Source organism: Salarias fasciatus, unplaced genomic scaffold (genome assembly GCF_902148845.1).
Source record: "Salarias fasciatus unplaced genomic scaffold, fSalaFa1.1, whole genome shotgun sequence".
In the NCBI taxonomy this organism is placed as follows: Eukaryota; Metazoa; Chordata; class Actinopteri; order Blenniiformes; family Blenniidae; genus Salarias; species Salarias fasciatus.
This window is the reverse complement of record NW_021941385.1, coordinates 488812-632990: the sequence shown is the minus strand read 5'-3', so window position 1 is coordinate 632990 and position 144179 is coordinate 488812. Positions and strand designations below refer to the sequence as shown.

The window sequence follows — 144179 nt, the reverse complement described above, 5'->3', positions numbered from 1 at the left end:
ACTCACTCCTCCAATCAGGTGAGCAGAAACAGCGGTGACTCATGTGATAGCAGTCCAGAGTTACGGAGAGTTCACTTTATTTTGGACAGTTATGGGACGTCGAACCTGCAGCCTGCATCTCGAGGTGTGCCTGTGTGTTGCGCATGGCTGGGATCACGTGCACCACGTGTGGTCGTAGCCAAGGGGGAAAGTGCGCGACCATATCGGCATACTCAGTAGCATATAATGACAGTGACTCTAAAAGGCCACGGGGGCCATCTGTTTCGCTTGCCGCTGTTATTTTTCAGTGTGCAGCGAATTCAATCCAACTTTGATTGAGTTTTGTGCTCAACTGCTTATCTGACTTGTCTTGAATCTCCGTGCTGCATGTCCTGACTGTCAGGTTCCTCACTGGTCCTCTGTGTCTCCCTTCCTCCGGTCTCTGTTGTCTCTCTGGTGTCCTCCTCCCCTGCGTCTTCCAGTCATTCAGTTATCCTATGTGGTGCGTCTCCCCTCCTCATTGCTAGATGGTCGTGCTTCATGGCGTCATCCCGTCTCTCTGTGTTCTCCCTGTGTTCTGCTCTTGTAACGACCGGGTAGGTCCCTACACGTTTCACCCAGCAGGGCTGATTAAATGTTTTCCTGTGCTGTCATCTTAATATGCCAGACTTGGGTTGCTGTGATTATTTAATGTGGGGGCATGTTTTGTGTCTGGAAAAACATTTGCAAAGACAATATCTGGACATTGGTATCTGGGGCGGGAGGGTATTTAAGGGGAAGCAGGGCATGCGCCATAGAGAGAGGAGGGACCCCCTCCCTCCGGAGGGGCGTGGCCGTGGAGCGTGGGCCTGCGAAATCTGCCCCAAAGGGAATATAACTTTGTACCATTTGGGTCCTCTGGATTATACAACTAATTACCAGGGAGCTGCCGGGCTGGAGAACGGACGCCACGGGGACCAGAGGACTGAGGACTGTAGACCGGCCGTGAGTAGTTAACTGCCGCCGACCACTCAGTCGGTCTCCTGCAGGGACATACGACAGGGGGGACATTAGGGGGCAGTTAGGACATTGAGGAGTCTTTGAGTTTGTTTTCTGTCTTACTTTGTTGTGCAGCATTTTTGGTTAGAGTTTGAAAGGACGCTCGAGCTTCAGGTTGCTTGCTTTCTGTTGGGGAGGGGGGTTGTCAGAATAAATACCGTTTGGTTCCAATCTTAAAGGGGACATATTATGCTATTTCATGCCTTCATGTCATGCTTCACAATGACAGGAAGAGCCGACAGCAAAGGATCAAAAAGCAACGTGGCGGGAGTTCCGGGGTCATGGCGTAGGGGAGCGGATAAGCTGTACCACCTCTCCCAAGTTTAGACAGATATACCACTGAAAACTTGATATTGGGTAATTCTTTCAGAGCGTAATGACGCTGTACGTGGTTCAAGAAACAAGTGAAGCATAGAAGACTCGGGAATGTCTAAAGCACAGGATAAGAACGCCGCGTCGTCGAAAGCTAGCACCACGGCGGAGCAGGCTAATGCTAATCCTAGCATAGCTTCTGCCACCGCAAACGACCTGCTCGCAGCTATCGAATCGCTCAAGACCGGGATGAAAGAGGACAATGACAATGTGAGAAGGGATATCTCCTCCCTCCATCCAGAGCTAAGTAGCAAACTGGACAAAGTGGCGGAGGATGAGACAGAATGGATGAGGCGGAGGCTCGGGTCGGGCATGTTGAAGATGTGACACTGGACTTGTCTCGAGCGCTGACCGAGTGTTTGAAGCGACAGAGAGGAATACAACATGCTGGGCGCTCCCTTAGAGACAGGGGGAGGAGCTCAGTCACCAGGGAGGAGCTCGGAGTAGAGCCGCTACTCCTTCCACATCGAGAGGAACCAGCTGAGGAGGCTCGGGCATCTGCTTAGGACGCCTCCTGGACGCCTCCCTGGGGAGGAGTTCTGGGCATGTCCCACCTGGAGGAGACCTCGGGGAAGACCAGGACACACTGGACAGACTATGTCTCTCGGCCGGCCTGGGAACGCCTTGGGATCCTCCTGGAAGAGCTGGAGGAAGAGTCTGGGGACAGGAAGTCTGGGCATCCCTGCTGAGACTGCTGCCCCCGCGACCTGGCCCCGGATAAGCGGTTGAAGATGGATGGATCTTCATCCCGAACAGAAGAAAAAAATATCCATGTCATGAAAACTTTGCAAGCTGCAAGTCGCCCCACTTTCATCTTTTGGTGTGAAAAACAGCCGAACTCTGGAGCTTCTTCCTGACCCCAGGCTGGAAAACTCAAAATCAAATGACACCGCCTCCCACTGGATGCCCCTGTCTGGTCCAGCTCTGCAGCTCTGTCACTCACACAGTCTGGTGTGTCTGCTGTCAGCTGATGGAGGTTGCCAGATCTGCACCAAATGTTAAAACCATCCAACAATAGAAAGCAGTCCAAACCTCCATCTCTGTAGAGAATGCATGTTAAAACCGTAAAAACCGGATTTGCATTTAAAAAAAAACACGTCACAAACACATAGCCAGTCCATCAACCCACCTCGGGTTCAAAAGAAGCTTGATTGTGCAGAAACCCATCCAATCTGGCAACACAGCCGCTCCGTCATGATTTGTGCAATTTTGGTGTCATTGACTTTCCTACAGTGAGTAAGTACAACGCTGTTCATTCTTCTAATGCATGTAATGATTGTATCGCGTTGTTTGTCATATATATTATACCAGAAGAATTACAAAAAACAATGTGAAGGCAAAAACACGACACAGACTTTATTTTGAAATCACTGATTTAGGAACACATATCTACTTTCCATCTGGCACCGACTTGTTTCTGTTTAGATTGAAGCAGCGGCTCCGGAGTGAGGAAACACAGGATCCTTGCTGAAAGTTTCCGGTCCGCGGCTCTGTAGCGGCGCCAGACAGGACCGCAGCTGCACCATGGCTGCTGCGAGCGTCGTCACGCACACAGCGGAACCGATAAGCGGAATCGTTAAGGAGACAGTCAAATAATTCATTGGAATGGAGATATGAGGAATCTCAGGACACACTGCGCGGCTGCTTTGGAAGCCCACACAGTTTTTTTTTCTTCTCTGTAGCGCTGCGCCTCCCCTGAAACCCTCTGGCGCCCCCAGGTGAGGCGCGCCTCACACTTTGAAAACCGCTGCTCTAGTGAGAGACTATACTCACTATTCAGCAGAGCATAAGATTCATTCCCGGATTGACTTTTTCCTCATGAACAATAATGGCATCGGGTCTTAGACTGTAGCATAGGAATAGCCGATATCTTGGATCACAATGATGTATGTTTAACTAGTCACTTAGATAATCCAAGCAACAGAACATTGTGGAGAATGAACGTCGGTATTCTTAATAATGAAAAGGTGGTCAAAGAAAACAAGAAATTCAAGATTGCATTGCCAACAACAAAGATGACCAAATAGAGCCAATGGGTCACTATGGGACACTATTAAAGCAGTAACGAGAGGAAATGTAGTATCAAGAACTGCCCATACGAAAACATTGAAAACAATGACACATGCAAAATTAGAAGACCAACTGAAGGAACTAGAGGAGAAACAACATCTGGACAAAAGTAAAGCTTTGGTGCGAAGTATAAAAGAAATAAATCAACTGACAGAAATGGCTGCTGAAGAGATTGAAAAGAAACTAAGGTTTACAAAACAGACCTTTGATGAAGCAGGCCCAAAAGCAACTAAAATATTGGCAAAGTGTCTAAGATCACAACAAATGAGAAATTCAGTTGACAGAATCAGGGATTTAACTCCCAAAGAATTGTACTTTGAACCAGGACAAATTAAAGATACCTTCCAATCCTATTATAAAACTCTGTATGCGCAGTCTGCGCAAGTAGACGAAAAGCAAGTGGAGGATTATTTGGCCAAATTAGACCTTCCCTCTATAGGGACCGCACAGAACGAGAGGCTGACTAAACCGATAACCAAAGAAGAACTCTATAAGGCAATCAGTCGATTAAAAAGTAATAAAAGTCCAGGGAGCGATGGTTATCCCAACGAGTGGTATAAGGTCTTTAAAGAAGAGTTAACCTCTTTACAGTTTTGAAGAGAATGGGATTTAGTGAAACTCTAATTTGGTGCATAACAGCCCTGTATGGCCAGAGGCCAGAATCTAAGTAAACGGTGACCTGACCAATAATTTTGAGCTCTTAAGGTGAAGTAGGCAGGGCTGCTGTTTAAGCCCCGCTCTCTTTGCCCTGTTTATAGAGCCTCTGGCCCAGTACATACGACAAACGACTGAACTGAAAGGAGTAACAGTTGCCAAAGAAGAACAAACGATAGGTCTTTTCGCGGAGGAACCCCGACCATTCGTTCCCTAAACTTTTACAAATTTTGAAAGACTTTGATATAAATTAAATATCACAAAAACTTAAATACTTTGTATTAACTACAGACCAGCCCAAATAATCAGACAAAAATATAAACTCACATGGGATTCCAAACAAATAACATATTTAGGGGTTAATTTGACTAAAGAATTTAGTACATTATACGCAGTTAACTATGGTCAAATTAGTACAATAATTCAAAAAGACTTGTCAAAATGGACAAATTTAACCTTAGATCTCAGCTCAAGAATAGAGGTGATTAAAATGAATGTCGTGCCCCGGTTGATGAATTTATTCAATTCTTTTCCAGTACACATTCCAGACACACAGTTCGCTATATGGGGAAAAACAAGTGAGTAGATTTATATGGAAAGGAGCAGAAGCAAGAGTAAGGTTTAAAACGCTTCAGCTTGAGAAAAAGAAAGGAGGTCTCGCACTCCCAAATTTAAAGGAGTATTTCTTGGCTGCTCAGTTGAGATATGTGATTAACTGGTGCACAACGGAATATTACTCCAAATGGAAGCATATTGAACTCAACTATGATGCATGTCAACCCCAATCGAGACTTGGAGACAAAGCGAGTTCACGGCCTGAAGAAGTGAACCCTATTACTGAAACAACCCTTAAGATCTGGTGGGATGTAGTAAATAAACTCAAGCTGGAAGGAGACTAAACTGTTGGTTTGGCCCTCGCATTCCCCAAAATTCAGAAGGGGTCAGCTGATACTACATTTCCTAGATGGGTGGATAAGGGAATCACAGCTGTGTGCACTCTAACTGAAGGGTCAGAGTTTAAGTCTTTTGAGAAAGTAAAAATTTAATTTAATTTGGAGAACTCAGACCTGTTTAGGTATTTCCAATTAAGACTTTTTTTTAATTCGGATATCAGGATTCATTTATCACAAGAGGGCAGTGAACTGGTCGAAATGGTGAGAGGGGCATACAGAAAATTACCTTCTAAAATTGTATCCAGACTCTATAAATGTCTAACTAACTGCAACATGAATAACTCATTATATGTTAAACAAAAGTGGGAAACTCAATTACAACTTAAAGTGTCAGAGGAAGATTGGCATTCTATTTGCCTTTCACAGCATGCTTCAACCAGCTCCAGATAACGGAGGGAATATGGCTGGAAAAACATAATTAGGTATTTTATAACACCTCACATCAAAAGCAAGCAGCTTGACAGTGTACAATCGTGCTGGAGACTATGTGGTGATAAGGATGCCAATCATTCTCATGTTTTTTGGACCTGTGCAAATGTTGGACCTTATTGCAAAGTTAAATGAAGAAATATTTGGCTACAAGATATCAAACGATCCACGTGATCCAGGTACTTTGGCCTACCATCTAAAGAGGAAATACGTGTGGAGGATATCGACTAGGGATGGGACGAGATCTCGTGATCTCGCGAGATCGAAATGCAGCAAGATCTCGTGAGATCGAATGCCACGAGATTGAGTACGTTTATATGAGCGACTTTGCAGAGATTATGTCCCGCGCTAACGCTCCATTGCTGTGGCTAGTGCGGCTACATCGTTTGGATCTAAATAACTTCTGAAGGACTCCGAGCTGCACCATGTTTGTCTGAGTGAGTATATGAGCATGACACACCTAGAAATAAGGTCCAGGTGTCAAAAAACCGGAGTTGCCCTTTAAGACTAACAATGGGCAAATTTGAGAAGAGATGGGAGAAATGGACACAGTATATAACGCAGTTATGAAACTTGTAAAATGTTTGTTCTTGCAACAGTCATACCCCACTGGAGGGTGGCCAGACTGATTTTAGCCTTTTTGTTCTTTGAATAGAATTTACCAATGGCAGAGTCTAACGATTGAAACCACTTTAATGTGGGTTTAAACGGAATCATGGAAAAGAGGTAGTTGATTTTAGGTAATCTTTTCATTTTGACAGTGGCTATTCGTCCCAATTCCATCGCCTTAGATCTTCACAGACTTTGTCCAAAAATGGGATGTAGTTCAGTTGAACTAGCTCTCAGAGTTTGTAGGAAATATTTATGCCCAGATATCTGATGTTGCCATTAGGAATAGAATAATTCAAGTTTTAGACTGTGGGATTCCATGAGTTTTCTGTTAAAGGTAATATAATTGATTTTGACCAATTGATAGAGAAGTCTGAAAGACGTGAGAAGATTGTAATGAGGTTCAATACTTCCTTCACTGAGGTTTTAGGTTCTTGTAGGTAAAGTAAAATGTCGTCTGCGTACAGGTTAATTTTGTGTTCAGACTCCAGAGCGCAGATACCTTTGATATCAATGCTCTGACGAATAGCTGATGCTAGTGGTTCGATAAAGATTGCAAACAATAAAGGAGAGAGCGGGCATTCTTGTCTCGTTCCCCTTTGCAAACTGAAACTTTGTGAAGTGATCCCATTAGTGGTTACTGTAGCCTTGGGAGAGTTGTACAGAGCTGATATCCACTGGATAAACGACTCCCCGAAGCTAAATTTGTGGAGCAAAGTGAAGAGAAAAGACCATTTGACTTTGTCAAAGGCTTTTTCTGCATCCAGTGACGTAACGATAGCTTCTTTGTTGTGGCGATGCGTCAGAGAGATTAGATTAAGAAGTCTTATGATATTGTTGGTGGAGTGTCGGCCATTAATGAAACCTGTTTGATCATGGTGGATTATTGATGGGATCATTTTCTCCAACCTAGAGGCGAGTGCTTTTTGACATAATTTTGATGTCAGTGTTGATTAGTGACACAGGTCGATAGCTGAAGGGAAGTGTAGGATCTTTGTCAGGTTTCAATAATACTTTAATTGCAGCTGTATTCATATGTGAACTTAAATAACCGTTATTTTTAATCTCTGTCACTGTCCTGAAGAACAGGGGTGCTAATGTTGCACTTCTGAAAAAAAAACCGGACTCCATTTCTTCTTTCTTGCAACTTTTATTCTCCCCGGAACAGTAAATTGATTTTCATTCTTACACTGCAGCTTCAAAACACAGGAGTCGCGTTCCCTCCTTTTTCTGCCATCCCCATGGCAACCGACAACAGACGTAAAGCAAAATAGTGTCGTGCATATCCAGTAAAAACAACTTAACGACAACGCAGTATTGCACAATATTTGCTGCACAATTTATACATTTTTCCAGGTCGCAACACTAACATTGACCAGAAATGTTTAAGAAATTCGATAGGGAAGCCATCAGGACCAGGTGCCTTGCCTACTGGCATACTGTCTAATGCACACTGTAACTCTTTGATAGACAATGGAGCATCTAGTGTGTCTCTATAATCTAATGTTAATTCGGGCAAGTTTAGATTGTCAAGAAATTTGTGAATATCTTCTTCATTTGGGTTGTCTGTTGATGAGTATAAGCTTCGGTAATAATTATAGAAAATCTGTTTAATTTCCTGGGGTGACTGAGTGTATTTTCCTGAGGGTTCCTGAACTGCTGTTATGAAAGATTTTTCTTTATTGCGCTGGAGTTGGTTCCCAAGAAATTTTCCTCATCTATGCTTTTCCGCTTTTCTTGATCTATGCTATTTCCTGATTGCATGGTCGCTGATAATGATTGGGTGAATTTTAGAAGTAACTTTGTGTGCGATAGTTTTAGTTGAAAGGAAAAAGTCAATTCTTGAAAATTTTTGGTGCACCTGAGAGGAAAAAAGTATAGTCCCTCTTTGTCGGGTTTTTGAGCCTCCAGACATCTTCTAGTCCAAAATCTTTCATATAATCCTGCATGACTTTAGCTGATTGTGGCTGTTTTGCATGTATTGGACGATTAGACCGATCTAGTGACAGGTTTAATACGATGTTGAAGTCGCCACCGATAATGGTTGTTGAGTTAGCAGATATGTGTGATAAGTGGGAGAAAACCTCATGAAAGAAGGCTGGATCATCATTATTCGGGGCGTACAGATTTGCAATTGAATATAATTTATTAAAGATTGTTGCCTGGATGATAAGATATCTCCCCTCTGAGTCCGTTACTGTGCTATTTAAAGTGAATGGTACTCTCTTATGGAATAGAATGGATACCCCTCTTTGTCTGCTGTTATAACAAGATGAAAAGATGATATTATAAGTACAATCTAATAGAGATTTTTCTTCTGATTCTACTAAGTGCGTTTCTTGGAGGAGCAAAATATCTGCTTTTAATTTGAAGACATAATCCATAATTTTAACTCTTTTTGTTGGTAAGCGTATTCCATGAACATTCCAGGCTACAATATTTAACTTGGAAATAAAGACAGAAGTTCGGTCATTGAATAAGTTGCAATATAGAATATCGACTGAGTGTGTCCTTGTGAGCTATTCGTCGCTGTCTGTGAGCTGTGGGTGTTGGAGAGAGATATACATAGTAAGTATATATTACATAATAGCACAACATTGCCTGAAAAATTATCAACAAACATGTTATAAAACATAGAAGCACGATAAACATGGGGTATAAGTGAAAATGAGGGGGTGAGTGTGTGAGAGGGGGAGAGGCGTAAGGGGAAACATACAGAGAGGGACAGACAGAAAAGTCTGAGGAGGAGGGGCTTCTCCAGTGGGGAGTGTAGATAGGGAGAGTGACACAATTACATTTATGTGATTTAGATTGGTTCTTTTTAAATTACGTTTCCTAAACTAAATTAATAAGTGGTAGACTAAGTGTTTGTGTCTTTATTATCATTATTATTATAAGAGCCAGGGGGTAATGGAAGTTTCCCAAAATATCTTCCCATCTATGTATAGTTTATTCACAACTAGTGCAGTCCGTTTACCTTTCTGCTTGTGTTCTTTCATGGTGGGATATAAAACTTTGCGCCTCTCTTTTTTTTCTCTGGGAAACTGGTCCTTCATTCCATAAGATGTATCTTTCAGCTCCTGTCCTTTGCTCCTTATGAGCACTTTCTGTTGGAAGTGCTCGAACTTTGCTATGATAGCACAGGGCCGATTTCCTCCTCGGGGTCCGAGCCGGTGGACGCGGTGGAAAATGATGTTTTTTACCGCATCCGCAGGGATTCTAAGTGCTGACTCCATAAAGTCTTTAACTAGGGACTCAGGGTTATCCGGTGTGGATTCAGGGATGCCAGAGAAGATCAGGTTTTCCCGCGTTCTTCTCGACTGAATGTCCAGGACGGTCTCCTTCAGGGTTTTGTTCTCTTTTTTGAGTGTACTCACCTCTGAAGTGACGGCTGTCAGCGTGGACCGGAGATCCGAGTTGTCTCTCTGCAGGTCCTCTATCTGCTGGTGGGTGAACTCCAGGGTTGCCTTCAGGTCCTTAAAGGAATACTCCGAAGATTTTGGACCCACGCCCTTTCCCGATCATTTACACAGTGAGATAAGCTCATAAATATCTTTATTGTGTCTGTTCGTCCAGCCGCGGTGCAGTGCGCAGTGCTCCCTGAAGGATATACAGTACCGGCGCACAGCGGCTGAGTCTACGGCTTCTACTGCTGTGCTCTGGTATATCCTTCAGGGAGCTCTGCCATGCGCAGGTCTGTGTATCAACACGTTACTTTAATGGATTGAAAAGGAAAAAATGTCTTTCAAAATGTTTTATAACCATTGGGATTTACTTCACGTGCTAATACGCCGTCCCCTGGACCACTGGAAGGAGGATTTTGTCCACTTTCATCAGTCTGGCTCTGTCTCCTCTTCACCTCCCGCAGCTGAGCTAAGCTAACTACGATGCTAACAGCTGGGAGCCAGCGGCTGGACGAACGGACACAATAAAGGTATTGATGAGCTTATCTCACTCTGTAAATGAACGAGACAGGGCATGGGTCCAAAATCTTGGGAGTATTCCTTTAATCTCCTGGCGGAGCAGACCCAGGATATCGAGTTTTTTATTAATAGATTCGAGGACACTTACCTGGATATCCGTGGTTTGCAGGTCTTGCGTGTCAGTCGCGGAATTGGCTTTCTTCTGCTTGTTTGTGTTCAGGTTCTGGGTCACCGGAGTTCGGTTCTTCCATCATGCACTGGACGAAGTAGTTGTCGATAAATCGCTCGAGGTCCTCCACTTTTTAGCACTACTTCTGCGATCTTGAGCAGGATAGCTTAGGTTTTTTTTTTTAATGTATACATTTGTGGAGAAAACGGCAATTTGTTTACTTTTAGTCTAACAGCTGGAGGCCGCCATGTTGAATTTCGTCAGTCTCGCAGAATCTCGCAATCTCACAGCATCTCGTTCTCCCCAGCTGACTGAGGGAACTGATTTTCAACACGGGGTGCTGGGAAAAAAAAGGGGGGTGGGGCCAGCCACACACGTGTACGCACGCTCGCGCGCACACACACACACACACACACACACACACACACACACACACACACACACACACACACACACACACACACACGCACGCTCTTGTGCTGACCGTGTTGCTGACAATCAACAATACATTAAAATAATCACAAAAATGCAGACTGCTCAGCGGCAGAATATTAAAAAAACACGTTTGTTGTGAGATTTAAAGCTGCATTAAGGAGTTTGCACGTTTTATGGGAAACAGCGCCCCCTGCAGGCCTTGGGTGTAATGCAGCTTAGTAAAGAAACTCGTCCCTGTGGCTCGCGTGCACGGAAGAGAGGAACTCCGTCGGCTCGTTTAGCAGCGCTGCAGTAAGATGTCAGTGTCTCTCCCTGGTGGAGTCTGTGTGGAGCTGCAGTGCTAGAAGCCAGTCTGTTCTGACTTCCTGGAAGATCCTGCTCAGTTGTTGCTCACTAAGCATCTGGAGGAGTAATGGCGGACAAATCGAAACCTAACCAGCCGGAGAGCGCATTACGTCATTCCTCTCAAATTCTCCCCCAAAAAATTCTGGTGCCGGACCGGCACTGTGACTTTCAAGGGACAGTTTAGCCTGTTAGAGGTTCTGGTAATGAATATGTCAGGGCTCATTGTACACATCATTAAAAATGTGGAACATATTTATGGTGGAAAATAAGTATTTTTAAGGTTGTAAAACTCCTTAATGCACCTTTAAGTTTAATGTCACCATGAGGCTACCGTAGCCAGTGCAGGAGTGTGTTTGGTAGATGACGTCACCCAGAGAGTCGTGCACGCGTTAGCAGAGAGCTAACAGTTTTATACTGAGCCAAGTTGTGGAATAAAGCTGTGTTCAAGATTCATCCAAGTCTCCCTCATTATCATGAGAATGTTTAACACATGTTCAGGCTTAACAGGATTAATGATGGCGTCACATGATACAGCCTTACTAAAACTGATATTTCAATATGATTCAGCAGTTGACATGTCATGTTTACTGACTGAACGGTGGCAAAATCATAATCCAGCAGTGCTTTTACCTTGTGCTGCAGCCTGCAGTCAGAACTCTCCAAACGTGCTTCTGCGCTCTTGGCCGGGTAGTTCCCACTACTAATGTGTCACGGTCAAAATAAACGACTCTCAGACCTGATTATTTGTAGTGCATCAGAAACTGGCAATAGGATTGATTTTATGACAGAATGAATGCACAAAAATGGGCACATATGGTGATTTTCATAAAAAAACGACATCAAGGGAACAGTGAAGAGTCATCCGGGAGTTGAAAGAGTCAGCTCTTCTATGGGAGCTGAGCTAAAACAGCCGACTCTCTGAAAAGCGCCTAACTTCCCATCACTGCAAGAGCCGCTAGTGTTTGCGCTGTGCGCAAATCACCCTTTGAAAAAAATGCAGATTAATTTTCTTAGATTGAATTTACTTTAAAGCTGTCATCAAATTGCATTTAATGGGGAAACATAGCTAAATTAATTATTATTTATAAAATAAAAGCAGGAATGTACTTTTCAATTAAAGGTGCTGTAGGCAGGATTCGGCATCTTCGCCATCTTGCTTAGGTTTACATAAGCAAGATGGCGATTTGAAACCCAGCACAGCCAATCCTGTCCTGTTTTCTCTGACATCACGCCCTTACGCAAGTTAAGCCCCTCCCACAAGAACGTGTGACGAACGCCCCTCGACCAATCACGGTTAGAGCCTCAGGGGCTCTTCTGATTGGTCAAAGATACCTGGAGCTGTGGAGATTCCTTTTCAGCTCAGAACAGAGACAGATGGAAACGCTGCGCCCTCGCGGTAGAGCAGTTATGCTACACTCCTAAAGGATTATCAATGGATACTCTGACATTTAATCCAAAGAAAAAAGAAAACACAGAGAAATTAGCACTGACTAGCAAAATCCTGCCTACAGCAGCTTCAAGGAAGATTTTGCTACTTTTGCGGGTGTGTGTGTGTGTGTGTGTGTGTGTGTGTGTGTGTGTGTGTGTGTGTGTGTGTGTGTGTGTGTGTGTGTGTGTGTGTGTGTGTGTGTGTGAGGTGAGGTGCTGCAGCGCCCTCCGCACCCCTACTCCCCGCGGCCATGCAGTCCTGCTCCCCACCTGCCTCTGTCCCCGGATTGGGTTGAGTTGTCAAAATCCTGCCAAAACTGTGAGCCAGTAACACGAATCTTCATGAAGGAAATTAAAAGTTTGGAAAAACCAAATTGTTGATTCAACAAAAACATATATAAAGATTATAGTAATGTTACGGGGCATGGATCTGAAGGGCAGGAAAGCACTTTGCAGGTCAGGATGGAGTTTATTCACATGAAGTTCTTGAGGGCAGCAGTTTGACTCCAACTGGAGTAATCCAAAGCAATGAGAGCTTCAGAGTTCCCAGCAGAGCGGCGGATTGGAGGGAGGCTCCCAGAAGGTGAAGAGCAGAACGGCGGGTGGTCCGGGTGGGTCAGGGTGGGTCCGGGAAGCGGACTGGAGAGCCGGCTGAGGCCGGCTGTGAGCCGTGAACTCTCTGAGCTCCTGTGCAGTCTCCCCAGGTGGATGCAGGCAGCACAGACACTGCTTCGGACTGGAAACAGGGAGAGTGGAATTAGAGGCGAGCAAACAGGAGCTGGACGTGTTCCAGTGACAGCGACTAACTGTGGAGGAAATACAGTCCGGTCCACTGGCACCACCAGCAGGTGACATAGGGAGGCGAACAGGTGTAGGAGATCAGGCCACTCTGCCACAGGTGAAGCTCATCGGCTGACTGAACTGAGCCAGCTGCTCCGCCCACACACACCGAGACATGCCCACTTGTGGAAAACAGAGGGGGGGAGGAGAGACAGGGCGGAATGAATGCAGAATGAATGAAATAAAAATGTGACACAATTTGACCTGGAAGTCACACATTGTGTATGTACCAGGGTTTCCGTTATCGGGTAATTACTGGACTTTGACTGGTAAAATCTGCCGAAGTCCGACATATTTTAAAGGTGCATTAAGGAGTTTTTAAACTTTAAAAATACTTATTTTCCACCATAAATATGCTCCACCTTTGTAATGATGTGTACAATGTGCCCTGACATATCCATTACAAGTACCTCTAACAGCGCTAAACTCTCACTGAAAAGTCGCAGTGCCGGTCCGGCTCCAGCATTTTTTTGCTGAGAATTTGAGAGGATGTGACGTAATGCGCTCTCCCGCTGACCTGATTATCCTGAAGTTTCGTTTTGTCCGCCATTACTCCGCCAGATGCTAAGCAGCAGCAGCTGAGCAGTATGAAGATGGATCTTCCAGAAAGTCAGAACAGACCAGCTCCTGGCACTGCCACAACTCCAGCACAGACCCACCAGGCAGAGGAAACTTCAATCTTACTTGAGCTCTACTTAAAGAGCAAGGAAGGAGTTTCCCTCTTCGGTGCACGTACATGGACGGAAGCCACAGGCAGTGTTTCACAAAGCTGCAGTTCCGTCCAAGGCCTGCAGGGGGCGTTGTTTCGAATGAAACGCGTAAACTCCTTAATGCACCTTTAACACCACCGGTCAAAATGTCCGGTGAAAAATATTCCTTCCAAGCTCAATTTTTATTTGAATATTCCCTCCAAGCAAAAATTGAATTCAAAAAGGCAATTTCCCCCTCATTTTATTAAAAAAAACAAACAAAAAACAAAAAAAAACCAACAATAAAGCCCGGAATTTTATCTTTCATGAATAAGCCTGGGGACTATTTCACCAAGCAGGTTTTAAGAAAACTCTGTGTTGAATAACCCGGAAATGAGGGAAACTCTGAGATTTCCATTCCACAAAGGGAGAGAACTCAAACCAGAGACAGAGGAGTGACTCCAGCTGTTCCACCAGGAGAGGGAACTGAAACTGTGGGTCAGTTACCGCAGTAACACACTCCGTGACTCTAACCTGGTGGAAGCAGGTTTTTCTCAGTCAACCCTGAAGTTTCTCTCTGGCTCCGCCCCCTTTCAGCCACAGCCGCTGTTCCATTTCCTCATTCTTTCAGTCAGATGGTGAGTTTTTGTGTAGCTGAGTTTTTGTGTATCTGTCAAAATGTCCTGTCCTTTTCTCAGCGATCCTGCAGATGAAGCAGCAGCATCACTGCAGCGTGAACTGAATATTCGTCGGGAGATTATTTACAGACCGCGCTGAGATGTTTTGGCGTTTCCGGACAGTTACCTTTATGAACGGTATCGCCTCACGTCTCAATCCGCTACATTCACAATGTTTTCCGTCCATATTTTGCAACATAACCAAACGCAGTCGCCACTCACATCCCAGCAGATATTGTGTGTTGCGCTGCGGTTCTTCGCAAAAGAGAGTTTTTTATATAACACTGGAGATGCAGAGCACTGAGGAGTTTAAATCACCACCATCATTACACCACAGCAAACAAAATACATGACACACAATTCATTGTCTTCTTTATTTCCTATAATAATAATAATAATAATAATAATAATAATAAAGGGTTTAGTTCATGTTCCAATAGTGAACATAATTCACTGTGACCACCCCTTAAACATTGGACGTCGTATGGACGTCCAGATCATGTCCATATTGCCAATCCAAGACCACGTCCAAGACCAATTATCGACCTATTTTGGACGTCCAAAATAGGTGCGGTATTTGGACGTCTTATTATTACCCAATTTCGACGTCTGGATGACGTTGAAGATCTGGACGTCGAAATTAGGACCCAATATCGACGTCTACATGCGGCTGAATATTCGAATGGGTTTTGATGTATTTTATTTTTGTTTTATTTTGAAGGGCGACAGACAGGAAGTTCTGTGTCTGTGTTCACTTATTGGCTGCCATAATGTATATTAGCTTGACTGAGTGAACCCGGAAGTGGAGGTGTGTCAGATGCTACACTTTACTGCGAAAGCCACGGAGCTGGAGACGCTGCTGTCGGGCTAATTAAGTGTTTTTCCCTTAATCGCTGGTCCAGCAGTTGTCGGGGAACCCTGATTCCTGTTTTGTGGACCGACGGTAGTCTGGAGCCACCTTGGACTGGCCGGTCACAGTCCCTTTTGAGGGCCATCAGCACCATAGCATGCTGGGACAGCGGATGGAGGAAGAGTTCACTGCAGATTCGTCACTGGTCCGGTATTTTGAGCACTGTGAAGTTTTTGCAATAAAATCTGCTTAAAAAGAATTGGATTGTGATCGTAGCTTCCTCTACCTGTGAATTTTGCTGTACCTTGGCTTGTCAGGAGGTTGGTGCCGTCTTTACGCATTTCCAGTTAGCATCTGCTGGTGATTGATTCAAATGAAGTAATAGGAAAATAACCTTGGACTCAAAACAACGTTGATAGTAAATGGTTGAAGTTGTGTCGTAAACTCACTGTGGATTCAACATTGAAATATCAACATTCTTCAGATGTATATACTCATCAGTATTTTTAAAATCATGACTTATAACAATTTTCCTGAAATATGTCAGTTGAAAAACAACGTTATTTCAACATCCAGACAACGTTGATAATTTACCATTGGAAAAGTGTTTATGTGAATGTTAACCCCGCCTTGTATTTATTTTTCTTTGAGTCTGGTTGTTTTCATTGTCTCCCAAAGATAGAATTATGTCTAACAAAAGAGCGGCCCAAGCGGTTAAATTTAGTACGTAATTTCATCAAATTGTGAACTTTGGAGAAACACAAACAATTTTAAAACCACCACTTTATTTTAGGATAAGTAGTATTCCGCAAAATAGTGGTCACCCTCCCGTTTACAGATGGTTTACTCAATAAACTAACAGCTCAACAGGCAAGGCTAAGGATCGCCGAACGGCAAGTCGTGAGTTTGAATCTCCAGCGTCTCCCGTCTGTAATAAATTGCTGAAATAACTGAAACAATATGCCGCGAACGCGGGTCGCAAACCCGGAGATTAGGTTTTGGGCAACTTAAATTATATTTTTCCCTCTTTTTTTGGCCCTTGTCTGAAGGTCCAGGTGACGTCGATACCCGACGTCGAAATTACGTTAAAAAAAAGACGTCATCTGGCGTTACATTCTGCACCTTGTGGGGACGTTGCTGGGACGTCCAACAATGACCTTAAAAAGACGTTGATTCAACATCTTTTTGCTCAGTGGGCATGAACCCACTTGCAGCTTCTGCTCCAGTGTCTCAATTTCCAATTTCGTCTTCTTCATCTGGAGGTCCAGATGCTGCTGTTCTTTAAGGGATTTCTCTATCTTGTTAAGTGGATTTTGTAAATGTCTCTGACTGGTAACTGGGAATACATAGAGGACATTAAATTATCCAGCTGCTCATGAACTGAATGAAATGAACCTCTGGTGTTTACTGAACATCATCTCACAGTGTTGATCTGTGATGTGGGAGTTGAGGGACCATCCTGCTGCTGACCAGCCACGATCTGTTAAAAAGGATGAGAATTTGAATATTTCAGTGTCGGCTAAATGTCGAGCTCTGTGTTCCACAGGAGTATTCAGAATTTTAATAGGAAGAGAACAATCAGTAACGTACCTCGATATGACTTTCTTGATCCTCTGTGAAGGCAGCAGGCACAGTTTCATCCTCCTCATCCTGGATAAATAACATCTTTCAGTATATTTGCGTATATTTTTCCAAACTAACGTTTGGCAAAAATATTCTGAGTATTTCCTGCTGACAGTTTCAGGCTGGTTGTAGCATGAAGGGGCTCCAGCAGCAGAGAGAACCTTCACAGTCTGGGCCAAAAGAAGAAAAGAACATGAAAGACAAAATAAACATTTGTATCAATAACATTTTTTAAATATTATACTCAAATAATAGATAATAATATTAGATTAAATAGGATTAATTATTTAACATAACGTGATATAGATTTGTGACATAACACAACTGCACAGTCCATCAGCCACTTAGTATTTATACTACTTTACAATGTTAAACATGCTTAAAAAGATGAACCTCAGTGAGATTATGCCGAGGTCTTTTGAACAATGTGTTTATATTTCATCTTTAGCTGCTGCCATGTGGCTTCTTCCCTGCGGGATTACAACTAAATGAAATACCTTAACTGGTGACCATTCAAACAGTTTCCCTGTAATAATATTTAACATTCAATAATATTCTGATGTAAAGGACTACATTTAAACTTACTCATTGACACGGACAGCAATTTTCTGCCACGCCGTCTCCCTCTCCTTCGCTGCTGCAGCGTGTTGCATTTTTTTCAAAAAATGTGTTCCAGCTTCTATATGTCGCTCTGCACTTCTGTTGCCATGGTGACTCGTGGAATCGGCGCTCCATTAATGCTGGCTTTTTATAGTTGTCGTGCACGTGCTAAACTCCAGGTGAAACTACTTGAAGTTGAGTAATCCAACTCAAATCAGCTGTTGTGTAACTGAAAACCCAGCGTTTCCCTTTCAGAGGAGATCAACACAGAGTTCAGGATTTCCCTCAGAGTTTTTTCAACCTGCTTGGTGAAATAGACCCCTGATCTTTCGGCATATCTTTGAATAAATTCCCCTAACACTCTATTGAAATGGAGTCAGCGACCGGTCAGCTGAAGAAGGTTGCCAGATCTGTCGTCATCCCCCTTAAACAATTTGAAACCCGTTTTACTCAATAGAAAGCAGCCCAAACCGCCATCTCGGTTGAAAATGCACGTTAAAACTGTATTTTTATAATAAAAAACACGTGATGAACACATAATCATTTCATCGACCCGTCCGACGTGTTCAAAAAAGACGCTTGATTTGGAGCAAACCCGCCCAATCTGGCAACACGGAGCTGCTCCGGTCACAGAGCTGTTTTGAGCCATTTTGGAGTCATTTGGCTTCTCAGCAGTGACAAAGTACAGAACTGTTCATTCTTCTAATGCGTATAATGACTTCATGACGTTGTTTGTTCTGTATTCTACCAGAAGAAGTAAAAAAAAAGAATATTAAGGCAAAAAGACGACAGATTTTATTTTGAAGGGACTTATTTTGGAACACGTATCGTGTTTCCTTCCGGCACCCGACTTGCTTCTGTCTGTTTGACCCGGTAGGGCTCCGCCATGCGGAAAAATAGGATCTTTGCAGAAAGAGACCGGAGCTCCGCAGAGGCTCCAGCCGGACCGCAGCCGGACCGCAGCCGGTGTGCATCACGGCATTGGTTTTAATGACTCCGGATTAGCTGCGGTGTCCGGACCGGAGCCGGACCGCATCCAGTGTGCATGAGGGGTCACCCCTCATGCACACTGGATGCGGTCCGGCTCCGGTCCGGCTCCGGTCCGGCTCAGGTCCGGCTCCGGTCCGGTACACCGCAGCACTGTGATTCACACCGCCTGCGGTGTCTCCGCAGTCAAGCCGGAGGAGGTTGCCAGACATGTCACTTTTTCCAGCATAAACACATTACAACCCGCAAAACTCAATCGGGCGCAGCCGCCCAAATCGCCATTTCTGTAGAAAATGCATGTTGAAACTAATTGGTATAATAAAAACACGTCACAAGCACATAACCATTCCATCAACCCACCGAACGTGTTCAAAACAAGCCTGACAAGGCGGAAACCCGTCTAATCTGGCAACACGGAACGGCTCCCGGTGCTGAAACTGCACCCGCGATAATAGAAGAGCACATGGGTTCTCGCGGTATTGGGAGTTCACCCGACAACAACCCCGCTAAACAGGAGCGCAAAGTAAAGTCTTTGGCAGTTCTTTCACCTGTACGTGCAATTGTTGCGTCGTTTCACTCCCCTAAAATGAGTAAGTACCAACTTTTGTCATTCCAGTGATGTGTGTAATGATTACATGGCGTTTTATTCTGATCTATTCCAAGATATCGCCATAATAATGCCACAAAATAAGTGCTTGTTGATGATTACATTACATTACATTTCCCTACAGAATCTGCACTTGGTGGCCCCAGTTTAGTCCAACTTCACTGTTTGTTTGGTCCTGGGTTATTCATGGATGGGTATGAGTCCTGCTTTGGTGCCTGTAATATAGTTTACAAATCAATCTGTTAGAAATAGCATTTCCCGAAAAAGTAATTTTGAAAACGAATACTTTTGCTGTTAAGTGAAATGGATTGATATACTCAATGAACTTTGTGCTGTTTTTGTACTCTTCCAATGTAGTACGTCCTCCACCATCAATACTGTCATTATTGTCAATATTCTGGAGATTATTACATTCACAACTAATAATTTGTGTCTGTTTATGCATTCAGCCAGCAGAAGAAAGGTGCTTGCTGCTGCAATTCTGCTTGCACAGCAAGAAGACGACAATGAAAGGGCTCGAGGCAGAAGACGGCGCCATTGGGTTCATCCCATCAATCAACAAAGATGGGAACAAGGCGATTTCCACAATCTGGTAGCGGAGCTGGCACTGGACGAGCAAAGGCATCACATCTACTTTAGAATGAGCGCTGAGCAGATGGACCATCTTCTCTCTGTCGCTGGCCCTGAATTGACCAGGCAGACCACCAACTCCAGAGCTCCCATAGAACCTAAACAACGACTGGCTGTTGCAGTGAGGTAAACAACAGAGAAGAAAACAAACAATGTTGGAAAATGTTGTTCTTTCACACAAACACAGACATGCAATTTTGTCCAGTGAAATACAAGAAGTACCAAAAAGACTACATAAACATGCAACTATTAGTACTCATAACTGCACCAAAATGTGATTTTGAAATAAACTATTTACAATTCCTACTAAGGCATTTCAAAACCGAAAAAGCCTTAATAGTCCTCCCACTGGCTGTCATCCATGAGCATTTGAGAATACACTCCCAGTGACGTCGGGCCGGCCTCCCTGTCACGGTCCTGTCTTGCAGGCTGGGCCCTTGTTGCCGATGTGGTGGGTGGTGGCGTCGTGGGGGCAGGTGGTGGGTGTACTGTTGGATCTCGTGACTCCTCGTCCTGTATATTATGTAGGGCAGTTAAAATGCTCAATTTTGCCCTTCGTTGCCCACCCCCATTGAGCCTCAGCATCATAGGCACTAGGCTCAGTGCAAAGTGATGCCGCTCATCCCTATTGCTGTCAGGGACTGGTGGTTTGGGTGGGGGCTCCGCAAGGACACCAAGGAGTCTGTCCTGGAGGTTTGGCTGTAGAGATGGACTCATGCGCCTCCTTCTCCCTTCTTGTGCTCTTGTTGCGGCTCTCTCTCTGGGACTACGAGACCTCTCAGGTCTGTCTGCAGAGGTTGAGGCAGTTGCGGGCACAGGAGGGGGGGCTGTGGAGACCAGGGACTGACTTTGTTCTGTGTCCACTTCAGTTGTTGGTGTAGTGCTCCTGGACAGAGGTGCGGATCTTGCAGCTGTGGGTGTTACCTTGAGCCGCAAGTTGCTTTTGGAACTGTACAAGAGCCAGCAGATAGCAGATTAGTTGTGGATTTGTCCAGACAGCTGTGCAATAAGACATAATACAGTACACATACTAATCTTTTTATACAGCAAAATACTTCATAATAAGTACAAACCTTCGGTGTTGCACATGTGGCCTCAGAAATGCCAGTATTTGAGCGTACTTGTAGGGAGGGGGCTGGGAGCCTCCCTCCGCACCACTTGGAGGTTATTTCCTTATGTTTTTCACAAAAACATCACGGATGAGCCTCCACCGGTTCTTGCAGTCATCCGCTACAAAAAGAAGGAGATGAATATTAGTATTAAATGTGTGGTTATGCTGTGTTAGGTGTGTAAGCTGAAGCCATGTGCCACCTGAGTCCATATGTCTTTTTAATGTAAATTATGTGTTTTCTGTCTTTTCCTGTTTGACAGGTTCTTGGCATCTGGTGACTCTCTAATCAGCCTGGCTTTCTGCTATCGGCTCGGACACTCCACTGTGGCACAGTCAGTGCACATGGTCTGTGCAGCAATTGAAAAGTTGATGATGGCCGAGTTCCTGCCATCATCACCAACACAAGAGACCTGGACTGAGGTGGCACGTGGCTTCTGGAACAGATGGAATTTCCCCAATTGCTTGGGAGCTCTCGATGGGAAAAAAAGTGAAGATACAGGCACCAGCTAACTCTGGCTCACAGTACTTTGACTATAAGAGAAACTTTAGCATTGTGCTTATGGCCTTGGTTGATGCAGATTACAGATTCAGAGCCATTCAGGTTGGCGACTTTGGCCGGATGAGTGATGGAGGTGTCTTTGCGGCCTCCGACCTGGGGAGGGGGACGGAGAGCGGAGCTCTTGATGTGCCTCCTAACGCTCCCCTGCCTGCTGCTCCTGAGCTGGGTCCTCTGCCACATGTCATGGTGGGAGATGCTGCCTTCCCCTTAAAGACGTACCTGCTGAGGCCCTACCCTGGCACTGACCTCACCCACGACAGAAGGATTTTCAACTACAGACAATCAAGGGCTCGGATGGTAGCTGAATGTGCCTTCGGCATCCTCACTGCAAGATGGAGAGTGATGCTAAGAGACATAAACTTGCACCCCAATCATGTCGACTCACTTGTTGTGGCAGCCTGCATCCTGCATCATTTCTTACTTTCCCCAAGTGACAATGTAAGGATGCTTGATGAGGCGGAAGGAGCAGGTGGATGCTTGGCAGAGGCAAGAAACCTTGGTGGGCACAAGGCAGCGGGAGCAGCGTACCACAACAGAAACACGTTCACCACATACTTTAATATTCCAGCTGGTCGTGTGTCGTGGCAGGAACAAATGATATAAGTGTGAGCAGTCTTACTGGAAAGAGTGCTCAATTTCCTGAAGTAAATTTATCAAGCACATACTTCAACACCATGACCATCACTTGAATGTGCTTGAGGGTGAGAAGTCCAACCAGGCGGGTGAGGATGGTGATCAGTGACGCAGTGAGCTGTGAAACTACAGCTTTATTTAAAGCACAGTCGACTATAAACAACTCCCCTTTGTGTGTTTAATTACAGTATGTTGGACATTAAAGCATTTAAGTTACTTTTTGTGTGAATAAACAGTTATTACAATTTCCTTGTCAGTGTGAGTGCAATGTGTGGTGTACTGCTGAATCTTCCATGTAATTTTTTTTTTTTTGTGTGCAGAAAAAGCACCAACAGCGTTGAGAACATCTGGTCAGTTTGGAGACATGAGCACAACCAAGCAATAAAAACTATTTGTGTTGTTTGGCATTATTGATTGAAGTGTAGGAAAATGATTAAAAGTAGTAACATTTGCATTTCATAATATCCTGATGTATTTATATTTCTTATGGAGACAATGAAATGTACTTAGGTGCTTTTTATAAATGCAGTGAAGTACTGGTTAGAGCTGCAAAATGTAGAACAAAGAACAGGTCTACATTTCTTTACTAAAGTGCAGATATATTACAAAGGTACTTATTTGTACTGTGTTACATTCAACAATATCAAGCTGGATGACATGGCAACATTCCCACTTCATGACATTAGGAGTGTTACACAATACACATTGATTCACTGTTTAGATGGTCATGAAAAGTTAAAAGACTCACCGTCCACTCCTAAGATGACCGCAATGGATTCCCAGGCCTTTTCCTTTTTCTGGTTATCTTTGTGGCTTGGATGGGATGTGTCATATATGACAGGGTGTTGTTGGACCTCCAGGATCAGTCTCTCATCATCCATTTTCGTTTGTGAAGTGATGCTCTAAGTACTATGTGATCACATGTCACAGCAGACATGTCACGACATGTCAGATTAGGATTGGAGGACATTAATCATACGTGTACCTGACACCTGCCTCCTTCCACTTATTTGGTGTTTTTTTTTTTTTCCTGGCATTTTGCGCTTTTTTTTGTGCTTTGTTTTTAGTTCTATGTATACTCCCACATAAGATTCATGACAAACGTTGATTAAAAAACATTGAGGCAACAACACGACACTATTAAGGCAAAAAGACGACAGATTTTATTTTGAAGTGACTTATTTTGGAACATGTTTCGCGTTTCCTTCCTGCACCCGACTTGCTTCTGTCTGAATTGACGCGGTAGGGCTCCGGCGTGCGGAAAAATAGGATCTTTGCGGAAAGAGACCGGAGCTCCGCAGAGACTCCGGAGCTGGACCGCGGAGTTTTTTTACTTCTTCTGCTCCGCAGTTTTTTTACTTCTTCTGGTAGAATACAGAACAAACAACGTCATGTAGTCATTATACGCATTAGAAGAATGAACAGTTTTGTACTTCGTCACTGCTGAAAAGTCAAATGACTCCAAAATGGCTCCAAACAGCTCGGTGACCGGAGCAGCTCCGTGTTGCCAGATTGGGCGGGTTTGCTCCAAATCAAGCGTCTTTTTTGAACACGTCGGACGGGTTGATGAAATGATTATGTGTTTATAACGTGTTTTTCATCATACAAATACGGTTTTCACGTGCATTTTCATCCGAGACGGCGGTTTGGGCTGCTTTCTATTGAGTAAAACGGGTTTCAAATTGTCTACGGGGGATAACGACAGATCTGGCAACCTCCTCCGGCTTGAGGAGACACCGCAGGCGGTGTGAATCACAGTGCTGCGGTGTACCGGGCCGGAGCCGGACCGCATCCATGAGGGGTGTGCATGAGGGGAAAATAGGATCATTGCGGAAAGAGACCGGAGCTCCGCAGAGGCTCCGGAACCGGACCGCGGCCGGACCGCGGCCGGACCGCGGCCGGTGTGCATCACAGCATTGATTTTAATGACTACGGATTAGCTGCGGTGTCCGGACCGGAGCCGGACCGCAGCCGGACCGCATCCAGTGTGCATCGGGGGTCAGTATCGCCACAGTGTCCGGTCTGTGTCTGTACCCAGGTAGCTTTGCACTCTTGGCCCAGGACTGAGTGGTTTGGAGTGTGATCAGATATTTCTGCTGCTGTTTTGTTTCATCAAGTGGTTTCCTTCAAAATCAAAGTTCCTTTTTCACCACAGAGGTGTAAGGCTGCCAAGACAATTTCTATTAGTTGTTTAAGTGACTCCAGACCTTTTTCTTTGTCTTTTTTGGTTTGTTGGTGAGTTCGATTGTGGCAGTTCATAGCGAAGTGAAGGCGACCAGATGTGAGCTGAGTCTAAACCTCCACTGATTATTGCTGCACTCCAGAAAGAGCAAGGTCCCAGTCGCTCAGCATTTGTTTGGCACAAGCATGAGTAAAATCAAATGCAATAAAAGCACGTCTGGATTAGAGCTTGTTGAGGTAGAGAAAAGCCTTTAATTGCTTGGGCTTTGTGGAGCTTCACAAAGAGGCAGCGCTGCTAATCTGTAGCTCCGAGGTGAATGTGGAGACTAAACAAGTACAGATGTAAGGAACAGTGAAGGGAAAAACGCCCTTCAGGGAAGACTGGAAGAATGTTGCGAACAAAGTTGCTTTCACTGTTGAATTGGCTGCTTTTGGTCCATTTCATTTTGATGTGAGACTGAGTCGGAACATCTTCATTTTCTGTGAGGACTGTGATTTCGGGCCTGGAAGTGGATAGTTTTGGAAAGTTTTCAAGTTCATGGGTTAATGGTTATTTTTCATGACCTTGATAGTAAAACCACGTAATTACAATGACACAGTAATTTATGACAACAGGATATCACTGCAACTCAGCCATCGACAGAAGACAAAAAAGTCATTCTTTAAAAACCACACAATTTTAGAAAACAAAGGAAAGACAAATATGTATGCATATCTCGGCTGAGGTCCTCTACCAGAGTCCTGGGAGCTGGAGGGTTCTGCAGGGTCTACCAGAGTCCTGGAGCTGGGGGGTTCTGCAGGGTCTACCAGAGTCCTGGAGCTGGAGGGTTCTGCAGGGTCTACCAGAGTCTGGAGCTGGAGGGTTCTGCAGGATCTACCAGAGTCTCACACACACACACACACACACACACACACACACACACACACACACACACACACACACACACATATGTGTGTATCTTCCATACTTGTCTTTTTGCATATATACCCAACAGCAAGCAGAGCTGACCGCGGAAAGGAAGAAGTACCTTTAAAAAGGAAGAAAGAAACCTGCAGAACCAGACTCAGAGGAGGAGACTTTCTGCAGAACCAGAGATTTTGTTGTCATTATTATTGATTTAAAAAATCCCGAAGGTCTCCAGTTCACTTTCTCAAGGGGGGTTTGTCTAAAATCCTAAACTGTGGGTCAGGTGAGGGTCTGCCCGGTCCCAGTCTTTGTGAACACACATTGAGGAGTCTGTCACTCAGTCCACACTTGTGGATGCTGGAGGGTCTGAAGGGTCTGAAGGGTCTGAAGGGTCTGGAGGGTCTGGAGGGTCTGAAGGGTCTGGAGGGTCTGAAGGGTCTGAAGGGTCTGGAGGGTCTGAAGGGTCTGGAGGGTCTGAAGTGTCTGGAGGGTCTGAAGAGTCTGAAGGGTCTGAAGAGTCTGAAGAGTCTGGAGGGTCTGGAGGGTCTGAAGGGTCTGAAGGGTCTGAAGAGTCTGAAGAGTCTGGAGGGTCTGGAGGGTCTGAAGGGTCTGAAGAGTCTGAAGGGTCTGGAGGGTCTGGAGGGTCTGATGGTTGAAGTTCGCTGTCAGTCAAAGTCCACAGGGGGAGAGGCGGGATTTCAGTGAACCAGAGCGTTTTCTCTTCCGGGTTTCAGAATTAGCCCCAGAAAATCTTTTATTTCACACAAAATGACTTTTCCTTAGCGCCAAAAATAAACTATTACCATGTTAATGCCATTTCTAGGGTTTGGACGAGCTCAAAAAGCAGGATGCAGCCCCTTTAAATGCAGAGTCTTACAAAAAGGCATAATCTTAAATAAAGTTTTAACAAACACAAAAAATACAATCAAGTTTAAAGGTAAAATAAATCAACAAAAATAAAAAAGTGCAAACATGATCAAGGTGTAAAAACAGGGACTCAGAGGCTGAAGAGGTCTCTGCTGGACTGTCTGACCTCGTCTACTTTATGAATGAAAAACTAAAGAAAAATTATTAGATTGCTTACAGTTAATAATATTCTTATGTTCTTTAAGTATTTGTTGTTTCTATGGAGTTCACAGCAGTGCAGCAGTCCAGCAGTACCTCCTTCAGTCCAGCAGAGGGCGCAGTGTTGCTGTTAGACGTATAGTGCAGTGTGAAGCAGTAGAAGCAGAATGTGTATGAATGGATCCTCCAGACTGATGAAGCGTGATGTTCGCTCTGCTTCATTAAACAGAAGCACTGCAGTTCCACCGTCTGGACAGTGAATCATTCTGAGGATGGAACACCAACCGTTTTGGATTAAATCCGCTAGTTCCATGTTTCCCATCGCGGCTCGCAGAAGGCTGCTCTGACGACGTGCTGACATCCACGCTAACTGCTAACATGCTAACTCGCGCCGGCTCTGCGTCATCAACTTGCCGCGGCTCTCTGATGAAAACACGCCTCACCTCTGACCCCCTGTGTGTTCACGTATCGACCAGAAGGTGTCGCCATTGCAACCGTATCACCAGATGCCATTAAAAGCTCCAGAGACCGTCTGTGGTGTCGCTGTGTTGGCTCATAAAAAAAAAACATATTTACAATAAAAAAAAAAAAACACCGGCACTTAGCCTGGCGGGGGGGCAAGTAAAGCCTGGCGGCCCGCCAGGCCTATAAAGCACTGAGGGAAACCCTGATGTGTAACTTGTAAAGACTGAGCCCGAAATGTTGCTGTGGAGATGAGAGAAATACTTTTTTTTTGTTTAAATCGAGAGCCTCTCGCACTCTAACTGCCTTTCTCCCACTCTAACCCTCTCCAGTCAGTGTTGCCAGATTGGGCGGGTTCCCGCCCAATTGGGCTACTTTAAAAGTCATTGGGCTGGAAAAATGAGCCTTGGGCGGGAGCCCAAGTTCCGCAATAGCGGAATTTTTCACGGAAATCACGTCTGTCCGCTCTTCCGCGGCCGGTGCAGAAACGCGACACGCCCCCCTCCACTGTGTACCGCGCTGAGACGACTGCAAGGCGGCAGATACGAAAAACCAGTCGTCTGCAGCAACCATTGTCATCCTCCACAGACTTACTGTGACGTTCAGTGAACAAGCCGTTCGTTTGACGGCTCTTTTAAGTGACCGACGAGAGCCGGTTCACAGCTGTCTGAAAGCCGTTCCTTTCTGCAAATAGTCCACGCTTCCTTCACGTGTCTCCCGAGTGTCTCCTGAGTGTCTCCTGAGTGTCTCCTGAGTGTCTCCTGAGTGTCTCCTGAGTGTCTCCTGAGTCCAGCTGTCACTGCTGCCTTCATGTGAACGACCGAGTTTCAGTTTTCCGCCGCTCGCTCCAGTCACCTGAACGCAGCAGCTAGCTAGCGGAGGAGGAGTGTGTAGAACCCGGAGCGGAGCCGGGGTTTTGGAAGAACTGGTTTCCCTGTTAATTGGCGAGTTCAACGTTCAAAGTAATAAAAAAGAAGAAATGGAACTTGATTCTTCATGAAGGTAAGATAATTTAATTAGGATGTGCGTGTGTGTCCGCGTGCATGTGAGAGCCGCGCTGTGCACATGAGAGAGCAGCTGCTGGTTTTGAAATGCATTGTTTTTGTATTGTGGCAACAGAGAGGTGCTACTTGCGTTGTCTTATACAGTTGTTTATCCTCGTCATGGTCACTATGTGAAGGTTTATGCGCTTAGGAAGTGTTTTCTGTTGTGTGTGTAATGTTTTGGCGCTATCTCATGGGTTTGGCCGAATTGGGCTGGTTTTTATAAAAATGGGCGGGTTTTCAGTCGTGCTTGGGCTGGAAATTCCCATGAGGACCTGGCAACACTGTCTCCAATACACACCCATTATAAACTCCAAAAACAACTGAAAACTTGAATGAGATCAAATTTGGGAGAAGATATGGAAATGAGGTTTTCACATCTGGATAGAGGACAAAAATGGCAACGATTTGATATTTTAAGAGCCTCTCACATGAAAGAATAGGAGGCATGATGGACTTCTTCAGGGATGATTATTTTCAGTTGGTCCTCTTCCCCTTACATAGGGGGAAAAATGCGGGTTTTTGGGAATTTTCTCGGAATACTTTTGCCAGAATGCCGAGAAAAGTCACAGCTCGCGATTCCAGAATTTTCCACACATTTTGATATGCTTTTTGTGGTGCTGCTCCAAATTGGTGATCAGTTATTTGTCAAACTTTTTGGCCCAATGCCCTTTGCCTGGGTGAGTACTCCTTTTTTTGGATGGCAATCTTTAAAAATGAGTCACAATCACTGCAGTGCTTTTGAGGAACTTTTCTGTGAGCTGGGATCTGAACAGACACCAGACCAGAACTGCTGCTGTGTTATTGTCTTCAAGGTGAGCTTGTCTTTGAATTGAAGTATTTTTCAACCTTTTTCAGTAGTTATACTGCAAACAAAGCCATGTTTCCTAAAGGCTGGTCTAAAGGATGACAGCATGACAGGAGAATATTTCACTAAAAACTGGGGAACAACTAACTGAGTCAAGGACATGTCGCTTTCCCCAGAACACACATTCAGCTGCAAAGGTTTGCATGAAACACAAACGGCAGTTAACTCAGTTTCAATCAGAATACTGACATACTGACTGTATCAAAACAAATTTTATTGATAATTCACCACTGTTTGCTAATTTAGCCCAAAAAAATAATACAATCAGGAAGCTACAAGTGATCACACAATGAAGGCTTAAAGCAAGAACGTGGAAAATATTGTCTTGTCTCTCCCAGATGTTCTCAGTGTTAATGACTGTATCGAACTCATCAGCTGTTTCCCAACATTCAGCTTTAAAAGAGCCAACATTAAACACTTTTAGACATTGCTTTTCCCAGCATACCTTTCTGTTTTGTGCCATCTGCATGCATCGCACAGATGTCTGGATAGGTGTTGAATAGTTTGGATACAAGGTGGACGCCCTCTGCAGATATTTAGACGAGCCACTGCTGCTCTCATCAGCTGTGAGAAAAACAGTCCAGACTGTCACTTGACTTCTCTCTGAGCCTCCAATCAATGAGTCCGCACTGATGCCGGCTGCCGCTGCCCATTGATCCACTGGGCTCGGCTTTTCCCTCCGTCATTAGCGCGATGACAACGTGACCTTTCTGCAGAGATGTGAGAGAGGAGCGGGCAATCAAAATCTGTATAGATTCACAGAGAAGGAGCAGTGAGATTTAATCTGTTAGACCCTCCAGGAAAACACGAGCAAAAATTCTTGATTATGGGTACTTAAATCCCAGATTATGCGAGCGGTTTTTATGCCATTTTATGCGGTAAAATTGCGGACAGTTGTGAAGTATGCTGTGAAATATGCGAAAGGATGCCAGATATGTAGGTTACCCACTCTCTCTCTCTCTCTCGCTCTCTTGTACACACACACACACACACACGCACGCATGCACGCATGCACGCATGCACGCACACACACACACACACACGCGCGCGCGCGCGCACACACACACACACACACACACACACACCACTAAATCACATTCATTTTATATTAGTTCATTATTTATCTTAAATTGTTCCTCACCAATGCTCATCAATGGAACACACACACACACACACACACACACAAACACACACACACACACACACACACACACACACTTTATCACAGGTTTTAGCAATTGTGCATGTGTGTGTGTGTGTGTGTGTTCCATTGTTAAAACCTCTGATAAAGCGGTCAACACGGTGTTTCAAATGAACTGGTGTCCTTGTTACCTGGTGACTGACTTCCTGTAGCACTTCCTGCTGCTGCTGCTACTGGCAGCAGATGTTGAAATCAGACTCATTAAAGGTCTGAACGGCTTTTTGTCTGGTTGTTAACATCTATCAGCAACAAGGGACGAGAAAGAAACCCAGTCTCCAGTTAATAGGGAAACCAGTTCTTCCAAAACCCCGGCTCCTCTCCGGGTTCTGGACACTCCTCCTCCGCTAGCTAGCTGCTGCGTTCAGGTGACTGGAGCTGCTGCGGAAAACTGAAACTTGGTTGTTCACATGAAGGCAGTGGAGACAGCTGGACTCAGGAGACACTCAGGAGACACGTGAAGGAAGCGTGGACCATTTGCATAAAGGAACGCTCTCAGACAGCTGTGAACCGGCTCTCTTGTTCACTTAAAAGAGCCGTTCAAACGAACGACTCGTTCATTGAACGTCACAGCACTTCAAGTGAGACCATTTCTCTGTTTTCACGGTAAATGTGAGATTATTGCGGGAATTATGCGCCCTTTTGGAAAATACGAGGGTGGACCCAAAAGTTCCCGGACTGTGGTTATTAAAAAAAAACAAGAATGATTTCAGACTTTTGGCCATTACATGTCGGTATAGCAAGGCCTTAAGCATAAGTGTGAAAAATTTCACCTCCCAAAGACACACAGGCAGCTCACAGGCAGTGTTTATGTTACTACAGTCCCGCCTCCTTCTTCGAAAAATGCGAAAATGGCGGAACCCACTGATAAGCGAGACCAGCGCGCTAGCATCAGATTCTGTTTTCTACTGGGGAAAACGGCAACAGAAACACTCACCATGATCCAGACCGCGTACAAAGATGAGGCTCTGGGGAGAACACAGGTCCATGGGCGCTTTAAGAGTGGTCAGATGTCCATTGAAGACTCGCCTCGCTCCGGCTGACCCTGCACCTCCCGCACTGAGGAAAATGTCCGCAAAATCGAAGCTGTGGTAATGGCAGATCGACGCAGGACCATCGATGAGATCGAGCATTTGACAGGGATCTCCTGGAGCTCCTGCCAGAGGATCCTTCGTGAGGATTTGGGCTTGAGGCGGGTCGCTGTCAAAATGGTCCCGCGCCTCTTAACCACGGAGCAGAAACAGGCTGGGTGGACATGTGCCAGGAGCTGAAAAGGCAGCTGGAGGACGATGGAGGCTGTTTGAGAAGATCATCACCGGGGACGAGACGTGGTGCTATGGTTATGATCCGGAGACCAAGCAGCAGTCCAGCCTGAATGCCTGAATTCAAGCGATCGCATCATCGCGTTTTTCTGGAGGGTCTAATCTGTGATACAGTGTTGTCGAAGATTTAAACTAGAACATCGTTAACAGTAGTGTTGTCAGCGTTAATGCATGAATCATAATTAGATTAATGCGATCCATAGCACGTTAAAAAAATTAATCATGTTTTAATCTGAAGTCTTTTCGTCCCTTCTACTCACCATAGTGACACTTTATTTTGAAGCATTTTTCTGCAGTAAACCTATTGTGGTGAAGCAAAGAATGAGTTACTCGACTTCTGAACAACTTTGAGAAACGTCCAGACACTTCAGCTCACAAGTCAACATGTCAAAAGGAGTTGAACTACTGCTGGAGTACTTCCACCCGGAGCTACCACCTCCACCCTAACACCCCGGAGCAGCCGACACCCCGCACCCCAGCCAGCCGCAGGACCTGCAGCCATTCCATTTTCATTTGTGTGTGTGTGTGTGTGTGTGTGTGTGTGTGTGTGATTTTTGACCTCAAAGCCTCCCTTCCATCCATCCATTCATCCACGTAAACAGCTCACACACACACACACACACAACCATTCCTTCAGACAGTAGTTCCAGGTTCAGATCCGAGGACCTTGAAGCTGCCGGTAGCAGGGACTGTCTGCAGCCCCTCAGGGTTTACAGGTGTGGTAACCAGTACATGAAACTACCTGAGTGTGGGCAACTGCTGTGTTCATGCTGCTTATGCCATATTGAGACACCGTACTCCTCGTCACGCTTGGAAAGCTAAACCTGTTGTGGCAGTGGAGCGTTCTCCCCTAAAGCTGAAGCTGTGTCCATCTCAGGCAGCATTTCTTTCTTGGAACACTGTAAATTGCAGATTTGTCTGCTGGTCTGTTGATTGTGTGGGAAGAGGTGTGAGTCTCAGAGTGGAGTGCGAAGTGGCTCACCTACAATAAACCCTGATTGTTAGGAGCAGATAGCCATTAGTGCCAGAGAGTGGATCTATTATGGTGGAAATGAAGCATTGTTAAGGAAACAGGAGACTTCCCTCAGCAGAGAGCCTCCTGAAGGGGCTCAGATCAGATCTCTCAGCTGCACTTGGGAGTGGAGCAGTGATCATTACACTGAGAGAATTATAGCGGCTCATCATTTCTCCTCAGGAATGAGTATTATTACAAAGAGGATGTGGAGGGAGAAGCCACTGATGTGAGCCTTTCAAGGAGATTGTTTGGGTTGTAGGATTTGGCTCTTTACAAAAGGTTTTCTGTCAGTCCTGCTCTGCTCCACTAGAATAAAGAGTCCTTTTTTTATCCAGACACATGATTCACATTTGATGTCAGGTGGAGGATATAATATATGTGTATGTGTATATATGTTGCCAGACAAATACCTCAGTCTTTGGTGTATTGAATTAGGGCTGGGCGATTCTTGCTAAAATGTGAATCTTGATTTTTCCCCATAAGAATCTGGATCTACGATTCTCACACGATTCTCATTTTTCCATGAAAAAATTATTTTTTTTAGTCTTTCAAAACAGACTCACAGTAACACAGTCAGTCACACTCAGTGCTGAACAACAGCTTGCAGCTTTGCTAGAACAAAAAAATAAATGTAAACTTTTCTTTAACACAAAGTGCTTGCTTGACATGAAGGACAGTAGAATCAAAACTGAAATACTGCAATCAGCCACTAGTGCTGATGAATATAAAGAGGGAAAATAAGATTTAAGGTAACTGCTTTATCATCCGTGCACAAACAAAGCTCAGCCTCAGACTCAGTGACAGTGCTGGAGAGGACACGGAAACTTGAAGGTAATTTGGTATAAAATTAGAACAAGATCAATTCCATTGGACAAAGAATACAGCCCTGCTGCTGCCCATGTGAACTTAAAATATAATGCTACTAGTCTGCTAGACTCACTGGCAGTGTTGCCAACTCCCCAGTGAGAGAAGTCGCTATAGGCTGTCCTAAAAGTCGCAAGAAGTCGCTAGATGACGTCATCACCTAATTTGCATAATTGCCCATTTGCATGTAATTGTAATGGACGCTGTAGGAGAGGAATAACGTCGTAGGAGAAGCAAGAAGTGAGATAAAAACACCCTAAATATGTTTAGAGCTACAGATGAACTGACAGAAGTGTGACAGTGAAGAAACATTCAACATGTCCGTCCCGCTCTGTGACCCAGGACGGGAGCGGCGGTGGATTTGCGCACGCTGGATTCAGCGGAGCGGCGTGAGTCTGCAGTCTGCTCTGCCTGCAGCAGGGGGCGCTGCGTGACGCTGACCGCTGTGAGCGCTTTGGGACGGGGGAGGGGCTCACACAGCACCGCTGCTCATTGAGGACAGCGACGAGACGTCCTGTCACGTCTCCACAGCACCAGAAAAAGTCGCTAAATTTGCCGCTAGTCGCTTTAAAAAAAAAAAAAAAGTCGCTAGAGGGGTCTGAAAACTCGGTAAATATAGCGACAAAGTCGCTAAGTTGGCAACACTGCTCACTGGATCAATTATTTTTGTTTTTTTTTTACTTTTTTGGGGCTTTTTTTTGTTTTGTTTTTAGAACTTGACACATAAAGCCCTGCCTAGCTAAGCAATACACTCAGTCCATCTACTGCACTTCTACATTCTTGGCTAAGAACACCAACATGCCAACGTTGTGCGGCTTCAGGCAGCTACGCTGACAAGTCGCGACATTCCTCCCTGGACTGAAAACCCTTTCTGATTGGCTACTGGTCGCAGTGATGCACAAGTATTTCCTGGCCAGCATGGACAAAAGGGGGCGATGTCCCTGGTTTGTGTTCCACCACACCAAGGGGTCCTTCTCTACATCCAGAGGCTTGTGCAGCAGATAAGCAGCCAGTTCCATTTCGACCACCTGTGATTTACATACAATTTAAACATTTAGCAGACCCTTAAAATCCAAAGCAAGCTTTACAATAAGTACATCATCATCATACATCTAATGCAAAGAAATACTGGCTAATCAAGGAGAGCAGGTGGACAATAAGCAGGTAATACAACATCATTGCTGCACCTGCTCCTCAGGTTCAGCTGCAGGAGCTTCCACGTCTGCCCTTGCTTCTGTTCATCCGCAACAAGAACAAGAACAAAGTTCGGCTGGGAGGCGGTGCGAGAACAAAGTCACGTCATTTTGTTCTCGCACCGCCTCCCTGCTGAACAAACTTGGGCAGCCTGGCGCCCTCCTCCTGTAAGAACTTTGTTCGGCTGGGTGATCGAGAAGTCTTCTCTGATTGGTCAGATTTTCCTGCTTCACCTCGACACTCCCATTTATTGTCAAAGCGGAGCCACTGAAGAGACGGTGCTTTATTGAACGGAGCAGAAAGCTCCAAGTTTGTCAACAATCCCTCATAAAGTCAGCTGAATTCGTCTTTAGAATGATTTCACTGTCCAGGTATGTGATTACTCTACTCGTACCTCTTTCTGTTTAACAAAATGTTACCACTGTTCAACGGAGAACTACAGTGAAAATGATTCTGGACTCAGATCATGTTTAAACTGATTTTATTTAATGACTGAAGTGAACACATTTCCAAAGGATGGATTTCACCACTCTGATAATCTTCAACCATAATGGCTTTATTATATATTGCCAAGATACCACAAACACATTTCCCCGAAAAAATAAAATAAAATAAATACAACTTGCATAGTCCTCACATCTCTCCCAAAAAATTTGAACCAGAATTTAAAAAATGATATATTTCTGAATGAAACGTTTTTAAAAGACATGGCAGAAATGATTCACATTGATTGCTGTATTTTTTTGTGTTTATTTTCATTCAAAAGATAATGCAGAGAATATACATAAAAGAAAATAATACAATACAAGACTGAAGGAAAAAGGAGCAGAAAGAACAATAACTGGTAATGTCTGTCGCTTCTTTCATCATATCATGTTTTCCCAATATTTACAAACACCATCATCTTTTTCACCTGATTTTACACTAGTTACATTTATTTAAAATATTTTTGTTGGATTCTTGATGTTAAAATGAATTAATAATAACAGCCCCTATAATCCCCTCCTGCAGGCTCCAGTCCTGGAGGAGTCTGGAAAACTCCAGAAAGTCATTTCTAGAGATGATCAGAGTCCCGACGTTTCTCTCTGGTCCTGGAGGTTGCTGGTTCCTCCACCCTCTGGTTCCTCCACCTTCCACACTGCCACTGAGCAGGAGCAGCAGTGCAGGTGGAGTTGGTGGAAGTATCTCATGGGTGGTGCAGCAGCTGCATCTGTACAGACCATGATGAAAATCATTTTCAATGCCTTGCCGGATCAATAAAACACAAGGTGTCTTAATTCCTGATGATTTGATGGTCAAAGCAGGAGCAAAAATATCACTGGCTAAATAGATGAAAATTGAAATATAATAATGAAAGAACAACAGAGAAACTGATGAAGCTCTCAATCTGCAGCTCTCTGATCTGTTTACCATCCAACAACCTGCCTTGCCTCCAGCCAAAAATAAATAAATACATAAATATACTTTTACAGCTTTTGCAGAACAAAATGGGTTTATTTCTATTTATTTTATGTACCGACAAGAGATTGATTGACCAACAATACCTGAATGAGGACGATGAAGTGGTGAATTGTGTTGAAGGAGACTGGAGTCCTCTGTTCTTCATCTGCTCATGGAAGGAAGCTTCAATCAGTAATCCTTCACCAATTCTTCCATAAAAAGGCCGTTGTTACACCATCCAGCCGTGTGGAGTTCCTGGAAAGAGTTGCTGGAGAAGCGGAGCCAGCACTGAGGGGGCGTGGCCTCAGAGGGGCGTGGCCTTTGAGTTCTCGCTTTGGCTGGAGGATGAAATGTCAGCCGGCTGCCGAACTTTCTTCGGCAGCTTGATGACGTCCACAGACATAATAAAGAGTAGACCCCACTTGGGGCGCTGAGCAGTGAGGAATACGGCCGCCATCTTGGTCCGGTCGAGCTTCCCGACGCTCCAGTCCTTGGTGGGATTCAGCCGGAGCTCTGAGTGACTCCTGTGTGGGACGGCAGCGAGCAGGGCTCAAGGAATCTCTTTCCACAGAGAGGATTAAACGTTTTCTCAGCATCACAGCTGACTGTAGAGTCATTTGCAAACAGCTGCTTATTCACAATTATGGAAACTTTTAGGAACAGATTTGCATTAACTTGAAAAATGAGAATGAGAGGTTCTAAGAAACTTTAAGGATAAAATAGAAAGAAAAAGGAAGAAAGTGAACTCTTTTTTAAGATTATTTTGTGGTGATCTGTTTCATTTTGCAGATTTCCTAAAGACAGAAATGTGAGGAAGAAGTGGGAGATCGCTCTGAGGACGGAGAAATTCCCAGCAAGAGACTCGTCTGTGCTGTATAGTGAGACTTCAGAGAGCAGGACGTCCACAGGGCAGGACGGGACGGGACGGGACGGGACAGGACAGGACAGGACAGGACAGGACAGGACAGGACAGGACAGGACAGGTTGTCTGCCTTAGAGATGGCGTTATTCCATCCATCTTTTTTTTTTTTTTGCACATATAGTCAAAACAATATGAGTATGTGGATGGGAACGGAAAAAAAAGCCAGACAGCTTGTACAAGTGCCGCTCCTGCACAAACTCAAAGTGAAAAAAAAAGAAATGACCATGTAAAAGTCGTACATAAGAAGATGACATAAATCCAGCACGAAAATAGAAAAAGAAAAATAAAGAGAAAAGAAAAGAAAAAAGAGAAATCTTACAAAAAATATAAACAAAGAATAAACAAAACAGACAATCTAAAGCAACTCCCATGTATCTCATGTCTGTCATTGTGTTTGGATCAGGTCAGATGTTGTAATATTAAACTGTTCTTTAAGTTGCTTTTGGACAGGCACATTAATATCTAGATTTTCCCCCATTGGTGAAGAGAAATAACTGATTCCAGCGTTCACAGTGATCATGATAGAGAGAATCCGTCCAAACAGATGACCCCCCCCCCCCTCACCCCCCAAAAAACAAAAACAAAAAGACACATAAAATGAGTAGAAAAAAAGCAAAAACAACAACAAAAGAAAAGGGCAAAACAAGCAAAAAGACCACATGGAAAACCTGCTTTAAGTGTGTTCTGAGTCTTTAAGTTTCCAGATCTCCTCCAGAGAGCAGCAGCTTCACAATGAGGCTGTGAGCTTTGATGAAGGGAAATACTCTGTTGATTCCAGGGCAGACATGACTTATCATTGTGATTCTCTCTCTCTCTCTCTCTCTCTCTCTCTATCTATCTATCTATCTATCTATCTATCTATCTATCTGTCTTTCTATCTATCTATCTATCTATCTATATATCTATCTATCTATCTATCTGTCTTTCTATCTATCTATCTATCTATCTATCTATCTGTCTTTCTGTCTTTCTGTCTTGTCTTCATTTTAAAATAGACAGCCTGCTTCTATATGACTATATTATATTTTGACAGGTGTATATAAATAGATAAATAGATATATAAAATTAAACTAAACAAAATAATAAAAAATATTACATTAGCCTATTAAAACCGTCAGTTATTAATAATTATTGAGAGACAGCAGGAACCTAGCTCTAAACCGAGATATATCCATGATTAATACTATGGCATACAGCTCTGCCAGCATCTTCTAAATATTATTTTATTCATTATAAACATTTGAAAACGCCACAAATTGTGGCCTCTATCATGCCTCTTCGAATGATGCTGGCAGATTAAAAAAAAGTGTAGTATTGAGCAGAGGTGGGAGATTGAACCCTGATCAAGTCATCTCCATGCCATGTTTCTGCCCTCACCATGTACCACAGACAAGCTGAGGAGCAGGGCTGATTAGATTCACCTGGTGTGATACATGGTCAGAGCAAAAACATGGCATGGAGATGACTTGATCAGGCTCCAAACTCCCACCTCTGGGTAAAACTAACCTGTCTCTCGACGGTCTAAACCAGCTCACGCTCCCTGTTAGTGGGTGAACAATCCAACGCTCGGTGAATTCTGCTTCACAATGACAGGAAGAGCCGACATCCAAGGATCAACAAACCAAGCAATGCAAGCAGTGCGCGGCTCAAACGGCCGTCACAGCGGCGCACCCTGGGCGGTGCGCCTCACGGCCTCATCAAGCGCCCCCCTATGGCTCGGCGCCCTGGGCAAGTGCCCCGGATGCCCAGCCCAATCGCCGGCCCTGCCTGTCAGCCTCTCCCCAGGAGAAGAGAAAATGACATGCCAGCTGTAGTCATGAGGTTTGTAAATCGCAAAAAGAAAGTCGAGTTGCTTAAACAAGGAAAGGGACTGTAAGGGACACATGTGTATCTTAATGATCATTTAACAAAGAAGAACGTGGAAATTGCTCGAAAAGCCAGGTTTCTACCAAAGCAAAACAAGATAAAAGCACTTGGGTGAGTAACTGTAAAGTATTTATCAAGCTTAATGGAGTCCCTGAGCCAGCAAAAGTTTTAGTTGTAAGAAGCCTGGAAGAGCGACATGAATATGACTGAGACTGCAACGTACATAAAGTCCAAAACCTGGATCCTACCGGCAGCTCTGACAGCAAGGACAGCGCTTTAGGAGGACAACAGGCAGACGGTGAGCTGGAGGCATCCGCCTGCCTCGTGCAGCACGATCCAGACTGAACTGGACCCTGACTGAATGTTCTTTTCACGTCATGACACGGAGTGTAAATATTATTTACAGGAGGAATATAACATGATTAATTCAGAGAACTCCCCGTCAATAATACATTTCAATAGTAGGAGCATGTATGCAAACTTCAACCATATAAAAGAATACCTACAACATATCAAGCATTCATATAGCATCGTAGCAAAATGTCAGAGACATGGTTTAATGCAAATAAAGGTATTCCGTTTGAAATGGATGGTTATGAATTGAATTATGTGAATAGAGTAAACAAGAAAGGTGGTGGCGTGGCCGCACATGTCCCTGATTCCATTCAGTACAAACGAGTGGAAAGTGTGTCACTAACGGTAAGGGATGTTCTGGATTGTGTCTCAATTTAAATTTATTGCGAAAAAACCCCAAAATATAATCATCAGTTGCATTTATCGGCCACCTGGATCAAACATTGAAACTTTCACCGAATGGATTGAAAAACTTTTCTCAAATATAAATAAAACTATATTCATTTATGGGGACTTTAATATTGATTTGATGAACCCATATAAACATTAACAGATGAATTTGTTGACAAAATGTACAGAATGAATTTATTTCCAACAATAACTCGGCCCAGCAGAGTTACAGAAAATACAGCCACACTGAGAGACAATACACAGGGTGTACCCAAAAATACCCGGAATTTGACTGTAACTTTTTATTTATGACATTTCAAAATAAAACACCACCGTCGCCTTCAAAATAATCCCCATCTGCATTAATGCAGCGCTCCAGCCGTGTCTCCCACTTCACCAATGCGTCGTCAGACCCGTGCGTAAAAGTGCCATTTTTTGCCGGCTGCGATTTGTCTGTCCCCTCCTCCACATCAGCAAACCGCTGTCCCTTCAGCTGCTTCTTCAACCTGGGGAACAAGAAAAAGTCCCTGGAGGCTTCATCTGGAGAATCAGGTGGATGGGAGAGGAGATTCATCTCATTCTCCTCCAGAAACGGCGTGAGGCGCAGCGCCGTGTCCGCTGGCGCTCTGTGGTGGCGGATCAACCGGCTCCACTCCGCCACGACGCTCTGCTTCCTCCTCACATCCTCACGGAGCGTCTGAGGACTTCCTGTAGTAGTCCTGGTTTACAGTCTGACCTGGAGGGACGGACTCGCTGTGGACGAGACCCTGGACAGCCAGGAAGCAGCTCAGCATTGTTTTCACGCTGAGCGGACCTGACGCGCCGACATCTGGCCCTTCTCAGACCCCCGGACCACTCCTGGACCTGAGTCTTCCCCAGAGCAGCATCCTGTAGGCTTGCTGCAACAAGCTGAGAGTTTCTGCTGCTGGTTTTCCAGCAAAAAGCAGAATTTAATGTTTGCGCTGCTCTGGCTTCACAGTCAATGTCGCCATTTTGGAAAAAATCGCAGACCTCCTCTGCACTCTGTTGCTATAAATAGCTCCTGACAGGCGTCAGCGTCACTCTGGGAGCTCAGATTTCTCACAGATGTGCACGAGGCTTACCTGCAGCACATCTGACGGCCAGAAGTCGGAACTCATTATTATTATTGTTTTCTGACCAAATTCCGTTTTTTTTTTGGGTACCCCCTCGTATACAGGGGGTACCCAAAAATACCCGGAATTTGATTGTAACTTTTTATTTCTGGCATTTTAAAATAAAACACCACCGTCGCCTTCAAAATAATCTCCATCCGCATTAATGCAGCGCTCCAGCCGTGTCTCCCACCCAGGCGCCAGCCTCCGCTCATAAATCATGAAGTAATGTCGAAGTGCTAAAAAGCTGTAATTCCAGAGAGATTCCAGCAGGGGGCAATGATGCTGGTTTCAAAAAGAGCCCGGGTCTCATTGGAAACATTCAAAAATGCCGATTTTCAGAGTGCAAATAAACATACAAAGCGCCTCTGTCTCTATCACTAGTTTCTATGACCTGCTGCTTCACCAGACTCTGAGTTTCACATAAATCATCTGTTGATTTTATATTACGAGTTAAAGTTTTGCATAAGTCACCCTATCACAGTGCCTCCTCTGTCCACGTGATGCGGTCATGTGACAGGCTGGACCTGGCTGGACATTACATCTGGTTTCAAATATTCAATGTGGAGACGTCCTGCTGGACTCGCTGCAGTCTTCAGAACGGCGGTTGGGAACTCTGTGGGTGACGTCAGGAAAGCTCTGTCCTTTATTTACTGTCTATGCTCCCACTTCACCACTGCGTCGTCAGACCCGTGCGTAATTGTGTCATTCTGGGCCGGCTGCGATTTGTCTGTCCCCTCCTCCACATCTGCAAACCGCTGTCCCTTCAGCTGCTTCTTCAACTTGGGGAGCAAGAAAAAGTCCCTGGAGGCTTCATCTGGAGAATCAGGCGGATGGGAGAGGAGATTCATCTCATTCTCCTCCAGAAACGGCGTGAGGCGCAGCGCCGTGTCCGCTGGCGCTCTGTGGTGGTGGATCAACCGGCTCCACTCCGCCACGACGCTCTGCTTCCTCCTCACATCCTCACGGAGCGTCTGAGGACTTCCTGTAGTAGTCCTGGTTTACAGTCTGACCTGGAGGGACAGACTCGCTGTGGACGAGACCCTGGACAGCCAGGAAGCAGCTCAGCATTGTTTTCACGCTGAGCGGACCTGACGCGCCGACATCTGGCCCTTCTCAGACCCCCGGACCACTCCTGGACCTGAGTCTTCCCCAGAGCAGCATCCTGTAGGCTTGCTGCAACAAGCTGAGAGTTTCTGCTGCTGGTTTTCCAGCAAAAAGCAGAATTTAATGTTTGCGCTGCTCTGGCTTCACAGTCAATGTCGCCATTTTGAAAAAATCGCAGACCGCCGCTGCACTCTGTTACTATAAATAGCTCCTGACAGGCGTCAGCGTCACTCTGGGAGCTCAGATTTCTTACAGATGTGCACGAGGCTTACCTGCAGCACATCTGACGGCCAGAAGTCGAAACTCATTATTATTAGTATTTTACGGCCAAATTCTTTTGGGTCCCCCCTCATATTTACAAAGAAGATAGAAAACATTGAAGTTTGTGGTTTAATGGTTTGTGACATATCTGACCATCTACCTGTTTTTGTGATACACGGTGATACCTATAGTAAAAAAGTATTAGTCAAAATCCCTTTTATGTGAGGACAAGATCTGAGGACGCTGTAAATAAATTTAAAACTGACCTTCTGGAATACAACTGGAATGGTGTGTTCATGGAAGGCAATGTGGACAAAGCCTGTCAGGTTTTTTTCGAAAGGTTTTGCTCACTATATGACAGACACTGTCCATTGCAACTGGTCTACGAAAAGAAAAAAGTCTCCAAATGTCCGTGGTTAACTAAAGGTTTGGTAAATGCATGTAAAAAGAAAAAATATTTGTACAAAAAAATTTTAAAACTGCAAACAAAAGAAGCTGGAAAGTGCTACAAACTGTACAAGAACAAACTAACAAACATTATGAGAATAAAAAAGAAACAATGCTACTCAGATAAATTGCATGAAAATTAAAACAGTATGAAGGGATTTGGGGCGTCGTTCTAAACGGGTTACTGAAAGCTGATCAAAGAAGAAAATCATATCCAGAGTGCTTTGTTATTAATAATGAAGAAAATTCTAATATGCAAGTTATTGTCAATAATTTCAATGTTATTTTTTTTTGTGAATGTCGGACAAGAATTGGCAGAAAAAATACCAAAACCTAGTAATGCACAGGAGGAGTCACTGATAGACAGGAGTTCTAAGACGATGTTTCTGTCGAGTGTAGATGAGTTGGAGATTCTTAATATTGTTAATAAATGTAAAAATAACTCCTCTATTGATTGTCACGGTATAGATATGATCATAGTAAAAAAAGTAATCACCTCTATTGTAAAACCCTGAACTCATATATGTAACCTGTCGCTTCAGACTGGAAAGCTCCCAAGTGAAATGAAACTTGCCAAAGTAATTCCTTTATATAAAGATGGATCAAAAAACATTTTCACAAACTATCTACCTGTCTCTCTTCTCCTCAATTCTCAAAAATTCTAGAGAAAATCGTTAGTAAAAGGTTGGATCATTTTATAGATACATGTGGAATATTGAATGACGGTCAATATGGCTTCAGGGAAAAGATCTACTGCAGTGGCAATTTTGGAAGCTGTGGAAGAAATAACAACAAATCTTGATAAGAAGAAATTAGCAATTGGTATTTTTATTGATTTAAAGAAGGCTTTTGATACAATCAATCATTCGATTTTACTTACAAAACTGGAAAAATATGGTATAAGAGGAATGGCGTGGAACTGGATGCAGAGCTACTTAAAGCTGGTGTCCGGAGTTTCCGTTCGTTTCCAACGTATGAATCATTTTTCAACAGAGCTTCAATGTGTCAGTCTGGTTCATACTACAATATAATATCATCATAAAGCAATATAAAAATGTATTCATGAGCCCCGCCTTCGTCTCATAGACCCCCATGTTATCCGAAAAAGTGCCGGTCAGCTTCAGCCAATAGACTTCGAGCTTCCGCCTTGTCCTGCTGTCAGTCAAAGTGTGGAGCAGCCAGAGAGCACGTCGCTCGCCCAGCAGAGGAGAGTTAGCTCTGCAGCAGATATATCCACTGTCTGCTGAACATCCACCGGAAACAGCTCAACATGGAGGATGCTGCAGGACTGGAGGCTCTCATTTTCACCCCACGGATAACAGCGTGCACAATTAAAGGGGCGTGGCTTGGTCGCTCATGAAAGCAGAGGGAGGGCGGAGCCTGAGACTTTGGATTAAAAAAACCTCTCTCTTTCAAAACTCCGGACACGAGCTTTAACTGAAAGACAACAGTTTGTTAAAATGGGGGGATGGGAGTCAGAATAGCGAGGTATAGTCTGTGGTGTTCCTCAAGGATCTATATTGGGTCCTAAAATATTCAATCTCTATATAAATGATTTATTTAATGTGTATAAAGTGTTAAGAATGATACTACTTGCTGATGATACCAATATCTTTTGTGCAAATGATAAATACAATAAACTTGTTAATATAGCAAATCTGGAATTGTCCAAAATCAAGTCATGGATGGACATTAATAAGCTTTCGATTAATTTAAATAAAACTAAAGTAATAATGTTTGGCAATTTTAGTTGTCGAGAGTGTTCAATCAAGATAAACGGTAGTGAATTAGAAATGGTGTCGGAAAACAAATTCTTGGGGATAATTATTGATGACAAACTGAACTGGAAACGGCATGTTAGGCATACTCAAACTAAAATCTCCAAAAATATTGCAGTGATAAATCAAACCAAGTATGTGCTGGATAACAAAGCTCTTCGTCTGTTGTACTGTTGTCTGGTCATGTCTGACATACGGGATTGAAATCTGGGGTAAGAATTACAAAACTTCCTTACATTTTCTGTTTAAGCTCCAAAAGCGAGCAATTAGAGTAATGAACAAGGCTGGATATTACGATCACACGAATGACTTATTTTTGCTATTAAAACTTTCTGATTTAGTTGATTTGTATTCAGTACAAAGCGAGTAGATCATTGTTCCCAGCTAAATTACAAAAACTATTTACATGAAGGGAAGCAGCGTACAACCTGCGAGGACATCTGGAATGTAAAGTTCCGTTGGTGTGTTCAGCTAGAAAATGAATGTGTGTGTCGGTGACAGGGGTCCGGCTCTGGAACGGGTTGGAGAAAGATTATAAGCAACGCCCTACTCTGTACAGTTTAAAAAAAGTATAAAGTAAGAATATTACTGCAATATAATGTTGAGGAGGGGCTTTAAATGCTGTTTCGTTATATATTAACAGATCTGGTTGTTGCCTATTGTCACTCTTGTCATTGTTAATCTAGTTATTAACGGCTTTGTGTTGCACTGGTCAGTACCAGAGAGAGTACCTCTCTCAGCTGACCGCTCACCCAGGCTTTTTAATGCACTGCACTAATTAAAGGGAAGCACCTAAATTACTCACATATGTTTACTTAAACTATTCAGATAAATACATGCTGGTTAGGGCAGCCAGGCGGAGGTGTGCTGAGTGGGGGGAGCACCTCACGCAACTGGCCTCCTGTTACCCGACTTTTTAATGCACCGCATCAAGACAGGAATACACCTATAATATCTAACAACAGTTACGTAAGAGAAACAAGAAACATACTGTAAGTATTAGGGATGTGCGAGTACCGATACCAGGTATCGGGCCGATACTGGCCTTATTTCAAAGTATCGGGTACTCGTGAAGGCTACCGATACCAGCCGCCGATACTCACGGCAAGAAAACCCCACGCGTAGTAAGCCCTCCTCACCAGCAGTTGGCGGTAGTGCAGCCAAATGGGATGCAAGCTGCCGACAAACATGAAGGAGGAAGAAGCTCCTCTCTGGAGCGCTGACAGGAGCAGGGCTACACTGCAGCGGGCTGACTTCTCCATGAGTCTCATCCAGGGCAGAGACAACAGGATGAATCCAGAACGGCTGCTCGTCTCACCAGAACCGCCGGTGTGGAAATTCTTTTATATAAGCGAAAACGAGCCGAGCTTTGCAGAATGCTAACTCTGCAATGCTAAAATTGCTAAAGGAGGTGCGCGATGTTGTTCATTTACCACTAGTGATTTGTTTTAACACCTCAGGGCGAAGCTTGTGGACGAGAGTCTGACGCTGTTGTGCTGGAAAAAAGAAAACTCCGGCAGCAACTCGACGGCAAACTCTGCAGAAGACCGAGAAACTGAAGAGCAGAGATCCGAGAGCAGCACAGAGAACACCAGCAGCTCTTTAAACTCAGGGGTTTTTCTATCTTTGACTTTAGTTCATAAAAAAATCATTCAAATTAGTACATTTAAAAACCTTAGTTTATGTAAAGTGTAAAACTCAGAGAAATTGTTTTATCTTGCACTTAATTTCATTTAAATAAGTGTAAACTCAGAGTTGCTTGTTTTATTTTTCAGACTATTATTTTGGACTTAAACATAGTGGCGAGGCTGCCTTTTTATTGGAAATAAAATTCATTTTCAAAAATAATCTCATTGCATTATTTTAAATTTTATGTATATAAAGTATCGGTATGCAAGTATCGGTATCGGTGAGTACTGAAGATGAAGTACTCGTACTTGGTATCGGTCTGAAAAAAAGTGGTATCGCACATCCCTAGTAAGTATCATATATGAGACTAATTAATTATATTGTAATGACATTAGTGAAGTGGCTGGATCACCGGGGGCTGAACTGTATGACGGAGGGACTGCTGCCCTGCAGGGTGGAGCGGCGTCGCTGATCATCTGCTTGTAACACAATTCAGAAACTATGATCGCTTGACTTTATCAAGTCATAAAGTAAAAAAAAAAATCCACTTTTCACAAATTTAATTTCATAGGAAGTAATAATTAGCATGTTAACCATGTTATCAACTATAATGGACAACGAAAACATTTGTCTTTTTTGTTTTTTTGATGTTATTTATAAGACCTATTCAGATTTCTGTCATTGGTGTCACCACACTTTAGGTTATGATAACACGATCCATGAATTCAATAAAACAAAACCAAAATGCCACATATCACCACATCTGGAAACTGTTGAAAAATATTAATATTAATGAATAGCCAATTTAATTGTATTCATATACGCCCAATGTTTAACCATAATAGTCCAACTACAAATAAGAGGAAATGTTTTTACACTGTCCAACGGTAGTGAAATTATGGTAGTGGGACAAGTGTTCTTTTAGATACAAAGGAAATTAAAACGGAAATAAAAAAAATAAAAGATATAAATATTTAAATCGCAGTTATCAGAATAATTGGAAATGGTATTGAATTATATAATCTTGGTTTAATGTGGATGATTTTTTCTAATTTTCAAACATTTGTGTGTCTGGTAAATCCAGGGACAAGTTCATCACCGTATTTTGAAAATGACCCTGGAAATTAATTATTGCAACTGATAATGGTTTAAATGGTTGAAAAAAATAAAAGAAAGAAAAAATATATAGGCTTTATTATAATAATTTACTAAGACATAGATCACCATCAAAGTAATGATGCACAGCAAAATCCACCTTTTTCATTTCAGCCTGACTGACAACATGTTCTCAATTAGAGAGGGGGGCGGTTAATGTTAATTCTTTGTGAAATATAATTTGTGTGTCAAATGGACAGATACACACATGACATTAACATGATCAGTAATACAATTTTGATAGTTAATACATTTACACTCTGACTTAAATGAAACAGAGGATTTTAATGTGGAATGGAATAATGGTAATTCTGTACTCAGCTTACCTATGGCAGATGTAGTCTGTGTCTGAAACACTGGAGTCTTGTCCAGTTGTTCACGGAGCATGCTTTTATGATGTTCGATCCACTATCTGTAGTGATGCGCACCGTCCTTTTCTGATCCAAATTCCAGAAGTTGAGACTTTCCACCAATCCTACAGCAAGTTCGTCACCGTGTGGTCGTTGGGGAAGAATGCTGTCTGTAGGCACCAATTTTTCATGGTGAAATCAGTGGTTATGAAATGAACCGTGAGGCTCATATAAATCTTGATGGTTCTACTTGACCATAGATCAGTTGACGCCGCAAAGTGAGTGACGTCCTGCAGTTCTATCTCGACTTTGGATCTGGTCTTGTAGTACAAAGCAGGCAGCGCAGTGCGTGAAAAGTAGTTTCAAGACGGGCATGTGTAGCGCTTATCAAACGTCTTCACCGTGTGCTTGAACCCAACATTTTGAACGGTATTTATCGATGCCATGTCCTTAGTGAAAAAATAGGTGACAGATTCTGTTATCTCTTGGTGTCTTCGTGAGCTGACGGGATATGGTGTTACGTTGGCTATCACTTGGGTGATGGATGTTTGGGTTGTCTGGTGACCCGACTTTTTCTTTTTTGGGTTGTCTTTCGTGGCTTCTTCATACTGTATTTTGTGATGCTGTTTTAGGTGATTGAATAGGTTCATGGTGTTACCTGTCTTGGTCTTGACGAGGCCATAGCCTTGCTTACATATGACTCTTTTTTTGCAAATCGTCGTCAGGAGCAAATCCAAAGAACTTCCACATGCTGGATGAATATTTTCCTTTTTTCGGCAGAAACACAACTTCCCTTGTTGTTGTAGTAGTGCTCCCACTTGTTTCGTCAATGTCAACATCATTGTTGTTGTCGTCAGTCAGGTCACTATCCTCAATGCCCTCTTCGTCCATTTCCTTGCCGCTCATTTGTTTTTCGGCTGCTACTCCGTGGTTGTTCATCGCTAGCCTGGTGCTAATGCTAAGCCCGTCACTGCTCAGTGGCCACACGCGCATGCGCAGTTAACGAGTGCAGTGTCAGGTTGCCATACTGAGTAGCACGTATCAGCGGCATGAGGAGGAGACGGCCAGATATCAGTCGCCGTAATTCGATCTTATTAAAAATGAGATACACTAGTGCCTGAATCGAGATCGAGGGTCCATTTTCGATTAATCGCCCAGCCCTATATTGAATGTTGATGCTTCAGTTGAGTCTGATTCCTTTTTCTCAAGCGGGAAGCTGGGGTTGTTTGATTCTGTTCTTTTAATCAGCATCATCACATACTAATGATTTTCTTTTTTTCTCTGCAGCCTCTGATGATGGCTTTTCTTTCACCTTTGGTGGCACCCTGGAGAGCAGGCCCAGCCTACAGCCCACCACTCAGTCCACCAACAGGAAGTTCCCTGCAGTCACCACTCTACCCCCAGTAAATGCTCTGAATCACCATCCACTGTACAAGAGTCAGAAACAGGTCCCGGGCAGGTCTGACGGTCAACCACAACACCTTGAAGACAGTGGAGGACTCAGTGCTGTATCAGCCGTCCTACAGAAGAACAGTGACCAAAGACCCTCACAGACTTCTCACGGGTCCAATTTGAATCCAGCCCCTGTGATTCACACCGCCTCTAGAAAGGATCCAGAAAGATCGACTGTCATCCCATACGCTTCAGCTGCAAGAGGAGAAGTCAGGCCAGGCAGTGATGAAGAGGCAGTAGCCATGCCCAGCGTGCAGAGTCCAGGTACGAGTCATGTTCTTCTTTGACTTTTTGAGGTGAGTACATGTAATCTGACTGTCAACACAGCCACATAATGCTTCTCAGTTTTGATATCCAATAGGACACACCTTTAACTAGGTAATGTTATCTTGTCTTTTTTGCTCGGTCCAGTTTTACATCGGACACACAGTGGTGATGGTAAATGGTATACACTGATACAGGGCTTTTGGGACTGCTGGAGCAGAGCCCAAGGCACTGTACACCTTAAACCACATTCGCCCATTCACACACCACCAGACAACATGCTCAGTCCATCCACTGAGGACAGTCTGGGGTTTAGTGGACACTTCAGTGACCGCTCTTCCAACAGCAACCCCTCTATTTGTAGACAGACTAGTGGATATGACCGGTATATGACAAATTTCACACATTGGACAGGGTGCACCAAGAAGTACCCCGGAACCCCTCAGAAGCCTCCAGGTGCTCAGAGTAAAAGGAGAGCAAGGCAGACATCAAGCTGTATATATGGGATCTATGTGAAGATGATTCATTGATTAGTCTGGAAGGTGTGGCTCGTGTGGGGGATGCGCTCAACAGCGTGGGAAGAAGATGGATTCACATAACAGACACATGTCGAGTCTGTGTGAAGATATGATGCATTGTTTCATAAGGAAGCTGGCTCACACAGGAGGAGAGATCTGTACCCACATAAGATATGTTCAGTCTGAAATGAGTGAGTGAGTGAGTGAGTGGGTGAGTGAGTGAGTGAGTGAGTGAGTGAGTGAGTGAGTGAGTGAGTGAGTGATTTGGCGTGGTGTGTATGGGGATGTTTTCTCTCTGATGGATGAATATAATCTGGATACCCATTCATGTTCTATGTCAGTCACTTTTGACCAGAAACACCACAGGTGTAACAAGGTTGATTAAAACACTCAAAATTCAATGAAAGAGGCCATCATTACTTTTACATGTTGAAGCGCATGGTGTGAAGGATATCATAATGCTCCGAGCCAATCAGACGTAAAACACAATGTTTCTGAGAAAATCGGTCAGATTTGACTCGGACACGACCGGGGTGGTGGTTCCCCTTCTTTAAAAGGGGGACCGGAGGGTGTGCGCCAACTACAGGGAGCTTACACTCCTCAGCCGCCCTGGGAAAGTCTAGTCCAGAGTCGCGGAACCCAGGACCAGCTCTAGACCCTCCTTAAGTTGCACAAGGGGTCGTGGGACTCTGCCCAACCAGTCGATATGTGTTTTGTGGATTAGAAGGCGTTTGACTACGTCCCTCGTGTTGTCTTGTAGGCAGTGCTTCAGGAGAATGGAGTCCAGGGCCGTCCGGTGTCTGGATGACCAAAGTAGGAGTCTGGTCAGCATTACCGGCAGTAAGTCGGACCTGTTCCGGTGCATGTTGGACTCCGGCAGGGCTGCCCTTTGTCACCGGTTCTGTTTGTAATTTTTATGGACAGAATTTCTAGGTGCAGCCAATACCTCTCTCTTACTTAATAAGTAAGAGAGATTTTCCAGCTAGCAGCAATCCTGACTTTAATTTGTAACTTTTTTTTTTTTTTACTCGCTGTATGAGCCAGTGTCAAGCCTGATAGTATTACAAATTTGCTTTTCTTTTGGACTTTAAAATTGGGTGGGTGTTCACCTTCAGTGTTTGAATTTTATGTTTGCTTGTGAATAAATAAAATGAGCACAGTAGTTGTCCTTATGCCCCTTCAGTTGTGTTTCAGTAGGTATCTCGCTGGGCCTGGCAGTGTCTACCAGCTGTTTATTTGACAGGTTCTATCAGCAAACAATGCTTTCAGTAGATTGTTTCAGATTGTTTCAGTCCTTTGGTTGTGTCAATTCATTGTTGCAATCATGCAATAATGTTTAATGAAAATGTACTTTCATGACTTCAGTATTTTCAAAGAATCAGAATCAGAATAGCATTTATTGTCTTTATACAAAAGTAAAACAAAATTGGAGAGCTTCTCCTTCAGTGCAAATATAGTAAACTAAAAAAGAGCATAAATAATGCATAAAAAAAGTAGCAGCAGCCGCAGTGGCAGGCATAAATATCACAGCTGTCGAGGTGTAAAATCTTCAGCCCGTCTCCATGAGGCCGCTCCAGCCGAGGCTTCCCCTCCAATCACGCCTCGATCCCACAGAGCCTTTTTGGATTCCAATATCAAGGTGTACAGTAAGGACCTGACAACTTCTGGCTGTTTAGTGTGTGAATTTATTACTGTAAGATGTTGTTTCCCTGACAAGGAATTCTAGTCTTTGAGTCCCTGATCTACCCAAAAGTAGCGTCCAGCAGGCGAAAAGCGATGTCTAATCTGTGTGTGTGTATTTTTGATCCCTCGCTCGCAGGCGGGGTTCTCAAACAGTGGTTCTTGGTAGTTTTCCATCGTCCGCCCCGTCCTCTTTTCCCTGAGTATCATATGTGAGCAAGCAAGTATTAGAATAAGAATATTGAAACTAAAAAAAATTCCCACACAGCACTAGTGTCCAGGTCGTTGTAAATCCGAGTTCAGGATGGTGACGGCTCTCGGGAAGAAGCTGTTTTTCAGTCTGTTTGTTTTAGTTTTAGTGCTCCTGTAGCGCCTGCCAGAGGGCAGCAGGTCAAACAGCTGGCACCGGGGTGGGACCTGTCTTTGATGATGTTACGAGCTCTGCTGAGGACCCGGGTGGAGTAGATGTCCATCAGGGAGGGGAGAGGGCAGCCTGGACTGTCCTCTGAAGCCTCCCTCTGTCCCGGACCAGGTGGAGAGGCAGCAGGTCAGCAGGCTCTCAATGGATGACAGGTAGAAGGCCAGCAGCAGCTCCCGGTCCAGGCTGGTCCTCTGAGGACTCTCAGGAAGTGGAGACGCTGCTGGGCCTTCTTGATGACATCTGTGACGTCGGCCGTCCAGGAGAGGTCATCGGAGATCTTGACTCCCAGGAACCTGAATGTGTGGACCCTTTCCACACATTCGCCATTGATGTAGAGGGGGGTTGGGTCGCTCCTGTTCCTCCTGAAGTCCACCATGATCTCCTTGGTTTTTTGTGTGTTCAGTGCCAAGTTGTTGTCAGAGCACCAGGTGGTCAGCCTCTGGACCTGGTCTCTGTAGGCCGCCTCGTCTCCCTGTGAGATCCATCCCACCACCGTGGTGTCGTCAGCAGACTTTCAATTTCAATTTATCAATTCAATTTCAATTTATTTCTGTATAGCCCAGTATCACAACAACAGCTGCCTCAGAGGCTTCAAGATGTTACATTGGTTGGTAAAAATAAAAACAGTGAATAAGCATAATGTTAATATGTCAGATTCACAGTAACGAGACAAAACGAAGCAACCACCGCCTTCGACCCTCACATCCGGCAAGAAAAAACTCCAAAAACCCAGTGGGAGAAGAAGAAATCTTGGGGAGAACCACAGACTGATGATGATGGTGTTGCTTTCGTGTGCTGGACTGCAGTGGTGGGTGTAGAGCAGTCCAGGAGGGGGTCAGCACGCAGCCCTGTGGTGATCTGGTGCTCAGGCTGCGGGTGGAGGAGGTGGGGACCAAGTCTCACAGTCTGGGGTCTGTTGGTTAGAAAGTCCTTGATCCAGCTGCATGTGAGTGGGGGGGGGGGGTGTCCAGTTTGATGGCCAGTATGTCCGGGATGATTGTGTTGAAGGCAGAGCTGTAATCCACAAAGAGCATCCTGGTATAGCTGTGCCGTTGTTCCAGGTGGCTCAGCACCATGCAGGGCTATGGGGATGGCTCCCCTGTGGACCTGTTCCCCGGTATGTGAACTGGTGGGGGTCCAGTGCGGGGGGGAGACAGTCCTGTATGTGGTGAAGAACCAGTCTCTGGAAGCACTTCATGATGACTGGTGTGAGGGCAGCAGGGCGGGAGTCACTGAGGCTGGATGCGGGTGTCTTTTTTGGAATGGGGATGATTGTGGCGGATTTCAGGCAGGGGGGAGGACTGCTGGGGCCAGAGAGAGGTTGAAGATCCTGCTCAAGACTCCAGACAGCTGGTGTGCCCAGGCCCGGAGCACCTTTCCAGGTACACCGTCAGGGCCGGGGCCTTCCTGTGGTTCACTGCCAGGAGCACACGCCTCACATCCTGCTCGCCTACAGTTAGCGGGGGGATGGCGGGACTTGGTGGGGGTGGGGGCAGGGCCTGGTGGGGTGGGGGCGGGGCTGGAGCAGGTGAGTGTCGCTGCGGTGTTTCAAAGCGGGCGAAGAAGCTGTTGAGCTCCTCTGCCAGCGACACGCTCAGGTCTCCTGACGCCACATCACGTCCTTTGGAGTTGGTGATGTTCCGCAGACCCTGCCACACCTCTCGAGGTCTGTTGCTGGCGAGATGGGACTCTGTCCTCCGGTTGTTTTAATTCCCCTTTTCAGGTCAGCTGGAGCCCACTGTACAGAGCTCTGTGGCCTGAGGAGTGAGCGGACCTGGCCGGTCATCCAGGGTTTCTATTTGAAAAAACCCGGATGACTTTGTCCACAGACACAGTTCCCATACAGAACTTGATGTAGTCCAGTACCGTCGCTGTGTAAGTCTCTAGGTCCTGGTGTTCGAAGAGGTCCCAGTCTGTGTGTTGGAAGCAGTCCTGGAGTCTGCTGAGTGCGTCCTCAGGCCAGGTTGTTCCAGTCTTTGTGGTGGGCCTGGATCTGGACTGAGGGGGGTATGCAGGGAGGAGCAGCAGGGAGAGATGGTCTGACTGTCCCAGGTGGGGGAGGGGTGTTGCTCTGTAGCCGTGCTTGATATTTGAGTACACATGATCTAGACTGTTCTCTCCTCGTGTTGGGCACTTGACATGCTGAGGGGACTTCGGGAGAACAGTCTTTAAATTGTCCTTGTTAAAGTCTCCAGCGATGATGTGAACGCCATCAGGGTGGGCCCGCTGCTGTTCCTTGATGACGTTCAGCAGGAGAGAGAGTGCCGTGCTAGCGTTAGCATCTGGCGCGATGTAAACTGCGGTGACAGTCGCAACGCTTATCTCTCTCGGGAGAAAGTGAGGCCGGCATCTAACGGTCATGTGCTCGATGTCGGGGCAGCAGTGCTTCTCTATGATGTTGCTGTTGCACCAGTCCTCATGCACGTAAATACAGAGCCTCCCGCCTCTGCTCTTACCGGGGTCCTCTGTTCGATCCCAGCAGTGTAGCGAGCGGCCAGCTAGCTGCACGCCAGCGTCGGGAATCCTCGGGTTGGGCCAGGTCTCCGTTATGATTAAAACACAACAGTCCCGAATGTGGCGGTTTCCCACAAGTTGTAACTTCAGGTCATCCGTTTTGTGGGTGCTGGATCTGGCGGTCTGATGAAGCAGGTAATCCAGTACTGTCACTTTAGTGCAAACTCGACTCAACAACTTTCACTTGTATTGGAGTAATATTTGGATTGAAGTATCAATACTTTCACTCAAGTAATGGAACTGAGTACTTTGTCCACCACTGGATATCAAGTCGGGTTCAGTGAGCATGTAGTGATGTGGACCACAGAAAAGCTGGGGGGGGGGGGGGGGGGGGGGCTGGGCTTGCTGGATAAGTACATTTAAGGGTTTTATTATGAACAGCACAGTTTTTTGTCGCAAAAATGTTCAGGTATGATCCCTAAACACTCTGCTGTGAAACAACTGTCAGGATGTAAAGATCTGCACACATGTGTGAGTTCTTCATCACTGGTCAGCCAGTGTTTGACCTGATGCTCTGGCTGCTTTGCAGGTTCCTGCCAGATGAATCTGACCAGGCCAGATGGATACATCGAGGCTCCACCACCTTCCAGCTCATCCTCACAGTCCACTGCGGAGTGCAGCTACACCATTACCGTCTATCTGGGCTATGGAGTGGAGATTCAGGTAAAGTCCAGTTCAAATTACAGTTGCTATGTGCTTTTGATACTTATCTGTGAGCCTGATCTAAATGAAAAACTTTCTATTGAATTTTAAGGAATGTACCTGTAATGCTGAAAAATGGCTCGTGAAATTAAATGCCTAGTATGCCAAGTAAAATACATCAGGAAACAAAATTCAAACATACCAAACTGAGAGCAAGTGAAAAGATACAAATGGTATCTAATAGAGGATTCTTGCCTTCTGGAACATTTCTCTGCTGTCTGTACTTATCACCCCTCAACACCCCACAGGCCATCAGCATTGAGGTCATCAGCATGTACCAAACCACTGTTAGATAAGTTTGGTGAGGAGGTCATCTATTCCACAGTTTTCTGCAAGTTCATCAGCATGAGAGCATAATACTTTCAGAGCGTCGCAGCTCTTCATCTGTGCTGAGTTATTAGGGACAAAAGTACAACAGAAAGAGCCAAACATTTCACTTACTCGGCGAGGTGAGCCCTGAGCCTGTTCTTGCTTCTGGCATCAAGAACCCTGTCCCATGCTGGGTTTGGCCTGTTCTGGGGACAGTGGCAGGTGGGGAGCTGGACTGGGGCGGTACACCTGTCAAACGGTGTCCTGAGGCGAGCTCAGGGAGGACAGAAACCTCCCGGAGAGCAGGAGGACAAAAGCTGGCTGGATCTTGATCTTCAGTATGAGTACAGACCGTGAAAGCGGGGCCTCGCCATCCTTCTGACCTTCTGGGTTTTCAGCAGGAGGTGTCAAAAAAGTTCCCACAGGGAGAACCGGCTCATGGCGGCCAAGCGTTCATAGCGACATCACTTTTTGATCCTTCAGTGTCGGCTCTTCCTGTCACTGTGAAGCAGAATTCACCAAGTGTTGGATTGTTCTCCACTAACAGGTAATGTGAGATTAGGGGAGTTAGACCGTCATGAGACAGCGTAGTTTTACCCGACTTTTGATAGATCTTTAGGCCCAATACATGAATAAAAACAAAGCTGTGCAGCATTAGTAGAAAGAGGCAGTACATGGTATAGAGTAATATAGCACTGATCAAGTCATTCATTAATACGGTTGTTAATTTTAATTTCTGGTTAAGCATTCTTTGATAGAGGCTGCATTTTTAGATTTTTCTTTTTCAGGTGGCGATGGAATGTGATGTTTTAGTAATTTCTTCAAGTTCGTTCCAGATCTGTGGTCCTTTGCGAGCAATACTGAAGGTGGCACATTTCAGTTTCCCTTTTTCCGCAGTGATTCTGTTTTTATTCTTGGTGGTGTATGTGTGAGTGGGGAGGAAAACTGGAATGAGCTCACAGTTTACTGTTGTTCATAGTCCTGGGCTTTACTTCTTATTGTCTCATGCTAGCTGTTGCCAAAGCTGTCCGTCCCTGGGAGAGGGATCCCTCCATACTGTGGTTCTCCCCAAGATTTCTTCTTCTCCCACTGGGTTTTTGGAGTTTTTTCTTGCCGGATGTGAGGGTCGAAGGCGGTGGTTGCTTTGTTTTGTCTCATTACTGTGAATTTGACATATTACCATTATGCTTATTCACTGTTTTTATTTTTACCAACCAATGTAACATCTTGAAGCCTCTGAGGCAGCTGCTGTTGTGATACTGGGCTGTACAAAAATACATTGATTGATTGATTTATGGACAATCTAATACAGAATGCAGCGTTTTGAAAGTAATTATACTCGGCATACTCGGAATGTAACGGTGAAAAAGTGAACAGGTTGGAGAATTAAACAATACCATGCAAATACTCATACAGTTTAACTTAAGTTTTTCAACCTGATTGGGAATATGTCACAACGGATGCTATTGCAATAATGTACCGTATTGGCCCGAATATAAGACAATTTTTTTTTTCCAGGAATGGTATTCTCAAAAATGGGGTGGTGCTCTGATGGAGGACTGGATGGAGCCAGAGTCCTGGGAGCTGCACTGCCTCTGCTCCATGCAGTGGCTCCGCCCCCCGTTAGGGGGAGCTAATGAGCTGGACAGAGAGTCAGCCTGCAGCAGTGAGAGAAGAAGACTGAGCAGTGTGGCTGCTGGGGGTTTTTCTAGGGTTCATTTCAAACAGCGCATCCAAAATATCTGCCTGTCAGTACTGGGGAATCACGTGCAATGTCTGAATCACATGATTCACTGGTAGCACAGCTGCTGCTTGTTCCTCCATGGGAACTGGAGATGTGGCAGTTGATGGGATGGCATGTGCAACAGCAGATTCAACCTATGCAAAAAAAAAAAAAAAAATCCAGGTAATATGTCCATAATTAACAGTTGTGGCCACCTGAAATTTGGCTGAGAATCAGCATGCTGTAAACTCTTGTGTGGATAATGAACAAGGCCACATATGGGGTGTGGGTCAATATGTAAATCAGTGCATGTTTTGCCACACTAGACTGGTGGACTGCATACAGTATGCAATGCATGGTGTGACAGATGTGTACTGCCTGACAATCTCACTGCCTAAGGATTTATACTGTAGCTATCGTGGGGCAGTATATGAGCATAACCAACAGCTCTGCCGAGTGAGCTGCCCCTTTTGATTTTGTGGTTAGGAAGCTGGCTTGGGCACCCAGGTTCAAGACCAGTGGAGTGCACTCTCCACCACTTGTTTCAGTACATTTGAAAACCTTATGTGGACATTGAAGCAACACACATTGAGGGTTTCAGACATAAAACCACTCAGAAATTCTTCACTCAGGAGTCCTGTTTTTAGGTGTATAAGGTGATGAGTTTGCTTTCTTTGACCATGCATTGACTTCTAAAACCTAACTGTGGCAGTGGCAAAGACTGTATATGGAGCATATAGACATTGATTAAACAAAAAATACTTACAGTACGACTTGTCACATCCCAGTAGTCATTTAAGTAACATCCCAGTAGTCCCATACTGCCATCCCATCCCAGAAGTCCAGTAGTTCCTGCCATCCCGGTTGTTAAAATACTGATCAACCTCAAGCAAAGGACACCTTATGCAGCATGTATAGCTAATAACTAGACTAATATGTGGGACAATGTCAAGCTAGGCCTTATCAAATTATAAAAACATGTCAAAAAACTATTTACAAGTGTCACACAAACACACACACACCTGGTGGCAGACAGCCGATTATCTAAAAAAGTCTATATCGCAGGGAAATGTATAAACTGTCATCATCCTCTCTGTACGACTTGACTGCATGGAGGGAATGGTGATCAAGGAGCTCTGTCACGTCTACAGCTGCCCAAACATGAGTGGGAATCACGCTGTATGCAAATAAATGTCTGTCAAACCATTGCGTTTCTCACTTCTTTACAACAAGCTTTATTGTTGGTTGTGTGACTTTTGATCCAGCAGTAAAACTGATTGAGACCAAACTGAGGCTCACCACATGGATCATAGGATAGAAATACAGTGCTCTATATTCAGTTCTCCTAAATGTAACCCAGGCTGGCACACACAATTCACTAAAAAGGGGAATACCTTCTAGGCCGCTTTGGATCTCTTTAAATCCCTCAGTGTGGGTCAGAAATGTACTTAGCCCTGGGCCAACTTCTGTATTGTGGCACAACACAGTTCCACACAGGAAATTGTAGCACTGCATGATCTAATGGCGAAATGCAATCATTTTACAAACGTTTCTAAATTTGCAAGTTACATGGCTAATCTGTTTGAAAAATGCATGCCGAGCTTCAAATCTCATTGCCCAGAACTGCCGCAATGGGCCAAGTTTTTGATTGACTCCTGGATAATGGAGCATGAAACGGTGTTTTGGCCGTAAATGTAGGTGAGGATAGAGGTCCAGAATGGGGGAGTGATGCTCTTCGATGATTTTGCCCAAGTACAGTGTCGCTGCTGCAGTAAGCGAAGGAGAAAAGATGAACTCCATACACAAGAGTAGTCCCAATGCTTATTACCCACTGGGATAAGGTCGCCGATCATTGTTGGCAGTAACCTCAGTAGGCACCACATTTGAGATGCTGACTGCCGCATGGAGCCTTCAGGGTTTCTGAGATCACTCTTGCTTATGACAGGTTTGTTGCCCTTATCCCAAAATCCATAGTAAAAGCTTGCTATTCTATAATTGAGCTTTTCTAGTGTGATATGCTTTTGCTCGATTAGCGAATTCAACACAAGTTTGACTTCATAGGGCCCCGCCCCTTCCAGTACATCATGCATGATGTCAACTGCCACATTGTCTGATACATGATAAAAAGACAAGTTGTTCAAGGCACTGTCTCTTTTCAGTCCTGTGTGGGAAGAGTCGGCTGTAAGCAAATCAGCTTCAAAAGTATTGCGACCACGCAATAGTGCAGGATCTTCCAGTGTCAGAGACCACACCATCCCTTTATCTGCTTTGCAGAACCGACACACATAATTTCCACTGAAGCTTTCAATGTAGCCAAGAACACCATGCAAGCCCAAATTATCTCCAACTACCTGGACCACCGTGAACTTCACAACCCCTTGATAGTTGGGAGTATTAACAACGATGCCATCACTCTCTAGGCATCTGATCTCTTCCAGGATAGGGTGCAGGATTGCATCAAGGCCATAGGTTGCTGCGTCATCTGATTTGTACACTGCGAGAAGGAACTGTGACTGCAAACTTGATAGCAGGTCTGGGAGCAAACTCTTCAAGATGAAATAAATAAGGCTTAACTTGTGAATCCCAGTCTTTGAATCAAGCGGATTTACTATCTCATCTTGGTAAATCAGAAGTGGGATGGAAACCTCATTCTGGAACAATGGGTGTGTCTTGCAAAACTCTCCATCAAAAACATCCTGAATCGCATCACCCTCTCTGTGCTGCCATTCCAGCATGGTCTGTAAAATCCCAGGAATTTCAAGAATCTTGGTCAGAAGGCTCTTCAGTGGAATATGGTGATATGAATCAGGTATTCCAACTTGCCTGACAATGCCAGTGGCAGAGGCTGTTGGCTGAACATAAGAAACCCCAGACAAAGTCTCCTCGACAGGCTGAATGAAGTTTCCAGATTTGGCAAAATACTGCATCTTTTTATAATCCGACTCCATCCCTATGAAAGGCTCAGCTACTTCTGAGAACTCCACTCCAAGCTCTTCTACCTCTGGGCTGTGATCAAGACCAAACTGATGAAATAAAGACATGGTCTTTGATTGCAGTCTGCTGACAATATCACTAATTAAACTGGAGGTATGCTGAACCACAAAAGTTTACGTTTGAGTATGTCATCGAAAATCTGGATCTTAGGTGGAGTAAAAAGAGGGCCACCCGACTGATAATGCCCTCTTGCTCTAATTCATCCCAATCCTACTCAAGTTCCTCAACTCCCTGAGCTGGCTCACTTTCAGAATTTACCATCTCAACATTCTGTACATCAACAGGTGGGGCTGGACCTTCATAGGGGTCATCAAGAGTACTCCCAACTTCATGCTCCTTTTCCAAGTGTCTTTTAAAAGACCACATGTAAGAAAATGTCTTACCACAACCGCTTTCGCTACACTGGAAATGTGATGATGCCGAGTTTACATTGTGAACTGCACGTAAATGCATAAAAAGACTCTTGATACCCCCTGAAATTTGCTTTATGCTCTTAAAGCAAGTATATGACATTTTCCCAAAGAAACTATTAAGTAGTAATTAGAAATAATAATGTGTGGAAAGAATTGAGCCTCTCACGTCTGTATTGATTTTAAATACGTATGAGTCCTTTAAATTTTCTGAGGAACTTCAGCCTCGGGCCAGCTCTCGGAATCAGCTCGTTGATGGTAGGCTCATCTAAAAGAAGAAAGCTTTCCTCATCAATCTCCTCCTCTGAAAGACAAAAACAGAAACAAAAAGACATCTTTGTTTTTAAAACAGAGGAGCAGAAAACAAAAATGTATAGCCAATTACATGGATTTATTTATTTATTTATTTATTTATTTATTTATTTCAGTCATGTTGTCACATTTATTCAGTATCACACATTGTCAATAGATGATTTCATATTGTACATGTCTGAAAGGGTAGCGGGAGAAGCAAAGCTTATCTAATCCCGCCCCCATTACCCCAATATTTACTCTCCTCCTTTGTCACATTTCATCAGATCATTGCAGAATTTGTATTCCATCCACTGAAGTATGGCGTAATTCTGTAGTGTCTTTTTAGTGTCCATGTTATTATTAAAAATTAGAACGAAGCACTGAAAGCCTACAAAATGGACCCCATCCATTTATTGGAGTCACTTTGATACAGTCAGTACATGACAGCTATTGAAAAAAAGAGGAAATTCTATTTCACAAGAGTTTCTACAAAAAGCTGTCAACTGCTAAACAGCTAGGTATAAAATATACAAAAAAGCACATATTACTGCTCTCAGATAAGAACATTAGTTTCTTTTGACTATCCAAATTATCCCCAATAGCAATGAAGACTTGACATGCTGTTGATAGGGAAATAAATATATTTCTTACCTTTAAATCTATGTACAAATTCGATCAGCTGCCACTCTGTCAAGGTGTGAATGACAAAACTGTCCATTGATCTGAAAACAATACAAAAAGAGCTTAAGCAAAAATAAAAAAGCGACTGTGTTAACTACAAGCATCACCAAAAGCAATACAGACAAGCAGCAGAGTGCAATACAATGTGAAAATAGCAAGCTGGTTTGTATGTGAAGAATAAACAGAATCATTTAATTAGAAGCCCAAAATAATAAGAGTCACAAGAGTGTGTTAAAGTGAAAAAAAATAAAATAAAAATAAGTTAAAGAAAGTGTGTTAAACTAAGAATAAAGTGAAATTTCTGTAAAATAAAACAAATTACCGTTTTTAAAAATGCTATTATATAATGTTTATGAAGTCCTTGTCATATCTGCCTTTCAGTCATCATAAATGTATCAGACAGGTCTTAAGTCAGATAGAACCACTTATTTTATTATAACCATGGGGTAATTTGCGTAAGGAAATCAAGACATTTCATGGGACACTGCACATCTTTCACAAAAAATATCTAAAGAGACAGATTTAAGCCCCCAGATACACTGAAGTCTCCCCTGTTTAAATCTGCTGATGATGACGTATGACTCCGAGGAGCTATGCTAACGCTAGCATAGTAAGCCCGCTAGCTAGTTACTTTAGCTTCCATGTCAGGAACAAGCGAATAAAGATTTCCGTCATAATCCAGGGTTTCTGCCAGACCTTTTCAGTCCGGGCGCCCCGCCCGCACTAAATTGTGCAGCACCTGGACAACGGAGAGGAGAAAAAAAAGTCTCCGACAGTCGAACACCGTTAGCTGCGTTAGCCACGTTAGCCGCGTTGTCTGACGCGTCGCGTCTCACCGCGGTTGGAACGCGCGTTGCCATTTGTTTTCAATTGTATTTTGATGCAAAATCGCGGAAAGCATTTGGCGGTGTGAACGCAGCTTCACCCTTATGAAAATACAGCTTCTTTCCCTGGCAAATTAGCTGGCTAGCTACACACTCACCAGCTGGCAAATTAGCCTGCTAATTGCTAACCTCAACAGTATAAAGATATTAATATAATATCTATATAAATTAAATATCTATCTACATTAATCAAATTACAGACAGCACAGACAATGTGAATTAGATATAATGTGCACAAACCTTTTACTTTGATTTGCTTCGCCGCGAGGATGATCAGTACGGTGCTCCTAGTGCTAGGCTTCAGCTCTCAGCGCAGACTGACGCTGTGTGGGCTCGTGCTGGAGCACGTCTGTCGACGTGTTTACGTCTTGACGTAAACAGACAAACAACCCAGGTGCTGAGTCAACCGATGTATGTTGGGTTGATGGATTTTGACCCAGCGCCTGAGTTGCATAAAAATAACCCAGATCCCACATAAATAACCCATAATGGCTAAAACATTTCATAACCCAGCGGTTGGGTAGATAAAATAACCCAGCTGTTTTTAGTGTGTTGGAAGCGTTGTCTGTTACCACAACCAAGTCTTTGTTTGTTTGCAATCCCCCACTCTTCTGCTGCATTTTGCAGGAGTTCTGCGATGTTTTCCCCGGTGTGGCTTTCATGTACAGCTCGCATTTGCAAAACTTGCGACTGCAGTTCCCAGTCCTCTGTGATGTGGTGTCATGTTATGGTCATGTATGAGTCCACTGACCTCGACGTCCAAGCATCACAGGTTAATGCGACCCGTTCTGCTGTTCTCAAAGATTGTTTGACTTTATGCTTAACCCCTTGGTAGAGTTTCGGCACCGCGGTTTTGGCAAAGAAATGGCGAGAAGGAATCGCATATCTGGGCTCAAGCGTCTTTAACATGTTGCAAAACCCGGTGTTTTCCACCATGCTGTATGGACGTAAATCTTTCACGATGAAGTAAACGATGGACTGAATTATCTTCTTTGCACACTCAGAATGTGGAGGTAGCTTTGCCATGCTCAGCATGTCCAGTGTCGGTTGATTTTTTTTGCAAGCGCTGGTTTCGTTTGGCCTCCACCTGCCAATGCAGCTGGACGGTCGCGGGAGAGGTGAACTCATGTTTGTGGTGTTCCCAGAGTGTTTAAAGCAGAACTATGCAACTTTTTTACCTCAATAAATGTTTTGTGCGGAGAACACTGAAGACAGCAAGCTTTCACAGGAGACCAGTAGGGGGAGCGCGAGAGCAAAAGTTGCATAGTTCTCCTTTAACTTTCGTACGGCATTCCTTGCAGATCGCGTGTGTCATGTCATTGTCTTTCTTTCCCTCTTTAGAGGAAAAACCCAAAATAACTCCAGATGTTTGACTTGAATTTTGATAGTGCGTTTTCCAATTCTTCTTTCTCAAGCAGTATTTACAGAATTTCCCAGTATTTGATTCTTTCTGAAGCAAATACTGGGAACTACTTTTTCTTTTGAAATCACTACGCCCAGACGCCATGTTTAGTAAGTAGTTCCGTCTGAGCAATCTTCGCATAAACAACTCAATCTGGTAATTTTGCATTAATTTTCCACAGCGTAGTGAATGTGCGGATTATAACGTGTCCGCCAAAGTGTTTTGGGGTTGTTGGATTGTGTATTTGATGAGTTTGATAAGGGGAAGCAAAAATACCATCCACTTCCATTGTGTCCATCCAGAAAACCTTCCCCGACTCACCTCTGGATAAACAACAGCTCGCCCTCACAAAAAAAGTAAGTATGCTGTTCAAATGACGTCGGTGTTTGGCGAATTATGGAAGGTAATTGGCGGTAGAATTATTACTCCGCAAATTAGCGAAATGGCTCACTCTCATGGGATTGAGATCAGAAGTCCTCCATCATTAACAAATCACCATGGGTCCCTAGGCAGTATGTCGCTCCTGCAAAAAGGGCTCTCAATGAACATTTTTGAGACATTTTGTGGTTTTTACGTTCAAAAACTGCTGTTACTGCCGATACTGCTGGTAGCAGTAGTACTGTGTACTCTGATTATTCTGACAGCACTCTTTTTAAATGGCCACCTTTCTGCTGTGTAGCCTGAGCACAAACCCCGTCTGACCGTATGAAGATGACAGCTAAGGCCAAATAGCAATCTCCCAGAAGATAGCTCAGATACAAACAACAGTCAGCAAAGGTTTGACCTCGGAGAGTGCAGGGTATTGACTGATGGATCAATACCCCCCACTGCTTTACTTGAGCCAAATTCCACCTCAGTTCAATAAAGCACAATTCTGTCTTGAAACTCTTGTCTGGACTGATGGCAGAGATTGATTAGGAAGCATTTGTCAGTGCTGAGGCAGTTTCCAAGAAGAATACATAACTTTCCCATCCTGAGGGAATTGCTGCTGCCCACCACTCCAGCTATGTCCATGCTCATTGGTAAGATGTGTACAGTTTTCAGAGGGTAGGTGTCTTTCTGTAAAAATAGTGACTCTTTGAGGAGTATTATGATTGCCTCTGATTACCTCCATTGCTGTTCGATTGTTTCCGTACTCACACTTGTAGTTTCATTGCATTGCCAAGAAGGCGAATATTCCCATGAATGCTAAATGAAAGAATATGCTGGACACAAGAGAGAAATGCCATGCTAGCAAATATACCTGAAGTGGAGGATAATTCGTTGAACCATAACTGGGAGCTGATGCTCCATTATGCAGGAGCCTCATTCCCACAGCGCGAATGTCTTTACCTTATTGTGGCTTTTTTCGTCCCTTCTTGTACAGCATTAAAGTACATTTATGTTGAAGCCGGACTGGAGCCCATGTAAATTGGATTAGGTCTCCCTGGGTTCTCTTCAGTGGTTTGTTATCCCTGTGCTGTGGCCATAATGTGATTACATGGTGGGGCCCTATGGGGATGGCTCGTAGCTCCGTCATCGAAGCTGAATACGTCACTTCCGTGTCCAAAGGTGCGATGGTGCAGTGCTGTGTCCCGTGTTGTAACAACAGAAATGATGTCAACAAAACCATACCCTACTACTGCTTTCCTCCGATATTACATCATTATATTATTTTGCTGATATTACAAATAATGAGGCGGACTCACGTTATACAGCTCAGATTTTTATTGTTTCATTTAATGATGTCTCAGAGCCAGACAGCAGCAGCACCGCCGCCAGGTCTCCTCCCCACAGCGGGACGGTCCCACCGGGACACACACACCCAGCACCGGACCCGGTCCTGAGCAGGACTCTGGACCGAGCGGGACCCGGGACTCAGTCCACGAGGGCGGCGCATGCCCCCCGCTGCCGGTGCTGCTGAAATTAAACACAATTTATAGAAGTCTAAATAAAATGTTTGGCTAAACGTCCTCTGTCTGTGTTTAATCTCCCTTTACTGATATTATTTTCTAGGCTGCTGGCTTCACATCACTGATTAAATAAATAATTTGCTAAACTTTAGAGTTTATTTACGTGTCAGTCGCGGTTCTTCAGGTCCTGCTGGTTCCCACATCAGCTCCTCTCGTGGCGCCGGCGCATCAACAGTAACTCTATCGGCCAGTACAATATTGTGTAAAACAGCACAGGACAAAATAAAGTCCCACATCTTTTCAGGGCTGAACAGCAGCGCCCCCCGCTGGATCTGAAGCTGCTCTGCAGCAGCTGTGCGTCGTTGAACACTGTTAAAACTGCCTCCTCTCCGTGGCAGGATGGACCAGCGGAGTTATCCAAAGTTAATAATCCTTTATTAATAGCACAAGGGGGGATATTATTAGATATTCTGTAAGGGCTTTTTTATTATTATTATTATTCTTTTACTTTTTAACCTGTACTGAATGTGTGCTGCTTCTGCTTTATGGCGTGTTTGAGGTTTGGTTTAAAATTATTTCCCTGGATGACACTTCTAGAATAAACTGTAAGTTGTCCACAAACCACAGACAGACAGTACCCAGTTCTAACATAGCTGATTAATTAATAGTTAAGTTACACAGCTTGACGCGAGGACTGACACCCTCGTGTTAATGCTAGCTAGCCACTTACTCACCTCAACCTTGTAAATGTTGTTTTTCATTGAAGCCTGTACTTTCCATTTCAGACTTCCACCTGTCACCACAGCGGTTTGAGTTGTAAGAGTTTAAACCTCTCTTCACTAACTTTGGAAAGTCAGCAAAATTCACTGTTACCATGAAAAAAGTGACCGGTTCTTTGGCAACATCCATTGTGTTTAGATTGCGCGCTGGAAGCCTTGGACCCGGAAGTGACTTGTGACGTCACACTAGCCATTCCCATTGTGCCTTCCTCAAAATGAAAATACCTTCAGACAACTGGAAAACACTTGGTCGTGCCTTTGTTGGATGCATCGGTTGCCACAGAAAAATACACATTGTTTTCTTTAATGTAAACTGTATTTGTTTGCGCAGAGTAGGGTGCTAGCACATTGTTACACAAAGCCTTAGCTTTTGTTTTTCCACAAGTCATCCCCTTAGCTGTAGATGAGTCACTGAAGATCTCCCTGTCAACTTGATTCCACAGTCTACGCTCCTGTATGACTGCTGATGCTTGACTGCATGACAGACTTTACAAAGTTCTGCAGCAGATATCTGGTCATCTTCAGGTGTTGCTTCCCGAAAAAATAACGGGAGGGAGGAGGCTCCTGCAGCCGGTCTGTTGCATTGGTGCTTCTCTGTGCCGCGTGCCTTTAAATGGCCGCCTTTCCTTGGTCGCTAATGTCAACATCGCATCGACAAAGTGTGCAATAAGCATGTAAATCGCCTTTGCTGCTCTTGCTAATAAATGCTGCTCTTTGACCACTCTGAGTTGAATGACGTCTGTCTTTTTGGGATGTTGACGTTCAACAAGATGCAGCAGCTGGCACACGGCAACAGGTGCGGCTTGTTTACATTTTTTCAACCAATGAGAAACCAGAGAATTGAGTGACACTGCTATTAGCCATTTTTTTAACAAGAAGTCTGACACCATTGGATGATATGCAGTGTTGCATTCAGGTGCAACTCTAAAAAGGAGGACAAATGAGCGTCCAGCTTGAGGCTGCGCCGGACGCTGGACAAGGTGTTTAAAATCTAGACTGTCCAGCCTAAATCCGGACGTATAGCCACCCTATTAACAGCACATCAGAACTTGTTACACTCAAGCTTGCCGTCCAGGCTGCTGAGCAAGCTCTGTAGCAGTCATTCCTGGTGCGTAGAAGATTCTCTGTCCACTGACATGGAGTGCATCAGGTTATCTCCCATCCTCCAAAAAGGAAAACCATGAAGTTAAGTGTGTGTGATTCTTCATTGGTTTGTGGATGTGCTTGTTGCACGTGGTCCTCTGAAGACTGTTCATTTCAGCATGAGCACACATGCTAGGCTCCCCCGAAACAATACCTGGGAGAGGTATAGCCAATTCATTTGACTTCTGCTTTCTCTCGGAACACAGCCCCTGACTATTGCAAATTTTTTTGCTATCTAGTTTTAAAAAATATATCATGCAGTTCTGCAGAAGGTTCGGTTTCTTGTTCATGTCTCCCCTGCAGTCTCTACATCATGCAGTTCAGATTGTAAATGTAGCGCTGTTGGTGCTGCTTGCAGGTCTGGGTCATTCTGTGGAGGAAGTTTTGGTAGGATTTCACTGCATGTCGGTGTGTCACGGTGAGCTGTTGTTGAAGTTTAGTACTCGCTTGTTGGTGGCTGTCCTGGTTTCTGGTCATGGTCAGAACATTTCTGAATGCTTGGTATTTGTTGGGTTCACTCAGGTGTTTGCAGAACTCAAAACAGCCTGGGAGTCAAAGGAGGATGCTGGACAACGCACTCGTTTCTTGGTCTTTATTTTCTTGTTAGACGAGCACTTTCATTGTTATTTGTAAACCTTAAACAAGGGAATAAATGCATTAGTTGAATCAAGCATTATCAGCCATGTCAACCAAACACCAAATAACCTTCACACAAAATCAAAACCAATCTTTTCCCAACTGTCAAACTTCCAGAGCTGCTGAGGCGTATTTACACTGAATTATAAAACATACATGGTGTAGTGGAAGTGCAATGACTGCAGAAACGAACTGGTCTTTCTATGATGGATGAGGCTCTTCCTCTTATGGTTGGATATGAAGTCAGTTGACTTTTATCTGAGGCTGTGCACAGCCATGTGCCAGATAAAAAAATAAAAATGTTTTTTTCAAGTAAAAAGAAGACAATGTGACTCTGATTGAAACAGGAAAAATCTCCTGCACTGTGTCCCAGTATCCGTGTCCTTTTCAGTTTTCTTATTTCACATACAAATTGAGTAGTTGCGACTCTGCTTCCCTCCAGGTGATGAAGGCTGATCTCTCTGAGGGAGAAAAAATGGTGTTTGAAGATTTGGGCCGTGGGGAGAACTCGATGCTGGCCAACGAATCCATCCTGATGAGAGGCCTGGTGGTCCGGAGCCACAGCAACCAGATCTCCATCCGCTTCCACAGCCTGCGCTCTCCTGCTGGGTCGGTCCTGCTCAGATATCAAGGTACGCCGGTTCAGCGCTCCTCAGCCAAGCCAGCGATCCCAGCGATGGGAAGCACGTTCATGTTCCTTCATTTGCTGTGCCGTCACATCGGCCCTGACTTATCAAACCATCACACGGCGGCGTTCGGGCGTACGGCCACATGAAAGACGGGATCGGCATTTATCAATATGATCGTGATCGTACTGAAACCTGTAGCAGGTTTCAGTCAGGGTGGATTTGCTGCAGTGCAGACGACCGGTTTCAGCCTCCACATTTATCAACACTCGATCATTCAGATGCTGAGATCGGTGAGGGAGGAACGTTTGGTTAATGCCACGCCGGCTCCGTCCTACGATGATTTGCACCTGTTTCAAAGATCGTTTGATAAATGAGGCCCACTGTTTTCTGTTTTTTTAAATTACTAGTAGAAGAAACAGTTTAGTCAGCCAGTCACAATTGCTTGTGTCTTATCCACAGAGGAGAAGGGTTTTTATTTTCCCTTGGATGTGCCCATGCTCATGCAGAGCTAACTTTTCTCTGCTACCGGGCCTGCAGAATGGTTTCTCTGATGATGGACATATTCTGTGACATATGACCTCTGGTACATGTATTATTAAAATGTCTTTAGCTCAGAACCATCCCATTCAGCATGTCACTACATGAAGACCAAATACTTCTATATGTTTTTAAGAGGACCAGAAATAATGTTTTTTTGAGTCTAAGCTTCAGTCATCTGGTTTGATCCGGCCAAAGTAATGCCTTTTCCAGTCCACATGTTTAATAATTCAGAGCTATTCCTAGGCTTTTAGGAGTGTTAAAATAAATGTGCCAGGAGTAATTCTTGCTTACACAAAGAATTAGGTCAACTTTAAGCCTCAAAGATTCATCTCTGCTCATTTATTCATTAATGTAATAATCACTTTAAATCATATATAATGACAAACGTGGATGTCTGTTATTATGTAATATGCAGTTATGTGTGAAGTGTCTATATAAAAAGAGATGTTATGATGTGAGGTGTGATGGCTTGGGCTTACGCTCAGTCACAGACAGCAGAGCAGAGATGGAGGAGAGGGTGATTTGCAGAATTATTTCTCTTCTGAAAGGAGGTGAAGGGAGAAAAGAGTTTGTGATCTATTGATCCAGTGAGCTCGGTGAGGGCGTCAAAGGTCAAGAGGCGCCGATCAGATTCCCTAAGGCAGGGGTCACTAACTGGCGGACCGCGGTCCGGATCCGGACCCAGACGCCATTCAATACGGACCCGGACTTATATTGAGCGGAGCGGAGCACGGCGTGCGGAGCAGTAGGGCGTGCGACGCGCGGATCGGTGCGGCGGCGCGCAGAACGGTGCGGCACGGTGCCTGCATGCGCTGCCCGTCCAGCTTCACATGTCCGCGTGGGTGCGCGTTGCACGTTGGTCCGCGTGACGTAAAAATCGTCATGAATTCCTGTCCGCTAGGGTCCTGCAGACCGATCCGCGGACGTCCGCACAGCAGCCAGATTTTGAGACCGCGTTGCGCGCAGCTCGTGGCGGTGTACGCATGCGCCAGACCGCTACAGCGAACCAAGCATGACGGTAAAAGTGAAAGCAGACGGAGCTCCAGCCTGATGGCTCCACTTAAAGACACTGAAAGAGTGGAAAACTGGTGGAAAGAGAGAGAGACTGTCTGGAGGGAGGAGAAGGTCTGCAGACAGAAGTGAAAATAACTAATCGCTCCGGCGCCGCCCCGCGATTCAGAAACAGGAAAAAAAGCTAAATAAACTTCAATACGTAAAGATAATGTACTGACAGGGTATGTGCTTAATTTTCTCTAAATAATCTCTAATAAAGGAGCAGATAAACAGTCTGTAGAGCCGGAAAAGCTTCTCGAGGATGCGTGGGTCAGCGTTCCAGCACTGAACGTTGCACAGCTGAGCTCAAAATGTAGTCTGGGAGAAATATGGGAGAAAGCGCGTGGGCATCGGTGGAGCGCGGACACTCCAAAGCGAACACTCCAAAGCGGACACTCCAAAGCGGACACTCCAAAGCTGGATGCCCCCCCCCCCACCTTTAATTCTGGGCCCCCCCAACCCTGGGCCCGGCACAACAGACCCGTTTGTCCCCCCTGTCGGCGGGCCTGGAGCCCAGTACGATCAGTCCACCAGGATCCTGACAGTCACTCACTGCCCAGCAAGTTGCTTGGATTTTGGGGCAACACAAGAAACCATTTAGTGATGGGAGGTTGTCAAGGAGGGCATGAATTCATTTGATTTGATAGTCAGCTACTGATGACATGCAGACGCTCATAGAACTACTAGGTTACGTTAGCATAAATCACACTCATTCAGTTAGACATTATGATGTTCCGGACCTTTGCTTTAACCAAAGATCCCTGACCTTACCTCTGTGAAGTTTAGTTGCATACCCCTGCCCTGAGGCGTTGTCTGGAGCTGGCATGGAGAGCAGGCCGGAGGCAGGCGGCGGTCAGGAGAAGGCTGGACCAGGCTGGTCCGGCTGGTGAGCGGTCAGACAACCCGGAATTAGAGAGGAAGGACCTGAGAGCAGAAGGATACACACATCACACTACTGTCCAGCGCCGGGAGGACAGCACGGGGAATGGAGTTATGTAGTACCTCCGTATAAATATCTTGGTGTTCTGACTGACGAAGGACTTTCTTTTGGCTCCCACATAGAGTGCCTGGCCAAAAAATGAAAACTGGAACTGGGCTTCTTTTATGGCCACAGGACATGTTTTACTTTTGCAGTCAAGAAAAAGTTATTTCTGTCAGAGTCTTGGATTATGAACGCCCTGCAGAACGTCTGCACTGGTCTCTGTGGACCACGGAGCTCTGAGATTTAACAGGCTGTAAAGCCCTCTTTCATAAGGTACAATATTTGTCTTTATCTTATCTGATTTGTGTTTTATCGGACCTCTCTGTTCTAATACCTGAAACAAGCTGCTGTCTTGACTTTCCTTGGTTACTGTGTCTCAACAGGACTGCACGGCTAAAATGCAGGCTAAAATAAAACCAACAAAGATTAAATGAATTAAAATACTCAATATATAATTTAATGTTGATAGAAGCGTGTTTGTGGTGTGAAAGGCTGTAAAAGATGCTGACAGCTTTGTTAAATTCTCAGAGCTCTGCGAGGAAGAGTCTTCAAAGTGCCGCTGATATGTTTGCTGACAGAGCAGAGCGGCCTCTCAGGCCTCTCAGCAGAGATTCACTGATTTATTTCTTGTTTTATTTTTTGGAGGGTTCTAACAGGTTCTGTGCGTTTAGTGAGACACTGACAAGAGCCTGGTAAGAATCATGGATTATCATGACTACAGCCAGTCCAGTGGCAGGTTTTGCTCTTGTCAAAACAGATATTAATGGATTAATGTTGCGATTTATTGGACCTTTATTGGAACCAGAGACGTGAGGAAACAAAGCTACGCTGGCGCTCATCCAGCTCCTGTCCACTCTGGGATTTCTGACACTAACTTTAATGTCGAACCAGCTTTTCTTCCCCGGGTGATCTCTCCTCTGACCATTCGCTGTGGTGGTGATCTCATCCCAGGCAGAATTTATCCTTCGGTTGGTTTTCTGGCTTGCTTCAACCTGCTGACAGGTTTTTGGGTTTGAGAAAACTTCTTTTTCTGCTCCTTGACCTGATTATGCCCCTTAAACATTGGACGTCGTATGGACGTCCAGATCATGTCCATATTGCGTCGGTCCGTCCTAGACCAATTATCGACCTATTTTGGACGTCCAAAATAGGTGCGGTATTTGGACGTCTTATTATTACCCAATTTCGACGTCTAGATGAGTTGAAGATCTGGACGTCGAAATTAGGACCCAATATCGACGTCTACATGCGGCTGAATATTCGAAAGTCGGGGAAACTTTATGTTCCTTGATTAAAAGTGTTTACCGTCTGAAAGAGATGAGATGACGTATTATGTATGAAACGGGTTTTGATGTATTTTATTTTTGTTTTATTTTGAAGGGCGACAGACAGGAAGTTCTGTGTCTGTGTTCACTTATTGGCTGCCATAATGTATATTAGCTTGACTGAGTGAACCCGGAAGTGGAGGTGTGTCAGATGCTACACTTTACTGCGAAAGCCACGGAGCTGGAGACGCTGCTGTCGGGCTAATTAAGTGTTTTTCCCTGGATCGCTGGTCCAGCGGTTGTCGGGGAACCCTGATTCCTGTTTTGTGGACCGACGGTAGTCTGGAGCCACCTTGGACCGGCCGGTCACAGTCCCTTTTGAGGGCAGTCAGCACCATAGCATGCTGGGACAGCGGATGGAGGAAGAGTTCGCTGCAGATTCCTCACTGGTCCGTATTTTGAGCACTGTGAAGTTTTTGCAATAAAATCTGTTTAAAAAGAATTGGATTGTGATCGTAGTTTCCTGTACCTGTGAATTTTGCTGTACCTTGGCTTGTCAGGAGGTTGGTGCCGTCTTTACGCATTTCCAGTTAGCATCTGCTGGTGATTGATTCAAATGAAGTAATAGGAAAATAACCTTGGACTCAAAACAACGCTGATAGTAAATGGTTGAAGTTGTGTCGTAAACTCACTGTGGATTCAACATTGAAATATCAACATTCTTCAGATGTATATCCTCGTTAGTATTTTTAAAATCATGACTTATAAAAATTTTCCTGAAATATGTCGGTTGAAAAACAACGTTATTTCAACATCCAGACAGCGTTGATAATTTACCATTGGAAAAGTGTTTGTGTGAATGTTAACCCCGCCTTGTATTTATTTTTCTTTGAGTCTGTTTGTTTTCATTGTCTCCTAAAGATAGAATTATGTCTAACAAAAGAGCGGCCCAAGCGGTTAAATTTAGTACGTAATTTCATCAAATTGTGAACTTTGGAGAAACACAAACATTTTTAAAACCACCACTTTATTTTAGGATAAGTAGTATTCCGCAAAATAGTGGTCACCCTCCCGTTTACAGCTGGTTTACTCAATAAACTAACAGCTCAGCAGGTAAGGTGAAGGATCGCCGAACAGCAAGTCATGAATTCGAATCTCGAGCGTCTCCCGTTTGTAATAAATCGCTGAAAAAACTGAAAGAATATGCCGCGAACTTGGGTCGCACACCCGGAGATTAGGTTTTGGGCAACTTAAATTATATTTTTCCCTCTTTTTTTGGCCCTTGTCTGAAGGTCCTGGTGACGTCGATACCCGACGTCGAAATTACGTAAAAAAAAAGACGTCATCTGGCGTTACATTCTGCACCTTGTGGGGACGTTGCTGGGACGTCCAACAATGACCTTAAAAAGATGCTGATTCAACGTCTTTTTGCTCAGTGGGTGAAAGGTGAGGAGAACATAAATCTTAATAAAGAGGCATGCTGTTTCCATGTCTGGCCAGTTTGAGGCGTTTCTGAATGTAAATGACTCTGACCATGAACGAGAACGCATTTATCAACAGTCGGTGTAAGACAGGCGTCTGCATGCTTCATAATCATGGACTGTTTTTTACGTCCACACATTCTACGTTTCATTTGTATGACAGAATTTAGAACCTGCTCTGCACACAGGTTGATGAATGGGGCTCCTGGTGAGGTCCTCAGTGATGTGTACACCAGTTCTGGTTCTGGCTGTGGTCTGGGTTGTGGTCCAGGACCAGGTGCCGTCTCCCCACCAGCAGCCTGAACAGAACCCCGGACCCACACCTCTTTTCTTCAGAAAGCTTTCAAAGAGCCACAACACGGCCGATCTCGCTGGACACAGCGAGTTTAATCTGCCGTCTGTCTGCAGACACACTGCTGTGCCCATAACCCCCCCCCCCTCCTGGCGGAGCAGCGATCACAGCGAAACAGGATCCATCCAACAGTTTATCACACCATAATTGATTATTAGTGATTCACAGTTAATGATCTGTAATTATTCATTATGAATGACGATTTACACAAACTAATTATCTAATAAAAACTACTTGAAGTGACCAATTATCTCCGGTAATTCATACTTTAGTGATTTAATAGTAACTAGAATTTGGCACTCAGAGAGGCAGACCTCCGCCACAGGTGAAATCAGTCACCAACAACAATGAGAACACCAGATATAAATATCAATAAACAGATGTAAACAAACCCTGCCCAGTGTTTCCTGCAGGATAACAGATAACAGTTTGGCCACGGAGGAATGTGTGGCGGCCCGGGGGGGAGGAAGAGACGACGACGACGAGCGTTGCTGAGAGTTGCCGAGAGTTGCCGAACGGCGGGGGCGATCGAGCAGTGCGCTGCTCACACAGCGTCGAAGCGGCGCAGAGCACGCCGCTGCTGCTCCACGGCGCAGAGCACGCCGCTGCTGCTCCGCGGTGCACAACTGCTAATTAGCCGCAAACGCGGCGCTACTTTTTTTTTTTCCCTCTCCGTTGTCCGGGCGCTGCAGAATTTAGCGCAAGCGGGGCGCCCGGACTGAAAAGGTCTGGCGGAAACCCTGCCTGTCATCAATTTAAGACGTAGTACTGAGGCCCTCTGCTGGACAGATACAGTACTACACTGGTCAAATGGAAGTCGTCGCCCTAACGTAACTCAGCAATAAAAACAACAACACAATGACGGACATGCAGAGATGCATAACAAAGGAAACAAACAGTCCAACATCGGGTGGAATCACTTACAGACCAAGCTCTGATCAAGGTTTGAAGAGAAGCCAACTTGTGGCGATTTTCTCGTGCTGCTGCGCGACTGTTCCGTCCGTGAAACAGGTCCGACTAGGAACTCAAACTAAAGTTCCGCTGGGCGGTACACCCTATCGGTCAATGACAGAGAATCCTTTAAAAAAGTTAGCCCAAGACCCACCGTTCCGCAAAGTTTCATTGCAATCCGTCCATTACTTTTTCTGTAATGTTGCTAACAAACCAACCAACCAACCAACCGACGTGATTACACGACCTCCTGGCGGAGGTAATTACCAAACGTAAAGCCCAACACAGTCCGTGGTCTATGGACCCAGTTGCAGAGGGAGGGGCTTGGTTCAAGTGCTGCCACTTTATTTACCAGGACCTTTCAGGTTATGGTGTTGAAGCTGAGGTCAAGTTAATGAGATATAACAAGTTCTCCCACTCAAATGAGCACAGTGTCGTTAATTCATGCCTCAAATTAGAACCATGGGGTACGTTTTAACATCAAGCGCCTCCGAAGTGACCATGTAAATAATTTCACGGCACATCACAGCCTGATGGAGTGGTTTTTTTTTTCTTTCTTTTTTTCTCATACTTCTACTTTGGAGGCCCCACCTCCATCCTGGACCTACTTCCTGTTTTAGAGGAGTCTGATCCACCAGATTCCGATGTTATGGTTTCCAGAGGCCTCACAGTTCAAGCCTCAGGTCTGTATCTGCTGTAGAGGTCAAATGAGAGCAAAAGAGCTATGGGGGTCAAAGGTCACAGCAGGCCTCATGTCTCAGCTAGGCCTCAGACGGTAAATTGACCTTTAGGAGCTCATCTAGCGGACTGTCTGGCACCAGTCTTCTTCCAGGCCTCACAGCATGAAGAAGAGAAAAAAAGCTAGAGGGTAACAGCCAACCTTAGTTTGGGTTCAATCGCAGCTCTGTAGTTCGTGGCCTGCCTGGTCAGTTCGGGGCCAGTGATGGACAGTAGTGCATCCATTGGTTCTGCACTCATCCTAAAGTACTGATGATGGCGCCCACTGTCCAGCCTCAGCTCCGCCACGAGATGATGGGAATCTCCTTGATGTCTTCGTCGCTGGTTCAGCAGATGCACCCAAAACCGGGCCCTGCTTCGACCTCTCCTCTCTGCCAAGCAGCAGGAGAAAAGCAAAAATCCTCCTCCTACATGGAGCTATACATGAAAAAAGAAAAGATCCTTTTTCACAGTCATTGAACACAGTCAATCAAAGTAGAAGCTTTAAAAGAACGTAACGAAGCAGATATTACCGTTTTGTATATAGAATAAACCTTACAAAATTAATTATTGGATAAAGAAAAGCAATCATTTGAGATCAAAACATAAAATATGTACTCACCCAGGGCCGGCGATTAGGCTGGGCATCCGGGGCACTTGTCCAGGGCGCCGAGCCATAGGGGACGCCTGAGGCCGTGAGGCGCACCGCCCAGGGGGCGCCGCTGTGACGGCCGTTTGAGCAGCGCACTGCTTGGCTTCGCTCGGTCGCTCGCTGCCCCCCCCCCCCCCCTTGCGGCGCGACTCTCCGCGACACTAAAGGGCCTCAGTATGCTCCCCCGTCGCCGCCACGGCGTTCCTACGCCGGCAACCCTACGCCGCTACTGAACATATCTTGCTCCTGCGTCAAGGGAACGCCCTCCCTCCTCTGCCAAGCCGCTAGCAGTCACAACAACAATGCGGCTTCCGTAGCTCCGGCTTTACCCAGACATAGATCTACAGACATAGATTTCTAGACGTACGTATCTAGACACGAATACCGAACATATATCTGCATATATGACATATCTGGCGACACCGGGCTGTGGTGGAGGAGAGGCTGAGCGGACCGTGATGAAATATTGGTGAAACTAATGAGCTTTTGGACGATTAAAGCCGTTTGAGGAGCGGCTATACACGTAGCCCCGTCTGCTAACAGTGCTAACACTGCTAACAGTATAGGGATGTGCGCCGCTCAATTTTTGGATCTAAATTTGTCCTGAAGCTCTGTTCGGATCAGAAAAGCATTTCGGTTGAGTTCTACTTTATTCTTTAAACAACGCGAAAGCGGACCAATCACAGCCCTCGACGTTCACGTCACCACGCGTCGAAACGACGCGAAGTCACAATTTTTGGGAGGCGCACGTCAAGCCCCGACGTAGCCCGTCGTAGGGCTACGCCGTCTATGTCGTAGGAACGACGGAGCGGCGACGGGGGAGCATACTGAGGCCTTGAGGCCTTAACACTTGCCCAGGGCGCCTGACAAGCCCGCGCCGGCCCTGTACTCACCCATTCTAGAAAAACTATGAAGTACAGGGCAATGTGGCTGGCACGAGCAGAGTGATCTTGTATAAGCGGTGATGTGTGTTTTTTTTTTCTTTTTCTGTTTAACCTCTCCGAGGAGCGGCCCTCCCCCCTCGGACGGCGCGGCGCTGCGCTTCCAGTGTGCTCCAGTGTACTTTTGGGTCAAGACGCTGGTGCTTCGCGGCGCTTTCGCGTCTGGTGGAAATTGGTTAGGAGTGCTGCATTCCAGGTGGTGTTACTCGATCTATATGGTATATTCTTTGTCAATCATCAGCGTTATTTCCAACTCCTGTATTTGTGGGAGCGCTCATTTTTACACCAGCACATTCCGTTTGAGTGGTGTTTATTTTTCTACTTGTTTATTTTGTTTGTCATTCAATGAGGTATACTTTGTACTGTTGTCTATTGCATGATGGAAGTGTATAATTTCTGTTGCTGAAAAGTGGAAAGAGAGACTGAAGTTGATTTGTGTATTGTTACCTCCGCCAGGAGGTTATGTAATCACGTCCGTCTGTTGGTTTGTTGGTTGGTCTGTTAGCAAACTTATGGAAAAAGTTCTGGACGGATTGCAATGAAACTTAGTGGAAAGGAGGGTCTTGGGCTAACGTAGAATCCAATACATTTTGGTGAAGATCCGGATCACTGTCTGGATCCAGGAAGTTTTAAATAACTCTTCATCATTGAGAGATAGGGAGTCTTTCACATGGTTGGACAGGCCCGCCGACAGGGGGGACAAACGCCTGGTTCACAGGACGCGCCGCTTCCAACGCGGAAGTGGAAGCGCCGCGCACCGACTGTCAGATCGGCGCAACTGTTAACCTCTCTGACGGTTCATACAGGAGGCGTAGCGGCTCGCGCCGTGGACCGCGGCGCTCCGCTCCTCTATTTTCTCCGCCAGCCGCTCGCCGTGGACCGCCAGCTGTAAAGCTGGACAGAGCAGATCGCACCACACAGGAAGTCAGGAACGGAAAATACGAGAGAATCCGGTCAATTTTCAAATTAAAATGAAGTAAAATAACATAAATTATGTTGCTTTTCGGTTTTCCTTTTCAGATGAACACACACACACACACACACACACACACACAGGGAGAGAGGGTGAGAGAGAGAGGCGCCGCACGCTGCAGCGCTCGGCTCCGATCACAGTGCTGTGTGATCATATCCGGTGTTCTTCTGGTTGCTGGTGACTGATCTGAGCTGTGGCGGAGGGCTGCCTCTCTGAGGGCCAGTTTCTAGTTATTGTTATTGTCAGAACTGGTTTGTGAATGCAGATGTCTGAATAAACGCATCTCCACAAGAGCAACAGTCCTCCCTCCTGTGTTCTCACCGAACACCCATGGCGAATGCTGGATCAGTCCTCTGGAACTGCCCTGAAGCTCCAGCTCCCTCACAACAGTTTACTGTGAAAACAACAAAACAGCCTGCAACTTGTTTGCTGTTAAATATAGTGGCGTGAGTGCTGCTGTTGCATTTGGGATAAATAAAATGTGTTTCATACAAGTTTTCTCATGAAGTGGTACTAGTTAACAAATTAGTTGTTCCTACAGTATCGCAATAATCACCATAAACACTGGTATGGGGATATACCGGGATCGTATCGGATCGTGATATGAATCGTATGGCCAGATACTAGGCAATACACACCACTGGCGTTCGGTGCATCTCAGCAGTGTCCCTGGAGCATGCAGTATTGGAAAGAAAAAAGAAAACAAAGGAAATGCTTATTAGTAGTTTGGAGAAAAGCAGGATGAATGTCTGAGGTTAAAGATGATCCCACAGAGGGACAGACACAGCAGGCTTTGCACTGCTCTGAGGCAGTTTGTCACAATGCTGCCATGAGGGTCCTCTGCCTTATTCCGTCTCCAGAGAGCCTGACAGCATCCCAGTTTTCAGCTGGCCTGGATATTAATAGGTGCAGCTGACCGGAGTAATAACTGGATCGGGCAGGGATGGGACACAGCTGCAGCAGCCTGAGATGGAAAACAAGCAGTGCTCTTCTCTCCATACGACGCCCGGACGTATCTCTCAGCACGAACAGGCTTCGAAGGGGCTGAGGTCGCAGGGTCTCATTTATTGGCCTTTTTAATCTGCTTACATATTTCATTGCTTGAGGCACAGTGCCGTTCCCAGCGGACAAATCAATAGCAGCATGACTGCCAACCCATGAGAGTACTGACACTGAGACCAGGTGAGATGGATCAGTCTTTAGCAGGAATGTTTTAATATGTTTGGCTGAACTCCAGGAGCTGAAAGGAAGACACATCAATGACTATAAAGTAGAGGCTGAATTAACCTCCTATCTTCAAGTCGGTCTGTGTGTAAAATGTGTAAATATGGCCCGTCGCCAACGAGCGTGGAGATGTTCTGCTCAGGTTCATTGTTCTCATCACACAGGTTCTGTGTTCTGTGTTCTGTGTTCTGTGTTCTGTGTTCTGTGCCGGACTCTCACGACCTGAGAGCCGCGGTAGAAGCTGTTCTTTTCTTATAGTCGGGGTTGTCTGAGAATAAACCAATAAATGAAGTTTCGAGCAGTGTTTTATCTTAGTGGCGATAATGAAAGAGGCATCAGGAGTTCAGAGCAGTTTTCCTGTTGTAGTTCTTTACCAGAGTTGTAATGTTTAATTGGGTTTATCCTTCTGGTGAAATATTGAAAGCAAAGATAAAAAGACAGTAGTCCAAAAAGGTTCATTGGTCTTTCCAAGTTATAATCCAAAAACAAAGGTTCTTTTCCAAAGACCAGGGAGGTATTTTGTTGTTTACCTGACGGTTTCGGCAGCTGTCAGCTGTCTTCTTCAGAGAGTCACGTGATGTTGTTGTGACGTATCTTGTCAGCTGATTTATACAGGTTTTGGCGCTATTCTCCCACTAGTGGAAGCGGGAGAACAGCGCCATCTGCAGTCCGACTTCTTGAGTACAGCATCCCAGGTGGGATCACCTGGGATGAGACACACAACCGGAAAGAAACTGAAGAAGTCAAAATCAATCATAGGTAGGTGAAGAACCTGTCTGAGCGGCAACTCTCACAAATCGAAATAAAAGTGCTATCCAGAGGACTTAATTACACCATTACCCCCAACAAGATGCCATACGATGATTTTATATTGGCCACGGAGCTAGCGTGCCAATCAATAAAGGACCAAGGGAAAAAAGCAGAGCTCAGGAACGAAGTAGCAGGAATCTTAAAAACTGCAAAATTACCACCAGGCAACATAACAAAGGAGGAGAGAAAGGCCAGAATGAGACGGCTCAGTTTTCCTTTAGGAAACTTCTTTTCCTATATGAGACGCAGCTTCCACTCAGATTAGTGAGTTCACTGAAATCAGGAAATCTAGTTGAAGCTTTTTCATTATTTCTGCTCTATAAATGCTTTATAACAAAGAAAAGGTGTGATCAGAGATCAGTCCTAAACAAATCCCAGCTTCACTCCGAGAGCCACATTACTGCTGAACAGCACTGATTGTTGTCACGTGGAGACACTTCTTCACGCTCAGCTTCGCTGAACGTTTGGTACTTTCCCGTGCTTCCTGTGTCTGCAGCCTTCCTGTTGAGCTGTGTTTTTCCTGGACGGCCTCTCGACGGCGACGTATCGGTGAGCAGTCTCCACGCTGGGGGACGGGCCTTCTTCTCCTGCCTCACCGGGTATCAGCTGGAAGGCCCCGCGGTGCTGCACTGCCGCAACGCCAGCTCCCCCTACTGGAGTGGCAAGGAACCACACTGCCGAGGTGAGCTCACCAGAAACTGAGGAAATGGGTACGAACATCAGTACCGTTGCTGCAGTGTGTTTGCTGCCACACTGTGTTGGGATACTGTGATTAGAACTGCGTGAAATTAAATTCACAAAGAAAAGTGAGTGTATTTCTGCGGCGTCAGTCCCGTTAGAAATGATGCAGTATTGTATTACTGTTGAACTGATCAACAAAAGGCTTAACAATGTGGTTCCCACAGCAGGAGCTCTGCACAATTTTGATCATGAACCTTTAAAAACCTCCATTGTTTTGTGAGGTCTGAATCATTTCTGGTGTGTACAATATCGCCATTCTTCAGCAACAAACCAAATCACACAGTTAGCATTTCAGTTCAATATGCTGTTATTTTTCTGTTTGTTTATTTCAGGTAGCATTCAAATATTTTTTTTACAGAGAACACAGCTTGATTTCAAAAGCAATAAATTATGCTGTTTAAAAAAGCTGAAGGTCAAGCTGATTATGCTTTAACCCTTTTTACAAAGAAAGTGAAAGAAAAAGAAAAGCAAACAACCCAACTCATTAATTTGAAGACCAGTTTTTCACAAAGCAGACTCATAAAGAGGATTTCATTTCATCCAAAAAAATAACACATATAAAGTTCCGTAACAGAGTTAAATCCACAGTTACATTACTGTAAATACTCACTCTTTGTCCTGAATTTCATATTTTCTGAGAGCAATAATTTTAAACCTTCCTTCAAAGAGAAAGGTGAACAACATTTCCAGTTTTTCTTCACAGCCGTTCACAGCTTCACAGTGGCAGACAGAAGAACACCTCGGCTTGATAGGTTCTCATCTTGGTTTGTTTGTAAAGTCCTGTTTCCTGCAGATTACAACCGCTCTCCCAGATTACAACCGCTCTCCCAGATTACAACCGCTCTCCCAGATTACAACCGCTCTCCCAGATTACAAACGCTCTCCCAGATTACAAACACTCTCCCAGATTAGAACTGCTCTCTCTGATTAGAGCCGCTCTCTCAGATTAGAGCCGCTCTCTCAGATTAGAACTGCTCTCTCAGATTAGAGCCGCTCTCTCAGATTAGAACTGCTCTCTCAGATTAGAACTGCTCTCTCAGATTAGAGCCTCTCTCCCAGATTAGAACTGCTCTCTCAGATTAGAGCCGCTCTCTCAGATTAGAGCCGCTTTCCCGGATTAGAGCCGCTCTCTCAGATTAGAGCCGCTCTCTCAGATTAGAGAGTAGAACCGCTCTCTCAGATTAGAGCCGCTCTCTCAGATTAGAGCCGTTCTCCCGGATTAGAGACGCTCTCTCAGATTAGAGCCGCTCTCTCAGATTAGAGCCGCTCTCCCAGATTAGAGCCGCTCTCTCAGATTAGAGCCGCTCTCTCAGATTAGAGCCGCTCTCCAAGATTAGAGCCGCTCTCAGATTAGAGCCGCTCTCTCAGATTAGAGCCGCTCTTCCAGATTAGAACTGCTCTCTCAGATTAGAGCCGCTCTCTCAGATTAGAGCCGCTCTCCCAGATTAGAACTGCTCTCTCAGATTAGAGCCGCTCTCTCAGATTAGAGCCGCTCTCTCAGATTAGAGCAGCTCTCTCAGATTAGAGCCGCTCTTCCAGATTAGAACTGCTCTCTCAGATTAGAGCCGCTCTCTCAGATTAGAGCCGCTCTCCCAGATTAGAACTGCTCTCTCAGATTAGAGCCGCTCTCTCAGATTAGAGCCGCTCTCCCAGATTAGAGCCGCTCTCTCAGATTAGAGCCGCTCTCCCAGATTAGAACTGCTCTCTCAGATTAGAGCCGCTCTCTCAGATTAGAGCCGCTCTCTCAGATTAGAGCCGCTCTCTCAGATGTCAGACAGCTTCTGCAGTAAAACAAATCATTTTGTATCTTGTACATTATCTGTGCTGTTCTGAATGCAACTAAATCCTACAATGTTGTCGTGGGTTTTAAATTCAATAAAAAAAATGTTTGTTGGTTCAAGGTGGGATTGGGTTTTTATTCTGATGGCCTCTTTTTTGTAACTTGAAAAATTAAACAGTGTGTTTTATAAATGTTCCCCCAGATAGATCTCCACTCAGTAAGGCATGATCAGGAATAACAGGGAACATTAAAGTGTGGATAACAGTATTTTGTTCCTTGTCATACTTTGTAAAGTACAGCAATAATTTTTGATATTTTATTTCTGACATTGTTAATGTAAGGTTAATCTGTGGTTTCCAGTTATAGTTTATAATAATAATGATAATAATAATAATAATAATAATAATAATAATAATAATAATAATAATAATAATGATAATAATAATAATAATAATAATAATAATAATACATTTTATTTATAGGCGCCTTTCAAGACACTCAAGGTCACCGCACAACGAAACAAGATAAAACCAGTTTCAAATACATAGGTTAAAACATAAAAGTGTTAAAATGAATTTACAACATAACAGAAGGAGGACTGGAGATCAGAGTGAGGAAGCTTGTCTGAACAGGTGGGTTTTGAGAGAGGATCTGAAAATGGGTAATGAGTTGATGTTTCTGATGTCAGGAGGGAGGGAGTTCCAGAGGCGGGGAGCAGCGCCACTGAAGGCTCTGGAGCCCATGGTGGTCCTGCGGGGGGGGGGGGTGAGACTGAGGGATGAGGAGGATCTTAACGACCGGCTGGGGGTGTTTATGTGGAGGAGATCAGTGAGGTAGGGAGGGGCGAGGTTATGGAGGGCCTGGAATGTTAACAGAATGATTTTGTAAATGATACGGTGAGTGACTGGAAGCAGTGAAGCTGCTGGAGAACTGGGGTGATGTGGTGAGAAGAGGGAGTCCTGGTGATAATTCAGACTGATGCATTCTGGACCATTTGGAGTTTATGGAGGGATTTAAGTGGAAGACCGGAGAGAAGTGAATTACGATAGTCGAGACGGGAGGGGACAAGAGAGTGGACCAGAATGGCGGTGCTGGCAGGAGTGAGGGAGGGACGGAGACGATTAATGTTAGGAAGATGGAAGTTAGCAGATCGGGTGATGTTGTCGATGTGAGTTTTAAATGACAGAGTGCCGTCAAGGACGACACCCAAACTCTTGACCTGCGGGGAGGGAGAAACGGTGGAGTTATCAATGGTGATGGTGAAGCTATTCACCACTATTCATCATCAACTTTGACACCAAGGTATTTGTTTTCATACACTCTTTTAATTTCACTGGGGTTTACCTTGATTTTAGAGGAAAGTTTAATATTTCTAGCGCCAAAAACCATAAACTTTGTTTTGTTTAGGTTCAGTGACAACTCAATGATGTTAAACTAGTTGTTCAGAACATTTAACTGGACTACAGCTGTTCTCAGAAGCTGCTCTCGGTTTCTTCCAGAGCAACAGAGAGTGATGTCATCAAGAAATAAAACCCAAAATCACCACCAATTCTCATGAGCACTTCTCATTGTTTGTTTAGGGTCAGGGTCAGGTTTAAAATCCTCAGCATCTGGCTCCATTTCATGAAGCAGGTTTGGTGAAAACTCTGCCTCTGTTAACCTTGAAATCGGAGAAACTCAGATTTCAGTTTCATGAAGGGAGGTAACTGAATCCAGAGAATAAGGGGTAACTCCAACCTGCTAAACAGAGAGAGGTGACCTCTGACCTCCGGGCTGCTTCATCCTGTGGTCCCAGGTATCTGTAGCTTCTTCCACAGCTCTGATGTCTTCAGGTAGTTCAGCCCTTCAGTCTGGACCATCGTCCCTCTGCTTGATACCGTCCGTCCACACCGATCCAGTCCCAGAGACGTCCCCATGTCCCTGCTGGAAATACTTAAATATTTTGAAAATATTTTGATAAATACATAATATATACCCACACATACCATATAGTTATCCCCATAAATACATACTATATAACAGAGTAATTATAATATAACTACAGTATAACAGCAATATCTCAATTTCCACTATATGTATAATACTCAACACCATTTGTTATCATCGTCCACAGTTCCAGACTTCCTCCTCCATATACTTATTAAGAAATTTTTTTGTACCTTTTTTTTAAACAGATTTATGTTGCTACTTTGTTTTATGTCTGTCTCCAGACTGTTCCACAGAGCCGCTCCACAGCTTGACATGCACATACTTTTCAATGTAGTTCGAACTTTTGGTTTTTTATAGTTCAGGTCTCCTCTTAGATTAAAACCACCCTCCCTTTCTGCAAACATCCCCTGTATATTTTTTGGCGGTAAATTATTTCTTGCTTTGAACATTACTTGTGCTGTTTTGAATTTGACTAGATCCATGAATTTTAACAAGTGTGATTTTATGAATAGTGGGTTTGTGTGGTCTCTGTATCCTGCATTGTTTATTATCCTTATTGCTCTTTTCTGCATCGTGCATATCGGCTGTAGAGTGGCTCTGTAGCTGTTTCCCCAGACCTCAACACAATGAGACAGAATGGCAAAAAAGTGTGCAATATAAGGTGTGCAGTGACTTAATGTCCAGGATATGTTTAGTTTTCCACAGTACTGATGTGCATTTTGCCAGTTTTGCTCGTATGTAGCTCACATGAGGCTTCCAGCAGATTTTGTTGTCCAGAATCACGCCAAGAAATTTGATTTCACTTACTCTCTCTGTTTTGTTATCATCTAAGTTCTACATTACAATCCATTCTGTGTCTCCCAAACAGCATGATCTTTGTTTTACTTAGATTTAATGATAATTTATTTTTATCAAACCATAGTTTTAATTTATTCATTTCTGTTGTGATGGTCTCCAAAATCTGCTGCAAATTCTCACCGGAACAAAAGATATTTGTGTCGTCCGCAAACAGAATAAATTTCAATAATTTTGTTACACTACATATGTCATTAATATACATTAGGACTGAAGAGGATATATTCAGTCTGGCCCACAGGCGGAGCGGCTGGTGGGCTGGAGCCGGGACAACAGCCTGATCTGGAATGGGGGCAAAAGAACAGATCACTGTTGACTTCAGGAACAACCAGCCCCACCATGCCCCACTTCCCATCAGTAACAGCTGTGAGGGGGTCAGCAGCACTAAGGTCTCGAAGGGGCACAAAACAGACAAGCTCAGCTGATTTGCTAAAAGTGTGTCACTGGTTAAAGGTGCTGTAGGCAGGATTCTGCATCTCCGCCATCTTGCTTAGGGTTACCTAAGCAAGATGGCGATTTGACCCATCTAAGATGGCGATTTGAAACCCAGCACAGCCAATCCTGTCCTGTTTTCTCTGACATCACGCCCTTACGCAAGTTAAGCCCCTCCCACAAGAACGTGCGACGAACGCCCCTCGACCAATCACGGTTAGAGCCTCAGGGGCTCTTCTGATTGGTCAAAGATACCTGGAGCTGTGGAGATTCCTTTTCAGCTCAGAACAGAGACAGATGGAAATGCTGCGCCCTCGCGGTAGAGCAGTTATGCTACACTCCTAAAGGATTATCAATGGATACTCTAACATTTAATCCAAAGAAAACACAGAAAAATTAGCACTGACTAGCAGAATCCTGCCTACAGCAGCTTTAAGAGGACACAGCAGCGTGTGCACTACAGTTAAGATGGGCAGAGCGCACGCCCGCCCCGGCCCATCCTCTCTACGTTCTACAGATGCACCGTAGGCCCTGTCCATACTTGGCATTAACTTGCTTCTCAGGTAAAGTGTGGAGTACTGAAGACGAGTGTGAGCAGGGAGCAACGTGTCTTCATGCTTCATCAGAGTCTGGCACACAATTGTTTGCATATGTTTGGTGGTGTGAACAGTATGCTCATGAATACTCAAATGAACAAGTGTTATATGTACTACTTTCTATATCCTGTACATCTAAATATCTGTAACTATACATTACTGTAGAGCCTCAATTACTGAGTACATATTCATGCTGTACTCTAATGTAGGTTCAGTAGCTTCTTATACATTGGTAATTACCTCTGTACACATCCTACTCTTTACATCATTTTATTTTATTTATTGGAAATTTAAAATTTTTAAGATATCTTAATGTTGTGTATTAAACACTGCGCTGAGCCATTTTTAACAAAACGTCATCCTGTATACACTTGTATATATGGAATGTCTGTCCAAGTCTAAGATTGTCAAATTGTAGGCAAAAGCTGAGACAGAATAAGTCAGCTTTCAGCTTTATTTATAAAAGATATATATAACAGAATAAGAGGCTTCACTGAGTGTGTGCTGGCCCCACATCAGTGTCATGATGCTACGTGGGCATTTCTGCTGAAAACTTCGTTCCTTTCTTCGTCCTCTCCCAGCTGTCTGTGGTGGGTTTATCAGGAACTTCACTGTGGGCCGGATCGTCTCTCCTGGGTTTCCAACCAACTACAGCAACAACCTGACCTGCCACTGGATGCTGGAGGCCGCTGAAGGCCAGAGACTGCATGTTCACTTTGAGAAGGTGGCGCTGGCTGAGGATGATGATCGGTAAGCTTTGCACAGATTTCAAATCCAACATGGAATGTTTTGACAGTGTTTCAGAGTTTCAGTCCATGTTCCACCTGGGGTTGCCAACTGTCCCGTATTAGCCGGGACATCCCATATTTGAGCCAAAAGAGGCGTGTCCCGTACGGGATGTTGTTTGTCCCGGCCGCACGAGTAAAGGCAAGATGCATATTTTTTTTCTCTCTGTGTGTTCTGAAGGCTGTATGACATGGCATGTAATTCGAGGGCCCAGCCACTAGGGGCGCTAAAACCAGAGCAGTAGGGCACCAAGCAGAGTGAAGAAGAAACTGACTGTAGAGCTCAATGACTATAGAATTACCGTATTGGCCCGAATATAAGACGACTCCGATTATAACACGACCCCTATTTTTCAAAGAGCATTTTGTGGAAAAAAAAAAGAAATGCTGAAGACAGTAAGGTCACTCATAAAACAACTTTTTAATATCCAATTATTATAAACTCAAAAACTCACAACTGAGATAACATTTCACCAGATATAAAATGAAAAAATATATTCTCTTTCTCAAAATAAGAAACAAGAAGCAACAAATAAGAACCTCAAGGGGTCCAAACTGCATAAATGATGTAAATAACTGTCCAGCTCCTTCAGCTGAATCAGGCTCTGCTGGTGGACATTCCGTCTGTCCGTCTTTCAGAGACGTATTCTCTCTCCCTTCTATCAGTCTCTCTGAAGCGTCTCTCAGGACCAGGAAAGCTTTTCTCATAGCGTTAGCATCTGCAGTGTTTTTTCTGTGCTCTCCAGTCAGAACGAGGCTCTGCTCCACCAGACCTCCTGGCGGCTTGGCAGTAGTTTGATGACTCTGCTGCGTTGATCACCATCAGGTTAAAGTTGGTATCATAACTTCTCCTCTGCTGTTGCTCAGTTGTCCAGCGTTCAGCCCCTTTGTTCCAGATGATCCGCCATTTTTCATCAGATCATTTGATCTCATCTCATCGCTCCACTCGCTCTCTGCTCAGTGATACTTTGGCTCCATCTAGCGGCGCGGATGGGTATTGACCATCTACCGTAAGTCCGCCATTATAACACCACCCCACTTTTGAGGATGCAGTTTCTGGGAAAAAAAACATGGTCTTATATTCGGGCCAATACGGTACTAGATAGAATTCTATAGGTCATTGGTAGAGCTGGGGTCTATTTCACCAAGCAGGTTGAAAAAACTCTGAGGGAAATCCTGAACTCTGTGTTGATCTCCTCTGAAAGGGAAACGCTGGGTTTTCGTTACACAACAGCTGATTTGAGTTGGATTACTCAACTTCAAGTTGTTCCACCTGGAGTTTAGCACGTGCACGACAACTATAAAAAGCCAGCATCAATGGAGCACCGATTCCACGAGTCACCATGGCAACAGAGAAGCGGAGAGCGACATATAGAAGCTGGAACACAGTTTGCGAAAAAAATGCAACACGCTGCAGCAGTGAAGGAGAGGGAGACGGCGTGGCAGAAAATTGCTGTCCGTGTCAATGAGTAAGTTTAAATGTAGTCCTTTATATCAGAATATTATTGAATATTAAATATTATTACAGGGAAACTGTTTGAATGGTCACCAGTGAAGGTATTTCATTTAGTTGTAATCCCGCAGGGAAGAAGCCACATGGCAGCAGCTAAAGATGAAATATAAACACTTTGTTCAACAGACCTCGGCATAATCTCACTGAGGTTCATCTTTTTAAACATGTTTAACATTGTAAAGTAGCATAAATACTCAGTGGCTGATGGACTGTGCAGCTGTTTTATGTCACACATCTATATCATGTCATGTTAAATAATTAATCCTATTTAATCTAATATTATTATCTATTATTTGAGTATAATATTTAAAAAATGTTTTTGATACAAATATTTATTCTGTCTTTCATGTCCTTTTCTTCTTTTGGCCCAGACTGTGAAGGTTCTCTCTGCTGCTGGAGCCCCTTCATGCTACAACCAGCCTGAAACTGTCAGCAGGAAATACTCAGAATATTTCTGTCAAATGTTAGTTTGGAAAAATATACACAAATATACTGAAAGATGTCATTTATCCAGGATGAGGAGGATGAAACCGTGCCTGCTGCCTTCACAGAGGATCCAGACAGTCATATGGAGGTACGTTACTGATTGTTCTCTTCCCATTAAAACTCTGAATCCTCCTGTGGAACATAGAGCTTGACATTTAGCCGACACTGAAACATTCAAATTCTCATCCTTTTTAACAGATCCTGGCTGGTCAGCAGCAGGATGGTCCCTCGACTTCCACATCACAGATCAACACTGTGAGATGATGTTCAGTAAACAACAGAGGCTCATTTCATTCAGTTCATGAGCAGCTGGATAATTTAATGTCCTCTATGTATTCCCAGTTACCAGTCAGAGACATTTACAAAATCCACTTACTTAACAAGATAGAGAAATCATTAAAGAACAGCAGGATCTGGACCTCCAGATGAAGAAGACGAAATTGTAAATTGAGACACTGGAGCAGAAGCTGCAGGTGGGTTCATGGTCACAGTGAATTATGTTCACTATTGGAACATGAACTAAACCCTTTATTTTTTTGTGTAGTAAATAAAGAAGACAAAATGAAATGTGTGTCATGTCTTTTATTTGCTGTGGTGTAATGATGGTGGTGATTTAAACTCCTCAGTGCTCTGCATCTCCAGTGTTATATAAAAAACTCTCTTTTGTGAAGTTATGTTGCAAAATATGGACGGAAAAGATTGTGAATGTAGCGGATTGAGACGTGAAGTGGTACCGTTCAAAGAGAAAACTGTCCGGAAACGCCAAAACATCTCTGCGGTCTGTAAATAATCTCCCGACGAATATTCAGTTCCCGCTGCAGTGATGCTGCTGCTTCATCTGCAGGATCGCTGAGAAAAGGACATGACATTTTGACAGCTACACAAAAACTCACCATCTGACTGAAAGAATGAGGAAATGGAGCAGCGGTGTGGCAGAAAGGGGGCGGAGCCAGAGAGAAACTTCAGGGTTGACTGAGGAAAACCTGCTTCCACCAGGTTAGAGTCACGGAGTGTGTTACTGCGGTAACTGACCCACAGTTTCAGTTCCCTCTCCTGGTGGAACAGCTGGAGTTACTCCTCTGTCTCTGGTTTGAGTTCTCTCCCTTTGGAATGGAAATCTCAGAGTTTCCCTCATTTCCGGGTTATTCAACACAGAGTTTTCTGTAAACCTGCTTGGTGAAATAGTCCCCTGCTCTGTTTGGGTCAGAAGAAGAAGAATACTGACGGTGTAGCTGTGTGGAGTTTGTTCCGGTGTCTCTGTCTGTTCGTTCAAGTTTCTGTTTTATCTCTTGATCTGCCGCTCGTGCGTCCAGAGACATGTCAGTTTGTGCCGTTTTCATATCGGCTATGTTTTGTTTATTTCACTGATGTGTGTCTGCTGCTGCAGACTGTGGAGTGTTTTCAGTGCAGATTCTGCACCTTGTTGGTTTTTTGTTCAGAAGGTTTTTCAGTTTTGATTTTGCACTTTTTCAGTTGAAAATAAAAAAAAGAACATGTTAAAATCCAGAAGAGACAGCAGCTGTTTAATATAATTTTGCACATTTAGCAACAAATATAGAACAGAAGACTTTATTTATTTCACAGTGGAGAAATTTACAGGAGTATCGGCTCATAGAACCCACAGCGGGGTGCAAAACTAATGAATGGTGCAACAATTAACAAGTAACCGTGCAAATCATAGTAGGATTGATAATAGAAGCTAAAGACGATGAAGATCTAACTGTATGTTCCACATGAATCGTAAAAATATCACAGGAAATATATAATACATACAAAACAATACGCAATATACGATGCAATATATAATCATACAGTACAATATATATGTACAATATGTTTTAGCAGAGTGAATGGATGATAAAGTGTTGCTGAATTTCTTAAGGGGGGGTGCAGGATACTATAATGTCCAGGATTATTGCTCATATTCTACACAGTAGAACTGTACAGTCTGACAGCGGTGGGGATGAGAGGCCTGGCAGCTCCTTCCTGCTCTGAGGGTCTCAGTCTCCTCTGAAGGAGCTGCTGAGCTGCTCTACCGTCCGGTCAGTGGCTGAGAGCTGCTGTCCATCATGATGATGAGACTGGAATGATAACTGTCTCACTGCAGGCCTCAAATACAAACAGGTCAAGCTGATCATGAGTTATTGCAGTCTTGCTGCTGTAGGTGTAATGCAGTAGCCTAATGTGTATTTATAGTCTGTAGTAGGTATAACTGTGGCAAAATACTTATGCGTTTTTCACCCCCCCAAAAACCCAATTTTTTTCAGCTGCCCGCGAGAGGCGTTCCTTATTTCAATCTCTGGGAGTTGGCAACCCGAGTTCCACCCCAAACCCTGTCCTCACTCCTTCAGCTCTGGAAAGTGTGTGACTGAGCCATGCTGCCATCAAAAAGGATTGCTTCAGCTCCAACTGTCTTGTCGAACCATTTGGATGTTGAGACAGATTTAATTCCCATAATTCTCAAGCACAGTGCCTTTAAAACCTTCATTTAGGGCCGGGTTCCTCAATTAGTGGACCGCGGTCCGGTCGTGGACCGCGGCACACCTCGCTGCGGACCCAGGGCAAATGTATGGAAAAAAAAAAAAAGAAAAAAAATCTTTCTTTAAACGCTCTGTGTTCCGTGTGAGCAGCGTTCTGCGCCGCTCTGCACGTGGTGTAATGGCTGCTCTGCGGCGCGCTCCGTCGCACCGCGCTGCCCGGCGCTGCCCGGCGCTGCCCAGCGTCCCTCGGTATCGCCATTTCATTTGTGGCAGCCCTCAGTAGCATTGTCATTTATTTGGAAAAAGAACAAAATGAAGTCGATTTACAATGTTTTCAAAAACACTCGAGCGATAATGTAGGAACAACACAATGTGCCTCCACTACTGAAGACCGCGAGCAGAAATGGGACCTGGGCAGTTCCGATCATCAAATATGCCCGACACTACGCACACACGCTATGTTGGCATAATTCAACAATTTCCAGCACACAAGATCTTTAATGTGTTTAGTAGTGGAATGTGCACGTGGGTCTGATGATAAGGTAAGAACTCCGGATGTACGAGGGGGGACCCAAAAATTCCCGGACTGTAGTTATAACTTTTTATTTTTTAATCTTCGCAATTATTTGAAACTGTCACCTTCAAAATCCTCTCCTTTGGCTTGAATACAACGCTGCACCCGAGATTTTCACTGTTCAGAAGAGTCGCCATGACCGTGCGTAACTGTGCCGATAAGATAGAACTTTGATTTTCCCTCCCCCGCCTGTATGCCTGTCTTACCTTTCCGCTGCCGCTCCAGTTTCATCTTTGACAACAAAAAGCCGTCGCCTGGGGCCAGATCAGGGGAATATGGCGGTGGGGAGGCTGGCTGGTCACGGTTTTAGTCCAAAAATATGCTTTACGCACAACACTTGGTGCTATTTCTGTGCGTAACGGGGCGTCCTGTGGTCTGCTGTCTGCTATGATGCGGCCATTTCCAGGAGCCTTCGTCTCCCTGCTTCTAATAACCGCCTGAGGATCATCTGTCTGGATCTCTACAATACTCCCATCAGATCTGCAGTGTCATCAAAAGTCCTGCGTGGATCTACCAGGACGTCTTCTTCAGTTTTTCCTCTGTTCTGGAAGTGGATCGTTGTCCTCTGCATGCCTGGTCTTCGTGATGTAATCTGATTACTCTTAAAGGGCCCAAACCACTCAGACACCCTAAGAATCCTTCTTAAAGAATGTCTGCAACATGGTGAGTGTTTCTGCCGCTGTTCTCCCAATAAAAAACAAAATGTTTTGACAGAGCGCCTATCAGTGGATATCCGCCATCTTGAAAAATCGAAGAGCAGGGTGTCACTCTGTCAACACAAACAGTGACTGTCAGCTGACCGCTTCACGGGGGAAGACCAAACCTGGCACAGTTATGCATGAGGCTATCCTGTAGCGACATCTAGCGGCCAAAGTCGGAAATTCATTGTATTTTTTTATTAATAGAATCAGTCCGGAAACTTTTGGGTCCCCCCTCGTATCATGGCAGCTGGTGGTCCTGGCTGTTCTGGACTGTCATGTTTTTCATTTCTTTTTGTTTCTCCATTTTATCTTTGTTCTTTTTTGTTGTTTTTTTTTTTGTTCTGTTTTGGTTTTTTTTTTGCTTACTGTAGTTGGGTTTTCATCACATGAAATTTTAGCTCCATCATCTATTAGTTTTCTGGATAAATCTGGCTCCGTTTCCTTCTTTATCTTCTGTTTTTCAAGTCGGTTAATGTTTGTGTGTGTGGTGTTTGCATGCAAACTAATTTCAGGACTTCCCTGTTCCCTCTCTCATTTTTTTCTCTCACCCTTCTCGGCTCGTCCAAAATCTCTGGTTCCTTTGGGTTGTTCAGACTGGATAAGGCTGAGAAGATCTGCTTCCAAAACTGTGGTTACTGTTAGGTAATCTTCCATTTGTTGTTGTGCGGTTCTCAAGTTTCTGAATTTTTAAGTAGTCTGCATTTTCGTTTAGTTTAATCAAGTCATGCGATCCCACTTCTTTTGATTTTGTCACATTTCCTATAATCTGGATGCAGCCCTTTCCATGTCTCCAGCACTCCTGTTTGGAATCACTCAGCACTGAAAACATTCATTTTTTCCGTTTTTTTTTTATCTGAGTCAAAACAATGTTTTGTTTTGAAAACTGATCAGATTCTCTCATTACATCTCAGTCACATGATAAGTTAAAGTGGACCTGTTATGCTATTTGTCAGTCACGTCATACAGGTCACGGACGCCCAAAAACATATTAAATAAGTTTGTTTGCCCCAAATTCATCTTATGTTCGGAGTTTGAGGGTCTAAAAAGTGGCTCTGAGGAGCCTTCTTCAGAACAGCCTGTTTTTGACAGCCTATTTTCCGTGATGAACTTGAACGCATCTGGCCACGCCCACCTCGTAAATTCACTGTCGTTAAGAAAGCACCTTACAGGAAGTTACACCGGAAGTTTCAAAATAAAACACAATGCACGACCTCACGGACGTAAAGGTTTTCCTATATGTTGTTATTCCGCCGCCTTGGGAGGAGAGAATCAGCTGAACAGGGTCCAGACAGCAGCGAACGCGGAAATTACCGTTTTTATATAGAATGAACCAAACAAGGAACTATTGGATAAAGAAAAGCTCTCATTTGAGATTGAAACATAAACCATGTACTCATCCTTGCTGGAAGTCTATAAATTACAGATCAGTGTGGCTGGACGAGCAGAGCGACCTTACAGGAGCGAAATGAGGTGTGTTTTTATTTTCTGTTTATATCATGTGTTGGTGTGACATCGAGAGCAGAGAGCCTCTCAGAGCAGCAGCCCTCTTCATCCGGACGGCGCTGCCGGTGTGTGTTGACTTTGCTCCCCGGGCGCAGTGCGCCTCCGCTGGGCTCCGGAGCTTCGCAGCGTCCCGGCGAGGAGAGGAGCGGCCCGGCGGCCGGGCGAGCCGTGCGTCTCCGCCGCTTCGGGACCAGCTTCCGTGGAGCAGCTCCGGGCCGTTTACCCAATCGGCCCCAACTCGGCCCTGGAGGTCAGACGCCCGGGCGCCGTCACAGCCGCGGCCGACTCAAAGAGCCTCTCTGCTGGGGAGAGGAGCTCCGCTACGTTCCCATCGAGCTAACTGTGGCTAAGCTAGCAAAAACTGTCAGCTGGTCAGCTGACCCACCTGAAGACGGAGGAGGAGCTGACTTTATGAAAACACTGGCGATGGAGGAGGAAATACAGCCGAGATGAGCGACCTGTCCGGGGGCCGGGGGCCGGCCAAAGGCTGGATTCTCTTCCGGGGGGGGGAGTGGCTTTCCTCTTCTTGACGTCGAGAAGAGGAAGATTTCAGAACTGCGTGTTTGAGTGTATATTTTCTTAAAAGTGGAGCCACAATTGAGGGAGGCGACTGAATGTTTCACTTCTGGGGGATCATACAGAGGCTCTGGGAGGCGACATGACTGTAAAGACTCCTTTTTAAAGTGAATTTTGCATAATATGACTCCTTTAAATGCTAAAATCAACCTGATCTCACAGAAATGCGTGAAATGAGAGAGCAAAACATTCATTTCCCAGTCCCGGATTTTTTTTTAAGAAGGAAGTTTTGCTTTTTAAAGCAGCACTTTGCAAGATTTGCTGTAGCGCTCCCCCTACTGGTCTCCTGTGAAAGCTCACTGCCGTAAACGTCCTCTGCATCACCCCCCCCCCCCCCCCCCTTCCCCCGTGCGGAGAGCGTCTCACTCCCATGTCCTTTTTTTCCGCTTGTTAGACAAAGTTTTTTTCTCTCTTTGTTAAATATATTCTTTGAGTTCTAAATCTAACCACGGGGATGCAATATTTCTCGCCGTCGTTCGCCTTAATGGGGCGTGTTCATCAATAATTAGCATTATAACATTTGTGAAAACCTCCAAAGCTGCATCAGGATCATCTTCCAGGAACAGTCAACATTTCTGATGTCGGCACAAAAACTAGCTTCACTAAATTGTTTAAAAATGCGTTTTATAATTATCTTCTGTCCAGATTTTGGTACTTTAGTTTTTCTGTTGATTGCAATTAAATTATCATCACTGAAACCAACACCAGTTGCAATTGCCTCTGAACCAGGCGCCAGCCTCCGCTCATAAATCATGAAGTAATGCGGAAGTGCAAAAAAGCTGTAATTCCAGAGAGATTCCAGCAGGGGGCGATGATGCTGGTTTCAAAAAGAGCCTCGGTCTCATTGGAACCCGTTCAAAAATGCCGATTTACAGAGTTCAAATAAACATAAAGCTCCGGTTTCAGGACAGGTTCTGGTCTCTGTCTCTAGTTTCTGTAACCTGCTGCTTCACCAGACTCTGAGTTTCACATAAATCATCTGTTGATTTTATATTACGAGTTAAAGTTTTGCATAAATCGCCCTATCACAGCGCCTCCTCTGTCCACGTGATGTGGTCACGTGACGGGCGGGACCAATCACATTACATCTGGTTTCAAATATTCAATGTGGAGACGTCCTGCTGGACTCGCTGGAGTCTTCAGAGCGGCGGTTGGGAACTCTGTGGGTGACGTCAGGAAAGCTCTGTCCTTTATTTACTGTCTATGCTCTGAACATGAATCTACTGCATGAGTGAAAAGCAAATCCATACATGTCGCGGTTTGTGTCCCGTCAGACTGATAGGTGACTCTTGTTGGTTTTCTTAACTACTTGTGACAAATTGCAAGTATCTGTCGTAGCCCGCAACTTATTTTTTAAAGAGCAGTTGTTCAAGCTCCAATCAATATTTAGGTCACCTAAAAAATAGATCTCATCATTTATATCACATACTTTGTCCAACATGCCACAGATCCGATCTGAACAGACTATAGGTGCATTGGGTGGCCGATAGCAACAACCAGTCAGGATGGGCTTAATGTGAGGTAACTGCACTTCCAACCACAGCGCTTCAACACCAGTGCAACCAAGGTCGAGTCTAGTTTTAACTGGTATTAGATCCTGCACATAAAAAGCCACCCCGCCACCTTTTATATTCCTGTCATATCTGCACATCAGGTATCTGTTTACATGCAGCATGGAGTTGTCGATAGTTGCATCCAAATGTGTTTCAGATGTTGCCAAAATGTGCAAGTTATTGTTTCCAGGAAGCGCAGTAACATGTTGAATCTTATTCCGTAGACTGCAGATATTTAAATGAGCAATTTTCAAACCTTTTTGTGAAAGTACTTTATCCCTCACATTACATATTTTACTCAAACCTTTCATCCAACAGTTATTTACTGAAGAGCTCTCACATAAACAAAATAAACAGCAAAGACACACACACAAAGACACACATTGATACACATACACACATCTGCACACCCCTTTTGCCAACATTTGTAAGTGACAACTGAACAGGATGTGTGACCAACCCAGACTTACTCTTTACTCTTTATCTCTGTGGTTATTATTTCATCCTTCAAGACGGTCATTATTATCTTCGAAGATGACTGTCTGACATCATTTTAACCAAGATTCCAAAAGCATTTAGGCTGTATACGTAGAAATAATGGAGCAGTCTTGAATAAATGTTGAAGTCACAGCCGCATGCACAACGTCAATACCTGTGTTTTGTCATCAGTGTTCATCTTGGTTTCGCATTTCCGGTTCAGGTGATGGATACAATCTCAGGGGAAGTGGTAAACTAGTCCCACCAGCTATAAGATAGGGGTGAGCCGAATACTCGTTTTAAACGAGTACTCGTTACGGATAATGCATTTTTTCCTAATCCGAGTCCAGCCCGAGCATTGTCTGTCATGATTCGTCCTCGTGCTGATGGGAGATCCTCTGGTCCTTCACTCTGCTCCTGCTCCACCGAGACTGTGAGAGAACCAATCAGTGCTGGGAAAGTAAAAATCCGGTATTTTATTTCTTTGTAGCTGCATTGTGCCTGAGGAAAACTTTTAAGGTCGAAACGTCTCGCGACTGTGCACGCTCGGTTTTTGTTTTTCCCGGGGGGGGGGGGGGGGGGGGGGGGGTTAAGTTTTGTTTTTCCTTTTTTCTCTTCTTTTTCAAATTAATCTGGGCTTGTGCTCCAGCGGGAGGCTGTGATCTGTGGGGGAGAGATGAGAACTGGACCAGGTCCATATGATCGGGCTGCAGCCGGACAGGACCAGGAAGCTCAGCAGGGGGGATCAGAGGCTTCCTGGGACCCCGGGGAGGTTCTGGTGGGGACCGTGGGGGGAGGCAGTCCCAACCCAGGAAGGCCTGGTCCTTTCCTTGGACTCCAGCTGGAGTCTGGACAACAGTCATAGAGAAGCTGTTATGTAAATTCATTCATACAACTAAAAATATTCATGTTCTGACTCAATAAAATACTTGTTCTGTAAATAGTTCTTTTACTATTGTGACAAAAAATATTCAAATCTTTATTCTGCGGCTGTAGTGTGAATAAATAATCATTTATATAACTTTAAAATGTTCATGTTCTGACTAAAATTAAAAAAAAACTTGTGAATTGTATCATTGAGACTGTTCTGTAAATACTTTTAAAATAAACAATAAATATAGCAACTTCTGAGCAATCCATATCAATTTCAGACTTAAAATAGTGAGCCAATTACTGCCCCACCCCATTTCCGGTTAATTAAACCACGCCCACTTCCGGTTCGTGCCACGCCCCCTCCGAGCACAGATACGGATACAGATAGTTTGGATGGGTAAACAGATACAGATACAGATAGTGGTGTGCTCGCTCATCCCTGCTATAAGAACTGCAAGAAGAAGTGTGTGTGTGTCAGTGTGTGGGCTTCGTCTGTGGAGCAGCTGAGGATGGAGTCTCAAACAAAGTTCGAACATCCATCAATTTAAGGCTAAGTATAAGGAAAGTATATTATTGCAGTACAGTGAAGGATGAAAATTCTTACTATAATTTTTGTTCGAGAATAAAGACTATACATTACATTTCATTACTATGGGGAAAATTCAGTCCAACTTAGTGAGCACCATTATTGGTGTGAAGCAACCGCTGATTAGAGATGGTTTGTACTGGAGGTGGGATTAAATAGGTATCTACTTCTTCCCACTGCCTTTCGAACGGTTAAGTTGTCACTACTGTGTACATATGTACTATGTTTATTTTTATTATTGTTATTATCATTATTGTCATTATTACTCTTATTGTTATTATTGTTTTGGTTAGCAAAAATGTACTTTAAGTTTACTTGTTTCCTGTGGAACTTCAATTGACAACCGAGTTCAAAATAAAAAGATTGATTGATTGATTGATTGATTGATTGATTGATTGATTGATTGATTGATTGACTGATTGATTGATTGATTGAATGTCACATACAAAACTGAGTGCTTTCAAGAGTGCTCTCAGGCTCAAACCGCAGTTAGTAAAAAGAAGCAAAATATCTCAGTGTTGATTTTTGGGTAGTTGGTCATTCCTCTGCAGGCTTAGGCTGCGTTCACACCTACTAGTCCGCTGGAGTGGTTCGGTTCAGACATAAATTATTCATAAATGTTGCAGCTGTCAACTAGTTCGGTTCATTCACACCACTTGTTTGTGCAGATGAACTCTCCACTTTGACCCTCCAGCCAATTGTTCCTTCTGTTTTGGGTAAATCAACATTTGAGGAGATTTCACATCAAGGGTACCGTGCTCAATAAAGGAGAAGTTAACTATTGTCTTGAATTGAAATACGTCAGTGCCTTGTTTTCATGTCTCTCCATTTACATTCGTCACACACGCTCAGGGTGTGTTTTGTGTCTTCCAGACTGCTGATCAAGAATGGGAACAGCAAAGATTCATCTCCCTTGTATGATTCATATGAGGTGGAGTACCTACCCAATGAAGGCCTGATCAGCACCTCCAGACATCTTTTCATCGAGCTGACCACAGATGCCACAGGCTCATCGATGGGCATTGCCATTCGATACCAAGGTGAGCAGCTGAGCCGTGACACCTGAACGGGGGGCCACTGTGGAGCCTCCCCAAAGAGGACTCCAATGCATGTCCCCCAATGATTATTACTGTTATTGCTGGTGCTTTGTATGTTCCACACAGCCTTACAAAAGGTTCTAAACAGTACATGTTATACACATCTTCATTTCTGGAACATCTTAAACATGTTTGTATGTTCTGAAACATATTTTTAAAATATGTTTAAGTTAGTGGGGTGCTGGGTGGGTGCTGGGTGGGTGCTGGGTGCTGGGTGGGTGGGGTGCTGGGTACTGGGTGCTGGGTGGGGTGCTGGGTGCTGGGTGCTGGGTGGGTGCTGGGTGCTGGGTGGGTGGGGTGCTGGGTACTGGGTGCTGGGTGGGTGCTGGGTGGGGTGCTGGGTGCTGGGTGGGTGCTGGGTGGGGTGCTGGGTGGGTGCTGGGTGGGGTGCTGGGTGCTGGGTGGGTGCTGGGTGGGATGCTGGGTGGGTGGGGTGCTGGGTGCTGGGTGGGGTGCTGGGTGCTGGGTGGGATGCTGGGTGCTGGGTGGGTGCTGGGTGGGTGCTGGGTACTGGGTGCTGGGTGGGTGCTGGGTGCTGGGTGGGTGCTGGGTGGGTGCTGGGTACTGGGTGCTGGGTGGGTGCTGGGTACTGGGTGCTGGGTGGGTGCTGGGTGCTGGGTGGGATGCTGGTTGCTGGGTGGGTACTGGGTGCTGGGTGGGTGCTGGGTGCTGGGTGGGTGCTGGGTGCTGGGTGGGTGCTGGGTTTGATCCTGGGTGGGGTTCTTGGTAATCGGCTGGAGGGATCCAGGCCTGTGAGCCTCTTGTGCAGAAAGTGTAGCTTCGAGTTCCCCACATCATGTTGTCTTGGTACCCAGTAGACACACCTCACACAAGACAGCATGAAATGGGGATGTCCCGATCCTGACCCCAGCTCTGGTTCCGCTCCGATACTGGCCTATTTTGCTGAACTGGTAGCTACCGGTTAAACAATGGCTCATGACAGCACCAGCGAACCACGACCACAGCAAGTGGGCGGGACAGCAGGAGCTGGAGGAGTTCAGAGGAGCAAATGACGTGGGGAGTTTTCCTGATGCGGTCTGCTGCATGTCGGGTTGTTTCTTTATTCATCTACCGGCTGCCGCTCGGCCAGTGTCACGGCTGTCGGCTTTTTTTTTGTCTCATTTTCTTTAACAGTTGTTTATTTTGAGGAACAACCCCTTGAGATAAATTATCTCGCTTTCGAGGGGGATCCTCAAATTCATAACAACATAAAGATCAGACTGGCGTAACAAAATAAAAGATAGCAAAGTTACATATACATATGAACAGATAAAGTATATACACATAAATAATAAGAAAAGACAAACAAAACTAAAAAAAAAAATAGAATAATAATAATAATAAGAGATAATAAGCAAAAACGAAACAGCACACACACACACACACAAACCAGCTCTGTGATTGTTCACCTCTCTCCACCCAGCAAAGTCAGCACAACAGAGTCATAGTCAAAACACAACATCACAGCAAAAATGGAAATCAACAAAAATGGTCGTACAAAGCAAAGTAATTACAACAAAACTTAAAGATCAGTAGAAGTCATTTATGACCGTTTGAGCAAACAATGGCAGGTATTTTGAAGATGTGTTAATAGAGCACTACGGAATGAAGTTAATGAAGTTATAGAACGAATAGATACAGGAAGATTGTTGCAGTCATTAGGGGCCCTGACACCGAATGTAGAATAATATAGTAGAATATTTCAGGCCAGCAGGTTGTGAGGAGGACAAAAAGACGATTGCTTTGTTTTGATTACCCACAACCGTCCTGTCAGTCACACAGACGGCGTGTGTGTGTGTGTGTGTGTGTGTGTGTGTGTGTGTGTGTGTGTGTGTGTGTGTGTGTGTTGTTTTGTTACTTGAACATAACACCAGGGCTTTATTTTAGCAGTGAAGTTATGTTGTGAAAATGTTTTACATATTGTGTGTGATCAGTATATACAGGTACAGGTCACCCAGGCTATGAAATCTGTGGCAGTCGGGTTATGTTTGTAAAAAATAAATAAATAAAATCAGGATTTAAATTTGTTGTTATGGTACTCAAATATCAGTACTCGTAATTGGTCAGTAAAAAGGTATCGGGACATCCCTGATATCAATAATAATAAATACACTGTATTTTAAAATCTGGTGTTTTCAACAAAAAAAGGGGTTTACAGCTGCATCCCAAAGCCACTCAGAAATTTCTGAAAAACGTACCAGACAGCTGAAAGTCGTGTTCGCCTGCAGTTGGACACACAGACAAATATAATGTAAATGAGTCCGGCCTCTGTTCAATCTGTATGCACTCCCTCAAAACGCTCCTGTCCAGCTGAACCCTGTCTCCACAAAATGACATTCTGAGAAAACTAAACTGCATTCTCAAATACGTTTCAGAGGAACCTATTCTGTCCCTTATTATGTTCATCTTCAACATATTTTTTTTTTTTTTTTTCATTACGCTTGGTCTGAAACGGATTTTTTTTTCCTTCTTTTTCTTCATCATGTTGGTGGTTAAAAATGAGCCTGTGTATTTACCTGGGATGCATTTCACTCTTCTGAAAAGACATTATGTTTATTTACTCTTTTTTAGTGATGTTTGAAGGTTCCATGCAGTCTTTTTCAACTTATTCTTGCCGTTAATTATATGCACGCACACCTAGCTCTCACATTGTGTAGTGACGAGGGCTGTTTTGGAGCTAATATTTACCTCCTGATGTGTTTCTAACATACCTGTTTGTGGGTTTTTTTAAGAGCAGCTCCAACAAGATCTGCCACCAGAGAAGACAGCTGGAGCTTCTCCCACGCTGCACTGCGGGTCTTGATCACCATGGAAACCAAGACGCGGTTCTGCGGTCATCTGAAAGTGATTACAACATTATCGTTCTTCACTGTTGTTTATTTCTGATAAAATAAACGTGTATTTCCCCTCACAGCGGTCTGCATGCTCCTCGTTACTTCCACCTTACGACAAGTCCCAATATGAAACGACCACATGGCTCATTTATGATCCAAACATTAATTCATGATCCAAGTTATGACCAAGATCTATATTTTAAAATCAAGTATCTCCTATTGGTCACGTAAATATTATCACGGAGAATCACGGACTGAAGGAGTGTGTTTTGTTTTGTTTTTTTGTTTGTTTTTTTAACAGATCACGTTGCTCCGAGAAGTTTGAGCACAAATACAATTCTCTGCATTACTATTGCAACAACACATCATCAGTAGGGTAAAACTAACCTGTCTCTCGACAGTCTAAACCAGCTCACGTTCCCTATTAGTGGGTGAACAATCCAACGCTTGGTGAATTCTGCTTCACAATGATAGGAAGAGCCGACATCCAAGGATCAAAAAGCGACGTAGACTTCAGGTAGACTTTCAAAACATCACAAAATCACTAAAATAGTTTCTGAAACAGATCAGAAGCCACAATATTTAAAAAAGACTATCAAACGGGGAAGTCTCTAAATTATAATTTACACAATGCTTCTCAAGCAATAAATGTACATTTTATCTTCATAGTTTCCACTCGGTTTATGGATGTGATCTGTAGTTTTTTGTTTCAACGCGCAGTCTGTCTGTTTTGTCTTCTAAAATGCCGCCCCGCTGGTTGCTAGGCTGTTGCTACGGACTCTGAACTCTGACCTGGAAGTACGTCACGGACTGATTTTTTTTTTTTTAAACGGAGCAAGTTTTTTTTCTCTTAAACTAATTATATTTGTCTACAAATACGTGTCTGTGTATTATGTAACAAGTTCTGTTTGATTTTAAGAATATTTATCTTGAATCAGATGTGTGTTTTCATCTTCATACATTTGCTGAAACAAGATTCTTTCAAATCAAGCAATCATTAAATCGATCACTCTGTCTGCATTTATGTGTTATAACATAAAGATCATACGTTTTTAACTGTTTTTTAACTGGAGGAGATACTTGATTTTAAAATATAGATCTTGGTCATAACTTGGACCATGAATTAATATTTGGATCATAAATGAGCCATGTGGTCGTTTCATATTGGGACTTGTCGTAAGGTGGAAGTAACGAGGAGCATGCAGACCGCTGTGAGGGGAAATACACGTTTATTTTATCAGGAATAAACAACAGTGAAGAACGATAATGTTGTAATCACTTTCAGATGACCGCAGAACCGCGTCTTGGTTTCCATGGTGATCTAGACCCGCAGTGCAGCGTGGGAGAAGCTCCAGCTGTCTTCTCTGGTGGCAGATCGTGTCGGAGCTGCTCTTAAAAAAACCCACAAACAGGTATGTTAGAAATACATCAGGAGGTAATTATTAGCTCCAAAACAGCCCTCGTCACTACACAATGTGAGAGCTAGGTGTGCGTGCATATAATTAACGGCAAGAATAAGTTGAAAAAGACTGCATGGAACCTTCAAACATCACTAAAAAAGAGTAAATAAACATAATGGCCCTCATTTATCAAACGGTAGTACGACCGTATATGGGCGTACGTCCGTCGACAACTTCAGAAGCACTTTGGTGCATTTTTTTTACTTCAAGATCGCTGATTTGCTCATTTCGCTGTCAATCAAGCTTCAGACAGATCATCCAATCAGCACGCAGAAGCTCAGCGTCCAGGCCAGCCCACTGCCCCATAGACCCCCAGAGACGCTGAGCGTCCGTGGGCGGGACCAGCCCAGCATTTTATCCAATGAGCTTCCAGTTTCACTGCAGCAGAACAACCCACTCTGGCTTCCGCATGGACGCTCAGCGTCCGGCTGGTTAAAGCGCCGCCGCTGCGAGGAGGAGTGAGAAAAAAGCCGAGTCAATTACTTGAGATAAGTAGCCGATTCTGAACAAAAGATGAACGTGTTGTAGCGCATATCTAGTCAATGAAATGTTCACACAACAGTAAATATTGGACCACTTGTTTTTTGACATTTTAGGGGAAGTTGAGCTTCCCTTGCAGTCTGAGAGCAATCGCCACTGGCTCTAAAGTATAGAAAATTATTTATGTAATCAGTGATGTGATGCCAGCAGCCTAGAAAATAACATATGAACTAAAGGGAGGTTAAATACAGACAGAGGACGTTTAGTCAAACATTTTTTGAAAACTTCTATGAATTGTCTTTAATTGAAGCAGCACCAGCAGCGGGGGGCACGCGCCGCCCTCGTGGACTGAGTCCCGGGTCCTGTTCGGTCCGAGGTGTGTCTCGGTGGGACCGTCCCCGCTGTGGGGAGGAGACCGGGCCGCGGTGCCGCTGTCTGACTCTGAGACATCATGAAACAAAACAATAAAACTCTGAGCTGTACAACATGAGTCGGCTTCATTATTTATAATATCAGGGTTAAATTAACGGATCTACGAGGGTGGACCCAAAAATTCCCGGACTGTAGTTATAGCTTTTTATTTTTTAATCTTCGCAATTATTTGAAACTGTCACCTTCAAAATCCTCTCCTTTGGCTTGAATACAACGCTGCGCCCGAGATTTTCACTGTTCAGAAGAGTCGCCATGACCGTGCGTAACTGTGCCAGAAAGATAGAACTTCGATTTCCCCTCCCCCGCCTGTATGCCTGCCTTACCTTTCCGCTGCCGCTCCAGTTTCATCTTTGACAACAAAAAGCCGTCGCCTGGGGCCAGATCAGGTGAATATGGCGGTGGGGAGGCTGGCTGGTCACGGTTTTAGTCCAAAAATATGCTTTACACACAACATCTGGTGCTATTTCTGTGCGTAACGGGGCGTCCTGTGGTCTGCTGTCTGCTATGATGCGGCCATTTCCGGGAGCCTTCGTCTCACTGCTTCTAATAACCGCCTGAGGATGATCTGTCTGGATCTCTACAATACTCCCATCAGATCTGCAATGTCATCAAAAGTCCTGCGTGGATCTACCAGGACGTCTGCTTCAGTTTTTGTGACGTTTTCCTCTGTTCTGGAAGTGGATTGTTGTCCTCTGCGTTCCTGGTCTTCGCGATGTAATCTGATTACTCTTAAAGGGCCCAAACCACTCAGACACCCTAAGAATCCTTCTTAAAGAATGTCTGCAACATGGTGAGTGTTTCTGCCGCTGTTTTCCCAATAAAAAACAAAATGTTTTGACAGAGCGCATATCCGTGGATATCCGCCATCTTGAAAAATCGAAGAGCGGGGTGTAACTCTGTCAACACAAACAGTGACTGTCAGCTGACCGCATCACGGGGGAAGACCAAACCTGGCACAGTTATGCATGAGGCTTTCATTGTATTCATTGTGTTCAAATTCATTGTATTTTTATATTAATAGAATCAGTCTGGAAACTTTTGGGTCCCCCCTCGTATAACCTGCTCAGACCTCAGCCGGTGTCCGTTCATCCAGGAGACGCTGCTCACCGCTGCCGTGAACAGCGTCCTCCAGACTGCGTTTTTCTTTTCTCCTTTAATTTCAGTTTTTATTCTTCCAAAGAGCTCCTCCTGATTTCTCTCCACCTCAGACCTGACAGGATCCATTTCCAGCTCCCAAAAGTTTCTTTTTTCGCCAAAATCGCTCCTTTTCCGTGTTTGACCTCACTGGGCGCGGCTCGGGAACTGAGAATATTTCAGGGCGTAACATTGTTAATGACGATCAAATTCAGCCGCCGCATTTATCAACACCCGATCACTCAAACGCTGAGATCGGCGAGGTACGGAAGTTTCTGTAATGCCGTGCGAGCCCCGTCGTACGATGAGCTCACCGCTCAGATATACACCCGTTTGAAAGATCGTTTGATAAATGAGGCCAATGTCTTTTCGAGTAAAATGCATCCCAGGTAAATATACAGGCTCATTTTTAACCACCAACAAGATGAAGAAAAAGAAGGAAAGAAAGTCCGTTTCAGACCAAGCGTAATGAAAAAGAAAAAGATATGTTGAAGACGAACATAATAAGGGACAGAATAGGTTCCTCTGAAACGTATTTGAGAATGCAGTTTAGTTTTCTCACAACGTAATTTTGTGGAGACAGGGTTCAGCTGACACACTTCACCCAAACCTTTCTCCTCTCAGCTTTTTCAGCGGGCCACTGCTACGAGCCCTTTGTGAAATATGGGAACCTGAGCAGCAGTGACCACAGCTGGGCGGTCGGGGCGGTGGTGGGGTTCACCTGTGACCCTGGCTACACTCTGGAACAGGGCTCAGCCGCCATCGAGTGTGTGGATGGGAGGAATCCTGAGTGGAACGAGACGGAGCCGGCCTGTCGAGGTTGGTACCCCGTCTGACAGACTGATTTATCTCGTTTACATGTGCTCTTTTAATATACCTCTGTTTTTGTGTTTTGGTATGTAACCGATAACCAGTGTTGGGGGTAGTGACTCAAAAAAAGTAATTACCTACTAGTTACTCATTACTTCTGTAAATTGTAATGCCATTACTAGTTATTGCATTTGAAATTGCATGTGTAATTTCACTACTTATTACTTTACTTGACCATTTCTGATTTCAACGCGTAGATATTTGAAAAAACATCAAAGTGGTGTCATCGTTGATCCTGTCCACACAGTGCTCATCATATAATAAAGATCAATATCCCAGTCTGTTGAAGAAACAGGCACTCCAATCTCAGAGGGCAGAGGAAAAAACTCTTCTAAAAACAAAACCATCTCTTCTTTACATTCATGTCAATGAAAATTTTAAATTATCAATAAGAAATATGAGAAAAGGGTGATGATTTTATCCTGGGGATGGGAATCGAGAACCGGTTCTTTCGTAGAACCGGTTCCTCGTGTCTCGATTCCAAGGAATTATTTAACTGTCTCCTTAACGATTCCGCTTATCGCTTCCGCTGTGCGTGACCACGTACCATGGACTCCCAGCAGCCCCGGCGGCTGGTCTGGCGCCGCTACAGAGCCGCGGCCCGGAGACTTTCAGCGAGAATCCTGTGTTTCCTCACTCCGGAGCCGCTGCTTCAGTCTGAACAGAAACAGGTCGGGTGCCAGATGGAAAGTAGATACGTGTTTCAAAATATGTGATTTCAAAATAAAATATGTATCGTGTTTTTGTCTTAGCATTTTTTTTTTATTCTTCGGGTAGAATATATGACAAACAACGCGACCTAATCATTATATGCATTAGAAGAATGAACAACGTTGTTCTTACTCACAGTAGGAAAGTCAAACGACACCAAAATTGCACAAAACAAAGCTCCATGACCGGAGCGGCTGTGTTGCCAGATTGGACGGGTTTCTGCACAATCAAGCTTCTTCTGAACCGAGGTGGGTTGATGAAATGGTTATGTGTTGGTGACGTGTTTCTTTTTTTAAATGCAAATCCGGTTTTTACGGTTGTAACGTGTTTTCTACAGAGATGGAGGTCTGGACTGCTTTCTATTGTTGGATGGTTTTAACATTATATTTGGGGCAGATGTGGCAACCAACATCAGCTGACAGCAGACACACTGAGGCAGTGTGAGTGACAGAGCTGCAGAGCTGGACCAGACAGGGGCGTCCAGTGGGAGGCAGTGGAATCTGGTTTTGAGCTTTCCAGCCTGGCGTCAGGAAGAAGCTCCAGAGTTCGGCTGTTTTTCACACCAAAAGATGAAACTGGGGCGACTGGCAGCTTGCAGAGTGTTCATGACATGGATATTTTTTCTTCTGTTCAGGATGAAGATATTGAAGAGTTAACGCAAACACCCCATTTGTATTGTTTCATTTCTCACTCAATGAGAATCGATAAGAGAATCGATAAGGAATCGTATCGATAAGCAGAATCGACAGTGGAATCAGAATCGCTAAATTCCCATCCCTATTTTATCCCATAATATTAAAACAGAAATGCATTTGAAACCATAAAAAGGAAACAGGAAATGCAACCACTTCAATCCAGAGCAAAACAAATTGTCCCCATATCGCTGCCAGAGATGCTAACCTGCCAAGACACAAGCTGGTCACGCTTCTGATGAGTCAGGGAAACATGAACAGGACCTAGAGACGGTATTCCGGAAGGAACGGACGAGAACCAGGATCTGATTGATGAGTGGAGTGAGAAGGATCGGGGTGCAGGGGATCAGTGAGGATCAGCAATGATCAGTGAGGATCAGTATTGATCAGTGGGGATCAGGGGGGATCCCTCATTCTTTGTAGATGCGGTGATGTATATTGAAAAGGCTTTAAGCTCATTTCTGTCAGGAAGCAGTGTGAACCCAGATGCAGACTGGAGCAGATTGAGTGGTGAAAGCAGGTCTATTCAAAGTAACCAAACTGTACAGTGGTATTCAAAGCAGAGTTTACATCCAGGAAGGCAGATTAACAGACAGGCACAGCAGGAGGTGACCAGCTCACACAGCAGGATACAGAACACAGGGTCACCCATTCACCAAACAGACAAACCGCCTCTGGTCACCTGGGGAGATGATCCTAGATACAGTGGGCGGGGTAACGAGACGGGACACCACTGGCTGACAAGGGGTCACCTGTAGCGGAGCCAGAGTGGGGGCAAGGGGGCGGTCACCCCAGGGCCCACAAGGTCATCAGCCCCGTTTCATGTGATGTGTTCACATTTACTCGTAAATAAATTATTATAATGTGCAGTGTGTGCCAGAAGGTATAGCATATGATTGTGGGCTCCAAGTTGCCAATTCTTACATTACGACTGTCCATGAATGCATCACAGCTGTAAGCCAGCGCTGATTGGCTGTTCGGCATGAACGAGTTTTTTATTTTGCACTTGATCTGAACTCTTTGGAGTGAAGTTAAACAGTAGGCTAAACACTATGCTAGCCGCTAGCGGTACTACCCAAAACCTAACATCGGAGCCACTGGTGAGTCAGTGAGACTTTCAAAAATATTATCTTTATCAGAAAGCTGTGGTCTTAAACACCTGCCTGTCTGAATGAGCCTTGTGTTGCTCTCAACTATAAGAGACCAACGAGTCTATTTTTTTTCTAATATACGTGAATTCCAAAAGATATAGATAGCTGTGTCTATTTCTATCTGAATAGATTGTGTAATTTTAGACCAGCTGGGTTCATACAGGCATATAGGTTTGCTTGGCTTAATAAAAGTGAGCATCAGTGTGTTGTTTGATGGTAGCATGAGGGATTGTTTGAATGGTTTGAATGGTAAAATTACTATCATGAGGGCCCATCGAGAATGCTCCGCCCCCTCTGTACTGAGACCCACGCTCTGCCTCTGGGGACACAATTGTGGGGGAGGGGGGGGGGGGGGGGGGGGGGGGGGGGGGGCGGTGCCTCTCTGTTTTCGCACCAGTGGAGGCTGGAGACGTGGAGGGTGTGCCATCTGGTGGCCAAAGTATGTCATTGCAACTGAATGTGTGCAGCAAAACACACATTTTTTTTCTTTTTAAAAAAATTAATTGGGGGGCCATATGGAGGGAGGGTGTGGGCCGCATGCGATCCGCGGGCCGCCAGTTGCCCATCCCTGAGTTAGATCAACTGTGAATAGTTCTAGTCAGAGTTAAACGCGTGCACCACAACCTTAAAAAGAGCATAAATGGAGCCCTGTGTTGACGAGGCACCATGGCAATGGAAAGTGTGTGTGTGTGTGTGTGTGTGTGTGTGTGTGTGTGTGTGTGTGTGGGGGGGGGGGGGGGGGGGGGGGGGGGTGTTATTTTAATGTGCTCATGTGAAGTATTTTAATATGTTTTCAGAAATTAGTGCAACAAGCTGCTGCTGCTGCTAAAAAGAGGGAGGACAGTACTGCTTGGGTCGATGCATCTTTTCAGATGTAGTCCTTGATCATTAATGATGTTACAAGAGAAGCCTGCTTGAAGTTAACTCACTGACTGCCACTGGCGTCTTTAGACATCAGTTGCATTTCTTTTAAAGGGAGCAGCTTTGGGGGGGCCTTGGTAGGTATTGCCTGTAATTATCAGGATGAGAGCTTAACAGGGGTGGCCAGTAACAAAGTGGATTTACTTGAATACGATACATAACTACATTTTTCCAGGATTTGATGGTCAGTTTTTAAAAGACAAATATTGTACTCTTAACTCCACTACATTTCTATGAAAAGCCTCAGTACTCCTCACTTTTAGGAATAGCTTAGTTAGAAGATGACATTTATATTCTCTTCTAAAGTATGATCGTGTGTGATTTGTCCAAGTAGTGTTGCCGTACCTGTACCAGACACATCCATTACGCCTGCTTTGTTTGCTGCGCTCAGACTTCATCCCCACCTACAACAATTCACCGACCAACTTGAGAAAGCCTGTCGAGGTAAGGTAACATTGTGTAAATGTTTGTTAAATTAATAATAATAATAATATTAATACATTTTATTTGTACAGCGCTTTTCAAAACACTCAAAGACGCTTCACATCACAGCAAAATAAATTAAAGGGAGTGGAGGAATGCGGTCCGGGTTCTGTGTTTGATGTGGGGCTGGAATGATAGAGGGCTGTGGAGGAGGAGCAGCGGTTGATGTGGACGAACTGTGGACGATGGGAGAGGTACGACTGGAACCAGGACGGAGCGGCGCCGGTGATGAGGGTGGATTTGAGGCGAGACGGGAGGACGGAGTGGCTGATGGTGTGGAAAGCTGCAGTGAGGTCCAGGAGGATGAGGATGCTGAGATGGGCGGAGTCAGAGGAGAGGAGGAGATCATTGGTGGTTTTTAATAGAGCTGGTTCAGTGCTGTGTTTTGGACGGAAGCCGGACTGGAAGGGTTCATATGGACTGTTGGAGCTGAGGTGGGCTTGGAGTTGGGAAGCAATGACTCGTTGGAGGACTTTGGACAGAAAGGGAAGGTTGGAAATGGGCTGGAAGTTTGCAGGGTTGTTCGGTCGAGACCAGGTTTTTTGAGGAAGGGGGTGATGGCAGCCAGCTGGAGAGACTGTGGGACAGATCCGGATGAGAGGAGGAGTTTAGGATTTGAGTGATGAGTGGAGGGATTATGGGAAGACAGGTTTTAAAGAGTGAGGAGGGAATGGGATCCAGGGAGCATGTTGGAGTTTTGATGCCAGATAAAGTTTGTGTTAACTGAGCAGAGGAAATGCGCTGATGCTATAGCTGCGACCGCTGATCCGTTAGTCTGATAGCAACTTGTCTCACGTGTCTTGCTGTATATGTGCGCAGGTTGGCTTTTTTTTTTTGGTCTCTCGCTTCTCTCTCGTCTTCTTTTTACCACCACCCCTCCCCCCCCCCCCCCAATTTCTGTCTGAGTTTCTTTAACTCTGTTTCTTTTTCAAGACGGAGCGCCGTAACTGGCTGCCTGGGCGTCTTTAAAACCCAAGTAATTTCGTTGTAACTTGTAACTTCGGTAACTTGTTGCGATGACAATAAAGGCTGTTCTGATTCTAAATGGGTGAGAAGTGAGAGAACTGTGGACAGGAAGCAGGGGGAGGAGCATCAGGTGGAGCAGTGGGGGCGGCAGAGAGGTCAATGGAACTGCAAATGGTGTCAATTTTAGACTGAAAGAAAGACTGAAAACTATTGCATGTGTCGGTAAAGAAAGAGGATGAAGTGTTATTACTGGGCTTCAGAAGTGTGTTGATGGTGGTGAAGAGTGCCTTGGGGGTTATTGGAGCCGGAGTGGGAGGTTGGATAAGGCTGGAGTAGAAACAGGACCGAGCAGAGTTGAGAGCATCTTTATATTGCTGAATGTATTCTGTGTAGATTTGTAAATGTACAGTAAGATCAGATTTTTTCCAGCTCAGTATTGAAAATGAAGTGGCCTGCACTTGTAGTAATCTAGTAATCACAGTTTTATATCAAAGTCAGTGAAGTGACATCTGATACCCGCTGCTTTGTGGCATAAGCTGTGACAGAAGCTTTCCAGCTAGCAACAATCCCGACTCATTGAGTATATCTTTATTTATTTTTTTTTCATTTCTTTTAATTTGCTGTATGATCCAGTGTCAAGCCTGATAGTGTTATACATTAACTTTTTCTTTTGGACTTCAAAATTGGGTATTTTCAAAATCCGGAAATCCAGTACTTTATTTTTTTTATTTTTTTTTTTTTCCCTTGTCCTGTTCGGCAGCTGGGGCGTGCAATATTGTATGATTGTAGCCTTTTACTATCCGAACACATTTTAATGTTAGCAGCAGGACGAGACTGAGTCTCCTCCTGCTGCTGCCTTTATTTAAAGGCAGCAGGTAGGTAGGACAGACATGTTAATGTCCTGGATTTGATTCCTGCCACTCAGCTGACTGCTCAGGACCTGTCTCAGCCTCTGGAGGGATCTGGCTGTGGCTGACCTCTGACCTCCGGGCTGCTTCATCCTGTGGTCCCAGGTATCTGTAGCTTCTTCCACAGCTCTGATGCCTTCAGGTAGTTCAGCCCTTCAGTCTGGACCATCGTCCCTCTGCTTGATACCGTCCGTCCACACTGATCCAGTCCCAGAGACGTCCCCATGTCCCTGCTGGATGTCCTGGTGAGGGGGATCAGGGAGTCCATGTCCCTGCTGGACGTCCCGGTGAGGTGGATCAGGGAGTCCATGTCCCTGCTGGATGTCCTGGTGAGGGGGATCAGGGAGTCCATGTCCCTGATGGACGTCCTGGTGAGGTGGATCAGGGAGTCCATGTCCCTGCTGGATGTCCTGGTGAGGGGGATCAGGGAGTCCATGTCCCTGCTGGACGTCCCGGTGAGGTGGATCAGGGAGTCCATGTCCCGGTCAGTCTTGGCTGCAGCTTGATGTCGTCCATGTAGAGGAGTGACTGACGATTGTTCCACTGTGGAACCGGTTCCTGTCTCCACTCTTGGTGCTGGTCTGGCTGAGGGGGTTCAGGTCTCTGCAGGACAGCAGGGGGGACAGAGCGTCTCCTTGGTATATGTCACATTGGAGGCTCTCTGCCACTGGCTTCCAGGTAGCTTCTAGAGTTTTCTCTATAGCCTCATTGAGTTTCCAGGAAGGTTCTGGGTTCCCTGTTGATGCTGTACAGTTCCAGACCCTCCAGGATCCATGTGTGCAGCACTGAGTCAGAGGCTTTCTATAATCAGTCCAGGCAGGGCTCAGGCTGGGGGTTCTGGTCTTACAGTCTTGTTCAGTCGCCCTGTGGACCAGTACCTGCCTGGCTCCTCTGCTGCTGTTGCCAGGTCCTCTCTGGGTTCTGCTCAGGTGTTGCTCCATGTTCCTGTTCACCTTCGCTGCTGTGGTGCCAGACAGGAGCTTCCATGTAGCTGAGCAGGTTCTAGGCTGGTAGCTGGACGGTCTTGTTCCCTTCTGGGGTCCTTCGTGATGAGGACTGTGGACCTTGGGTTCCACTGTGGATGGTTCCCTTCTCTCAGCAGCCGGGTCATTTGGGCTGCCAGGCCTTCATGGAGAGCAGGGAGCTTCTCCAGCCAGTAGGTGTGGATCCTGTCCGGACCTGGAGCTGTCCAGGTCTTCTCTGGATGTCTGCTGCAGTGATGACTGCTGGTTCTTGTTCTGGAGGCTCAGTGTTCTGTTGCAGGTCTGCTCGCCACGGTGCGTTAGTGTTGTGTTTCCCCTCTTTCTCCCAGACACCCTTCCAGTACTGCTCAGTCTCTGCCCTGGGGGGGTCTGCTGTGGTCTGACTGCCACTGAGAGGATACCTCTGCTGGGTTGTTGGTTCATACTTCTGTTCAGTTCAGTGTCAGGAGGCTAGTTTCTTTTTGTGTTGTCGAGGTTTTTGCCTCTTGCCTTCAGGCTCTGACTTCTGGCTGCTCATTCTGGTCATCTTGTATCCAAGCCTCTCCAGGATGACTGATGCCGTACTGCAGATCAGCTGGTTGGTCTTGGTGATGTTCTGGGTAGGGATTCTTACCAGTGCTTTGTTTACATCGTCCAGTAAAGACCTTTCTGGTACTTTTTCATTCAGCCTTGGCAAGCAGGAGGTACCGGGATTTATGTTCCCCTGGACTTCATAATCTTCTCTTTCAGATCAGTTTTTCTCCCCCTGAGTGGTTCTTCATTTGGCTCTTGGTACTCAATCTCACAGTTTGCAGGTATAATGAAATCACCCTCAGACTGACCTGGCGTTCTTGCCATAGCATATTTCTGACGTGGATGAGACAAACTGTGCCTCATCAATCTCCAACTGAGACAGTAGTTTTCTCCTTCAGAGACTGGAGAACTGAGTGAGTCGCTGTTTGTCACTCAGTATTGAGGTTGGTTTTCGAAGCAACCATTCATGTCACATTCTCTGCATGTACCTCCTTTCACTGGGTTTGCTCTGATAGTAGCACTGCATCAATGCCATGTTTTCCGATTTCGTCCATACTCGTCTCTTTGTTCCAGAGCCAACCTTTCATCCGGGTGCCCTCGTTCCACAACACCTGACGCTGAACCTTTTTAACCTGTATCACTCATTGCTGAGTTTAGGCGAGTGAAAACAGACCTTTTTGTAGGTCATGTGGTCAATGAAGGTCGGAGCAAGATGAAGTGATCATTTTTATTACCTTACAGTCATGATGCAAGCTGACTGTGCAGGCTGTAATGTGACTTAAACATTTACCCTGTAGCAAGAGGCTCGAGTGACAGAGAAGTGCATTTCTATAGTCCATTAAAAAGATTTAGTTACAAATAATGTAAGTGTAATTTGTTACTTTACTGTGTACTGCGTCCCAAAAACGTTTTTCAATAATGTAACGCGTTACTTTGATACTTTCTAACTCATTACCCCCAACACTGCTAATATGTTAATATAAGTTTTGAAAAAAAAACTAAATATTTGTAATGATTCAGAAATTGGAAAGTATATAAATGAGCTTGTATTTTATTTATGTTGAAAATAAGACTTTATACCTTTTAATAAAACAAAAAAAAATCTTCCACTTTGAAATACAGAGTGTATATCACGGCTGTTAAGCAATCTTTATCAAGAGTGCTGTCAGCTCTCTGTGAGCTAAAACTATAAACTGAGAGTGAAACAGCACCAAACCACGGCCCTACAAGAGTCTTCAAGACAAGTTCTCAGCAGTTACAGAGAAATGTTGTCAGTGATCATCTCCTGATGCCTCCAAAGAAACGACGACTCAGCAGAAAGGAACCATTGTCACATCTTTAATCCTGTAACAGATTTAATCAACATGTCATTTGGACTATTTTTATTCAGAATAACACTTCAGGGTCATTGTAACTGCATCACATCTAAAAGCAAAATTGCTCCATCATCTATTAGTTCACAGTCATACTGTACATCTACTTTGTGTGTGTGTGTGTGTGTGTGTGTGTGTGTGTGTGTGTGTGTGTGTTTCAGCTGTATGCAGTGGTGAAATCACAGACTCAGCAGGGGTGCTGCTCTCTCCGAACTGGCCTGAGCCCTATGATAAAGGTCAGGACTGTATCTGGGGAATCCATGTTGATGAGGAGAAGAGGATCATGTTGGACATTCAAGTGTAAGTTTTGTCTTTCATATGAACATTCAGTCTGCTCGCTCTCATCTCAGTGAAGCTGCAACACTACCAACCTCTTTTGTTACTTCTTTGAATAGATTTTTGTGAAAATAATTTAATTTAGTCTGAAAATACACTCACTGTACTCTAAGTGTTGAGACATTAACAGGCTGCTGATGAAGTGGTGAATGAGATCAGTGAGTGACACTCAAATGTTGAATAGATGCTGTGGAGGAAACTCATTGGATTTCATCCTGGTCATGGAACCCTGCACCAGCTCGAAACCCCCCATCGGCTGCTTGATGGTTCGTGGGAATTCAGCCAACTGGTTCATGTGTTTTGTGGACTTGGAGAAGGCTTTGTCCGCATCCCTCGTGGTATCTTGTGGGGGGAGTATGGAGTCCGGGGCCCCTTTTTAAGGGCCGTCCAGTCTCCACATGACTGAAGTCGGAGTCTGGGCCACATTGCCGGCAGTAAGTCGGACCTGTTCCCAGTATGTGATGGACTCCAGGAGGCTGCCCTTTGTCACCGCTTCTGCTCGCAGTGTTTATGGACAGAGGGTGGAGGTGCTGCCAGGGACTGGAGGGGGTCCGGTTCGGGGGCCAAAGGATTTCCTTCCTGCTTTTTGCGGATGATGTTGTCTTGTTGGCTTCATTAAACCTGGACCATCATCTGGGGCAGTTTGCAGCTGTGTGAAGTGATGGGGGTGAGGATCAGCACCTCCAAATCCGAGGTCATGGTCCTGGACCAGAAGAATGTGGCCTGCCCCCTCCAGGTCGGCGGAGAGACTCTGGCCCAAGCGGAGGAGTTCAAGTATCTTGGGGGTTTGTTCACAAGTGGGGGAAAGATGGAAGTGAGAAGGACAGACGAATCAGTGCAGCAATCCGCTCAGCACGAGGGAGCTGAGCCCAAAGGCAACGCTTTCCATTTACCGGAGTACGTCCCCACCCTCACCCACGGTCAGGAGCGTTGGGTCATGATTGAAAGGACAAGATCCAAGCGGCTGAAATGAGCTTCCTCCATAGGTTGGCTAGGCGCTCCCTGAGGAGCGATGGGGGAGGAGCTCAGTCACCAACGAGGAGCTCAGAGCAGAGCCACTGCTCCACATGGAGTGGGCCAGCTGAGGAGGCTCCAGCTGGGAGGACGCCCCGGGCGAGAGGCTGTCTCTCGGCTGGCCGGGGAACACCTCGGGATCCTCCAGGAGCAGCTGGAGGAAGAGTCTGGGGACAGGAGGTCTGGGCAACTCCTGTTTAGACTGCTGTTGGAAAGAGTTTTGTTTTTCTGTGTTTGTTTCAGAAAAGTTAGACAGATAACATAGTCTGGATCCCAACAGCTGTACACACAGGAGTTGCTAAGACTCTGTACCTTCTGGTGTATTTTTGGCATGCACGTGCACACACAGTGACGCTGAAGTAAATAATAATCAGAAGGAAATTTACTGAGTCTGTGTTGGTAAATTCACACTGAATCTTCCCTTGTTACTGGTTTTGATCCACTCGTGTAGAAAAGCCATTAGCTGTGGTGCACATGTGTCAGTACCACACGTTTGTAAAGTTTTGGTTTTCCCTGTTCAGCTCAGCGGAGGATGTGAAATGTTGTATTCTGGAAGCCAAATTTCAGACGTGTAAACAAACAGTGAGCAGCAAAGTCAAACCAAACCTTTTTTCACTTGTCATATAAACAGAACCTGAAATACCGTATTGGCCCAAATATAGGACAACTCTGATAATAACACGACCCCTATTGTTCAAATATCATTTTGTGAAAATAAAGATGTGTTGAAGACAATAAGGTTACTCATAAAAGAACTTTTTATTGTAGTTATTCTAAACTCAAAACTCACAACAGATAACATTTCACGTGATTTAAGATCAAAACATATTACTGCAGCATTAAATAAAAAACATGTTCTATTTCTCAAAATTGACAACAATTAAGTAGCCTCAAAGGTTCAATAACTGCATTAATGATGTAAATAACTTTATATCCATCAAATTCATGAAGGTCTATTCAACTTCATGAGCATTAATAATTCAGTCTTGGCAGTGGTTTGTTGACTCTGCTGCGTTGAACCATCAGTTTAAGTTGGCATCAAAACTTCTCCTCTGTTGTTGCTCACTTGTCTAGCGTTTGAGCTTCATTCCAAAGGGTATATTTCAGACATAGTTGGAAATTGCGATTATTTGTGATTAATCACAATTAATTAATTTGTAAGCTGTGATTAATCTGATTAAAAATTGTTATCATTTGACAGCCCGAATTTTATTACATTAGTTTATTTTTCCCACCATTTTATGTTATTATCTAGTTGTAAACTGACAGCAGCCTGCAGTAATTCTCTACCTGGAGGTGACGTGTACGTGAGCGCTTCATGCTCCACTGCAGGTTCTGCTGGACTGGACAGCAGCTGGAGGTCGGTCGGGGATTTTTGGGGCAGCAGGATTACATTTGTTTCACTGTTTGGCCCGCGGCTGTTCTGACTGTGATTCAGAACATTCCTCCTCTTCACTCCAGTCCAGATCGCTGATGTCCGACACGTCTCCGCTTCTTCCACTTTATATCTCTTATGCCTCTTTTTATTGTCTTTCTTTTGGGATTTGGTTGATATTTTTGGCCGTCTGTCTGATTGTCTGCTGTCAGAGCTAGCTCCCTGTTCAGTTGCGCACATGAACCAAAACAAATCAATCACAGAAAAAAAAAGCCCCGTGAAGTGCGTCTTTTTTTATCAGCTTTTGGAGGTATGAATGCTTTGTAATATTATGTGTGTCATTGTTAGGACCTTATTTGCTTCAGAAACCTTATCTGATTCAGAAAAACATACAAGACACATGTTTAGGAAAAGTGAAAGCATTAGGACAGGGGAATTATTTTAACAGATTTGTTTGAATTATAAAAACCCAAACGGTCTGTCAGAGCGTCTTGGCTGTTCTGGTGTTAACAACTGTGAAAAAATAAGTATTACTTCAACCTTTTTCATGTATCATTCCATTCCACCGTTCCAGCAACCCCGTGTCCGCTCGGAGAACGCTTCCCACCGCTCCACCGACGTTTCTGCAACGTTGAATCGCCGCCCGGGCAGCGCAGCGAAGCAGCGCTGGTCCGGCGTTCCAGACTGCGTTGGCCTGGCGGACCCGAGCGTCCACGAACTTGCGTCTGGCGGTGCCAAACTTGGACTGGGCGCTGGTGGAGTGGGGGGGAACGTTGCCGGGGTGGAAAAATCAACGCTCCTCACCACTCTGAATATTTTGTGCAGCTCAAAGCTTTCACAGCAGTAGGAGGGCCTCTCCGGTATCACGGCCGAGCGTACACGGCGTAGCTTTAACGGAGGCCAGCTTCTGTTAAACGGTGGTGAGCGGTGGTGAGCAGTGGTGAGCGGTGGTGAGCGGTGGTGGATTTTTTTCACCGCTCCAGGAACGCTCCAGCACAGTTCGGGCGGTGTGACCGGGCCTTAATTCCTTTCCCACTGCCTGCAGACCCGGGTCTAATCGCCTGCGGGTGAGCTGCATGGCTGGGTTTTCCCACGCTGATGATGTCATCAATGTGGGACAGAGCAAAGTGAAAGTAAACAATGCACAAGAGCTCAGTCCCCTTTACCTGTAGACCAATCCCCTCTTCCCCGCAGATCAGGAGACGCTCTCTGGTCTCGCTGTCCTGCCGCTGCTGGGTCATCTTGAAGGAAATCTCACGCTGTCTAAAAACAACATCAAGCGCGCTAACGTAGCCACGCTACGGTCACATCGTCACGTAAATTACCGCGTCGACAAGGATCTGGCTTTCACACTAAAAGCCGATCGGAGCCGATTAAAACCCGGGTTGGTTGCAGCGTCGATGAACCCGGGTCAAAATGCTGTTTAAACACTTTCCCACTGCCACGAGGAGCCGATTATTAGCCGGTCGAAATGGGCTTTCAGCCAGTGGGAAAGGGGTATCAGACACTTCCTGGTCACTGGTATTTTGGCTCCATCTAGCGGCGTGGATGTGTAACAATTATCTAGTCCTCCATTATAGTACGACCCCATTTTTGAGAATACAATTTCTGAGAAAAAAATATTGTCTTATACCGGGGCCAGTACGGTAATTCATGATCATTTTCTTAACATTGTAGTAATTCTAACCCTTTATTTACATGAATGTAAATGAGCATCAGGTTCGATATAATTGCTGAAGAACCAAAATAATGCTTTAAACAGTTAATAAAGATCAAATCAAAAATAAGGATAATTGTGTCTTCTTCCAAAATGCCAGGTGTGAGTTACAGGCTGGGTGGATGTTTGTGGTCTGTCAAGGTTAATGTAGGTCTCTGTCTATTTCTCTATATTTAAATAGATTTCAGTTTTGGCATTATTCTTGTGTGTCCATTTCAGTCTGAACATCGGGAAGAATGACTTGTTGAGCTTTTATGATGGAGACGACCTCGCAGCCAAATTGCTGGCTCAGTATGGAGGCCCGAAGCCTCGCTTTAAGCTCTACACCTCCACGGCAGATGTAACAATCCAGTTTCAGTCCGACCCAGCCACAAGCGTCCACGGTTTTCGGAATGGCTTCGTAATCCACTTCTTCGGTAAGTCCTGTGCATATTGATTCTCCCATGAAAGCTGCTCTCAATTTCTATTAATTTGAATTCCAGACTTTGTTGAGGGTTGTATGGAGGGGCAGTTGGTTCTCAAACAACAGTTGTTGGTTTCTTTCCGTTTCGACGTTCTATGCTCTTCTTCAGACATCAAGAGATATGCTTGTCCATTTGTTGGTGACGCAAAACAACTCCTGTCATATTAACAAACGCCGCCATGCAAAACAAACGCTGCCACACCCACAAACACTGGCCTGCGAACAAATGCTGCCATACAAACTGGCACTGTCTCACCAAATAAGACTGCAACGCAAAAGAAACACTGACATGACAACAACTGCTTCCATACAAAGCACAGGCTGCAACAACACAACCACTGCTACATCAGTGAACGCTGCCACGCCGACTAACACGGCATGAAAACATGAGCCTCAGAGGTCCTTCATTCATGCCTCAAATTACAACCATGGGATGAGTTTTAACATCAAGCGCCTCCTAGTGGCCATGTAAATAATGCCACGGACTGACGAATGTTTTTTTCTTCTTCTTCTTTTTTGGCAGAGCAACTTGCACTTAACGTTTACATCTGACCACAAATATGATTCTGCATGGAATAATGTTTTATTTTCAATATAAAACAAAATCTTTGAAATAGTTTCTGGAACAGAACAAACCATGAACCACAATCAATCAATCAATTCAATCAATGTGTTTTTGTATAGCCCAGTATCACAACAGTTGCCTCAGAGGCTTCAAGATCAACAATAAAAACCATAGAATGGAGAAATCTCTGTTGTATTTTGCACAGTGCTTCACTAGAGACAAATATACTCTTTATCTTCATAGTATCCACTCGGTTCAAGAATGTGATCTGCAGTTTTTTTGTTTTTGTTTCAGCAGCATTCTCACAGCTTTTCCTGCAGAGCAGTCGCTGTGCTGGTTGCTGTCCTGGCTGCTAAGAAATCTGAACCGCGACCTGGAAGGAAGTTGATGTGTGTCACAGACTGAATTTTTTTTCAAAGACAGAGTTTTTGCACTTTAACTGATAATATTATTTGTCCACTAACACTCTTCTGTGCATTGAAAGTGCATTAAAGCTAGGGTTGGCAATCTAGCATGTAGCATCTCCCCAAGACTCCGCCTAGCTCCGCCCAGCTCCCGCCCCATTGGAGGAGCTCCCGTTGGGAGCGGAGACGCGGAGACGTTCGTGGCGCTTCCGTGTCCAGTGCGTCCCTGGCGTAACCTGTCCTCAGCGCTTTTTTTTCTTCATTTTTCTTTATTTGCACTGCGCCAAGTTATGGCGCTCTCACCGGTAAGTAAAGCCCCAAACATTCTTCTCCGCCATTCTGCAACGACGCTCCGTCCTTCTTCGTGCGCACTGAACCAGGGTCAGTGCACGCCACTGACATGTACGCGCAGGGGGCAGGTCGAACGGCGAAGGGACTTGATTGGTTCATAAAAAGGTGTCCCATCAAGACGATTGGTTGCTGTTTTTCCCGTTTTACTCCTGCTGTAGATAGCGGATATTTTCCAAACTACTTTAAAAACACGCTATGAATTGCTTCCCATCAGGTCATAAAGATCATTTTAACCAGTATTTAAAAAAATGTATCTCATTCAGATCGCCAACCCGAGCTTTAAGGAGTTTGCATGTTTCATGTGAAACAGCGACCCCTGCAGGCCTTCGGCGTAACTGCAGTTTAGTGAAACACTCGTGCCTGTGGCTTGTATCCATGTACGTGCACGGAAGAGGGGAACTCCTTCCTCGCTCTTCTAGCAGCGCTCGAGTAAAATGTAAGTTTCTCCTGCCTGGTGGGTCTGTGTGGAGCTGCAGTGCTAGAAGCCGGTCTGTTCTCACTTTCTGGAAGATCCTGCTCAGTGCTGCTCAGTTGTTGCTCGCTGAGCATCTGGCGGAGTAATGGCGGACAAAATGAAACCTAAGGAAATCAGGCCAGCGGGAGGCGCGTTACGTCACATCCTCTCAAATTCTCCCCCAAAAAAGTCTGGAGCCGGACCGGCACTGCGCGCTGTTAGCGGTGCGAGCAATGAATCTGTCAGGGCACATTGTACACAGCATTAAATATTTGTAACATATTTATGGTGGAAAATAAGTATTTTTAAAGAAAAACTACTTAATGTACCTTTAAATATTTTCTGCTTTGATTTTCCAATTGACAATAATTTATTATTGAAAGTTCTTCATTAACGCCCACAGCGCCTCGAGGAGAGGACCGGCTCCAGGTGACGCTCTGGTCTCTTTGTGTTCATCCCTTGCAGAAGTAGCACGGAACGATACCTGTCCTGAACTCCCTGAGATCTCCAACGGCTGGAAGAGTGCGTCTCACCCTGAGCTGGTGCAGGGCACGGTGGTGACCTACCAGTGTTACCCCGGGTACCAGGTGGCCGGAGCCGAGCTGCTGGTGTGCCAGTGGGACCTCACCTGGAGCGGCGACATGCCGAGCTGCGAGAGAGGTACCGGAACGACTGCGAGTACCACACAGTGAGGACGAGGAGGCTGAGGCCAGGCGACGTTCACCAGACCGTCAGAAAACTTTCTCCATTCAGCGCTTGTGCAGTGTGTCCCTGTGGCACCGAGATATATTGATGTCAAACACACACTTCTGGTTTAGACAGTTCCTTTAGTGACCAAGGAGACATTTATTTAACATCAGATTTAGATCAGATCCCAAATATTTCATAAACTCGTTCTGAGAACACTTTCATCGGACTCGCTCAGTCTGGACAGGTTTCCTGCCCTGCAGTTTTAACTCAGGGCTTTTAACCCTTCTATTCTCACGTTGATGTCGTACATCCTCAGCTGGTGGATGATCCTTAGGACCCACTGACAAAACGTAATGATACACTATCTCACAGTATTTTAATGCTTTAATTTTTTACTTACAGATTATAAAATCAAATCAAATCTGAAACTGAGACGCTTCATGTCACACTTCACTTCGTGGCTGAGAGCAGTGACAAAACAGATTAGTCAAGAAAATTACCGTATCGGCCCGAATATAAGACGACTCTGAATATAACACGACCCCTGTTTTTCAAATATCATTTTGTGAAAATAAAAATATGTTGAAGACAATAAGGTTACTCATGAGAGAACTTATTATTGTACAATTATTTAAACTCAACAACTCACAACAGAGATAATATTTCACATGATTTAAGATTAAAAGAAATATTACTGCAGTATTAAATAAAAATATATTCTCTTTCTCAAAAAAAGCAACAATGAGCTACAATTAAGAACCTCAAAGGTTCAATAACTGCATTAATGATGTAAATAACTTTATAACCATCAAACTCCAGCTCAGTTCAGCTTGATGAACATGAATAACTCAGCCTCCTGGATGCTGGGTTCAGTCTGGCCTGTAGAGAACAGTTCTTCAGAGAGGAAGCAGCAGGTTTCAGCTGCTCTCAGCTTTTATTACTTTCTCCTGAAGGCTGTAAACTGAAACAAACCAGATAAACACAGAAGTGAACAAACACACAAGATGCTTCACAGCATACATCACTGTCTGAAAACAGAACCAGTCAGTATTTAAAATCAGAGCCGCTAGCTCAATGCTAACTGTTAATGGAAACGCCATTGACATGCTAACGGAATTAGCATCTGCGTTGAAACTTCAAAACAAACTGACAAACTCACAAGTATCAGTTCCACCTCCATCCTGAACATCAGCTAAAATACTCGAGTACTGACAGGCAGGTATTCTGGATGCTGTTTGAAATGAAGCTTAGAAAAACCCCCAGCAGCCACACTGCTCAGTCTTCTTCTCTCACTGCTGCAGGCTGACTCTCTGTCCAGCTCACTAGCTCCCCCTAACGGGGGGCGGAGCCACTGCATGCAGCAGAGGCAGTGCAGCTCCCCGGGACTCTGGCTCCATCCAGTCCTCCATCAGAGCACCACCCCGTTTCAGAGAAAACCATTCCTGGAAGAAAATATCGTCTTATATTCGGGCCAATACGGCAGCCTTCGTCAGGTTTTATGGTTTGAGCCTTAACTTCAAACACATCATCTCATTCATGTTGTCCAGAGATGGAGGGAACTGATTGATCAAACTTTATTTATCTTTATATGTTTTTACGTTCATTTTCTAACAGATTTTCCTTCCAAATGGCTGAAGTGTTTTCACTTCAACAAAAAACGATCACGTTTCATGAATCCAGTTATGTGTAACAAACCTTAAACTTTCCCTGGTTTCATCTTCATGGTAAAAGTTAATCTCACTTTCCTTCATAAATTCCTCAGTAAAACTTGTGCTTCTTGATTTGAGGTTCAAAGGAAGACAGAGCCGTGGGAACGATGTCTTGGCTGATGTTTAGTCACTGTGTTTAATGAACCTTTGTTTTGTGTGAGCAGTGGTGAACTGTGGTGACCCTGGACAGGTGGAGAACAGCAGGCGGGAGTTGTCAAGTCCTCATTTTGTTGTGGGTTCAACTATCCAGTACATCTGCAACAAGGGTTTCACCCTGTCGGGAAACAGTCTGCTGACCTGCTTCAGGCGAGGGTCCTCAGGCCCCCGCTGGAACCAGAGGCTGCCCAGCTGCCTGCGTACGTGCCAAGTCTTCCCTCATTCAGACGTTATGTACTGATTAGCCGATGGACGAAAATGTTAGTTCCTTCACAGCGTGGAAGTTGCTGTCTTTGTAAGCACGGGTGTCTTCGCCTGGTTTTATACTAATTAATCATTATAATGAAGAGTTTTTCCATGAGTGGTGAATCAGACATTACCCATAGTTCTAATTCTTTGGTCAAAACTTTAAAAGAAATTCAGATGGAGAAAGATTACTGCGGTTCAACTTTGCACACTGTCGACACTCCATATTCCATACAGCTTCGTCCTGCCCAGGACGGCAGAGCCGATCCCAGCTAGCTGTCCCACCATGGAGATGAGCAGAGGCCTGTCCTACCGAGCTGAATTCTCTGACCTGGGTGATCGCTCTGTTTTCTGGGTTGGCTCACCCAGACAGGTGCAACCCTAGATGAGCGGGAGCAACACAGGATATCAACTCAGCAATTCAACCAAGGCTTTTCCAATCTTGATCAGTTGACAATCATATAAAAGGGGAGGGGTTTGTAGCGTCTGACCAATCACAAACCCTGCAAAGCAGCTTTTCGTGAAGGAGCAGAAAACATTTTCTAAAAATATGAAGAATTCAAACTCTCCATCCTGGACCAGAGCAGCACTAATGCTGTAGGAAGGAATGCTGGCAGGAAATTACCAATGATGCTGTTGACGATAATTGCTGTTAATGGCTAACTTACATTAAAACTAACAGAAAACATGCAATATTATTTCATGGGACAACACAAATGGGACTTCATCACTCATTTTATCTTTATTCCAGCTCACATGTTTGGGGCAGAACTTCCTCAGTGTTCTTCCCTTTAGTTTAGATGTTTCATTCAGTTCTTTGAGGTTCAGTTTCCCCTGTTAGAACCGTTTCTATACAGTGAAGAATATTAACTCCTGGTGGCTCTAGTAGTTGTGGTTCTGTAAATTCATGTTTCTGCAGTTCTGCCATGTGTGACCATTAGTATGGAGCTCAAATTTCAAATGTGATCCTCGTGGAGGTAAACGGAATGAGGAACACGTTTTTCACTCGTTCTCAATTCGGTTTAGCTCCAGAAGAAAAACCTCCTTCAGAGCTCAGTGACGAGGATTTTTTTCATTGTTACGTCAAAGGATCGAATCTCTCCTCAAAACGCTTCCTCTCCTCTTCTCCTCTCACCACCCACCGACCGGGATCTTCTAAGAACAGGCGGGGCGTTTTCAAGAGATTTGATTGGTCAGGCGGTGCAGCTGCGTCTGATCCAGAACGTAACCTGCTCCGGAGCTGGTTCGCTGGTCAGCTGGTTTAGCTTAAGTTACTGTTGTGTTTTACTCTGGTCAAAAAATGAGCCGGCATTGCAGTCTGGAAACCACAGCTCCAGAACACAGGCCTCAGGTCCCAGGGCAGCCACGGAGCAGCAGTCATACACACCCACATTCACACCGCTAGACACACGTTAACACACATATTGGAATAAGAGCAATTTGCGATGTGCTCCTTACCCACACTGTCTTCATGTGATCTTTGTCATTACCAACAGCGGAGAGCTTTGAAGCCTGTAGACACCCAGGTGCCCCCCCTTACGGAACACCCAGCTCCCACAAACAGCACTTCCAGGCTGGAGAGAGCCTGCGCTACTCCTGTTCCCCTGGCCATCGGCTGCTGGGTGACCCCAAGCTCTACTGCATCCCCGGACATCCATCCCAGTGGAGTGGGCTTCCTCCAGTCTGCCAAGGTGAGGCCCTGCAGTCAACTTTAAAGTGTTCAACACAACAATTGGCAATGTTAATCAAACAGTATGACCGTCAACACAATACTGTAACATGCCATTAAAACGCTGAAGAAATCCTAAAGATCACAAGTGAATGCCGATTTCCGGATCACATTTAGACGCCCAATAGAGATTCTGAACACATCGTTAATGATTCTCCCTGTTTCTTTGTCAAAAAAATAAAAAAAACCATCATTTGTGGGAGGGAGGTGATGAGGTGCATGAGTGGCTCTGATGCTGTGGGAAAGGGAGGGAGCATCCACAGAGACTGAGACTTTCAGGAAGAACCTGGAGAACGTGCTGCAGAGAGGAAGAAGCTGTGGAGACAGCGGGACTCCAGCTGAGGAGACGGAGGTTGAGCACAGAGGGCGGAGTGTCTGGTGGCCTGCAGAGACACCAGCAGACACACTGAAGTGCTGTGGCGACGAATGAAGTGGTGGGAGGTAAAGCTGCAGCAGTGGCCCCCACGTGGGGCACAGAGGTGCAGTGGCCCGCAGAGCCGTTTGGGGTGGCGGTCCAGGCGTTGGACAACATTTCCCAGGTGCACCGTTGTCACCAGGTTACGGTGAGCCAGCGGCGGCTGGAGTCACTCCTGCTGCAGAAGGAGAGACTGAACCAGCTGCCGGAGGATCGTTCCCCCGGTGGGGGACGAGCCAGCGTGCCGGAGATTCTCTGAGCCTCCAACAACTCCACTGCTGACAGGCAGCTCCTGCGATGACCACCGATGTGACGGCGGCAGTGGAGGCAGCAGCCGGCCTCTCGGTGACTCTGATGCACTTCATAAAGAATGTGCCACAATCAAAAGGTTTGACAGGGGTTGACCGCTCGTCACTGCAGCAGTGCCCGTGCCCGTGCAGTCAAGTTCAAAACAACATGAACTGTTTCGCCTGAAGAATGTAAAGACTAGATCTTGGCTCCTCCCTGCAGTAGCCACTGAGTTCCTGTTCAGGGTCTGTTCTCTCCTCCAGAGGACTGAACCCCGGTGAGGCTCTCCTCCTTCACCTGCTCCCATGGACACCGAGACCCTGAAGGCTGGACTCGAGTTAATTATCACAAATCACAGCAGCTGAAGAGTCCCTCTGGCCTCCAGGGGTCTCAGCAGACTACACGTACACATCGCTTGCGATTTTTCCTCCCCTTTCGCTTGCGGTGCTTCCTCCCCAGCCGCTAGCGATGCCTCCCCCCCGGCCGCCAGGCACGGCCAGCGACGGAGCTTCCTTCCACCGGGGCTTCTCTCCCGGACCCCTCCTGCTGATTTACCAACAGAGCCATGACACTGCCAGGGCCGGTCCGGGCTTCTCAGGCGCCCTAGACGAACCTGGGAGCGGGCCGGCGCAGAGCGATGCTCGCACGGAGCGTGGGGGCGCCCCTGTACCCCCCCCCCGGCCGTCTAGTTCGCCCTGGACACTGCAGCCCGGCTGCTGTTGGCGAGCGAAGCCCTGAGCCCACGGCTGTATGAAAGAGGGACCGGGCTCCAAAATGAAGCAGCGCCGACGACAGCCAGGAAAAACAACGAGCTTGAAGTCGGTTAAACTTCATGTTCAGGACACAACACCTCAAAAAAGTGATCAGGTTTTGGGTAACACTACTCATCATATTTACTGCTAAAACTACATCAATCCAAAAGTTTACTGACAGAAAAAAACTGGAAAACATAATCCTTTGATGATAGAAGAGTGAATCCAGGAACTAGTCATGGTCACAGTGTGCCCACAACTAACTAAAACAAGTCAACAAATGGAGTAACTGTGGAAAATAAGTTCCAGATAGAACCTAATCTTCATGTCACTTCCTCTATGTGACACCTGAAAGGTGTTGGAAGGATCTGCCAATCATTCCAGAGCAGACCTATCAATCAAGTAGCCACGCCCCCTCATTATGAAAACTTCACCGCTCTATAATAATTCAGTGTTAGTGTATTTCAGATGGGCCACCTGATCTCTCTCCCGGACCATGAAATGTAATGAAGAAAACACTCTGAGCTGGAGAAACTCAGCCCTTCAGTTTTATTGATGATTCATTTTGGAGTCACAGCCTTTCTGGAGCCCCCCCTGGTGGACACTGTGATATTGAGAATTTTTCACACTCCCAGGCAGGCTTTATTTTTTGGAGCCACATGCTCCGTCTATCTGATACACTGTCAGTGGCAAAGCCCGCCTTCACATAGTCTTCATTTGGTTTTAGATGAGTCTCCTCAACACGTAACAGAGGAATCTTCGGTTGACACTTTGACATGAGCTGTTACAAACACTAAATGATGTCAGTTAATTTAAGAAAAGCTTGCATGAGGAATTTGTGTGTGATGTGCCTTTTCCAGCAGCGTCTTCAGCAGACGTCATGATGGAGCCAGCACTCGTCGTGTCGGCGGCTCTCTTCCCGGTCATCCTGCTCCTCATCCTGGCCACTGGAATCAGCCACTTTTCAAAGTAGGTTCATCGTGACATTTCACAATCTCATTTCATTATGCAAGAGCTTCTTGGCTCAGTTGCTCATTACCTTTAAATGACGTGTGCACTGTGGACATACTGCTATTCCAGTCTGATGAGGAATGACACTCTGAGAGCGGGCATTGTGAAGCCTTTCTTCTCTTACTTGTGCAAACAATAGTCAGGTTTCCTTTCATTTACTGAAAATGTGCAAAAAGAAAATGTGACTTTATGTCCATTTCTATTTATTATTATTTTTGCAATTGTTGAGAGGCAAGTGTGACATGAGACAAGAGCGTCTCTCTGCCACAAAACAGACAACACACTTTGCTTCGCTTTATTTTATCAACTGCAGAAAAATGTTCAGGATCTCCGTCCCCCCAAACATGTCTTACTTCGTCATCCCCTGCCATTTGTGTCCCTTGGCTAATGGGACATCTTTAAGTTGGAGTGCTTCATCATTCTTTAATATCAGTGCGGTTATAAACCAGATTGCCACGGACAGCCTCAAACTCAGCCCAAACAGCAGCCGTTAGATGGTGCTCAACCTCAGTCCGCAGCCTGTTTCAGGAGCAAAACCTAATTTCAGTGAAACAGACAAATCCACCTCCCCCGAACGTACAAACCTGTTGGGCAAATTTTCCGCCCTTTTTCAAATTTCTGGCGTTTCCTGTGATGTTTATTTTCACTTTTTGTGAAAATTTGAGTGACAGTAGGTGAATGGAAACCCTGTTGGTGAGGAGTGACGCAGAGAATGGAGTCTTCACAGTTTCCACTCAGCAGACAGTCTAACTGTTTTTGTTGGTTGTGGTGCTGTAGTCTCTGACTGTGTGTGCTTTTAGAATTCAGAGGAAGCCACGACGGATCGTTGCTGCTTCAAGTTTACCTTATGAAACCCTCGCTGGAGAGACCACGATGAGCAGCTCTGGCTGTGAAGCAGTGGTGAGTCAACAGCTCTTCGCTGATGTTCAGTTATGTTTTTTAACAAACAAAATCTAAACTTATCTGTTACGTGATTTTCATACAGAAGCAACATAAAGTGCTGAACACAAGTGAAGAGCATTACAAAACAAAACAACAAAAGCAGAGAACCCATCCCTCCCGCCCTCCATACCAGCTACAACACACACATGCACAAACACACTCTCATCACTAACTGCAGGGAAAAACAGCATGGCTCTGGGGATCCTGGAAAACTTCTGCATTGGGGGACACTGGGAGGAGTACCTGGACCCCCCACAACCAGAAGAACCCAAAGAAAGCAGACCAGTTACAGTCCCCAGGGAAGAGGACCCCCTTCCCGGGTGGAGGCCCCGGCGCCCCCATGGGGGAGGACCACCCTCATTTCAGCAGGAGAGGCTGTTTTTGACCTGCATAGAGGGGGAGCGGGGCAGCATTTGACCAAGCACCAAGCACCGCTGGAAAAACGTGAAGATAATACGCAAGTGCTGAAAAGCTGTAATACCAGGGATATTCCAGCAGGGGGCAATGGTGTTGGTTTCAAAAGAGCCCAGGTCCCAGTAGAACCAATTCAACAAAGCTGATTTTCAGAGTGCAGATAAAGATATAAAGCTCCCAGGTGTCAGAGCGTGCTCTGGTCTCTGTCACTAGTTTCTACGAGTCGCCTTGAACAGACTCAGATTTTTATTTCAATCATCAGTTTTTATCATTTATTTTATTTTTTCAGGTAAAGTTTTGCATGAATCGCCCTATCACGGCTCCTCCTCTGTCCACGTGATGCGGTCATGTGTCAGGCTGGACCAACTTCAGACAGGTCGAAACTGCCCCTCTCATTTCAGGCAGGTCATATATTTTCCCTCTCCCTTCATCCTGCCCCTCTCCCTTCATACTGCCCCCTCCCTTCATCCTGCCCCTCTCCCTTCATCCTGCCCCTCTCCCTTCGTACTGCCCCTCTCCCTTGTACTGCCCCTCTCCCTTCATACTGCCCCTCTCCCTTCATCCTGCCCCTCTCCCTTCATACTGCCCCTCTCCCTTCATCCTGCCCCTCTCCCTTCATACTGCCCCTCTCCCTTCGTACTGCCCCTCTCCCTTCATCCTGCCCCTCTCCCTTCATCCTGCCCCTCTCCCTTCGTCCTGCCCTCTCCCTTCATCCTGCCCCTCTCCCTTCATCCTGCCCCTCTCCCTTCATCCTGCCCCTCTCCCTTCATCCTGCCCCCTCCCTTCATCCTGCCCCTCTCCCTTCATACTGCCCCTCTCCCTTCATCCTGCCCCTCTCCCTTCATCTTGCCCCTCTCCCTTCGTACTGCCCCTCTCCCTTCATCCTGCCCCTCTCCCTTCATCCTGCCCCTCTCCCTTCATCCTGCCCCTCTCCCTTCATCCTGCCCCTCTCCCTTCATCCTGCCCCCTCCCTTCATCCTGCCCCTCTCCCTTCATACTGCCCCTCTCCCTTCATACTGCCCCTCTCCCTTCGTCCTGCCCCTCTCCCTTCATCCTGCCCCTCTCCCTTCATACTGCCCCTCTCCCTTCATCCTGCCCCTCTCCCTTTGTACTGCCCCTCTCCCTTCGTACTGCCCCTCTCCCTTTGTACTGCCCCTCTCCCTTCATCCTGCCCCTCTCCCTTCATCCTGCCCCTCTCCCTTCGTCCTGCCCCTCTCCCTTCATCCTGCCCCTCTCCCTTCATCCTGCCCCGCTCCCTTCGTCCTGCCCCTCTCCCTTCATACTGCCCCTCTCCCTTCATCCTGCCCCTCTCCCTTCATACTGCCCCTCTCCCTTCATCCTGCCCCTCTCCCTTCATCCTGCCCCTCTCCCTTCATACTGCCCCTCCCTTCATACTGCCCCTCTCCCTTCATCCTGCCCCTCTCCTTTGTACTGCCCCTCTCCCTTCGTACTGCCCCTCTCCCTTCATACTGCCCCTCTCCCTTCATCCTGCCCCTCTCCCTTCATCCTGCCCCTCTCCCTTCGTACTGCCCCTCTCCCTTTGTACTGCCCCTCTCCCTTCATACTGCCCCTCTCCCTTCATCCTGCCCCTCTCCCTTCATACTGCCCCGCTCCCTTCGTCCTGCCCCTCTCCCTTCATACTGCCCCGCTCCCTTCGTCCTGCCCCTCTCCCTTCATACTGCCCCTCCCTTCATCCTGCCCCTCTCCCTTTGTACTGCCCCTCTCCCTTCATCCTGCCCCTCTCCCTTTGTACTGCCCCTCTCCCTTCATCCTGCCCCTCTCCCTTCATCCTGCCCCTCTCCCTTCATACTGCCCCTCTCCCTTCATCCTGCCCCGCTCCCTTCATCCTGCCCCTCTCCCTTCATCCTGCCCCTCTCCCTTCATACTGCCCCTCCCTTCATACTGCCCCTCTCCCTTCATCCTGCCCCTCTCCCTTCATCCTGCCCCTCTCCCTTCATCCTGCCCCGCTCCCTTCATCCTGCCCCTCTCCCTTCATCCTGCCCCTCTCCCTTCATCCTGCCCCTCTCCCTTCATCCTGCCCCTCTCCCTTCATACTGCCCCTCCCTTCATACTGCCCCTCTCCCTTCATCCTGCCCCTCTCCCTTCATACTGCCCCTCTCCCTTCATCCTGCCCCTCTCCCTTCATCCTGCCCCTCTCCCTTCATACTGCCCCTCCCTTCATACTGCCCCTCTCCCTTCATCCTGCCCCTCTCCCTTCGTACTGCCCCTCTCCCTTCGTACTGCCCCTCTCCCTTCATACTGCCCCTCTCCCTTCATCCTGCCCCTCTCCCTTCATCCTGCCCCTCTCCCTTCGTCCTGCCCCTCTCCCTTCATCCTGCCCCTCTCCCTTTGTACTGCCCCTCTCCCTTCATACTGCCCCTCTCCCTTCATACTGCCCCTCTCCCTTCATCCTGCCCCTCTCCCTTTGTACTGCCCCTCTCCCTTCATCCTGCCCTCTCCCTTCGTCCTGCCCCTCTCCCTTCATCCTGCCCCTCTCCCTTCGTCCTGCCCCTCTCCCTTCATCCTGCCCCTCTCCCTTCATCCTGCCCCTCTCCCTTCATACTGCCCCTCTCCCTTCATCCTGCCCCTCTCCCTTCATCCTGCCCCTCTCCCTTCATCCTGCCCCTCTCCCTTCATACTGCCCCTCTCCCTTCATCCTGCCCCTCTCCCTTCATCCTGCCCCTCTCCCTTCGTCCTGCCCCTCTCCCTTCATCCTGCCCCTCTCCCTTCATACTGCCCCTCCCTTCATACTGCCCCTCTCCCTTCATCCTGCCCCTCTCCCTTTGTACTGCCCCTCTCCCTTCATACTGCCCCTCTCCCTTCATCCTGCCCCTCTCCCTTCATCCTGCCCCTCTCCCTTCGTACTGCCCCTCTCCCTTCATCCTGCCCCTCTCCCTTCATCCTGCCCCTCTCCCTTCGTCCTGCCCCTCTCCCTTCATCCTGCCCCTCTCCCTTCGTCCTGCCCCTCTCCCTTCATCCTGCCCCTCTCCCTTCGTCCTGCCCCTCTCCCTTTGTACTGCCCCTCTCCCTTCATCCTGCCCCTCTCCCTTCATCCTGCCCCTCTCCCTTCGTCCTGCCCCTCTCCCTTCATCCTGCCCCTCTCCCTTCGTCCTGCCCCTCTCCCTTCATCCTGCCCCTCTCCCTTCGTCCTGCCCCTCTCCCTTCATACTGCCCCTCTCCCTTCATCCTGCCCCTCTCCCTTCATCCTGCCCCTCTCCCTTCATCCTGCCCCTCTCCCTTCATCCTGCCCCTCTCCCTTCATCCTGCCCCTCTCCCTTCATCCTGCCCCTCTCCCTTCGTCCTGCCCCTCTCCCTTCATACTGCCCCTCTCCCTTCATACTGCCCCTCTCCCTTCATCCTGCCCCTCTCCCTTCATCCTGCCCCTCTCCCTTCGTCCTGCCCCTCTCCCTTCATCCTGCCCCTCTCCCTTCGTCCTGCCCCTCTCCCTTCATCCTGCCCTCTCCCTTCGTCCTGCCCCTCTCCCTTCGTACTGCCCCTCTCCCTTCATCCTGCCCCTCTCCCTTCGTCCTGCCCCTCTCCCTTCATCCTGCCCCTCTCCCTTCATCCTGCCCCTCTCCCTTCGTCCTGCCCCTCTCCCTTCGTACTGCCCCTCTCCCTTCATCCTGCCCCTCTCCCTTCGTCCTGCCCCTCTCCCTTCATCCTGCCCCTCTCCCTTCGTCCTGCCCCTCTCCCTTCGTACTGCCCCCTCTCCCTTCGTACTGCCCCCTCCCTTTGTACTGCCCCTCTCCCTTCTCCTGCCCCTCCCCTTCGTACGCCCCTCTCCCTTTGTACTGCCCTCTCCCTTCATCCTGCCCCTCCCCTTCATCCTGCCCCCTCCCTTCGTCCTGCCCCTCCCCTTCATACTGCCCCTCTCCCTTCATCCTGCCCCTCTCCCTTCATCCTGCCCCTCTCCCTTCATCCTGCCCCTCTCCCTTCATACTGCCCCTCTCCCTTCATCCTGCCCCTCTCCCTTCATCTGCCCTCTCCCTTCATCCTGCCCTCTCCCTTCATCCTGCCCCCTCTCCCTTCATCCTGCCCCTCTCCCTTCATACTGCCCCTCCCTTCATACTGCCCCTCTCCCTTCATCCTGCCCCTCTCCCTTTGTACTGCCCCTCTCCCTTCATCCTGCCCCTCTCCCTTCATCCTGCCCCTCTCCCTTCATCCTGCCCCTCTCCCTTCATCCTGCCCCTCTCCTTCATCCCTCATCTGCCCCTCTCCCTTCATACTGCCCTCCCTTCATACTGCCCCTCTCCCTTCATCCTGCCCCTCTCCCTTCATCCTGCCCCTCTCCCTTCATCCTGCCCCTCTCCCTTCATACTGCCCCCTCCCTTCATACTGCCCCTCTCCCTTCATCCTGCCCCTCTCCCTTTGTACTGCCCCTCTCCCTTCGTACTGCCCTCTCCCTTCATACTGCCCCTCTTCCTTCATCCTGCCCCTCTCCCTTCATCCTGCCCCGCTCCCTTCGTCCTGCCCCTCTCCCTTCATACTGCCCCTCCTTCATCCTGCCCCTCTCCCTTTGTACTGCCCCTCTCCCATACTGCCCCTCTCCCTTCATCACTGCCCCTCTCCCTTCATCCTGCCCCTCTCCCTTGTACTGCCCTCTCCCTTCATCCTGCCCTCTCCCTTCGTCCTGCCCCTCTCCCTTCATCCTGCCCCTCCCTTCGTACTGCCCCTCTCCCTTCATACTGCCCTCTCCCTTCATCCTGCCCCTCTCCCTTCATACTGCCCCTCTCCCTTCATCCTGCCCCTCTCCCTTCATCCTGCCCCTCTCCCTTCGTCCTGCCCCTCTCCCTTCATACTGCCCCTCTCCCTTCATCCTGCCCCTCTCCCTTCATCCTGCCCCTCTCCCTTCGTCCTGCCCCTCTCCCTTCATCCTGCCCCTCTCCCTTCATACTGCCCCTCCCTTCATACTGCCCCTCTCCCTTCATCCTGCCCCTCTCCCTTTGTACTGCCCCTCTCCCTTCGTACTGCCCCTCTCCCTTTGTACTGCCCCTCTCCCTTCATACTGCCCCTCTCCCTTCATCCTGCCCCTCTCCCTTCATCCTGCCCTCTCCCTTCGTACTGCCCCTCTCCCTTCATCCTGCCCCTCTCCCTTCATCCTGCCCCTCTCCCTTCGTCCTGCCCCTCTCCCTTCATCCTGCCCCTCTCCCTTCGTCCTGCCCCTCTCCCTTCATCCTGCCCCTCTCCCTTCGTCCTGCCCCTCTCCCTTTGTACTGCCCCTCTCCCTTCATACTGCCCCTCTCCCTTCATCCTGCCCCTCTCCCTTCATCCTGCCCCTCTCCCTTCGTCTGCCCCTCTCCCTTCATCCTGCCCCTCTCCCTTCATCCTGCCCCTCTCCCTTCATCCTGCCCCTCTCCCTTCTGTCCTGCCCCTCTCCCTTCATACTGCCCCTCTCCCTTCATACTGCCCCTCTCCCTTCATCCTGCCCCTCTCCCTTCATCCTGCCCCTCTCCCTTCGTCCTGCCCCTCTCCCTTCATCCTGCCCCTCTCCCTTCGTCCTGCCCTCTCCCTTCATCCTGCCCCTCTCCCTTCGTCCTGCCCCTCTCCCTTTGTACTGCCCCTCTCCCTTCATCCTGCCCCTCTCCCTTCGTCCTGCCCCTCTCCCTTCATCCTGCCCCTCTCCCTTCGTCCTGCCCCTCTCCCTTCGTACTGCCCCTCTCCCTTCGTACTGCCCCTCTCCCTTTGTACTGCCCCTCTCCCTCATCTTGCCCCTCTCCCCTTCATCCTGCCCCTCTCCCTTCGTACTGCCCCTCTCCCTTCGTACTGCCCCTCTCCCTTCATCCTGCCCACTCTCCCTTCATACTGCCCCTCTCCCTTCGTACCTGCCCCTCTCCCTTAATCCTGCCCCTCTCCCTTCATCCTGCCCCTCTCCCTTCATCCTGCCCCTCTCCCTTCAACCTGCCCCTCTCCCTTCATACTGCCCCTCTCCCTTCATCCTGCCCCTCTCCCTTCATCCTGCCCCTCTCCCTTCATCCTGCCCCTCTCCCTTCAGTCCTGCCCCTCTCCCTCATCCTGCCCCTCTCCCCTTCATCCTGCCCCTCTCCCTTCATCCTGCCCCTCTCCCTTCGTCCTGCCCCTCTCCCTTCGTACTTGCCCCTCTCCCTTCATCCTGCCCCTCTCCCTTCGTACTGCCCCTCTCCCTCATCTTGCCCCTCTCCCTTCATCCTGCCCCTCTCCCTTCGTCCTGCCCCTCTCCCTCATCCTGCCCCTCTCCCTTCATCCTGCCCCTCTCCCTTTGTACTGCCCCTCTCCCTTTGTACTGCCCCTCTCCCTTCATCCTGCCCCTCTCCCTTCATCCTGCCCCTCTCCCTTTGTACTGCCCCTCTCCCTTCATCCTGCCCCTCTCCCTTCATCCTGCCCCTCTCCCTTCGTCCTGCCCCTCTCCCTTCATACTGCCCCTCTCCCTTCATCCTGCCCCTCTCCCTTCATCCTGCCCCTCTCCCTTCACACAGGTCATGTTTTGCCCTTCACTCCTCAGTCTGATCAACTCACAGAATTTGATCCAGTGAGGTTCCATGAGGTTCCATGAGGTTCCATGAGGTTCCATGAGGTTCCATGAGGTTCCATGAGACGTTTTGAATCCAGCTCGCCTCTCAATCTACAGATGACAATTTTTAGCTCATGGAAACGGAGCTGCTGAAATCTGTGTTCTGTTTGTGTGTTTACTGGAAGACCAATCACAGTGTACCATCCACATTCACTCAGTCAGAGACTTGTCATATCCTGCTGCTTTGACTTTTCCCCTCTCCATTCAGTGGAGACAGAGCTGATCTCCGCTCATCGTGACCCCTCAGTAAACCTCTGACTGGCTGTCGTGAGGAACTGGCTGCAGATTCAGCAGCGGCGCCGCTTATTTCTGACAACTCCGATGTTTTCAGAAATACTTTTCGCTGATCTGTTTGAGCAATAAAACCAAGTTTGTGAATGAGCTGCCATCCTGGTCCGGTCTGAACTACTGCAGCAGATGGAAATTTAAACATCACCCAGCAGGCCCACGTGTTACACGTCCACCAAGTGTGCAGTTTTCAGATGCTTCCCTTTTTCCTTGCGGTGAACAAAAATGGCCTGGAAACAGACCTTCACAGTGAAGCCATCGCTCAACAAAACAAGCTTTTGAAAGGGGACATTCTGCGGCTGACCTGCACATTGAAAAGTGTTGTAATGATGTGCATACTGAGCTGCAGTCTGACATGCAGCAGCGCCCCCTGCAGGCTGCTCAGGCTCATGTGGTGCAGAGCGGCTGGGCTGAGCTGTCTGCCGGAGGCCTGTGCTCTCCACTGCTGTACTTCTCCAGACCCAGTCTACAAGATACAGCATGGTTTTAACTCCCAACCATCTGCAAAATGTTTAGTTTATGGTTTTCTTGGCAGTATTCCCACTTGTGCCTCTGAGAAAGTGTAACCTGTGACCATTACTTCACTTTAGCATAGATTATGTACAAACACTCTGTGGATTTAAAGGGTTAAAAAAAAGGCATTCCTCTTAAATGTGTTGAAATGTACAATGTACTGATGAAATGTACAAATAAAATGCCTCTGGCCTACCTCCGTACAATGAAATATGGTCTTAATTACTGCATTTACCTGTAGAAGCAAAACTTTACCAACAAAGCAAGATAAAACATATTCATTCTCTTCACAGGAAACCAAAGAATATGAGGTTTCGATCTGACCATGCCAGAGGGCGGGCTTCGTGGACATGAGAGAAGCCTGCTGGACTTGTCAACGTCCACACACACCCCCGATGGCACTGGGTGCCTTCACCCTGATGGCTGCACTCTGACTATGAAACTGCTGTTATTTCCCCAACAGAGGACACCTCAACACCTGTGGAGCGACTGGGCCTCACAGGAATATTTTTATAGCTCTTCAAAAGCAACAATCCTGCAGCAGCAGTCTAGTTTTTCATCCTGTGATCATGTGGAAATATCACCTCAGAATGCAGACGGACCCATTTCAGACAGGCTCATCAAGTTCGAATGACTGCAAATGCTGTCAGTCCTCTGTATGTTCATTACACTTAGCATACTGTGTGTTTTCTGCCACAGTTAAATGATGTTCCCGGAAAGCCACAACATATATACTGGATTGCAACTCACAGTGTTTAATGCGATTAAAGAATTCCCATAAACTGTCACGTTAACTAATTTCTCATGAACCTGATGGCCTGAAGTTCAGAGAAGAAACACCTGCTCAGTCTGTTGGCCCTGTTTACATGAGTCTTTTCCTCCATCCCATTAAAAGCAGTGGTATGAAATGAATCGGGAGGGGGGGCGGCGCTCTACACAGAGCAGCAGTGGCTGTTGGTACCACAGACAGAAGTCATTCTACAGTGAGGAACAGACATAAAAGCATCATCACTTTAACAACGCGGCGGGCAAGGAGAAGATTATTATTACACTGCAAATCTATGTGTCTCTGTGGTTTAGAGATCTAATGCAATTCATACAAGTAGAGAAAATAAAATGCACTCTCAGGGGTCCAGGGTCACATTCTTTCAGTGTGGGGTCCAGTGTTGACATTTCTGAGTAAACTTGCCCATCTAGCAGCATTTGCACTTAATTAGCTCATGTACAGTGCACAGCCTCAGCCGTCATCAAACTACGCATATGTTCTCCCTTCTTCCTTTTTGTTTATTTTTCTTCTTTTCTTTTTTGTGTCCTACATGTTCTTGAAGGAGTGTTGGTGAGGAAGGAAAAAAAGTGAGCATCATTCTGAAGGATTTCTGTTCAGCTCACTTGCATATGTACACATCTTGCGATACTGTTGCCATGTAATATTATGCTGATGCTCAGTTAAAAAAGTAAAAAAGTAAGGAATTACAAGCAAAGTAACTATTCCGTTATTTAAAAAAAATATCCAAATATATCAGAGAATGTGGATGCCCTCTTAATGGAAGTTTAATTTCATTGCAGTTGCATATTTATTTATTATAAAACTGAATATATGATTAATAAAATAAATGGACAACTGACAGAATAAATTACAAACAGGAAACACTACATTAATCTAGCATATTAAAATGTTACTCTGTGATAAGAGACAAGACACCAGCCGCATTTGATTTATAACTGTAAGGCCTAACTGTCAGGGCTCTATGGTTGTAGTTCTATCTTCTCTAATGATCAGAACTCTATGGCTGTATCTCTACCTGCTCTACGGGTGTATCTCTACCTGCTCTATGGCTGTATCTCTATCTGCTCTATGGCTGTATCTCTACCTGCTCTACGGGTGTATCTCTATCTGCTCTATGACTGTATCTCTACCTGCTCTACGGGTGTATCTCTACCTGCTCTATGGCTGTATCTCTATCTGCTCTATGGCTGTATCTCTACCTGCTCTATGGCTGTATCTCTATCTGCTCTATGGCTGTATCTCTACCTGCTCTATGGCTGTATCTCTACCTGCTCTATGGCTGTATCTCTACCTGCTCTATGGCTGTATCTCTATCTGCTCTATGACTGTATCTCTACCTGCTCTATGGCTGTATCTCTATCTGCTCTATGACTGTATCTCTACCTGCTCTACGGGTGTATCTCTACCTGCTCTATGGCTGTATCTCTACCTGCTCTATGGCTGTATCTCTATCTGCTCTATGACTGTATCTCTATCTGCTCTATGACTGTATCTCTATCTGCTCTATGACTGTATCTCTACCTGCTCTATGGCTGTATCTCTACCTGCTCTATGGCTGTATCTCTACCTGCTCTATGGCTGTATCTCTACCTGCTCTATGGCTGTGTCTCTACCTGCTCTATGGCTGTGTCTCTACCTGCTCTATGGCTGTATCTCTACCTGCTCTATGGCTGTATCTCTACCTGCTCTATGGCTGTGTCTCTACCTGCTCTATGGCTGTATCTCTACCTGCTCTATGGCTGTATCTCTACCTGCTCTATGGCTGTGTCTCTACCTGCTCTATGACTGTATCTCTACCTGCTCTATGGCTGTGTCTCTACCTGCTCTATGACTGTATCTCTACCTGCTCTATGACTGTATCTCTACCTGCTCTATGACTGTATCTCTATCTGCTCTATGACTGTATCTCTACCTGCTCTATGATCAGAACTCTTCTTGCAGCAGTTCGTTTCTGTCTTTATAAACAAACTTCATGCTCCGACGGCTCAACTGGAATCCTGCAGGACAAATCGAGCAGAAATAGATGAATTATAGTCACGGAAAGTTGCAGCATTTTATTGTCAGTAGCAGCAATGCTGTAACGCCGGACAAAGTAATTAGTTAGATTACTTGTTACTAAAAAGAGTAACACTGTCAGTATGGTGTTTATTTTAGTCTGTTGCTCCCATCCCTGATCATGTGACTCGTTGCTCTGTTCACAGTGGAGTTACACGATAATGAACACAGCTCGGCCCCTGAAGCAGAAGCGATCCCAGGAGGAAACACTCCAACCTCATCCGCAGAGCGACCACTTCAGGCACAGGGCTCTGACAGAACGACAGAGGCATTTCTGTTACTTTCAGATAAAATGCAAACAAAATGTTAAATGTGAATTCACAGTTCATAAAGTAGCAAAGGTACGCAAACACTTTAACTAATGCTCTATTCATGAAATTCCAAAATAAAAATTTAGGACGAACAACACTTGACTACACTTTCGCCATTTCAGTGGATTGTGATGTTTTAGACATTTCTCTTGATTTTGCTTTTTGTCTGATGTTGGTTTAACTAATTTTACTGAATAAGCCATTTTGATTCCTCTGGAATTTTTCACTATTTTAAAATGTCTAACATTAACTAATAATTACTGAGGGCTTCATGGAGCCAATATTTGCCAAACCAGTGGACAGTTCTCCTTTACAGCCCACCTCGTCTGTTCCGCCTTGCTGCTGGGTGACAGCTTTGAAGGTGAGAGGGAAGAAATTCCTGAAGATGCATTCAGCAGCATCAAAGGCGTCAAACCTGGAGCTCAACGGGAGCAAGATGGAGCTGAGAGTCTCAACTCCAAGAGCTCAGTGTCCTGCAGGAAGCTGGAGACGGAGCTCAGTGTCCTGCAGGAAGCTGGAGACGGAGCTCAGTGTCCTCTACAGGAAGCTGGAGACGGAGCTCAGTGTCCTCTACAGGAAGCTGGAGACGGAGCTCAGTGTCCTCTACAGGAAGCTGGAGACGGAGCTCAGTGTCCTCTACAGGAAGCTGGAGACGGAGCTCAGTGTCCTGCAGGAAGCTGGAGACGGAGCTCAGTGTCCTCTACAGGAAGAGGAAGACGGATCTCAGTGTCCTCTACAGGAAGAGGGTTGGGTTTTAAAAATCCCTTTATTGGGCCATTCTAATTAATTAACAGCATTGTGCAGCACGCACTTACAAAAAACAAAGAAGCAAAAGCTAAAATCAACATCTGGAGAATCAGGCGGATGGGAGAGGAGATTCGTCTCATTCTCCTCCAGAAACGGCGTGAGGCGCAGCGCCGTGTCCGCTGGCGCTCTGTGGTGGTGGATCAACCGGCTCCACTCCGCCACGACGCTCTGCTTCCTCCTCACATCCTCACGGAGCGTCTGAGGACTTCCTGTAGTAGTCCTGGTTTACAGTCTGACCTGGAGGGACGGACTCGCTGTGGACGAGACCCTGGACAGCCAGGAAGCAGCTCAGCATTGTTTTCACGCTGAGCGGACCTGACGCGCCGACATCTGGCCCTTCTCAGACCCCCGGACCACTCCTGGACCTGAGTCTTCCCCAGAGCAGCATCCTGTAGGCTTGCTGCAACAAGCTGAGAGTTTCTGCTGCTGGTTTTCCAGCAAAAAGCAGAATTTAATGTTTACGCGCTGCTCTGGCTTCACAGTCAATGTCGCCATTTTGGAAAAAGCGCAGACCTCCTCTGCACTCTGTTGCTATAAATAGCTCCTGACAGGCGTCAGTGTCACTCTGGGAGCTCAGATTTCTCACAGATGTGCACGAGGCTTACCTGCAGCACATCTGACGGCCAGAAGTCAGAACTCATTAGGGACCGAGCCCTCGAGGGACCGGTCTCTATTGTTCTTCGTTCATTTATTGTCGTCGTTCTCTATTATTATACTAACGCCCAAATAAACGCGAATTTGACCCCCTAAACATGCACAAAAACTCACCAAATTTGGCACGCACATCGTGACCGGCAAAATTTTTTATAAAATACAAAAATTAAAACCGTCGGCTCTCTAGCGCCACCTATATCCCAAAAAAACATCTAAAACAGTTGCTACGGCCCACAGGAATGTCGTAGGGAGATCAAACCAACACTCACGCGTTCGTCTCATCAAGATCTACATTTCACGCACTGACACACCTGACCTAAATCCAACAGGAAGTCTGTTATTTCTCTTTCAAAGTAAAATTTTGCTCAAAATCACTCCTCACGAAAAAATGTATCTCCTCCGAGACCGTTTGTCGTACAGACATAAGAGTCACGTGACGTGAAAGAGGACAAATTTCTCTACAAAAGTTGTGAACAACTTTGTCAAAAGTCTTACGGTGTGGATTTTATTAGCGCTCAAAGTTGGAAGTCTGAAATCCTGCCTTGCTCCGGCCCTCATCCGTTATAATGGGGGAAAAAAAAAAAAGTCGCCTTTTTTCAGCACCTCGAACAACTGGAGATTGTGGCTAAACCGTGACTCGTATCAACAAACCGAGCACACGTAAAGCCTCACCAGGTTCTCCCGAACAAGATGTTGTTACATAAGTGGGGAAAATATCATGTTATATGTATGTTTTCACAGGTAAGAAAAGGTGTGCCCTCTGCATTTTTTTCCCTCTCAGTTATAATGGAGCCGGATGGGGAAAAATCTTGTGTTTCTCACAAACTGAGGCCTCTACATTCCAAACTAAAAGTCTGACTGCTCTGAAAGCCTCACCAACTGAAAGACAACGAATTTTCCTATCAAACGTGATATTTTTTGTTCAGTTTTGCCAAACAGGAAAGGAACAAGGAGCAGTTGTTTCCCAAACAGAAATTTTATTTTCTCCTCTCTCCCACTCTAACGGACATGACCATATATGGGCATACAGTGCAGTTACACAGCTGACAGCAGCTGTCAATCAAACTCTGACACTCAAGCTACGTTCACACCGCCAAGTGCTGTCTGCGATTTTGCGTCAAAGACAAGTGAAAACAAATGGGAACGCGCGTTCCAGCTGTGATGAGACGCAACGCGTCGGACGCGGCGCGTCGTCACGACGCGTCACGACGCGTTGTGCGGCGCGTCGGGGCGTTGGCGCTACGCGTCGCGATTTTGCGTCTGACGCTGAAGTTGGGAAATCTGAACTTTGGCGTGTCGCGATTTTGCG

General features: G+C 45.6%; 1 protein-coding gene across 1 annotated transcript; it reads left to right on the top strand.

Annotated features, from left to right (window-relative positions):
- Window positions 1-48865: 48865 nt before the first annotated feature.
- On the top strand, window positions 48866-131140 carry LOC115385421 (seizure protein 6). Its single transcript, XM_030087411.1, has 14 exons — window positions 48866-48877; window positions 54540-54673; window positions 68302-68491; window positions 80926-81111; window positions 87344-87512; window positions 99743-99909; window positions 106931-107125; window positions 116039-116177; window positions 120539-120735; window positions 123022-123216; window positions 125120-125311; window positions 126854-127048; window positions 129402-129510; window positions 131122-131140. The coding sequence occupies exons 2-14, from the start codon at window positions 54551-54553 to the stop codon at window positions 131138-131140; spliced, it is 2076 nt and encodes a 691-aa protein (XP_029943271.1). The 5' UTR covers window positions 48866-48877; window positions 54540-54550.
- The last annotated feature ends 13039 nt before the right edge of the window (window positions 131141-144179 follow it).

Excerpts from the sequence above, each read along its gene's own strand:
- LOC115385421 (XM_030087411.1), top strand. The coding sequence starts at position 54,551 with ATGAATCTGACCAGGCCAGATGGATACATCGAGGCTCCACCACCTTCC. Across the intron at positions 123,217-125,119 it reads CATGCCGAGCTGCGAGAGAG|TGGTGAACTGTGGTGACCCT; the intron begins GTACCGGAACGA and ends TTGTGTGAGCAG. Across the intron at positions 127,049-129,401 it reads GCTTCCTCCAGTCTGCCAAG|CAGCGTCTTCAGCAGACGTC; the intron begins GTGAGGCCCTGC and ends TGCCTTTTCCAG.